Here is a 121,896-nt window from a genome sequence, read left to right as displayed (position 1 = left end):
TGCTTAATGGGCCCCACCCAGGATGTAACAGCTGCCACTCGAGAGGCCTGTCCCAGCAACTAAAAATAACGGGCCCCACCCCGGCACCTGCCCTGCTTCTCAGGCTCTCACCACACCCTCATTGACTCCCAACCTTGGCATCGCTTCTCCTAACGTTCCCCACACCCCTGAGCCCAGCCTCTGCCAAGTCACTCATGGTTATTTTTCCAGCATAGTCTGGCCCTGAGTGGCTGACTGACATTAAGTGCCCACATCCTGGGAGGCCCCACTCCAGGCCCTGGAGTACACGAGGGTCAGGAGGACAGGATGGGATTTCAGCATCCTCGGAGTCTCAAGTCCTCAAGTTCATTTGGGGTTTGTTGTTGTTGTTGTTGTTATTTTTAATTTTAATTTTTTATCAAAGCATAGTTGATTTACACTGTTGTGCCAATCTCTGCTGTATAGCAAGGAGACTCAGTTATACACATATAGGCGTTCTTTTTTATATCTTCTTTTCCATTATGATTTATCACAGGAGACTGAATATAGTCCCCTGCGCTATAACAGAAGGGCCTTGTTGTTTATCCATCCTATTTGTAAGGTTTACATCTGCTAATCCCAGAGTCCCAGTCCTTCCCTCTCCCAACCCTTGGCAACCTCAAGTCTGTTCTCTATGTCTGTGAGTCTATTTCTCCTTAATAGATAGGTTTGTTGGTGCCATAGTTTAGATTCCACATATAAGAGATATCATAGGGTATGTCTTTCTACTTACTTCACTTAGTATGATCATCTGTAGTTGCATCCATGTTGCTGCAATAGCATTATTCATTCTTTTTTTATGGTTGAGAAGTATTTCATTGTATACATGTCTTCTTTACCCACTCATCTGTCAATGGACATTTAGGTTGTCTCCATGTTTTGCCTGTTGTGAATAATCCTGCTAGGAAAACAGCTGCATGCATCTTTTTGAATCTCAAGTTCATTTTGGACATGGAATCTGCAGAAAGGGGCCCTTTTCCCACCTGTGCCCATCAAGTTCCCACCCAGGATTAACACGCTCTCATTTGGGACTCTCAGACCTTGGCCCAGAACATTCAAAGGAACGTTTATTACCTTGCCCAGCGGGGAGCTCCAGCGGAGCTGAACCGGATCTAATCCTCTCTGTGGCCCCAGCCCAGAGCCTACACACAGGAGTTGCTCAGCTAGTTCGGGAGGAATGAAGGAATGAATGACTTCAGTGTACTTACTAAGTCAGTGCCACACAGTCTGGGTAGGCAAGATGAACAGCTTTAAGTTAATCCAACTCCAAGCCCTCTGTCTTCCAACTGCAGCAATCCACTCCCCAGGGCACCTCTCTGCAGATATTCACCAGCCCTTCTGGGGCTGTTTCATCATCTCGGTGGTCAGAAGATCAGGTCAGCCAGCCAAGTGTCACCACCATAACTTTAGGCAATTTGAACCCCTGGAGTGATGACATCCTCTGGCCAGTGGTTTTCCCTGCACCAGAGCCAGGTCAGGAGGGGCTGGCACTAGCCACGCACACTACCCATGCACATTAGCCATGTACACTAGTTGTGCGCCAGAGGCAGCTCCCACCTCCACCCAGTTGCTCCCAGTGAGAGCATGGTTAAATAATGCCCAACATGACCAGTGAGCCCAGCTCAGAAAACAACTTCCAAACAGCGCATGGAGGAGTTCAAAGAAGACAAAGAAGAGAAGTCAGGCCTTGGGGCAAATGAAGTAAACTGACTCTCCCAGGTCAAACCTGAACCCCAACTGCCCAAGGCTCCAGGTGGAATTTTTGGTTGCACTCAACCTTTACATCTAAATCACGGAATCTAAGATCTGAAAAGAGCCCAAGAGTTCATCTGATCCTACATGCCCATTTTAAAGAACGGAAGACTGAGGGCCTTGCAGGGAGACAACTAAGCAAGCTCCAAGTAGGAATTTGGCCAACCAAAGCCTTCCAGGGTATGCCAGGGCCTCAGCCTCCATCCATAACCTGGGGGGAGAAGGTGTTGCAGAGCAGGGAGTACCCCAAGATCCGACAATATTAGTTGAATGAGGGAGAAAGAAAGAGCTATAAAGACAGAGAAGGAAGCGGTGCATCATAGCAGTTTTTGGCCGTAGGCTGACATTTGAAAGACTGACTTCAGACCCTGGTTCTGTTGTAGTGCAACTGTGTGACCCTGAATGGTCACTGACCCTCTGAGTCTCAGCTTTGTCACGTTTAATCAGTGGACAAGAGTGTCTACTGCGTGTTGTTGGGAGAATTAAGGGACTGCAAGAGTTACTGAGCATGGCAACCAGCACATAGTAGGTGCCTAGTAAACAACAACTAAAAAGAATGAGTCAGGCCAAGCAGCGTGATGGGGCCCCCATACCCGCAAATGCCAGAGTTTGCTCTGTCTCTGGATATCTGGGAAATCCATGCCGCCGAACCAGCTCCATCTCTGCCCAAATTAAACAGTAACCACCCAAGGTCAGGGAAAAGGCCTTGGCAGAACAGGTTTCTTCCAAGTGGTGGCTCAGCCTTGACGAGGTGGGTCCACCCCCCACCTGCCTATAAGTGCTGCCCTGGCCACCGCGACTTTCACCTGATTCTGACCATTCACAACATGTTGGGCATCACGGTCTTCACCGCGCTCCTGGCCTACGGTAAGCTGAGGCTCCATGACCAGCTGCAGCCATCAGGCTGTGAGCTCGGACAAGGATGGGGGCAGGGGCCCTCTGCTCTCCAGGGCTTTGGGAAAGGAGCTTTGGGGTTCAGTGTGGGTCCAATTACTACTGATCAGCTGTGTCAAATGAGCTACTTGCCTGCTGGGCAACTCTGCTTCTGAACCTGCGAAACAGGGCTAATGATCTGACCTCCCCAGGGTGAGGATGAGCGATGAGGTGCAGAAAGATGTAGCATCAGCCTGGGGACACAGAAGATGCCTCATCCCCGGGTACCCTGGGGACCCTCGGGGGGCCTGGGCTTCCCAGCTGACTCAGTGGTAAAGAACCCTCCTGCCAATGCAGGAGATGCAAGTCCAATCCCTGGGTTGGGAAGAGCCCCTGGAAAAGGAAATGGCAACCCACTCCAGTATTCCTGCCTGGGAAATCCCATGGACAGAGGAGCCAGGCAGGCTACAGTCCATGGGATTGCAAAAGAGTTGGACACAACTTAGCAATTAAATAATATCGGGGCCTACCTTTCCTGGGATCAGCATATCTCCTTTGGGGATTCTGTGTTGGCACAGAGGATGGCAGCTTTCCATGTTGGCAGCCTTCTCCCAGATTGGGAGTCAAGGAACTTGACTCGAATGTCACTCTCTCTCAGCAGGACCTAAACAAGCTATATCACCTCTCTAAAGCTCACTGGCTCTTTTGGCAAATAAGAGCACTTCATTAAGAGTCCTCCAGTTGATAACAACAGTAGTAATAATAACAGTAGCTGCTCCCGTGTACTGCATGTTTACTCTGTGCCAAGCGCTCTGCTAAGCCCCTGACATTCCAGAGTCAATTTGATTCTCCATCAACCTTGAGACGCAGGGTCTATTAATATAGACCCATTTTACAGATGAGGACCCTGAGGCACAGTGAAGTTCACTAGCTTCTTCAAGATCACATGGCTGGTTAGTGGTGGAGGCAGAATTTGAGTCTGAGTCTGCCCAGCACTTGCTCTTGACCATGCCACAGCTAGGGCAGTCTGGAATTCTGTGGGTTCCATGTTCACACATCCCCACCATGCTGTGGCCTCAAAAGGGACAACAGGGTAAGGATGAAGAACACAGGTGTACCTGGGCACTCACACCAAGCCAGCCTACCTTGGTGTTTCCTTCAGTGGTTTAACTTTCACTCTGTACCAGACCTTTTGCTCAACTCTTCATATACATCATTTAGTTCTTAGGACAAACTTACCAGGCTAGTGCTATTCTACCCATTTCACAGAAAGGGAAGTTGAGGCCCAGTAAACTCAATGGCTTCCCCAAAGTCTTATAGGAAAATCCAAACCCAAGTCTGCCTAGCCCCTAAATATGTGCTCTTTCCACCTGTCCCTTCCCCAGTGAGACACCAGGCACCCTCACCTGTCCTCCCCCTCTCCTGTCTCCCCCAGCCTCCAGCTGCGGGGTCCCCATCTTCCAGCCCAACCTATCAGCCCGCGTGGTGGGAGGAGAGGACGCCATTCCCCACAGCTGGCCCTGGCAGGTAAGCTCACGGCGGGGTGGAGAGCGGCGTGGGGAGTGGGCCCCTGGGGGCTGACACACGCTCCTTTCACATCCTCCCCCAGATCTCCCTCCAGTACCTCAAGGATGACACGTGGAGGCACACCTGTGGCGGCACCTTGATCACCCCCAACCACGTCCTCACAGCCGCGCACTGCATCAGGTGAACCGGAAGTCACCCAGACGCCCCGCCGCTGCTCTTCCGGGGCACACGCTCCAGACAGCGGCACAAACAGGCTACTCTCATCCAGTAACTCAGTTGTCCATTTATTCATTCAACAAGCATGTAGGGAGCGCCTACGATGTGCCAGGGAACGTGGCAGTGAAAACGCAGTTTGTGCTCTCAGGGAACTTATTATACTCTAGTAGAAGACAGAGTGGCAGGCCATCCAACAAGTAAATATGTAACAAAATAAGTGGTGGTGAAGAAAAACTAAGAAGCAGGAAGAGGCTAAAAAGTATGAGGGGTTCTATTTTAAATGACATGGCCCAGGGAAGAGCTCTCTGAAAAGGGGATACTTGAGCCAAGATCTACAGAAAAGAAGGGAAGAAATCTCTGGTCTGGAAGTAAGGTGTCACAGGTGGAGGGAAGAGCCGATGCAAAGGTCCAGAGGAGGGAGTCCACTTGGCATGTTTGAGAAATAAAATGGAAGCCGGTGTGGCAGGAGCAGATTGTGTGAGGGGAGAGGAGGAGGTGGCTAGAGAGGCATACAGCTGAGATAATGCATGCCAGCAGCAGTGTGAACTAGTTCATCTTCACGGCATCCCTGGCAGGTGAGTTTCAAGGTTATCCCCACCTTACAGGTGAGGAATTGAGGCCCGAGCCTGCCCACCCAGCAATCAGAACAGACTTGGCTCCAAGACCAGGGTCCTTACCCTGTGCCCTAGGAAGGGTCAATGGGGTGAACTGTGCCTTCCCCCAAATGAGTCCCACAGTGACCCCAAAGCTGCATCACCAGAGCCCCAACTTCCCTCTCTACCCTGCCGACCCATGGGGGCAGGACCCTGACTTGGCCCCCTTGCTCTGTCCAGCAACACCCTGACATACCGCGTGGGCCTGGGGAAGAACAACCTGGAGGTGGAGGACGAAGCAGGCTCCCTCTACGTGGGTGTGGACACCATCTTTGTCCACGAAAAGTGGAACTCCTTCCTCATTCGGTGAGTGCCCAGCTAGCCATCACACGGCCCCCAGGGACAGCTCAGAAGAAGAGGGGGTCCCTGAGATGGAGACAGAGCCTGTGCCTGGGCCCCATCCTCACCCTGAACAGCCCGCAGATGATGACTTTACGCAAAATAGCAAAATGCTAAGAGAAGACGGACACCCCTCCCATCCCCATCATTGACCAAGGGGCTCCAGAAAGTACACATGGACTAAGGATCCCGAGGCCCCCGTGATATGTTACCTGAAGTCTGTCAGCCAGGGGATGAGCCAGCACTCCCCTTTATTGATGCTTACTACATGCCTGCCCGCATTGCAATAAGCACTTTACGCGCCATCTCTTATTTAATCTTCACCACAGCCCGAGACAAGAACGCGAGGATCAGAGAGGTTAAGGAATGTGTCTCAGGTCACACAGCCCGCTAAGTGGCAGAACCACAAATCAAACCAAGTCTGCCTAGGGTTGTCCACTTTCATTCGGCGACACAGAAACATTAAAAATTGAATCTGCAAGTATTTTTACCGTCATAATTTCCAATTTGCTTTAGCTTAATTTCGGTCAATACAGTGGTTCAGTTACAGTGGCTCAGGCTTCTGCTCTTGTCACTTCTCTGTTAAGCCTGTCATGATGTGAAGACACAAGTAGGGGAAGAAGCTACACCTACAGGGGCAGGTGAGGCAGATCATTTGTTCCCCGGCATCTCTGTCCACCAGTAAAACCTGTCAGTCTGGGGTATGTGCAAAGGACCCCTGGTCACCATTGGCCTGACTCCCGACTCACAGGCCAGGCCTCTCAGCATTTGCTTGCTGCACCAGGCCCTCCTGTCATTCACCACCTCTACTTTGGATTCCAGCAATGACATTGCCCTTATCAAGCTGGCAGAGACTGTGGAACTGAGTGACACGATCCAGGTGGCCTGCCTGCCAGAGGCGGGTGCCTTGCTGACTCAGGACTACCCCTGCTACGTCACTGGCTGGGGCCGTCTCTACAGTGAGTATAGCCCCTGGTAAATCAAGAGCGCCTTCCTGGAGGAAGCAGCTCCCACAATAAGCATGCCACCCACATTTGCCCACCAGTTTCCTTTTTGCCTTAACATCTTCACGTCTTCTTAAACTGTGTAATGATGGCTAATATTTAGTAAGCACGTACCATGTTACAGACACGCCAAGTGCATATAAAGGATGCTATAAGAATTAAATGGACTAAAATTTGCCAAGGACTTAGAACAGGGCTGGGCATCTACTAAGTGCCATGTAAGTGACTATTGAATCAATGAAACTAACCATTTTGGGGTAGGGGATTAGATCATATACCAAGTATATTCCAGTGAATTGAATTCTCAAGTAAATTCCAGCTGAATGTAAAGGTTAAATGCAAATAAATGAACCTACAGAAGACTTAGAAGAAAATAGAGATCAGTACCTGGGAAATTTGAGGCTGAGAAAAATCTTTTAACATGTGACACCAAAGGTAGAGAACTACAAGGAAACCATTGACAATTAAAACCCCAGAACATAGATTAAAGATAAATGATAGTTATTTCTTGAGGGTTTTCTATGGGTTGGTTTTACCTTTCCAACCCTTTGAAGGGTCTCTAACCCAGTTTGGAACCATTGGCTCAGAGTCTTGCCTCTCAATAAAAGGCATATATGTCCCTCAAAGTCTTGCCAGAACTTGCCTGGCCTGGCCCAGCCCCATTTAGCCCTCTGTTCCCTGAAGGCATGGAGCCGGGGCTTCCTGGGCTGCCTGTCCAGTCACCACCCATTCTCTCTCCAGCCAATGGCCCCATTGCCGCCGAGCTGCAGCAGGGCCTGCAGCCCGTGGTGGATTATGCCACGTGCTCCCAGAGAGACTGGTGGGGCAGCACGGTGAAGGAAACCATGGTCTGTGCCGGAGGCGACGGAGTCATCTCAGCCTGCAACGTGAGTGTCCAGACTCTGCACCCCTGCCCTAACGCAAATGGCCAAGTGCTAGGGGCAGGGAGGAGAGCAAAGGAGTGAGAAGTGGGGAGAACCCATGAGGAACCCTCTCCCTGGAGGGAGACTGAGTCCCAGTTGGGCTCAGGAGACTTAGGAAAACCTTGTCACTGTCCCCCTTCCCCTCCCCACCAGCACTGTGGCCAGAGCATGAAGGCTGAATGTCAGTCTCTAGGTCCGAGTCCCAGTCCCACCCCTTCACAGCTGCATAACCTTGGGCAGGCCGTTTGACCTCTCTGAACCTCAGTTTCCCCATTGTAAAATGGAGCAACAGTAAGCACAGGGCTGCTGTGAGGACTAAATGAGTCTGACGCGTGTAGAAGAGACTTCATTCAAGTCCGGGCACACGTTCCATCGTACCGTCAACTCCATCACTCCAGGGAGACAGAGGACTCAGGGAATCTGACACAGAAGCAAGAAGCATCTAGGGAAATCAGAGACTGTCCCATTTTTAAACACAGGACCCTTTCCCCATGTCCATTTCCCTCACTTTCCTGGGTCTCCTACACAACTCCCAGCATCTTCACTTCTCTGGGCCGCTCAGACTCAGGCGTGGGACACTGAGGCACAGAGAGGGTTCTCATCATCCCAAGATCGCACAGCAAACCACGACTTAAGCTGATACTTTAGGGCTCCCCTAGGATACAGGTCCAGAGAAGGCAATGGCACCCCACTCCAGTACTCTTGCCTGGAAAATCCCATGGATGGAGGAGCCTGGTAGGCTGCAGTCCACCGGGTCGCGAAGAGTCGGACACGACTGAGCGACTTCACTTTCACTTTTCACTTTCATGCATTGGAGAAGGAAATGGCAACCCACTTCAGTGTTCTTGCCTGGAGAATCCCAGGGACGGGGGAGCCTGGTGGGCTGCCGTCTATGGGATCGCACAGAGTCAGACACGACTGAAGCGACATAGCAGCAGCAGCAGCAGGATAAAGGTCAAGTCACTCCCAAACCATATCTTCTCTCCCTCCCTCACTATGGACAAGCTGAGGTCAAAACAGGAGGTACCAAGGCAGAGAGGCCAACTCACATGCCCCACTCTGACCCACCCCTGTGGCCCAAGCCTCCCTCTGACGCCCACCCCATCTGGTGCAGGGGGACTCGGGTGGCCCCCTGAACTGCCAAGCTGAGAACGGCAACTGGGATGTGCAAGGCATCGTCAGCTTCGGCTCCGGGCTGGGCTGCAACACCTACAAGAAGCCCACGGTCTTCACCCGTGTGTCTGCCTACATCGACTGGATCAACGAGGTGGGTGCACCTCCCTGGCCTCCTTCCTCACTGCCCGCCCCTCACTTGTTCCTCTACTCATTCCTTCACCCATTCATTCATTCACCTGCTCAAGAAGTATTGATTGTTTACTGCATGCAGCCTTGAGTCAGGTGCAGTAAAGGAAACGGCCATTGACTCCCCAACCTTTTAATCCATTTGCTTCAGCAAACACTTCTGTCCCAGCCCTAGGCTCCCCACCAGGGCTCCCAAAGGTGAAATGTGGCCCCAACACAGGAGAGGAGGTGGCATGGATAGCCATCTATCTCTTGAGGAGGGACAGGGTTCATTTTGGGAGTAGGCAGTGTCCCGAGCCCACTTGTACAGTGGTGGGAAGTGCCGAGGGGGCCAACCCTGGGGGCAGAGGCAAGCCTGGCTCATTAAGGCCTGGTACTACCTGCTGTGCCCGCTTGTTCCTTCCTTCCTGGCTGAGACTCACGCCGCCCTGAGTCCCTCACTCTGTCCTCTGCTTCTCCAGAAACTGCAGCTGTGATTCATCCCCGGGAGCCCAGGCCACAAATCCTGACAACCGCAATAAACCTCTTTCCCCCTCAAGCTGCCTGCTTTCTTTTTATTTATTTATTTATTTGGCTGCACTGGGGCTTAATTACAGCACTCGAACTCTTAGTTGCAGAATGTGGGCTCTAGTTCCCTGACCAGGGATTGAACCTGGGCCCCTTGCATTGGGAGCTTAGACTCTTAGCTCCTGGACCACCAAGGAAGTCCCCTGCCTTCATTCTTGATTCTCATGTCCCCTGCGGGTTCTCTGGGGGCTGCCCCTTCCACACCAAGGATGCAAAGAGAGGCACCCTCATTCAGGCTGGTTTGGCCTTGAGGGGGAGCTGCTGGAGGTGGTGGGGGAGGAGGCGATCCCAGGAGGCCACCTGGTGCTGAGGGGACATGAGTTAAGGACACACCAGAGATTTGCCCACCTCCCGACACACACACACACGTCTCCTAAGCTGTGAACCACCCTGGTCAAACAGCAATGGCTTCCACATGTAGTCACAGCAGGGCAGAGGTGGGCAAGCTTGCACTGCACTAGACAGGCAGGGAAACTGAGGCCCAGAAAAGGAAAAATCTGGGCCAAGTCACAGGAAGAAATGACCAATAATGGACAAACAAGAGGCTCAGTTCAGGCTCCTTCGGTCCTGAAGCCGCCTGGAGGGCACATGGGGCCAGAAAGGTGAGGGACCCAGTGTCCAGTGAGGTGGATCCAAGTGGGGCCCCTGGTCCCTGACCACTGTATCCCTAGTTTAGGGCACTCCTGAGGATCGCCAGGGCTCCTAGTCCAGGGCTGATCTAGGAGGGAGGTGCCCCCACCCCCACCTCTAAAGTCTTCCTAGGAAAACCCTCAACTATGGCTGCCTCTGGTTGGTCCATGAGTAACTTTGGTTCCTGGAGGTGGAGACATGACCTCCCACAATGCCAAGCTCATTCTCAAAAACTATTTACTCAACAAGCAATGGAGGCTACAAGAAGCCCAGCACCAGCTCAGCCGTGGGAATCCAGGGAGAGTCCAAACAAGACCCCTGCTCTGCAGGAGAGAGACCCATAAACAGATCATTGAGGTCACTGTATAAGTGTGAAGGTAGGAATACAGTCCAGGAGAACAGAAAAGGGACACTTAAACCAGTGTCAGTTGGTGAGAGGAGTCCATGACAGCTTCCTAGAGGTGGTGATACCTCAGGCTGAGTCTTCACATTTGAACAAAACATATCCAAGCACAGAAAATGTTGCTGGTTGCTCGACCCAAGGGTCCCCTGGTCCTGCTTGACCTCCTTCTTTTGCAGTTGTCTCTATACTGGAAGGTAGATGTGCTAAACATTAATATTATTTGTCCCGAAGTCCCTTACAATTATAATAATGAAGGAATAACCAACATACTGAATATTTGCTATGTGCCAGGCACTGTTCTACAGGCTTTACATGTATTACCTCACTTAACCCCCAAAACAATCCTAAGACATAGTCTTTTAATATCATCCCCATTTCACAGATGAAAAAACTGAGGCTAGAGATGTTTCATGACTTCCCAAGGTGATTTAACCAGAAGGTGATGGAGCTGGGATCCAGACTTTGTTAATCTGGCTCCAGAGTTCATGCTCTGGATCACCAAGCTCTACTGCCCTGTGATGAATATGAATGTGGATGTGATGCCTGGAGCTAAAGCAGCCATTTTGTGGCCAAGAGAATTACAGAGACATGAGTTCATACATCATCAGGCTGCAGATCTGATGCCAGCAACCATTTTCTGAATATCAAGTTTTGTGGGAAAAAATAAATCTGCATTTGTTTTAAACACTGCAGTCAGGTTTTCCACAACTTGTGGCTCAGCACACATCTAACTGATACTCTTGGGGATATCATAAGGGGTCACTACTTTCCTGGCTAAGGGAAGGGAATAAGCAAGGTCATGGTGACTACTTGGGAGAATCTCAAGGCAGCAATTTCTGCTAGAGCATAAGGCACGGAGCATGGATAGGGTGACCAATGGTCCTGGTACCATCCAAGAGCTTCACATACTCGATCTCATTTATACAATAATCTTGACAACCTTGATTATTATCCCCTTTTACAGATGAGGTAACTGAGTCTCAGAGGGGGTTTAAAAACTTACCGAAGGTCACACAGCTAGTAATGGGGCACCAGGACTTAAACTCAGGTGGTCTGACTCCAGAGCCTGTGTGACTAACAACCATGTTATTCTGCCATTAATCCCCGACTCTCAAGGATCCTCTCACACAGATCCCTCTAATGGCCATGCCAGGGAGGGGTGGAGGCTGCGGGTGTGCTGACAATCCTGAGCAAAACTGGCAATTTTGAACTCAAATAGAAACCTGAGGAGAGAGTTATTGCTCACAGGTGTTCACAAAGGCCTTCACCAGCTGTATCAGCTACTTCCGGCATAATTAATAGTGCTGCATAATAACCAACCACAAACTCTCAGTAGCATCCAAAGACAGGTATTTATTGCTGACACACTTGGGTTCAGCTGGGAGTCAGTTAGGTGACTTATTTTGACTAACTGCCGATTTTGGCTGGAAACATTCATACGTCTAGGGGTCAAGTCTGGGTTTGATTGGGGAAGTTCAGCTCCACAGGGCTCTCATCCTCCTCCCAGGAGGCCATTGCAAAATTGCAAGGCAAATGGCATGGATAAAGTGAGAGGTGAAGAATCAGAGCCATCCTGGAAGTCTCTCATGCCCTCACATTATCTAAGACACAAATTAATAGCATGAAATATGGCAGAGTAGAAAGGAAGGCATTTATTGGCTAACAAGCAGTGACAGCAGCTGAGTTACCTAACCTCTCCGAGACTCAGCTTTCCCATCTGTAAAATGGGCACATCTTCCACCTCCCTTTGGAAGCCAACTGAAGCTTGTGACAGGAGGCGTCATTACTATTACTGACCTCATACCTGGACCCCCAATGGCACATCTCCCCTCTCCCTTTTATTCCTTAGGAGGGGGAGCTTTATTCCCAGCAGGCCCTGATGGCCAGTCCCCTAAAACTCACTCATCAAGTAGAAGCACCTATCTGCAAATGTTCACATGGTGATAGGCCAGGGGGCATGTAATAGCAGAGAATAAACACAGAGCATCTTCCCAAAGCACCAATTTCCTATGAAGATCGTGTGGGAAGGAAAAAAATGCATGTTAAGATAAACCCAGCTGTGTGATGAAATAATAAAAATTCAGATCAAGCTTTCCAAGTAAGAATGAAACTTCCCAGACATTAGATGTTGTGACTGACACATGCTAGACCTCAGATCGTTAATCTACTGAACACCAGAGCCTGAAAAACAAATCTGTTTTGTAAATAAAGTTTTCCTGAAAAACAGCTATGCCTATTGGGCTGCTTTTTGCAGTATAACAGCAGAATTGAATAGTTGTAACTGAGACCATATGGCCCATAAGCTTAAAACATTTGCTGTCTGGTCATTTGTAGAAACAGGTTGCCAACCCCTGATCTCCTCAGATTCTTTGATGGTAAAGTTTGAATAATTCTGTGCTATTCTGATATCTGAGGTCTGCAGGTCTCAGGACTGAAGAGTAACATTTTATTGCACATTGACAATTCTCAGTGTTCTAAGTGAATAAACCATTGCTTAATTCTAGCAACAACCCTAAGAGCTGGATAAGATTTTTATTGTTCTATTTGATAGGTGAAAAAATTGAGTTATAGATGAAACGTGCTCTAGCGCAGGTCTTCTCAAATTTTAACAAACAGGGGAATCACCCAGGTATCTTGTTAAACTGCAGATGCTGAATCAGTAGGTGTGGATACATGAGTCTGCATTTCTAACCAAATCCTAAGCTATGCTGGTCCAAACCACTCTGTGAGTAGTGAGGATCCAAACCACAGTCACTACCCAGAAGCACAGAGCTGCAAACCCAAGTCTGTAACCCCTGAGCATTGGATTTCTCAGAGGAACCTTATAAATGAGTCATAAATCTCATGAAAGTTCATGTCTGCATCTTCATGGCCCCACTGAGACCTCAAGGACACAGCCCAGTTTAGAACTTCACAGATTGCCTGGTTGTCCTTCAACATATAAATGGGGACTGAGCCCCAGTGGGAGGAAGCGGGCTATAAAACTCATCTGTCCTCCCAGCCTCTATTCCCTCTCCAGAAACCTGGATTATTATTTTGGTGCTGTCCCTCCCCCACACCTCCATCTGGAGCCTGGTACCCAGATCTAGGGGTAGGACTTGTCCTCCAGGTCCTAAGCCTGTCCAATCCACACTTGCATCCCCTCTCCCACCACAACCATTGGTTCAGGGATGGTCATGTGACCTGAGGCTGGTCCAATCAGAGAGAGTTACAGGACTTCTGTGGGAACTACCTGGAAGCTCTCACTCATTCCCTGATGGGTTTGAAGATGAGTGATGTGAGGCTACAGCAGCAAAATGGAGGTGATGGTTTTGCTCTCTAGAATACATTCGACAATGAGTAGAGATACTTCCGGTTGTCACAACTTGGAGAAGGTGGGGAAGAGACTACCGGCATCTAGTGGGTGGGAACCAGGACTGCTGCTAAATATCCTTCAAGGCACAGGATTGTAGTTCACAGGATTCTGGGTCTCAAAACAAAGAACCATCATCCAAAATGTCAATAGCACCATAGTTGAGAAACCCTGGACCAGAGATTCTGTAACCCTCTTGTCCCAATAGGACAACCTGTAGCTCCGACAGGCCATGTAATGGAGCCTGAGAGTGGACTCTCACAGTGAAAAGCAGAGACAAAAGACAGAGATAAACTGAGTGCTGGGGACATCACCAGAGCCCTGGATCCAGCCGTGCCTGAAACCAGCCCTGCTCCTGGGCTTTTCCACCTTGTGTCCCAGTGAATGACTTTTTGACTTAAGCCTATTAGGTGAAGATTTTTGTCACTTCCAAACCCTCCCAGAAATGTGATGAAATAGGCTGGACATATGTCTCTCTCTGTGTTTCATTCATAAACAGCCCCAGGCCAGAGGATCTGTGTGACTTGCCCAAGGTCACAGAGCAAGCCCATGGCATGCGCCAAACCTGTATTTGCTCAGTGACCTCCTACAGGAAAATCTTATTTTTATAGTAAAATAAACACAGATACATGGAACAGAATGGCATATTCACATTAATTCAAGATAAAATAGGAAACTTCAGAAATTGTTGTAGTAGTGACTGCTACAGACTACAAACAAGAGCCCAAACTGTTAAGAAGTTAGGGATGGAGTTGGGACTAGAACCCAGGTATTCTGACATCTAGTGCAATGGGATTCTACACCCCAGGCTCCCTCACCCTCCTCATGATTCTTGGCCAATTATAAATTTTTCTCACCCATATGACAATCCTATAATCCAGGCCTGGATTGTTTTTTAGGAAACTCAGGCCCAGTGACTTGTCTGTCCAAGCTATAACACTCAGTTCTGACTCAATGAGGACTTGAACTCAGGTCTTAACAGTTCAAGTCCACTCTCTGCTTTTCTGACTGGGCAAAAGGTAGAAACTGTGGTCACAGGACAGGTCTATCTCACCAGAGCCTGGCCTTCCTGGAACTGTGCTCTGACCATAAGCAAGGAGAATGAAGTTTTAAGGAAGAACAAGAACATCCATCAGGAACTCTTGCTCCTTTTTTCCACCCATGCTCCCTGCTACCCACCAAACACAAGGGGCTTATTGCAGTACTAGGAGGACATTTAAAATGCCACATTCAGCATCCTCAAGAAAAGGAGCTTGGAAATCAGACCAGCCTATGTTGGAATCCCCTTTGTGCCACTTTAGAAGCTGTGTGATCTTGAGCAAGTTCACTTTACCTCTCTGAACCTCAGCTTCTTCATTTGAAATATGGGACCTTTTGCTAGATTTCATAAGACTTAGGTTAGATAAGACATGTGAGTGCATCTGCCATGTATGTTGGGTGAGTGTCAGCCTCCTTTTCTAAGAAGTTCCTGCTTTGACCTCATTTGGAAGTTATTGGAGAAGTACAAACTGTTGTGGTCCTAGAAGAAGATGATAAATACCCTTCAGCCATCCTAATAAAGCCCTCTGCAGCTGCCCATTCTGAGGCTGCCCAACCCCACCTGTTCAGGTCTAGTTTGTGCTTCTCCCATGTAAGCACATTTTTCAAATCCTCACCACATCATTACAAAACAGACTGGGCACGCATTTCTCCTCTTGTTTCATAGACAGGCAGGTCCCAAGCCTTGAGACTTCCATGGCTTACCCTAGGCCACCCAGCAAGCCGAGGTATGGCCTAGAACAGGCTTCCTCAACCTCGGTGCCACTGACAATTGAGGGGGAATTGTTCCTCGTTGTGACAGGCTGTCCTGTGCCTTTGTGGGATATTTAGCAACATCTCTAGACTCTACCCACTAGATCCAACAGTACCCCAGCCCCAGCCGTGACAACCAAAAATGTCTCTGGACGTTGCCAATTGTTCCCTTGGTGGATAATACCAGCACTATTGAGAATCACTGGCCTAGAACTGTTTGTTCAGCATGCAACCTAATGTTTTCTATGAAAACACAACTTCAAGGGCCAATATTTTTCTTCTTCTCATAACATATAACATAATCTGTTGAAAGCGGATAGAACCCATATTTCAACATCCACATTTGGCATCTTTTTCCAAGTATTTCCAGGGTGTCAATTAGGGAAAATGGAAAAAAGAATGTTGGACACAGGCCATTTTTCCACTGGGCTTTGAGAAAATCCCCATCTTGAATTTTCCTAGTATATCTCTGTCTGATAAGCCCACTCATAAAACCAGGCCCTTAGCCAGGGCCGCACATATAGGACTCCTTACAGACACACCATGATCAGGGCCTTACTGCTGTCTGCGTTGGTGGCTGGAGGTAAGCCCTGTCGCCCAGAGGCATGTTTCCAGCCTCCTGGTGGAACTGAGGATGGGACCTCCCTGCACCCACTGGGCTCAGTCCTGTGGTTGTAAGAAAGCTGGAGTGAAATTTCAGAAAAGTGCAACAAAGGGTAGAACTCTACAACCTGTAAAGATCTTTCCAGAACAGGGATTCTGTATTTGGGGGTTGGGAATTCAGGAAGTGTGGGGTAAATTGTTTGGGTCACTGCTTCCTGGGTTTACAACCCTTTCTCTTTCTACAGCTCTCAGCTGTGGGGTCCCCACTTACCCACCGCAACTGTCCAGAGTGGTTGGAGGTGAAGACGCGAGACCCAACAGCTGGCCCTGGCAGGTGAGTCCCCCATGCTCTACTTCTTGCCTCCCTGTCCTTACATCCATACCATCAGCCCTTTACCCTCCACCACAGGGTCTATTGCACTGGAAAAATGAGGATTGGTGGGGACTCAAAGGGCAGGATGGGGGAATTCTACAATAAAAAATACATTTTTGTGCCCTTGGTCAACCTTGGGGGTGGAAGGAGAGGGGCCTTCTCTAATGTGGATAAAGATCTGCCCTAGCCCACAAACCATCCACACAAATTCACAAATACATTCTTTCTGTTAACCAATCAGATGCTTGCTTACAAATATATTGTTATCTGAGAATCCATTCATCACTCTCTATGCAAATATTCCTTTCTTTCAGGAACAAATCAGTGCTATTTTATGCAAATTAATTCTTGACTACAGGCAAGTCGATGTTACCAATAAAGTAAATGCCTCCTTACCTTGAAACAATTCTAACAATAAGGTGACTAAAATGCTGTGTGGGGCACAGGCACAAATTATTAGGACCTGTTAATGGTAGGACTCATGAAAGAAATATGTGAGGCTTCAGTTCAGTTCAGTCGCTCAGTCATGTCTGACTCTTTGCGACCCCATGAATCGCAGCACGCCAGGCCTCCCTGTCCATCACCAACTCCTGGAGTTTACTCAAAACACATGTCCATCGAGTTGGTGATGCCATCCAGCCATTTCATCCTCTGTCGTCCCCTTCTCCTCCTGCCCCTAATCCCTCCCAGCATCAGGGTCTTTTCCAATGAGTCAACTCTTCGCATAAGGTGGCCAAAGTATTGGAGTTTCAGCTTCAGCATCAGTCCTTCCAACGAATGCCCAGGACTGATCTCCTTTAGGATGGACTGGTTGGATCTCCTTGCAGTCCAAGGGATCTCAAGAGTCTTCTCCAACACCACAGTTCAAAAGCATCAACTCTTCGGCACTCAGCTTTCTTCAAAGTCAAACTCTCACATCCATACATGACCAATGGAAAAACCATAGCCTTGACTAGACGGACCTCTGTTGGCAAAGTAATGTCTCTGCTTTTTAACATGCTATCTAGGTTGGTCATAACTTTCCTTCCAAGGAGTAAGCGTCTTTTAATTTCATGGCTGCAATCACCATCTGCAGTGATTTTGGAACCCAAAAAAATAAAGTCTGACACTATTTCCACTGTTTACCCTCTATTTCCCATGAAGTGATGGGACCAGATGCCATGATCTTAGTTTTCTGAATGTTGAGCTTTAAGCCAATTTTTTCATTCTCCTCTTTTACTTTCATCAAGAGGCTCTTTAGTTCCTCTTCACTTTCTGCCATAAGGGTGGTGTCATCTGCATATCTGAGATTATTGATATTTCTCCCGGCAATCTTGATTCCAGCTTGTGCTTCATCTAGCCCAGCGTTCCGCATACACTGACATAAATAAATATAGTAAAGTCTTTCTTATCTGACATGATTGGGATTGAGTAATAGGCTCAGTGGTAAAGAACCCTCCTGCCAATGCAAGAGACCTGGGTTTGATCCCTGGGTCAAGAAGATGCCCCAGAGAAGGAAATGGCAACTCACTCCAGTATTCTTACCTGGAAAATCCCATGGACAGAGGAGCCTGGTGGGGCTACAGTCCATGGGATTTCAAAGAGTCAGACAAGACTTAGCAACTAAACAACAAATTGAAAGTTTGGTTATAGATAAATTATTAGAAATCACACATATATCCTTTAAACACTTATTTTAATTGAAAACTTGTAAATACACATTAGGCACCAATCTATCTTGTATAAATCATCCCCACAATATATCATCTGTAATTCCATTTCTTTATTATTTTTTTTTCATTTAATTCCATTTATTTAAAGTAGAGTAACTGACTACGAGATACTCAAGAAGCAATCTGACAGCCCTTCCGGATTGTGATGACCTTTTTTTCTCAGTTTTTCAGTTTTTTCATTTATGCGTAATTCACAGCAATGTTTTAAAATTCATGGTTATCTGGTCTCTTCCAAGCACTTACCTTAGTTTCCATGTAAATCACAACTATCTTTTAGAACTCATATTTCATTGATTACATATTTAATTAATACACATAATTACAATATGAGTACAACTGGCATATACAGGTTTGGGAGCAGAAAGGTTGAGTGGGGTGAGTTTACAACATAAGTGAGTGCTCAGAGTGCCCCATGCAGCCATCAGTAGGTTTCATGGAGGGAATGCAACATCCATTCATCTTCCCTTCAATTAGGAGAGCTTCAGTCATAGATAGTGATAGACAATTTGCAATTTATGTATTGGATTGGCCACAAAATTCATTCAGATTTTTCTATGTTACCAAAAGAAAACCTAAACAAATTTTTTTAGCCAACCCAATACTTAGCTCTGTGTATTTTTGCCAGTTCTACTTTTCTCACACTCCCACAATATATTTTTTCTGGGAAGTTGGAAGAGGGGGCCTATACCTCCCCCTTAAGTAGAGGTCACCCTTGTGCTGAGAAACAGTCAATGCCGCCTACCAAAGTATCTCCTCACCCTCTGGACCATTTGCTCCACCTCTGTACCACTTGCTGACACAAACGTATCCTTGCCTTGGGAACCAATTGATGCTGATCTTAGAAGAGTCTCACTACACTTCCTGCTTCTGCTTCCCTAGGAGATTTTTTTAATCAGGATGGGTGGGCAGGTCAAGCAGGTTGGGGACCAGGGTGAGGCAAACGAGACGCTCACTTTGGGGGCAAAAGTTAAGGAAGCGCCACAAAACTCAGTAACCAAAATGAATTTTTAAGGCAATATTTTTTTAAAAAATCAAACTTTATCATAATGAACAAAATATCAAAATTTTAAACAAAGCCAATATTTTAAACAAATATAATTTGCTCTGCATTGGCTGAGAGGTCTCTTCTGTTCCACACTCATCTCAAAATAATGATTCTAGGTCACAATCCACTAGACACTGGAAAATAAAGTGCTAGATGATTTAAAATTAAAGTAGCTTGTGTAGGACTTCCCTGGTTGCCCAGTGTTTAAAACCCCTCATCTCCACTGTAGGGGGCCTGGATTCTATCTCTGGTCAGGGAACAAAGATGCCACATGCTGCAGGGCATAGCCAAAAAAAAAAAAAAAGGTAATAATAAAGTAGGATGTGTAAAGTTTCCACATAGATTCTGGAGCCAGACTATTTATGCTATGCCTCATACTGGCTGTACAGGTGAAGCAACTCAATTTACCTTTCTCAGTGAGTAATATTAAAAACATATGGCACCGCTTATGATGTGGACCACGTTGTACAAATTTCTATTCACTGCCTTAGTGTATTCATCCGTAAAGTGGGAATAATGTGCTTCATGAGATTACTGTGATTGTGATGTGAGCTTATTTACACTCTGAGCTCAGAACAGTGTCTGATATATGGTAAGTGTTCAAATTATTAGACATTTAAAGTGTTAGCTATTATGATTATTCATCATCCCAAGAGCCCTAGGCAAGCATTATAATCCCCATTTTCTAGACAAGGTAACTGGGGCTCAGCAAAGTTATATAATTGACCAAAGTGACCCAGTTAGCCTGGAGGAAAGTGCAGAATCAAATTTGGTTTAACCTTTGCTCTTGTGGCCACACTTTGCTGCCCACAAATTATATGTTTACACATTATTTCAAATTTTCACATCAGAAGGATGATTTCCACCTATTTGGAGATTTGGAGGTGGGGCATCCTTTTAGGTATCTTTTTAATTTTGTCTAATTTTAAGCATTGTTTTAAAAAAGTCAGTTAATCTAAGTCCCCTTAATGTGAAGCAAACAAGAAAATGTCATGGGGATAATCAGAAATGATGTTTGGAGAAGAGTAGCATCACCCCTGCTTCTCCTCCCCAGGAACCACGGTCAGAGCAGGCAGTGCTCTCTGCCACCCCCCTCCTTTATTTGGCCGTGGTAGGGACTCCAAGGGGAAGGAGATGGGACAGCTCCGACAGAGACCCAAATGGTGCCAAATGCAACCACCTTAAAGTTCCAATCCACACCTATTAACTATCAAATCTAAGTGGAAACAAGTTTTTCTGTAAAAAAAAAAAAAAGTGGAGGAGTCATCAGGGGTACACTTAAGTATTTTCATATTCCTATGAGTGGATTTAGTCTTCAAGGAAAAACTGAAGAGCCATAGGCGACAAGTTTGGCAAGAGAGACCAGACACTTGCCCTGGTGAGTCCATATTCATTCATCCACTCATTTTCTGGTTACCTCACTTGTTCAATTTATTAAGGACCCACTATGAGACAGGAACTGTTCTAGGCACCTGGAATATAGCAGTGGAAATAAAATTCGCGGAGCTTATGTTAAAGTGGGAGAATGAAACTATGAACAATTGAATGGGCAAATTCATAACATCAGGTGATGTTAGACACTATGATGAAGAACAAAACAGGACAAGAGGAAAGAACTGTGTGTGTCCATATGTGCGCATGGATGTGTAAGGATACACGTGTACACTTGTGTAGACATGAGTGTGCATACCCTTAGATAAGGTGGTCACAGAGAACCTCACAGAGAAGATAACCTTGAGCACAGACCTGCAGGAAGTGAAGGAGAAAGCTATGCTAAGACTTTAGAGAAGATTAGTTCAGAGAGAGGGAATAGCAATTGCAAAGGCTCCAAGGCAGAAATGAGCTTGTTGTGTTTCCAGAACCTCATGGAGGTCAGTGTGGCTGGAGCAGAAAGGGGAATGAGAGCCTGTAAGGTGAGGGTGGTCATGTAGAACCTTGTAGGCATTGTACAGTTTGGAGGTTACATTGTATGAGAGAGGAAGCCATGGGCAGGTCAGAGCAGAGGAGAAACATAATTAAGCTCACATTTTAAAAGGATCATTCTGCCCACTATTTACAGTGGGTTTGCCATTTACCAAGACAAGAAAACGTAAGGAAAGCGCAGATTCGGGGAGTGGATGGGGGGAGCAAAATTTTGCCTTACACATATTAAACTGGAAGACTATGTCCTGAAGGAATAGCTCCCAAGAAAGGAAAAATCCCAACAGTTTTCACACTGAAGAAAGATATTCAAAACAATTACTTCCTGGACTTCCCTGGCAGTCCAGTGGTTGAGACTCCCCGCTTCCAACACAAGGAGCCTGGCTTCCATCCCTGGTCAGGAGCGAAGATGCCACATGCCCTGCAGCACAGCCAAAAAAAAAACTTTTTTAACTAATTACTTCTTAATAGTGTTTTTATTTACATTTTTGACATTTTGTTCATCATAGATTTTTTGTGTTGATTTTCTAAAGATTATTAAAATGTTATGTAGCTGGATTACAGAGTTTCTTCATGCCCCCTTAGATTTTGCACCTGAGGCGAGTGTCTTGCTTGCTCAGCTTCCCCTGCCCCCACTCCCGGGGCGGGGATGCTGCAGAGCAGAGAGCGTGGCCCTTTCAGCTATGGGATCACCTGTGCTTCTTCCCAGGTCTCCCTGCAGTACAGCTCCAGCGGCCAGTGGCGTCACACCTGCGGAGGGTCTCTGATAGAACAAAACTGGGTCCTGACAGCAGCCCACTGTATCAGGTAATTGCTATTCCCCCATCTCCCCGCCCGCTCACCCTACTGGCCAGCACTCATCTCTCAGAGTTAGAGCCCAGATGGCCCAAACCACCCCATATAAAGGAGCATCACACATAACCACTTCCTTGGCCAAGAAATACGCTCTCTTTGATCTGTAGTTCAGTCCGTTGGTCAGTTGCTAGACCCATATATATGACATGGATTGACCGTCCTGTGCAGGGCACTGAGGGGGGACCATGGGGAGGGAGAGACCCATTTTCTGTCCTTTTGGGGCAAACCAGATATGGCCTCTGGATCTGGAACTGGGTCCCCTTGAGCGACTTGAATGACTTCTTCAAGTCTCAATACCATCACCGGCAAAAAAGCAGATAACAATATTTGCAGTAATTGTGGTTTAGTCGCTCAATCCTGTCTGATTCTTTACGACCCCATAGATTGTAGCTTGCCAGGCTCCCCTGTCCAGGGGATTTTCTAGGCACAAATACAGGAGTGGGTTGCCATTTTCTTCTCCAGGGGGGTCTTCCCAACCCAGGAATTGAATCTGTGTCTCTTGCGTTGGCAGGCAGATTCTTTACCACTAAGCCACCAGGGAAGCATCCATGGGTATTTAGTGTGGATTCAATGAGATGATGCATTAAACGGGCCAGCACAGAATAAGTGTTCAATAAAAGTGAAACTAGCACCATTTTAAAGGCCCACAGGGAAAGGAAAGGCTCTGTGACATCCATTGTTCACCTGTCCTCTTCCTTCCCCACAGCCTCTGCTTAGCTTACCCAGGCTGGCGCTCACTGGAGTTTCCACTGGGCCAGTGGAGTCCTGGTTTTAGCTCTGAGTTGTCACTAACGAGCTGGAGAGTAAGACTTTGGACCAGTTAGTCCTTCCTAAGCCTCAGGCTGGCTTCCTAGGCGGTTCAAGGGTAAAGAATCCACCTGCCGAGGTAGGAGACGCAGGAGATGCAGGTTTGATTCTTGAGTCAAGAAGATCCCCTGGAGAAGGAAATGGTAACCTACTGCAGTATTCTTGCCTGGAGAATCCCATGGACAGAGGAGCCTGGCGGGCTACAGTCCATTGAGTCACAAACAGTCAGATACAATTGAGCGACTGAGCACACACACACACACACACACACACACACACACACGCATGCAAGCCTCGGGTTCCCCATTTAAAAATAGGAAATGAGGAGTTAAACTAAAAAAAATGGCCTTGGGAACTTCCCTGGTGGTCCAGTAGTTAAGACTGTGCTTCACTGCAGGGGGCACAGGTTCGATCCCTGGTCAAGGAAATTCTGCATGCCATATAGCTGTGGCCAAAAAAGATAATAAAATTTAAAAATTAAAATAGAAAATGCCCTTTAAGTCAAATAACTACAGTTATCTGTATCCATCTCACTTCCCTTATAGTAATATAGAGCTTATATTATTATAACTTTTATTTTATATTATAGTTTACAGTTAGCATAAGATAGTTGTAATTACTGTTTTGCTATAGTTAGTATGCTATGTTGTAACTAACCGATTGCCCCAAGGAAAGAAAAATTCCCAGTGCCAACTAGTGGCTCTTGGAGCAGGATCTGGTTTGGGTCTGCCAGCACTGTCCAGGGCTGGCCTCTAACCAGTACATTCACTGGGGTGTCCCAGCCCATAGGGCTCAGAGAGAGGAAAGGACAGCCTAAAGCTCACCTTCCCTGCCCGGCCCTCTCTCTCCCAGCTCCTCCAGGACCTACCGCGTGGTGGTGGGCAGGCAGAATCTCTCCACCGATGAGTCTGGCTCACTGACCGTTGCAGTCTCCAAGTCTGTGATACATGAGAAGTGGAACTCCAATCAGCTTGCCCAAGGGTGCGTTCTGTCTGGGTGCACGTGCCGGGTGGGTTGGCAGGGACACAGACTGGGGGTGGGCTATCTCACAGACAAAAGTGGGCGCCGTCCCATCCTTTGCTCCTTCTGTAGGGAGGGGGGAGAGGTTCTCAGCCCCAAAGATGCCTGGACTGGCGTGTGACTGGGGGTGGCGGGGTGGGGGGGGTCCTAGATCTCCTGCCAGTTAAGTCTACAGGGTTCCCATCCACCCCAGGCACTCACTGACCATGGATTTATTCTGTGCCAAACCCTGAAGACACAGAGATGGGTCTACAGGCCCCACGACTGGGAGTGGAGTCCAAGAGCAGAGTGGGACATGGTCCTTCCTGCCTTCCTCCACCCTGTGCCTCCTCCCAACAAGATCTTTTTTTTAATTTTTTTTTTATTTTTTTTAATTTTTTTTCATTTATTTTTATTAGTTGGAGACTAATTACTTTACAATACTGTAGTGGTTTTTGTCATACATTGACATGAATTAGCCATGGATTTACATGTATTCCCCATCCCAATCCCCCCTCCCACCTCCCTCTCTACCCGCTCCCTCTGGGTCTTCCCAGTGCACCAGGCCCGAGCACTTGTCTCATGCATCCAACCTGGGCTGGTGATCTGTTTCACCATAGATAATATACATGCTGTTCTTTCGAAACATCCCACCCTCGCCTTCTCCCACAGAGTCCAAAATCTGTTCTGTACATCTGTGTCTCTTGTTCTGTTTTGCATATAGGGTTATCATTACCATCTTTCTAAACTCCATATATATGTGTTAGTATACTGTATTGGTCTTTATCTTTCTGGCTTACTTCACTCTGTATAATGGGCTCCAGTTTCATCCACCTCATTAGAACTGATTCAAATGAATTCTTTTTAATGGCTGAGTAATATTCCATGGTGTATATGTACCACAACTTCCTTATCCATTCGTCTGCTGATGGGCATCTAGGTTGCTTCCATGTCCTGGCTATTATAAACAGTGCTGCAATGAACACTGGGGTGCACGTGTCTCTTTCAGATCTGGTTTCCTCGGTGTGTATGCCCAGGAGTGGGATTGCTGGGTCATATGGCAGTTCTATTTCCAGTTTTTTAAGAAATCTCCACACTGTTTTCCATAGTGGCTGTACTAGTTTGCATTCCCACCAACAATGTAAGAGGTCCCCTTTTCTCCACACCCTCTCCAGCATTTATTGCTTGTAGACTTTTTTTTTTTTAATTTTTTATTTTTCAGTGGGTTTTGTCATACATTGATATGAATCAGCCATAGAGTTACACATATTCCCCATCCCGGTCCCCCATCCCACCTCCCTCTCCACCCGATTCCTCTGGGTCTTCCCAGCCCACCAGGCCCGCGCACTTGACTCATGCATCCCACCTGGGCTGGTGGTCTGTTTCACCACAGATAATATACATGCTGTTCTTTCGAAACATCCCACCCTCACCTTCTCCCACAGAGTTCAAAAGTCTGTTCTGTACTTCTGCGTCTCTTCTTCTGCCCTGCATATAGGACCATCGTTACCATCTTTCTAAATTCCGTATATATGTGTTAGTATACTGTAATGTTCTTTATCTTTCTGGCTTGTAGACTTTTGGATAGCAGCCATCCTGACTGGCGTGTAATGGTACTTCATTGTGGTTTTGATTTGCATTTCTCTGATAATGAGTGATGCTGAGCATCTTTTCATGTGTTTGTTAGCCATTTGTATGTCTTCTTTGGAGAAATGTCTGTTTAGTTCTTTGGCCCAACAAGATCTTTTAAACACAAAGACTCCCTGATGCCCTGCAAGGGAGCCTCGGTAACAGACAAAGCAAGGTAGTCAAGGGTTCAGAGCTCAAACCCTAGTGATGGTTCCACGAGCAGGGAGACTCTACTTCACCCCCCAACTTCTTAGACAAGCACATGCCACCCCATGCTCACCCTGAGCCTTTGGTGACCATCCGCCCCACTCGTGTTCCACATACCACACTGGATGCTGGACGCATAGAGGTGCACAGGCCACCACAGCAGCTCTCAGGGAGCCCATGGCCAGAAGCGTGACTGTGAGGCAGTGCGAGGGGTGGTGAAGGAGACTGATGGCTTAGATATGAATAACGACCATGTGGCATTGTTGGCATCTCCCCACCAGGGACAGAAAGTTATCTTCCCTTTTCCTGCTTCCCCATCACCATCCTAGAACCCAGAAGTATCCATCATCCTCTCCCATCCCCCAAAAGCGCGTCTGCAGTTCCAGAAGGGCCTTTAGAAAGAAGAACCCCAGCCATCTCTTCAAATTTGCATACTTTAACCACATACAAGGCCTCTTCTGCAGTCCAAGATGCCACTTTTGAATGGCTGCCCAGAAAGCTCACTCACCAAATCTTCTGATGACTCTACATCACAGCCCAGGAGAAAGCAGAGGATGCCCTGTGGCCATAACTCTCCGCGCTCTTCCATCTGGGCAGCCTGCTGTGGTCCAGCACTGATGATGGCTAAGAAAGGATGCAAGGAGTCCATGAGTCATAAGTCAGTCTCTGCCCCCAAAGGGACTAGTCTACTAGATGAAACACACACAGACAAGACACTGGAAAGCCATAAAATGACACAGAATGTGTCCAGAGAAGCTTTAAGAGATGGGAAGGAGATGCCTGGGCAGAGTGGAGAGAGAGATTTTTAGCTACATATGGCCTCTCTGCATGGCCTCTCCATGTGGCCTTGACTTCTTCATGGCCCAGAGGTTAGGATCCCATAAAAGCAATCTTGAAAGACCAGACAGAAGCTTCATCTCTTGTCATGACTTAGTCTCAGAAGTCACATGGTGTCACTTCCTAAATATCACAGGCCCCCCATCCCCAGCCAGGAGGAAGAAACTGAGACCCTCAACTCTCAGTGGACAAAGTGTCAACATCACATTGCAACAAGCACCACTAGGTGGGAGATCTCATTGCAGCCATCGTGGAAAATGTGATCTGCCAATCACTATAAGTTTTCTAGACAAGGACATGAAACTCAAGGATAAATCTGACAGCAGAGCTCAAGGTGGAAGAGAGAGTGCAGAATAAAAGCAAAAAGTTCTTTCCATCTGAACATCTGCTGTTTTCTAAACCAAACACAGGAAGTACAAGGCAAGCATGGACATCACCAAGCAATCATGGATTTATTCCCTTGCTGATACTGGAAAGAACCTCAGAGTCCTTGTCAACACAGTCTGCCAGGCAACTAATCCATCAGAGTGGACTTTGCAAGACAGACCTACTTGCCCTCTCTGTTTTAAACAATCCCCTGAAAGGCCTTTAGGAATTTAGGGCTTCAAGCTCCACCAGGGACAAAATATAGTCCTGGGGGGACTTTTCCAGTGGCCCAGTCGTGAAGACCCTGTATTTCACTGTAGGGAGTGTGGGTTCAATCCCTGATAGGGGAACTAAGATTCCACACGCTGCTGAATGTGGCCAAAATTTTCTTTTAAATGCAATCTTGGGGTTTAACCATAGCTGCTCCCAATCCCTCGTAACTCCAACAGAAGGAAGATTCAGCATCAGTCCGGCCGGGGACAGGGTTCAGTGATCCCAGCTGGGGCTCGAATCAGAAATATAACTGGGACAGAACCAGTCAACCCTCTGGTTATGGTCTGCTTCTTTTCCAACCCAGGAACGACATTGCCCTGCTCAAACTGGCCAGCTCTGTCCCCCTGACTGACAAGATTCAACTGGGCTGCCTGCCACCTGCCGGCACCATCCTGCCCAACAACTACGCCTGCTACGTCACGGGCTGGGGAAGACTGCAGAGTAAGTGGGTGCTGGGAGCCCCATGGCTCCCAATGGAGGGGGGCGATGTCACCCCTGTTCAGTCAGGGGTTTTCTCTCCATTCATCCTCCAAGGAGTCTGAAAGAAGTGCCTGCTGCCTTGGAGAAGGAAGATAGTGTAGACAGATAAGGGCTTCCCAGGTGGTTCAGTGGGTCAAGAATCCACCTGCAATGAAGGAGACGAGATGCAGGAGACAAGTGTTCATCTCCAGGGTCGGGAAGATCCCCTGGAGGAGGGCATGGCAAACACTCCAGTACTCTTGCCTGGAGAGTCCTATGGCAGAGGAGCCTGGTGGGCTACAGGCCATTGGGTCGCATAGAGTTGGACACAACTGAAGTGACTGAGCACGCACTCATGCACGCACATAGATAAGAATTCAGAATGCCTGGGTTCAAATCCCAGTTCCTCCACTCACTTGCTGTGTGGCCATCTGCAGATTGCTTAGCCTTTCCATGTTGAAGTTTCCTCACCTGTAAAACGGGGGTAATAACTGGCTCTGTGTCACAAGGTTGTTGATAATCCTTGGGAAGCATTTAGACCAGTGCCTGGCACATGGTGCGATGTGTTAGCTCTTGTCACTGATACCATGGCTACATGACATCTGGCATGGAAGTCCCTCATGTGACCCAAAGCCAGAGCCTAAAATAGCATTCACCCCCTGACCTCAGGATTCTACAGCTTCACAAAGGTCCCCCCTTCCCATCTCAAACCTCACTCGTCATGTGCCGCCTGACCTTGCCACTCAGACTCTGACCACGTGTGGGTCTCCTTTTGACATAAGCCCTAAGGGTCAGAAATCCAATGACAGTAAGGCACTAAGCAGGAGCAGAGGACTTGCCCTCCTCTTGTTAAATCACCAAAGGTTTGGAAAATTCTAGGAAGGCCCATGCAAATAAGTGGCTGTTTTTTCTCATAACGACAAACCTGAAAGTGACACTTTTTTACAGAGGTACATCAACACACATACACTCAAACTGATATCACCCTCTTGCCTGGCTTATCTGCAAAAACAGGACCCATGGACACTTAGCAGAAGTGAGAAGTGGGGATGTATCTCTTACTTATTGAGATACAAATTCAGTCACTGGTTCATTTATCAGAAAACACCCAGGCAGAATGTATTTCACTGGAGGCAACAAGAGCCAGGTAAGTGTCCAAGTGCTTGATTTTATTCCCAGCTATGTTGGCCACTAGCTGTGTAAACTCGGGCAAGCCAGGTTGGAGCCTCACTTTCCTCCTCTGTAAAATGGAAATACAGTTGGTGAACATTAAAAGAGATGGGAAAATGCCCATATACTTGCAAAACGTAACACAGGTTAGAATAGAGTTAATTAGAGTGCTCTTGGGAAAACTGCTTAACTTCTCTTGGCTTCAGTGTCACACCTGTCAAAATAGGAATAAATATCTATCATGAGGATTAGCATAGTATTTTTAAAGCCTAATAAAATGCAAGTGAAGAATACTATTAAGCCTGGCCATTAGTAGCAGTGGTGATAGTAATGAAAGTGTGATGGCAGTGTCATTGGGAACAATTAGGGAAGCTCTACTTTCAACACATTCAAATATTTTTCCCAACCTGGGGCTCCAAATGCCAGCAGGCTCATTGTCATATTTAAGGTAAGTGGTAGAAATCCATGGAGCCAACTCAGTCAAAAGGGGAGTTTGTTATAATGATTTAAGAGATTCAGTGTTCACCTTCAGCCATGAAATTATAAAAAAAAAAAATGCTTACTCCTTGGAAGAAAAGCTTTGACAAACCTAGATAGTATATTAAAAAGCAGAGACATCACTTTGCTGACAAAGGTTCATACAGTCAAAGCTATGGTTCTTCCAGTAGTCATGAACAGATGTGAGAGTTTAACCACAAAGAAGGTTGAGAGACAAAGAACTGAAGCTTTTGAACTGTGGTCCTGGAGAAGATGTTTGAGAGTCCCTTGGACAGCAAGGAGATCAAACCAGTCAATCCTAAAGGAAATCAACCCTGAATTTTCCTTGGAAGGACTGATGCTGAAGCTGAAGTTCCAATACTTTGAACTCCTGATGCAAAAAGCAGACTCATGGCAAAAGACCCTGATGTGGGGAAAGATTGAGGGCAGAAGGAAAAGGTGGCGACAGAAGATGAGATAGATGGATGGCATCATCAACACAATGGACACAAGTTTGACCAAACTCTGGGAGATAGTGAAGGACAGGGAAGCCTGGCGTGCTGCATTCCATGGGGTTCTCAAAGAGTCAGACGCAACTAAATGACTGAACAGCGAGAGACTCAGTCAAGGGCAGAGAGAGCCAGGCTTAACGAACAGAAGAAAATTGGACACTGAAAGATTGTTAGAAACTCAGGAAACCCTCTCTCAGAATTTCTTTTCCTCATGGGTCTATTTCATCCTTCTCTCCCTAGAAGAAAATGGTGGCCACTACCAACAGTTCCCAGATTTATATCCTCTCTGGCTGGGATTTCTTAGTCCCAACCCCAAATTCCCAGGAAAAGGAGCTCATTGACTTAGCTGGAGACAGGTGTTCACCCCTGCACCAATCAGCAGTGACCAAGCAACTGTGAGGATACAGTGTAGGCAAATTGGCTGCTTCCATGGCAACCCTATGGATGGAGGGAAGTAAGAGGGACCAGAGAAAAAGGGGCTGGGCATAAAATTCAGTAGGCATCCCCTACTTGCTTTTTCCCTTTGTCCCTGTAACACCTTCTCTCTTGTCTCATGCAGCCAACGGAGCTCTTCCTGACATCCTGCAGCAGGCTGAGCTGCTGGTTGTGGACTACGCCACATGCTCCCAATCTAGTTGGTGGGGCAGCACTGTGAAGACCAATATGATCTGTGCTGGGGGTGACGGCGTGACCTCCAGCTGCAATGTGAGTCCAGGAAGTCACCCCCTCCCAACAAAATGGAGCTGAAGGTGGGGAGAGTCTGTCGGGGTCCTAGACTCCATCCTCCCACCTGCCGGCAGAAGTGCTAGGAAGCAGCTTCACATGGTTGAGACCCTGACCTTTGCCCTTGCAGTCTCCAGAAAAGATGTTTTGAGATTCTCCTTGTAATAGTGTCTACCCTCTCACTGCTGGAAAGTCCTACCTTGAATTCCATTGAGGTCTCTCATTACTGTCATCAATCTTATTCTTTCCCTCTTTGTTGGAAGAGAGACAAGGGGACCTATTTGCTGAGTCAGGACCTTTCTGAGATGATTTCAAGTCTATCTGTTGGATTAACCCCATTCATGACTGTTGCTTCAGGGTAGCTACCACACAGCATTTCTAGACACACTATCTTAACCAAACAGACTTGCTATGTGGTGGACTTTGCAGCCGAGTGAGCACAGAGTGGGAAGGAGCCTCCTGTGTCCTTCAGATCACACTGGAGACCTCCACTTTCTGCCCATGCAGACCGGCTCCCAGGAAACTCCCTCAGTGGGAGGAAACTCCCGACGGTGGTGGAGTGCATGAATTTCTAACTCAGGGACACATCTCAGCTCCTTCACTTACTGCCTGCACAACCTCAGACTGAGAGGTTTTGCTTTTCTCTTCAGTGAAACGGTGTGTGTGCTTGCCACTCAGTTGTGTCCAACTCTCTGCGACCCCGTGGACTATAGCCCTCCAGGCTTCTCTGTCCATGGAATCTCCATGCAAGAGTACTGGGGTGGGTTGCCATTCCCTTCTCCAAGAGATCTTCCTGACCCAGGGATCGAACCCAGGTCTCCTCCATTACAGGCAGATTCTTTACCATCTGAGCCACCACGTAGCAATACTTACCTCATAGATTTTTGTGAAGATGAAATGAATTAAGGCCTATTAAGTGCTCAGCACCATTCCAGGCACCCAGAAAGAGCAAGGGCTAGCGCCTATCAGTATTATGGTGCCATCTTGAGCCGTGACTTCGAGGGCTGGCCTCAGGGAACTTGGCGACCCACATGGAACAATATAAATACACTGCCAATGTGTAAAACAAGGGCTCTGAAGAGCAGCCCCCGCCCTTCCCATCCCCCTGCCCAAGCCCCCAGGCCCCTCCGAACATGACTCTGTTCTTCCCCAGGGGGACTCCGGCGGGCCACTGAACTGCCAGGCGGATAACGGCCAGTGGCAGGTGCATGGCATAGTCAGCTTCGGCTCCTCCCTCGGCTGCAACTACTACCGCAAGCCCTCCGTCTTCACACGGGTCTCCAACTACAATGACTGGATCAATTCGGTAAGAACTGGAGAAGCCCCCAGCCCCGCAGGCCCTGCCCTGCTCCGGCCCAATGAGGGCCATGCTCACCTAACTTCTAAGAGTCCCCTCCTTCCTCCTGAGAGCTAGAAAGTGCAGACTTGGGCAACCTCCACAGGACTCCCCGTGTGCCTTCATAGTTTCTGTGTAAGTTGAGTGAAAAGGCACATAGAGGATGGTTTTGTCCAAAGAGGTTGAAAATAAAAATTACTCCTCCAGCATTAAGAGCAGTTTTCCTAGGATTCATGGAGTATTTTACTTTTCTCTATCTACATGTAAGCCCAGACCCCACTGCCCAATGCTACATTTATCTGCAAAGCCTAAAACTCAATCATTTGAGTCCCCCACAGACTTAGTTGTTCGAAACTAGTCCTAAAGAGCAGTGTTAAACCTTAATGACCCTGATTAAGTGATACATAAGAATTAGTTACCTCCACTGTAAATTTACATTTAATTTTATGTAGAACCTATGATGTAAAATATCATTGCAACTTTCTTAGATAATTACAGGAGAGGTAAGGGATTTTCAGAGGCAAAAAGACTTCTTGAATTCAGGAAAAGAGAACCAAACTGTTTTTTTAAAAAAGCTGAATCACATGTTCTGGGGTTACATGTGTGCTGTGCTGTGCTTAGTCACCCTGTAGTGTCTGGCTCTTTGTGACCCCACGGACTGTAGCCCACCAGGCTCCTCTGTCCATGGGGATTCCCCAGGCAAGAATACTGGAGTGGGTTTCCATGCCCTCCTCCAGGGTATCCTCCCAACCCAGGGATCGAACACAGGTCTCCTGCACTGCAGGCAGATTCTTTACCATCTGAGCCGCCTGGGAAGCCTTGGTTATGTATTCAAAAAACCATATCTGTGTTAATGGGGAAAGGTCTATTATAGGTTATTTTATAGCCCAAAGTAACAAGACTAATATATGTTATTTTATTAGCTGGTAGATAAAATTTTTATAAATGTAATCAATGCTTGTTTATAGTGGTAGAATTTTTCATTAAAATCAAACAAGTTTAAAAAATAACAAAAAATAAACCAAAGGGTCCCCCAGATATTCTGTAGGGTGACCAATCATCTCAATTCACCCTGGACTGTGTTTCCTGGGATGCAGGACTTTGTGTTTCAGACCAAGACAGTTCAGGAGCTGAGTTTGTCCCACTACAACTGTGACTGTGTCCCCAAAGAGCTTGATCCTGCGAGCTCAAAATCAGTTCCTCACAAACTTCCAAACCAGCTCAATTCCTATTTTTTTAAAACAATGAATAAACATTCATTTATAATGGAAACCAGAAAGAATTGTATTTAAAAAAAAAAAAAACTAGCCCCAATCTTGGGAGTCGCCATGGATATAATCAACAGTAGGTGGAAACAGCCAGAACATGGCGAGATGTCACAAGAAGGGCAAGCCTGGGGGTTACCTGGGGGAGGGATAAGGTGTCATGCCTGATAATGGATGTTTGAGAGAGGGGGGAAGAGAAGGACACTGTGCTGATTGGGGGCACTTTTTTTCTTCCTTTTTTGTTTGCGCTGGGTCTTCTTTGTTGTGCACAGGCTTCCTCTAGTTGCAGTGAGCCGGGGCTACTCTCCAGTTGTGATGTGAGAGTTTCTCATTGCAGTGGCTTCTCTTGTTGCAGAGCATGGGCTCCAATAGTTGCAGCACGTGGGTGTAGTTGCCTTTCGGCATGTGAAATCTTCCTGGACCAGGGATCGAACCCGTGTCCCCTTGCATTGGCAAGGGGGCACTTTTTTACCCACCTCCCAGCATTGCCACCACCTCAGTTTGCTCTTCTGTAAAATGGGACTTGAACTAGATCAAGACTCACTCACTCTTTTAGGAGACAGAACAAGTGGGAGTTGTAGTGTCAGAGCGCTCAAAGAAGGGAAAGTTGGCATCTGATTTCATTATTTTAAGTTGAATTTACGGAGAGCTGCTTAATTAAACCAAACCAACACTCCATTATAAAATCAAATATGACACCACAGCCGTGAACATGCGGTCCCAGGAGGAAGACAGCACTGTCAAATGGGCACTGTCAAAACAAGCAGGTGGCTGTCTCCGAGTTTTCCCATTAATACTTGCCGGCTCCTTGTTCATTTGTCTGTCTGTTGGCGTTTCCTTTGCCAACAAGTGGTTATAGGCACCAGAGGCTCCAGAAAAGTTTGTTGGAGAAAAATGTAAAATCAAGAAGAGAGTGGCCATTAATTTACAAGATTTTTTTCAGTCAACTGGGGAAAAACTATGATCTCATCTTGGCAGAGGAAAACCCGAGTGCGACTTTGGAGGTGCCACCAGCATTTCAAAGGAGCCTGGCCCAAGACAGATTAGAGGGGAGGATAAGTAGGGTGTTTTCCAGCCAAATCCGGGGATGCTCTCCAGCCCCAGCTGCTGTGAGTCACCAGGCAGCTGGCCCTGGCAGCACCTCGGGGGCCCCAAGCAGGGACGGGGAGCAATTGTCCTGTCTTCTGGTCCCAATATCAGCTGTTCCCAGCCACGGACACACGCACAACAGAGCAGGCCTCTGCTGACAGCCTGGCCAGATGTCAGAGGGGATCAACAGGGAAAACAGGGCTTGCGAGGCAGCTGGGAAAGGCTCCTGCGTTCCCGGGACAGCAGTCAGGGTAGGCACATGTGACAGGTTCCAGGAGCAGCAGAGCCAAGCTGCCAGTTGTTCTCTGGGGGAGGCCAGCCCGGCAACTGCAGAGGGGCCAGTAGACCCTTGCAGTGGTCCCAGCCTGGGGCACACTGTGTACAGCCTGGAGTTCCAAATCCAGACAGGTGACGAATCAAGGCCAGGAGCTGCAAAATTGACAGGAGACAGGTGGCCAGGGGCATTCATCCTTTCAACAGATATTCAATGAGTCATCAGTATTCACCAGCTTTATTTTTTATTTTAGAAGGTAATACATACTCTTGGTAAAAAATATGAAAAGAATATAGGAGTGTATCAAGTCAAAAAGTAGACGCCCCTCATTTGTATGACACTTGCAATCCCACCATCCAGAGATAATCATAACTAACACTTGGTGTGTGGTCTTCTTGATTTATTTAGGTGCCTCTATAAAACATCTATATATGTACATATAAACACGCTGTCTTCTAACCAAAAATAGGATTTTACTACTCATACTGTTCTGCAACTTGGTTTTTTCACTTAACACTGTATCACACTATACATGTGAGCCCATATATATCTATTCATTCTAATTAAGATTCCATAGTATGAATATAATGAATGAAGCTTTCATCTCTTTTCCTATTTTCCCCTCTCATATAGCTGCAATGAACATCCTTGGACATACATCCTTGCACTGGCCAGAGTCTCTATGCTACACAGATCCTTCAGCATCAAAGGATCATGGAGTTGGCACATTAGAATGTTGAGTAGATGCCAAATAGCTTCTGAAAACGGGTTATAGCCCCTTCCATAGCACACAACAGTACCTGGCAAACAGCAGCAATTGTTAACAATTTTGGGCCTCTCAAATCTTTTGAGAAACAAATCACATCTATAAACATGCCCATCCATACATTTGGCATGTAACTTTTAAGAATTCCCAGCCCCACTCCACCTCTGCCCTGAAGCCCAAACTGAACTGCTGGCTAAGACTCCTTTTTTACAGGAAATCCATTTAAAGCTGTGATGACGTCTTTTCTCCCAAGCATCATTAGAGCTCCTGGGGAGAACTGCTTCAACTCCAGCTGCCTGATTCACACAGGCAGTGCAGAGTGGGGAGGGAGAAAGCTGGGAATCTGCACACAAGGCTTGCTCTGCTGAGTTAATCTAATTATTTTCTTGTGTGTCCTGCAGGTGATTGAAAATAACTAACCACCAGAAGTCCCTGGGACTGTTTCAGACTTGGAAAGCTCACAGGAGAAAAATAACAATAAAGTGACAACTACTTGAATCACATCTTGCTGAGAGTCTTATTAGAAAACTGTACTCGTGTTTAGGGCCCTGAGAGCAAGAAACAGGCTCCAGGTCTTTAAGCTGAGCTTACAGGCTCAGCAAGTGGGTGGGGGATGTGGGGTACAAGAGTCCTGAAGCCAGGAAGACACAGGCTGGACTCAAGAAAGCCCAAGTCTGGCCATGTCTCTCCACTGGTTAATTGTGTTCCGTAGACAAGTGACTTAACCTCCCCCAACACACAGCTCCCACCCCAGTCACTTCTTGGGATGGGATAAGGGGTTCAAAAGAGATAAAAGCTGGGGAAATATTTCCCAAAAAGCCATATATAAGCCTTTATATAAAAGAAACAATAAAAAGTTAGAGCAAAATAAGGGAGAAATGGGTGAAAGAGAGTTCATATTCACCTTTTTTTTTTTTTAAGAACACTGCAATATAGAAAAACTTGATAATTTTTAAAATTTCATTTAGGATTTACAAATTCTAGCTCTTCAGATTCTGGTAGCCCTAAACTGATCTAAGAGAGATGCTGGTTTGTTTGTAGCCAAAATTTCCTATAGATCAGTGGTTCCCCAGTAGGGGTCTATGAGGAAGATTTGGCAATGTCTGAAGATATGTTTGGTTGTCAAGACTCAAGAGAGGTGGGTGGAGGCCAGGCTGCTCAACATCCCACAGTGCACAGGATGGCCCCACAACAAAGGATTCTCTGGCCCCAATGTCAGCTGTGCCGAAGCTGAGAAGCCCTGATGTAGAGAAAACACAGGGGTCACAGGCCACAGCCACGAGCCATGAATGGGTCACGGGCAAAAAGCCCCATAGTGTCCACAGCGTTCTGCTCCTCCTCCTCCATCGCTGGTCATTTGGCTCCAATTTGGAAGCTACTAGGACTGTCTGAAGCCCATGGGGAAACAGCAGAGCCTCTACAGGCTAAAGAATCCTCCGATGGATGTCAGCCACAGTTGCAGGAAAGTCCAGGCCTTAGACACAGCCAGAGCTGGAGCAGGAAGGTTTCAGGGTGAACAGTAAGGCAGGGTGAGGGGTCCTGATCTCATTATGTTTTAAAGAAAAGTTTTTTCCGGAGAAAATTAAAACAGCCAGGGATCTGTTTGTAAGTTCCTTTCACTGAAACAGCATTAGCGACCTGTGAAAACATAACCACCGGGAGGCCTGTGAGTTCTCTCCACTGAAAGAAGAACTGTGAAGTCAGAACTTCAAAAACAACTCTAGGGACTTCCCTGGTGGTCCAGGAGTTAAGACTTCAACTTCCACTGCAGGGGATGCAGGTGTGATCCCTGGTCAGGGAGCTAGAATCCCACATAGCTTGTGGCCAAAAAACCAAAACAGAAAACAGAAGCAATGTTGTAGCAAATTCAATAAATACTTTAAATATGGTCCACGTCAAAAAAAAATCTTTAAAAAATAAAATAAAACAAAAAACAGCTCTGGCTGCAGCCTTCTTGAGTGTGTGTATGTGTATGTGTGTGCTGGGCAGGGGGCGGAGATAAGGGAACAAGCATTTCAAGTTTAGAAAAGTTAAAATTCACCATAGAAATAACAAAATAATGCCATTTGCAGCAATATGGATAGACTTAAGAGATTGTCATACTAAGTGAAGTCAAACAAAGACAAATACCATAAGTGAAGTGAAGTTGCTCAGTCATGTCCGACTCTTTGCGACCCCATGGACAGTAGCCTACCAGGCTCCTCAGTCCATGGACATTTTCCAGGCAAGAGTACTGGAGTGGGTTGCCATTTCCTCCTCCAGGGGATCTTCCCGACCCAGGGACTGAACCAGGGTCTCCCACATTGCAGGCAGACGCTTTACCGTCTGAGCCACCAGGGAAGCCCATATACACACTATTAAATATAAAATAGGTAACCAATAAGAACCTACTGTATTGCACAAGGGACTCTACTTAATAGTCTGTGATGGCCTATGTGGGAAAAGAATCAAAAAAAGAGTGGTTAAATGTATGTATAACTGATTCACTTTCCTGTTCACCTAAAATTATTAATAACACAACACTGTAAATTAACTATACTCCAATAAAAGTTTTATAAAAAGAAAATTCAAAAATTCACAAAATTCAAGTCAAATTAAAAGGTCTACAAGAAGAAAAGCTGAGAGAAGAGACCGGGCCCAGGAGCTGAGCTGTTGCTTAGCCCTGATGGGCCCCACCTGCCTGGGAAGACTTTCTCACCCACGGCCATGGCTCATGGCACCCCTGCAGTCCTGCCAGGGACGGCCCCGCACCTGCTTTTCTCGTCTCCTCTGCTCAGCAAAGCTCAGAGCCCGAGCCTCCCCAGGAGGAAAGAGCGGTCCGAGCCCTCACAGCCCCTTCTCGTGGCACAAAAAACATGAGCAGAGCAGGAAGGGACCCCGCATGTTCTGAGCCCCTCAAGGAGCAACCACTCTGAGTGGGACACTGTCCAGCCATGCTTCGCTCTTCTCACTGGGGCCTCCCGAGTCGGGAGGATCCCTGGTTCTTGAGGGTCAAGAGAAAGACTACACAGTGGGGCAGAGGGTATAGGCCTGCGACCTGCCATCAGGGGCTGTGCACGGGTACCGGGCCGTCCCACGCTGGCACTAAGGACTGGCTCCATCAGTGGGGAGCGTGGGAGGCGTCAGCCTGGGACCTCAGAGGCCAGGGAAGGCTGTCTTTGGCATAATGAGCAAATGTCACTGCAGGCAGTGTTCCTGTTTGTTGTTTGAGTCAATTAGTCGTGTCCAACTCGTCTCGACCCCAGGGACTGTAGCCTGCTGGGCTCCTCTGTCCATGGGATTCTCCAGGCAAGAATACTGGAGTGGGTTGCCATGCCCTTCTCCAGGGGATCTTCCTGATGCAGGGATCGAATCCACGTCTCCTGCATTGGCAGGCGGATTCTTTACCACTGAGCCACCAGGGAAGCCCCACTCCAGGCAGTAACTTCGTCCATTTACAGAAGCAAAAGCATCAACCCTCAGGGCAAGCCTTTGGCTTGCAGAAGCAACTTCTAGCTTGGGCTTGGGGCCCTGCTCACCCCCACCCTGGGGAGGACACACTGGCCCTCCAGCAGCCTCACCCTGAGGAGGAGGGTCTGAAGGTCTTCACAGTGAGCCCACTGCTCAAAAACGCTGTCCAGGGTCTCGATGTACCAGGAGCCGCTCTTGGGATCCCTCCAGGAGACAAAGCCTGTGCAAGGAGAAAGGCTGAGCTTCGCTGAGGAGCCACCCTCCCCATGAGGCCCACCCACCCCCAGACCTTGACTGATGTCTATATGGACATCAGAGCCTGCATCTCTGGGCTCTGTGTGATCTTATTTCAATCTCACCATCACCCTGTGACTTTGGTTAGGACTCTTGTTTTCCCAACAAGGCAATCCATGCTTGGAGAAGTCAAGTGAGTCTTCCAGGGGATAAGAAAGAAGGAAATGAACATTTGTCACACCTGTTGTGTGCCAGGCACTGGGCTCAGCAGTGGGTCAGCCACCTTGTTAAAATCACCATGATGATCCCCAAGGTACAATTAATATTCCCATTTTAAAGATGAGAAGACTGAGGCAGGGCCAGGACAAGGGTGAGGAGACTGAGGCACACCGAAACAAGGGTGCGTGCCTCCTTCCATTGTGCATTGTCGGTGCCTCGACTGCCTCACCCTGAGCTGAGGCTCAGAGAGGTGAAGTAACTTACTCGGGGTCACACAGGCAACAAAGCGGCAAAACCAAGACGCACACCAGGTCTTTCCTTCACAGCACTGCTGCTTCCGGGGCAGATGAGGGGACTTGCCGGCTAGAAGGACGAGGTCTCCGGACCCGCTCACCTGGGAAGGTGGAGTAGGACACCAAGATGTCGCTGGGCGTGGGCAAACTAGACACGGCATCCGGCTGGTCGATGGAACGTGGGCCTTCCTGGAATGGGGTAGCATCCGTCTCAGGGTCGCTACTGGGAGTCTTATCTTCAGGGGAAGTGGAGGCCACCTCAAACCCGTGGTCTTTCTGCTCTGCAGGAAGCAGAAACAGACACAAGTTGTCAGTGAGACACCCACACCAGAGCTCCCACTTGGCCTAGTGCCGGGCCAACATGAGCAGGAAGCCTAAACAGGAGCTTTACTTTTACTAAAACAAAATTTTTCCATGTTCCTTAAATAAAGTGGGGGCGGGGGGAGCAAGAATGCAGACATTTTAAAAACAGCAAAAGAAACCAGTTAGAAGGTATACACACAAAAATAAAAAAAGAAGGTATACACGCCAAAGAACTGGAAACAGGTGTTCAAACAAGAACTTATGCAGCAATGTTCATCATATTATTCACAGCAGACAAAAGGAAGAAACCACTCATGTGTCCAGGGACAGATGAATGGAGGTATGAACATTCAACAGAATATTACTCAAGCTTAAAAAGGGATGAAATACCGCAATATAATACAATGTGGATGGGCCTCCAGAGTAGGCTAAGTGAAAGAAGGCAAATATCAAAAGCCATATGATATCCTGTTTATATGAAGTATCCAAAAGAGGCAAATCCAGAGAGAAGAAAGCAGATTAGTTGTTAGGAGGGGGAATGGAGTGACTGCTACCAGGTATGGAGTTTCTTTGGGAGGATGATGAAATGTTCTAGAATTAGATGGTGATGATGGTCCAACAACATCGTGACTGCACTGACAGCCACTGAATGGAACAATTTTTAACAGTTAAAATGGCAAATTTTATTTTATGTAATTAAAGATCAAGTCACAGGTTTCCCTGCTGGCTCAGTGGTAAAAAAATCAGTTTGCCAATGCAGGAGACGCAGGTTCAATCCCCGGTCTGTGAAGATTCCACATGCAACTGAGCCTGTGCACCACAACTATTGAACCTGTGCTCTGGAGCCCGGGATGACTATTGCACAACGACTGAAGTCCAGACACCCTAGAGCCCAGCTCTGCAACAAGAGAGGCCACCTCAATCAGAAGCCCATGCACCACAACTAGAGAGTAGCCCCCCGCTCACTGCAACTGGACAAAGCCTGTGTGCAGTTATGAAGACCCAGCACAGGCAAAAATAAAAACTCAAGTCACATTAGGGAGTTCACTGGAGGTTCGGGGGTTGAGTTACCACACTTCTACTGCAGGGGCAAGAGTTTGATCCCTGATCAGGGAACTAAGATCCCACAAGCTGCACCACCAAAACAAGAGAAAGAAGGCACCTAAAGAGTTTCAGTAAAGACAGACAGAGGGTGGAGGGGCCCAGAGGTTTCTGGAGTGGGCGGCTGTGACCCAATCTCCCTTGTGAGAAGGGAGAACAGTCCTGCGGGGAGAAATGGCACCTATCAGGCAGGTCCCAGGGCAGGAGAGCGGGAGGGTTTGTGTGGCTGGATTCATGGTGGGTAACAGCAAGGAACGAGGAAAGTCACGGTTCACCCAGGGAACCTGGTGTCCCACCTGCAGGAGACAGAGATAGGACAGATGACTCTAGAAACCCCACAATAATGACCCCAATGTCGACTGACCTCTCACCTGAAGCTCAGAAACCTGGTAATCTGTCTGTGATCTCACGGCTAATATGCAGGGGACCAGGACTCCACCCTACATTCTTCTGGCTCTCAGCTACCCTGCTGCTTCCCATGGGGGCCCCCAAGCCTGCACCGGGGGCTTCTTAGATCTGTGAAAACTGGACAGCTATCCCAGGTCACTGCTTCCGGTTGTCTTCTTGACCAAGATTCTGGAATCCATCCTGGGTTCCGGGAATGACTTGAAGTGGGACGGGGAAGGGAGCGTGGGTCTGGGTTAGGAGCATGGGGCTGTGGCTGGGTCCGCCCAGGGTGGCAGGGTGCAGTGGGATAGGAGGCACTTCAGCAAGGGGGATGCTACAGGAAGGGCTGAAGGAGACGGGGCAGGCAGAGGGGCTGCCTCTGAAAATGGAGCAGAGACAATGGGCTCTGAGAGGGGAGGATGGGGGACAGAGGAAGAAGGGGGCCAGACAGGGGATATCGGCTGTGTCTCGATTCACGCGTCATCCTCCTACAAATCTGAGGGGGAAGACCTCACCTACGGGTTATGCAGGTAAGGCACTGCTTTCTTCTTAAGGAGCCTCACTGATTCAAAACTCCTGTGAGGAAGCCTGACTTCCCATAAGAACAGACACAATGGGACGAGGCACCATTCCTTCAGGACATAAAATCCACAGCCACTGTCGTCCATGATTCTTCCTTCCTGGCCTCTCAGCATGACCTCCAAAGTTCTGGATGGGTCACCCCCAAATCTCAGGCCCCTCCGCTCTGGCCAAGTTCATCACACGGCTTACTCACTGACATTTCACACCAGAGTTACTGACTCTGAGGTGCGTTCTTCCACCTTGGTGCCCACGCTCTCTCTTAATGAAAGGGCAGATGACATTTAGAAGATTTTTAAATGGTTTTAAACAACAGTGAATCTTAAAATAGCAACACGAGTCTCCAAAACCCAGGGCAGACCAGTTCAGAGACGTGTAAACAACAGGACACCTCACCAGACGCTGGCAGGGATCCGCAACCTTTGGGTATTTCTGGTCTCAGTTGATGGTGGCGCCCTCACGTGGCAATAGCGTTAAACACACGACCCCACGGCGTTAAAACACAAGGGTGGAAGCAGGGACCTGAATTTCAAAGGTGGCACCTTAATTACTGCTTTCCAGCTCTGGAGTTCTCCTGTTCTCAGTTAATTGTTTGGTTTAGTTTTTATTGGTGGGAGTCTACATTACTTCAGATTTTGCTCACAGATATTTTTATATGATTTTATTTCAAAGTCAATTAGAATGCACAAAAGATGCAAGCATACTACGGGCTTTGTGTCAGGCAGGGGCCCAGCTGTAGGGCAGATGGGACTAGCCCTGCCCTCAGAGGGTTGACCAAGGGATGAAGCCATCTCAATACTAGGAGAAAGTGCTAAGACAAGGGAAGAATAGGGGCTACAGGAGAACAAAGGCCAGCGAACCCTGACTCTGTGCAAGGAAGGGGATATTCAGGGAAGACTTCCTGGAAGCAGTGACAATAAGTCGTAACCAGAAGGATGGATGATTAAGAGTTAGCCAGGAGATAAGGCAGAGGGATGGCACATAGGAAGGCTGAGGAGTAAGCCAGAACCTGACATCCTAGGAAGCTTGAGCAGTGCTGGGGTGGGCACAGCATGCCAGGCGGGGAAGGCAAAGAAGTCAGGGCCAGATCACCTGGAGATGACCTCATGTCCCATAATCCAGGACACACAATGTTCTTCTCTCTTCCTCTTTTATTTTACAAGAAAACCAGGTAACGGTGAAGTAGGGCTCAGGTTTAAAATCATGGCATATAGCAAAGCTACAAACAATCTAAATAATCCTTAAAAATTATTGACTCCCTAATCCCAAAGCCTTTGAGAATTCCAACAGTTAATCCAGCAGTGGCCTCCCTTTCTCTGTAACAGTGAGAGGGAGCTGGGTTGATGGAGGTCAGGAGAATGACAGGAGCTAAAGAAAATGAAAGAAGTTTCCTCTCTCCTCTGCGTTGTTTGTTTTCACCAAGTCTGAGGTTGAAGTGACCTGCTACAGCATCATGAGATGCAAACCTCTAAAAGTTAGACAGAGTTCAGGCTACTCCAGCTAGATGGAGGTGCCACTTTCGGACAGCAGTGACCACGTTTGGGGCCCTCTGGATGCCTGGATCAACCTCTACTTTCCCACTAGCCTCATCGGCAGCAACGCTGAGGATCGGCTTACCTCCACCACAGGCCTGGATGAAGAAGAGCTTGGGCTTCCCTCCCAAACTGGGGCAGCCAGTTCCATTGAAGGTGTTCACAATTTTCTCGACGGACACAGGACATCCATCTGTGCCATAAACAGCCCCTGGGAACTGGAGGTGGCTGGCCTAGAAGACCAAGAACTCTGGTGACAAACCCAAGAAGTTACAGTAGGAATCCAATGGCCTGTTTGTGCAGAGGCTTTGTGGGGACCAAGCATTTAGAAGGTTCCACCAGGGACACAAGGCTGAGTGAAACACAGCAGGTTGGTCCTGGGCAGCCTCAATTCCAAGGGTCTCAAACTCACATGCCTATAAGCACCAGATAGCCTAACTCAAGAACTCTGGCCAGCTTCCTCTAGATTGGTTGTTCTCAAAGTGTGGTCCCTGGTCCAGCAGCATCAGCATCACCTGGAAACTTACAGGACATGCAAATTCCCACCCAGACTTCCCAAATCAGAAACCTGGGTAGTGGGGACCAGAAATCTGGCCCTTCAGGTGCCTCTGTTACAGCCTCGTTGAGAACGACTACTCTAGAGCAATTCCTCTCAAACTTTGTGTTTACAGGGGTCTTGTTCAGGTACAGGCTCTGAATGAGAACCGACATTCTCCCGACCTGCCAGGTGATGCCCATGCTTCCGTCCAGGGGCCACACTGTGAATGAAAGGACCAAAGGGGTGGCCCCAGCCCAGCCACAGGCCAGAATTTTGCTCTTTGAGGATGCGGGCCTGATGGGTCAGACCTTTGTGGTTTTTCAGGACAAGCTGAAAATCGTGACTTCTGTGCTACCGTTGCCAGTTTTGAAAACACTACAATCCATTGGGGTGATTACCTCTGCTCTGTCCAACCCAGCAACTCAAAAGATGAGGGAACTGAGCCCCAGAAAAGGGGAGAGACTTGGCCACAATGACCCAGCACATTACTGGTCAAGGCCAGAGGGGGTCCCAGTGTCCCAACTCACAGCCAGCAGCAAAGGGCCCAGAACAACGTCCAGCAGGACCAAGACAGGAGCTGGGAGCTCTTGTAAGCTGTGCCTGGCTCTGAACAAAATCCAGCTTACCTCTTCCTGCCTCTCGCAGATGGTTTCTCCTGGGGTCACAGCCCTCCCACCCAGGAGGAGCACCCAACTCCTCAGAGGGCCAAATGGCTTCTGAGAAAACAACAGGAGGGAGACAGGGCCCTGTGGCTCTTCCCATAAAGGCCAGGGTGTATTGGACACAGGAAGGGACGAGGCTCCCGCAGGGCCTCTCGGGGCAGCCTTCCTGGGCGCCTGCTAGAGAAGGTGAGGCCGCCTACCTGACAGCCGTGAGACAGGATGATCACCGCGCAGCAGTCCAGAGCATCGTGGTCCTGCCGTGCCAGCTGCGTCAAAGCCTGGACCATTTGCTACAAGAGAGGGCCGTGGGTGAGCCCGACCACTGACCGATCAGGTCCTCATCCTGGGCCAGTCCCCTGCTCCCAGGGCCAGTAGTGAAGCAAAAGGACAGTCACAGTGATCACAAGAGAAGACTGGGGAAGAGATGCTGGGCTAGGCACTCTTTATTTACTTCTACAATGTCCCTGGTGGCTCAGATGGTAAAAAATCTCCCTGCAATACAGGAGACCTGGATTCGATCCCTGGGTTGGGAAGACCCTGGAGGAGAAAATGGCAATGCACTCCAGTATTCTTACCTGGAGAATTCCATGGGCAGAGGAGCCTGGTGGGCTACAGTCCATGGGGTTGCAAAGAGTCAGACCTGACTGAGTGACTAACACTTACCTAATGCAACCCTAGGAGGTGAGCATGGGTCTCGATTTATAGACAGAGAAGCTCAGGCTCGGGAGTCACAGAGGTAGTGGGGGAGTCAGTCCTCAACCCGGGTCTCTGAGTCTGGAGCTCTCAGTGGTAACCACTGAGCGACACTGCCTCTTACGGTCCTACAGACTGAAGGGCTCGTCTTGGGGAGTCGCTGGCTTTCAGGGGCCCTCTTTAGGACACTACCCCACAAGCCCCCATTTCTCTCCATACACAGGGCCCGTACCTTGGCAGTCAGGTCACATTTCACCTCCACTGCAAACTGCAGCAGATGGAAGCGTCGCTGCATCTTTTCACAGTCTATGTTGGAGCCTGTGCGGGTCCTAAGCCCCGACTCACGGCAGAAGTTCACGTTGTTGATGATCAGGCAGTAGCCACAGGGGTCTGCGTTCAGGACGTAGGCCTGCCCAGGCAGAAGGGCCAGTGTAAACCAGGGTCTCGCTGCACTCCTTGGGAGAAAAGGCGACACCCTGGGTCTCACCCATGGGGAGGACAGTCTGGAGAGATGGGATAGAGCCTGCAGTCTGCCTCCTCTGAAGCAGGTGTCTGGCATCCAAACCACACACACGTAGCTATGTGACAGATGATCAGCTAAACCTGGGACAGAAGATTAGCTCCCCTCAGAGTACTCAGGATGGAACCGCTAGCTGAGAAGCCCAGCTCCCCTAGACACTGATCCCCCAAAGGACCAACAAGTCACCCAGACCTGGGGAGTACTGAGAATCACATGATCAGCTCTGCCAGCAGACTCCTGCCCAATTCACCCTCGGAGAGTCTGAGGCCACTTCCTCTCGAGGTTCAATGTTTCTCTAGTAATTCTCTCTCACAGCAGCCTGGGGTTTTTTGCTGTTGTTGTTTATGGCACTCTACAATGTTTACATTTATATACTTCTTTGTATGACTAGTCTCCGCTAGGCTGATGGCTCCACGAGTGGAAACTTGAGTGGTTGGTTCCCAGGTGTCCTAGTGCGAAGTCCAGGCTGACCCAGGGGAGTCACAAAAAAAATACTATGACTGAGACAGGCAGTGACTTGGTCCAGGGTGGGTGCCACAGCCGATTCTCAACTGACCCCTCTGTAGATCTAACTGACTTCACAGATGAGGAAAGAGCAGGGTTAGATAATCTGCTTCAGGAAGAGCTGTACCAGGGTCAGGGCGCTGTAGGGGCCCCAGGACTGGGACTCTCTCCAGCTGGGCTGAGCTCCTGGGGCTCCTGACACAGCTGCAGGAAGGACCTGGGAAGTGGAGAGCAGAAGAGCCAAAAGCCAACACAACCGGCCCCAAATGACATGAAGACTCACCAGATCGGCATTTCCCTTGGCTCTGTCCTGAGTACCTAGAGAGAAAAAGAGGGAAAACGTGAATGTCAGGGTCCAATAGGGAAGGAACAAGGGACCCTGTGAGGACACCTCCCACAGAAACGCAGAAGAGCAGGAACTCAGGAACCCCTGGGGACTGCTGGTGAAGTCAAGTGGCAAAGCCACCTTCGGGAACTATTTAGAAGTTTCCAGGGGTTTCCCTGGTGGTAGAGTGGATAAGTATCCACCTGCCAATGCAGGGGATACAGGTTGGATCCCTGGGATGCACCACAATGACTGAAGACCATGCAACTAGGGCTTGTGCTCCGCAACAAGAGAAGCCACTGCAATGAGAAGCCCGTGCACCACAACGAAGAGTAGACCCTGCTCACCTCAACTAGAGAAAGCCCATGCACAGCAATGAAGACCGAGCATGGCCAAAAATAAATAAATAATTTTTTAAACAGACATTAAAAAAAAAAAAGTTTCCAATAAGGTTGAACACACACCTACTCTCTGACCAGCAACTCCACTCCCAGGTACACAGCCAAGAGAAATGAGCACAGCGGGCACCAAACAACTTGGCCATGAATGATCATCAAAGCCTTGTTCCTACTCCTCGAACTAGAAACAACCCAAACGTCCACCAGCAAGTGGGTGGGTCAGCCAACTGCGACACAGCCGCACAAAGGGCACGACAGAGCTTAAAAAGGAAGGAGGCACATGCGACACCGTGGATAACTGCAAAACACCATTCTGGGTTTTAAAAAAACCAGCAGAGGGCATATGGTGTGATTCCGTTTATGTGAAATTCTAGAACAGAGAGACATAGGGAAGTTTCAGGTCTGTTCCCTCTCTATGGAATCCATGGAGTCCAGCACACAGCAAAGTGAAAGAGAAAACGAAAGTCGCTCAGTCGTGTCCAACTCTTTGCAACCCCATGGTCTACACAGTCCATAGAATTCCAGCACACACCAAATAGCTGAAGAATGAATAAATGAGTAAAGGTGTGATTTTTCTTTTAGTATCAAAAGAGTTTTCATTTCAATTAGCAAGAAGTCAACCGACCACCAACCTACAAGGTTATAGGATTTTTTCTTTTTTAAATAAACAGACATTGACCATCACCCGGTCATGCCACAGACTATACTCATGATCCAACCATGGTGCCATTCATCGCTCAGAGCAGGCCTGGACCTTGTTAGGAGCTATTCTTTTGCCAGTTTAAAAGTCATGCCATACTGCTATCCAAAAGTCTACAAGCAATAAATGCTGGAGAGGGTGTGGAGAAAAGGGAACCCTCTTACACTGTTGGTGGGAATGCAAACTAGTACAGCCACTATGGAAAACAGTGTGGAGATTTCTTAAAAAACTGGAAATAGAACTGCCATATGACCCAGCAATACCACTTCTGGGCATACACACTGAGGAATCCAGACCTGAAAGAGACACGTGCACCCCAATGTTCATCGCAGCACTGTTTATAATAGCCAGGACATGGAAACAACCTAGATGCCCATCAGCAGATGAATGGATAAGGAAGCTGTGGTACATATACACCATGGAATACTACTCAGCCGTTAAAAAGAATTCATTTGAATCAGTTCTAATGAGATGGATGAAACTGGAGCCCATTATACAGAGTGAGGTGAGCCAGAAACATAAAGAACATTACAGTATACTAACACATATATACGGAATTTAGAAAGATGGTAACAATGGCCCTATGTGCAGGGCAGAAGAAGAGACACAGAAGTACAGAACAGACTTTTGAACTCTGTGGGAGAAGGGGAGGGTGGGATGTTTTGAAAGAACAGCATGTATATTATCTGTGGTGAAACAGACCACCAGCCCAGGTGGGAGGCATGAGTCAAGTGCTCGGGCCTGTTGGGCTGGAAAGATCCAGAGGAATCGGGTGGAGAGGGAGGTGGGATGGGAGACCGGGATGGGGAATTCGTGTAACTCTATGGCTGATTCACATCAATGTATGACAAAACCCACTGAAAAATAAAAAAATTTTAAAAAAAAAATTTTTTTCAAAAAAATAAAAAATAAAAAAATAAATAAATAAAAATAGGTAATCATAAAAAAAAAAAAGTCATGCCATAAATGCAGTTACATTCCATCTTTTAAATTAGAAACGGTTTTGCCTAGCCTGAAGACTCCCATTAGACTACAGACTTAATTCTTAAACAACTGCTCATTTCCAAATTCCACTGCACTCCCAAAAATACCATTATCTACTACTGAAAATATCATTTTCAGTATTAGAAAATGCCAATACTACTGAATACTACAAATGTCAATACTACAAATACCAATACTACTGAATATACCATTATCTACTACATATCCAGATGAGAGAATTGGACCATAAAGCAGGCTGAGCACTGAAGAATTGATGCTTTCAAATTGTGGTGCTGGAGAAGACTCTTGAGAGTCCCTTGGACTGCAAGGAGATCAAACCAGTCAATCCTAAAGGAAATTAACTCTGAATATTCATTGGAAGAACTGATGCTGAAGCTGAAGCTCCAATACTCTGGCCACCTGATGCAAAGAACCAACTTATTGGAAAAGACCCTGATACTGGGAAAGATTGAGGGCAAAAGGAGAGGAGGCAGAAGAGGATGAAATTATTAGATACTGACTCAATGGACATGAACCTGAGCAAACTTAAGGAGATAGTGAAGGACCGGGGAGCCTGGTGTGCTGCAGTCCATGGGGTCACAAAGAGTTGGATCGGACATGACTTAGTGACTGAACAACAGCAGCAACTACTGCTGAAGAATGTGTTTATTTCCTGACTGACAGTGACGATCCACAAAGTGAGTAACATCATCAAAATAGCAGAAAAAGGGTTTTCTACCACCTTCATTCTCCCAAAGAACACTGATTTTTGACAATCACCCACAGACAAGAATGCCTTTGTGGAGGTCCAAGAGTCTAGCAGAGAAGCTGCAGTATACTGTTGGTACAAAATTCCAATTACATAGGACACATTGAAGAATAAAGACTAGAGGAGACTGCTCCTTCTTCAAATTCAAAGACAGCAACACAAGACTTTGAGGAATAATAAAAATTAAGGAAACAAGATACCACCAAAAACACACAATGGAAATCTATGATTTGCCCAATAAAGAATTCAAAATTCTTGTTTTAAGGAAGCTAAGTGAGCTATAAGAAAACATAGAAAGACAATATTAAAAAAGAAAAGAAAACAAAGAAAGACAATATATATATACCCAGAAGTGGAACTGCTGGATCATACAGTATTACTATTTTTTTTTCTTCAAGTATCAGGGCTTCCCAGGTGGCTCAGATGGTAAAGAATTCACCTGCAATGAGGAGACCTGGGTTTAGTCCCTGGGTTGGAAAGATCCCTAAAGAAGGGAATGGCTACCCACTCTGGTATTCTGGCCTAGAAAATTCCACGGACTGTATGGTCCACGGGGTCACAAAGAGTTGAACACAACTGAGTGACTTTCACTCTCACTTTCATACCTGAAAGCCGCTGAGCAAGTAAATCTTAAATGTTCTCACCACATATACAAAAAAAAAAGTGTTAATTATGTGAGTTGATGGATGTGTTAACTAGCCTTAGTGTGGTCACTGTTCCATAATACATCCAAGTAGTGAATCATCACCTTAAACTTACACAATGTGTTACACATCAATTATAACTCAAAAAAGATGGAAAAAACTTTTTTAAATTTTTACCTAAGAAAAAAATGTACAAAGCAAAATGGTTGCTCTTGAGAGGTCCATAGGCCACAGCAACATGTAGAGGGAGTAAACTGACAAAGGTACCAAAAGAAAGAGGTAGGGAAGGAGTTCCCTAGTGGTCCAGTGGTTGACATGAGTTCATTCCAGAAAGATCCCACATGCCTTGGGGCAACTAAGCCCATGTGCCAAAACTACTGAACCTCTAACCCTAGGGCCCATGCTTCGCAAGAAGAAAAGTCACTGCAATAAGAAGAGTAGGCCTCGCTCACTCTAGAGAAAGCCCACGTGCAGCAAGACCCAGCAAAGCCAAATAAATAATTTTTTAAAAAGAAAGAAAAGAGGTAAGGAAGGCTCCAGGCAGCAGTCACTGTACTAACAAAGGCAGGGAGGGGTTCTAGACCCACACGGAGGATAAAGTAGTCAGATATAACATGCATGAAACCCATTTCTCCCAAAATGACAGCTTCCAAGGGGACAAGAAGCACATGTGGTCAAGTGTGTGTGCAAAAGAATCAGTCATAGCGTGAGCATCACTGAGCACATGCCCATGGCTCCAGCAGAGAGAGAAGGCGAGAAACACACCCCCTCTGCTGCCTAAGGGAAGGAAGGGTAGATGTCCTAGTGCTGGGCCTAGGCAACTCAAATCACACAAGGAGGACTTCCCTGCTCATCCAGTGGCTGAGACTCCAAGCTGCCAATGCAAGGGGCCCAGGTTTGATCCCTGGTTGGGGAACTTGATCCCACATGACGCAACTAAAGATCTCACACGCCACACTCAGTAAAGTTAACCATTACTACTACGGTTATTATTAGCATCCATACCATGCAATGGCCAACTGGGCAACCATGAAATAGAAAGTGCTAGGTCTCCACAGGCTGCCATGGAAACAAAGCCCTAAGGAAAAACTACATGCTCATCAACAAGAGAATGGTTAAATAAACTGTGGATGATTCAGAATAAAAACTACCTCACAATGAAACAGAATTAACTTCTGATACACACAAGAGCATGAGTGAATTTCACAAATATAATGATGGCAAGAGAAGCCAGATTCAAAGAGTATATAGGATTTCATTTACACTGAAGTTCAAGGACAAGCAAAAGGGATCTATGGCAATAGAGATCAAAATAATGATTCCTTTGGAAGGGGGAAGAGTGGGAATAGACTGGAAAGAAGTACAAGAGAGTCTTAAAGGACAACAGAATGCTCTATGTGGTAATAATCTGAAGTGTGGTTATCTGTGTATTGCTGTTTAGTCGCTAAGTCATGTCCAGCTTTCTGCAGTCTCATGGACTGCAGCCTGCCAGGCTTCTCTGTCCATGGGATCTCCCAGGCAAGAACACTGGAGTGGGTTGCCATTTCCTTCTCTGGGGATCTTCCACACCCAGGGATCAAATCCACGTCTCCTGCAGTAGCAGGCAGATTTTTTACCACTGAGCCACCAGGGAAGCCCAATTGGTAAAAATCATCCAGCTGCGGTCTTTGGATTTACGTATTTTACTGGATGTAGCTTTGTGACCATAGGCAATTATTTCATCTCCCTGAGTCTTGGGCTCCTCATCGACAAGAATGGGTCTAATGATGCCCTGCCTTGCAGGGTTGTTATGAGGAGAGGAGGTAAGGGTATGTACAGTGCCTACTTGGGACAGACTCTAATAGATGCCTCCTTCCTGCCCCCAAGCCTGGGCTAGTCCGCTTGACTCACCTGGACCCAAAGGCAAATCAGAAACAATAGATCGATCTGGAAACACTGATCAAAACCCATGACATCCAAACCAGACTTCAACACATGCTTTTCAGAGGAGGAGCACTCCTGAACCCCTACCGTAATATTCCACCCATCCCCTATGAGTACTCAGAAAGACAACACCAAAATTAAATTTTCTAGTTCACGCTACCCAGCTGTATCACTGGTCACTTGTCAATGACCGCTTGGTACACCCACCCACCACCCCCTCTTGGTACTCACAGACATCAGTGAATCCTCCAGAACCAGTGTCCACTGGCCTGGGTACCTCTGGTCTGAGAACTTCAGGCCTGAGTTTGGTTGGCCAGAGCTCCTCCGGTCCCAGCACCACTGGAGCGAGCTTTCCTTGGCTCAGCTTTGATGGGTCCTGTTTCATCACTCTCAGCTTCTCTGGTTTGAGGCTCTCTGGTCCAAGCACCACCGGCTTGAGATCCAGGGGTCTGATGGCCTCCACATCCTGTTTTGCTGCTTGTCTGTTGGTCTTCAATAATGAAGCCAGAGTGTCCTGGCCTGTGTCCTCCAAGCAGGAGATGAACAAAGGAAGGGCCTGACTCCCTCGAGTCTCTAGATCTATGATCAGCTGTCTGGCCTGATCGCGCCGAGATCCTGAGCCCGCCCTCTGTTTGGAAAGAAAAACATGTCACTATTACCCACACACTTTGCTGTGGCTCTCACCCTAACCCCCCAATTCCCATCTACCTAAGTCTAAACAATCAGGCACATGGGCAAAAATTGAGCCTGAGGTTACTCTGAGCATAGGCCACCTGCCAGTCTTCATTTATCTATTCAATCTCTATGTCAGGAATGTCTACTGTGCACGCAGAAAGGGCCAAGTGCTAAAAATGCAGGAGAGAACAGTCTGTCTTCATGGAGTCACTTCTAGTGGAGCATGCAAACAGGAGTTTCCCTGGTTGTCCAGTGGTTAGGAGTCTGCCTGCCAATGCAGGGGACACAGGTTCGATCCCTGGTCCAGGAACTAAGATCCCACATGCCATGGGGCAACTGAGCCCGTATGCCACAGTCACTGAAGCCCACATGCCCTAAAGCCTGTGCTCCGCCACAAGAGAAGCCACTGCAATGAGAAGCCCGTGCACCGCAACTGGAGAGTAGCCCCCACTCGCCACAACTAGAAAAAGTCCATGCATAGCAACAAGAAGCCCGTGAACTGCAGTGAGAGGTCTCAGCCCGTGAGACCCAGTGCAGCCAAAAACAAAAATTGATAAATAATGGGAGAAAAAAAAAAAAAAGACAATGACACAGCAAAGACAGAAATGCCAGAAGTAAAATCACATGGGGCTGGAAGGGTACAGGTGCACTCAACCCAGACTTGAGACATCAGGGAAGCCTCCAGGAGGGACTAGCTTGCCTGAGCCCCCAGAACACTAAGAAAGGAATAATGAATTCAGAGAAATGGGAGATTAAGTCGGGTGGGAGAGAGATCTCTGCACAGTCATGTCAAGAAAGCTGTGAGAGCTATGTAAGAGCTTTAAGAAAGAAGTGACAGTGTCTGATCTGCCTTTTAAAAAAACTCATCCTGGGGGCAAAGGGGACAATGGCAGGGAGTGGCCACAGCCAAGTTATGTGGTGGCAAAGACTTGCAGCTGGAATGGAGAAAAGTCAGAGGACAGACAAAAGAAATAAGGAGGGGAAATCCACAAGACTTGGGCATTGACTGGGTGGACTGTGGAGTTGCAGGAGTGGTCAAGGTTGACAATGTTGGGATGGTGAGACCAGAGAAGGAGACAGGGAGCAGGAGGAAGATGCCAGTTGTCTGCTGGTTCTCCTTTGAGGCCCAACTTTGGGCAATTTCCACAGGGATAAGACACCACCCTGTTCGCAAGCATCCTACAGCAGTGTGATCCAAGAGAATTTTTCATGACAATAGAAATCTTTATCTGAGCTGTCCAAAATGGCAGCCATTAGCCACATGCAGCTACTGAGCACTTGGGTCATATGTCTAAGGAACTGCCTTTTCTGGGTTCAATTTTAATTACTTCATATTTACATCTAAATAGCCACATGTGACTAATGGACACTACACTGAACACACGTGCTTCAGTCAAGTCCAGCTCTCTGCAACCCTATGGACTGCAGCCTGCCATGAGATTTTTCAGGCAAGAATACTGGAGTGGGTTGCCATTTCCTTCTCCAGGGGGTCTTCTTGACCCAGGGATTGAACCTATGTCTCTTATGTCTCTCTTAGGTCATTTCTTTACAACTAGCACCACCTGGGAAGCTCCTTGAATAGCACATATTTGTACTATCATTGAGATGATTAATTTTCATTAGCAAAAGTTAGCTACATGCCTACTTCTCTACAAGTAAGTCATGGGGTTTTGATTTCTCTCAATGTTTACAAACACTCACAGACACGTGTTAAATGCATCATTTCACTTAGTTCTCCTCAACAACCTTGTAAAGCGGTTAAATTACAATTACCCCCACCTTAAGGAGGAAGGAAACTGAGTCTAAGAAAGTTGCTGCAACTTGCTAATATGTAATATGTCATAAAGCCAGGATGACAGCCCAGATCCATGTGATTCTGCCATACTAGGAGTGGTAAAACAGTGGCCCATTGTTCATAACACATTCTTTAAAAACTCTGAATTTGTTGCTAACATTTATTTTTAATTTTATATTGGAGTATATTTGATAATAATGTCTTAGTTTTAGGTATACAACAAAGTGATTCAGTTATACAAGTATCTATTCTTTTTCATATACCAGACCACCTTACCTGCCTCCTGAGAAACCTGTATGCAACAGTTAGAACCAGACATAGAACAACGGAACTGGTTCAAAATTGGGAAAGGAGTACATCAAGGCTTATATGGTCACCCTGCTTACTTAACTTCTATGCAGAGTACATCATGTGAAACGCCAGGCTGGATGAAGCACAAGCTGGAATCAAGAGTGCCAGGAGAAATTTCAACAACCTCAAATATGTAGATGATACCACTCTAATGGCAGAAAGCGAAGAGGACTAAAGAGCCTCTTGATGAAGGTGAAAGAGGAGAGTGAAAAAGCCTGCTTAAAACTCAACATTCAAAAAACTAAGATCATTGCATCCAGTCCCATCACTTCATGGCAAATAGATGGGGGAAAAATAGAAACAGTGGCAGATTTTATTTTCTTGGACTCCAAAATCACTATGGACAGTGACTGCAGCCATGAAATTAAAAGAAGCTTGCTCCTTGGAAAAAAAAAAAAACTATGACAAACCTAGACAGCATATTAAAAAGCAGAGGTCTGTATAGTCAAAGCTATGGTTTTTCCAGTAGTCATGTACGGATGTGAGAGTTGGACCACAAAGAAGGCTGAGTGTGGAAGAATTGATGCTTTCAAACTGTGTTGCTGGAGAAGACTCTTGAGGGTCCCATGGACTGCAAGGAAATCAAACCAGTCAATCCTAAAGGAAATCAACCCTGAATATTCATTGGAAGGACTGATGCTGAAGCTGAAATTCCAATACTGTGACCACCTGATGCAAAGAGCCAGCTCATTGGAGAAGATCCTGATGCTGGGAAAGATTGAAGGCAGGAGGAGAAGGGAGTGACAGAGCATGAGAGGGTTGGATGGCATCACTGACTCAATGGACATGAGTTTGAGCAAACTCCGGGAGATAGCGAAGGACAGGGAAGCCTGGGGTGCTGTAGTCCATGGGGTCACAAAGAGTCAGACACAACTTAGCAACTGAACAACAACAACAATTCTTTTTCAAACTGGTTTTCCCTTTGGGTTATAACAGATTATTGAGCAGAGTTCCCTGTGCTATTTTTGCTAACATGTAAAACCAGGAAACAGGAATTCCCTGGTGGTCCAGTGGTTAAGATTCCTCACTTTCACTGAAAGGGCCTGGGTTCAACCCCTGGTGAGGGAACTAAGATCCTGCAAGCTTCAGGGTGTGGCCAAAAAAACCAAAATAATTTCCCACTTGAAATGGCAACCCACTCCAGTATTCTTGCCTGGAGAATCCCATGGACAGAGGAGCCTGGGCTACAGTACATGGGGTTGCAAAGGGACAGACATAACTGAGCAACTAACACTTTCACTTTTCTCGATATAAAAGATCTGGCAACACTAGGCCAGCATTCTTGTACGATCATATTCAGCTGGAGTCAGAGGGCAGGGCAGAGGCTGCCCATTCTGGTGCCCACCTATTATGCCTCCAAGGACATTCAAGTTTATCACTCCTGTGAATGTTCCTGATAGCAAGCATATGATCTCAAATTATTTCCACTCCTTAGTACACAGCAGATGCTCATAAGACTTCTCTTAATATTATACACTGGTGACTTTTCATATGATATTTGTCCTATTAAAGACTTCCTCAATGGTCAGGCCAAGTTCCTGGATGATGCAGAAACTGGCCTGCAAGCAACCTACAGGGCACTATGCAAGGGCCTCTAGGAAGCCACACATTCCCACTGTATCTCCTGGTAAGAAATACATCCTGTTCCCTCCAGACCTCACAGGCCTGTGATGAGGGTCAAATAAGACAAAGATATGACTGTGCTTTTAAAGAGAACCTCAAGGACTTTCCTGGTGGTCCAGTGGTTGGGGATCCACTTGTCAGTGCTGGGGACATGCGTTTGATTCCTGGTCCGGGAGGATCCCACATGCCACGAGGCAACTGGACCCACGCTCTGTAACTACGGAGTCAGCGGTCTAGAGCTCTTGAGCTGCAACAAGAGAAGCCACTGAAATGAGAAGCCCACCCACTGTAACTAGAGAGTAGGCTCACTTGCCACAACTAGAGAGAGCCTTGCATAGGAACAAAGACCCAGCGCAGCCAAAAATAAATGCTTTTAAAGAGAACCTCAAATGTTTGAATTTATTACTCTCTTCACTATCTGCAGTAGGCCCCTCATCTCCAAATGCCTTAAAAGACACATAACACATGAGAGGCTGGCCAAGGAGGACAGGGCAAAGACAGATTCCATCTGATGTGTGCCTGAAGCTTTTCTGTTTCACAACCCTTATCTCTTTTAGCCCTCAGGGCAGTATGACGTTTTTCCATTTCACAGCATGGGAAACTGAGGCTCAAAGAGGATACAGTGCCCGGCAGTCAGACCTCCCTAGTGGGTGCTCTGAACCTCCACCCTTGTGCATGCTCAGAAGCTCAGTCATGTCTAACTCTTTGAGAACCCCATGGACTGTAGCCCACCTGGCTCCTCTGTCCACGTGATTTCCCAGGCAAGAATACTGGGGTGGGTTGCCACTTCCTTCTCTAGGGGCTCTGCCCCACCCAGGGATCAAATCCATGTCTCCTGCATTGCAGGTGGATTCTTTACCACTGATCGACCTGAGAAGCCGCAACCTCCACCCTAGAGGAGGAAAAAACAGGTATGCCTCCAGACAGGCATCCAGGACCGCAGCAGCTCCCGGGTGTACTCTGCTCGTGCGAGGCACTACACGCCTTTAGCAAACCCTCAGATCGCTTTAGCGAACCCTCAAAAAGGTGTCTGGGGGTTGTTCGATTCCTCTGGGAAATTTAGCAGGCTAGACGCCCTGGGGGAAAACGGGGTTCCCTCACGATAGTTCCCCGAAGGGAAGGGGTACTGTGTGGCACAGACGGGTAGGACGCGAGGCGGGGAGGCGAGGGTAGGACGCGAGGCGGGGAGGCGAGGGCGGGACCCGGGCCATTAAGTCACGGTGTGGCTTCAGCAACCCTCTCCGCGCGGCCTCGCAGCCCCCAACTGTGACCTGAAGTCTGTGCTGCGCGAGAAGCTGGGGACGGTACCTGAATGTCCTCGATCATGTCGGGAGTGAAGAGTTCGCGGTTCAGCAGAGCGTCCCAAAGCGAGGCAACCTGCAGCTCACGGACCAGCTGTACCCGGCACCGCCGCAGGAGCCGGCGGTCAGCCTCGTCCATGGCGGACAGACAGCAGGACCCCTGTCGCCTCTGTCCGCTTCCGGGCTTCGGCCGCCGCGCCCCGCCCTCTCCCCAGGACCTGCCCCCGGACCTGCCCCCGCGTTGCGCCCCGCCCCCAGTCGCCCACGCCCCCGGCGTCCAACGGCCCCCAAGACCCACCTTCGCGTCACTGTACGGCTCCCAGGCCCCGCCACCCCGCTATTCACCCAGGCCATTCAGCTTCGTCCCCGGCGCCCCACCACACCTCTAGAGCCCGAATCTCCCCAGGACACACCCCTGCGCAGTTGTCAGGGGCTCCTAGCCAGAATTCTCTAGCATTTCGCTTTCTGGTGGCGCAGTGGTAAAGAAACCGCCTGCCAATGCAGAAGACCCAGGTTCCATTCCTAGATTGGGAAGAGCCCCTGAAGAAGAAAACGGCAACACACTCCAGCATTCTTGCCTGAGAAATTCCATGGATAGAGGAGTCTGGTGGGCTACAGCCCATGGGGTCGCAAAGAGATAAAAAGGCACGCGCATTCATAAACTCTCGGGGCGGCGGTCATATTTCTACTAAGAGAGAATGTCGTGCCTGGAGCCATGGTCTGTCCCGCCCAGTTCAACCCGCTCCAGGGCATCGTACTCCTCTAGCTCTGTACCCTGACCCCAGTGAAACTGAGCATCCTTTAGCATGCCATTGTCTCCTTGTTTATTGTGTTTACTGTTCCAAACTTGTCCGATCCAATCAAGCCCACCGTACAGTCTTCCATTCTCCTCTTCCCTCCCATTCTAGCACCTCCCACAAGGAAAAAAGCGAGCAGAAATCTTGCCCTCTGAATTACCAGTCTGTATGGCTCATTTCCTCATTTTAAAAATTGCTCATACGTCAACTATATTTCAATATTAAAAAAAAAACCAAAAAACCTTCTCACAGACAACGTAAAAATATGAAAAAAATCGCTCCTGTTTGTTGAGCAATTGCTAATTCCCAGCATTGTGCAAACCATTTTACATTGTATTATCTAATTTCTCCCTGACTACAATCCTACAGGGAGATGAGATTCTTTTCCCCTATTTTTCAGACATGGACGCTGGGGCTCTAGGAAGTGAAGTCACCATTCAAGATCACAGAGGTAGAGTGGTAGAGGCGGGTAGGATTTAAACCCCAACCCAGCTCAAAGTCCACTTGCGACTGGGAATCTACTTTAGCATATATTCTCTTGAGCAGTTAAACTTCAGCCCCATTCACTCATTTATTTCCCGAATATTTACTGAGATCTTATCTGTGCCAAGATCTGTAGAGGCACCAAGAATACAGAAGTGAACAAAAGAGACTTTAGAAGTCCTGCTTTTAGGTGCCTATATTCCAGTAGGAGGAGACAGGTGGTAAACAGCATAAATAAATGAAAGATATAGTATGTTAGATAGTGATAAATGCAAAGGAAATAAAGCGTAAATAAGCAAGGCAGGAGAATATAAAATCTTCCTTTATATCCCCAAGGAATCTATGTCATTGGCTCACGGAAAGCTTATCACATTTACTTGTGCCTCTCCCCCATCGCCCTCCCCACCCAGCATCACCACACACATATCCTTTTCCCGTGGTTAGGACAGGATCTAGCACATTATCTAGAGTGGAAATCGCCTTTTTGGAAAATAAGATTAAGTGACCTGGACTCTAAGCCTTGGGCAAGTCTCTATCCCTCTCTAGGCCTCAGTCTCCTCCATCAGGATAAGGAGGAGTTGAACTAGAAACGATCCCTAAGGTCCCTTCCAACTCTGACGCTCTCAGAATCTAAGAATAGGGTTAAAGAGACTAGGGAACAGCGATAGCTTCCCCACCCTAGCAACTGCTGCTAGACAAGGGCCATCTCCTGGTAGAGGTGGAAACTCCTCCCTGAATCGGGGAGGTCTTTTGGCATCCCATCATGCATCGCGACTTTGCCTCTCTAGGAGGCACGTTTTGTCCTCCTTGGTCACCACCTTCCCTTTGGATCCCGCCGGAGAGCGCTCTTCGTTCCTATGGCAACCGTGCCAGGTCCACGCGCAGACGGCGGGTGGCAAGGGTCAAAACAGATTCACAGAGTAGAAGACCTCGACTTGGTCTGTCCTCGCCTTTGGTGCGCCGGGCCTTTAAGTATCACGTGACTAGCCTCCGACTCGTCCCTTCTCTTTCCCCTCCCCAGGCCCCGGCGAGCGCTGGTGTGGACCGGAGGCTCCCGGCCCGGCTGACTAACTGGAGCACGGACGCCGCAGCCGGTTAGGCCGGTGCCCTTTCCCGGTAACTCCTTCCCGGCGTGACGCGCGGAGCCGCGGACGCGGCGGGGCCGGGCAGGCTCAGGGATCTCCAGTCAGTTCTTCCTCGTTCCGGGTCCCCACTGGGCCCCGGGAGAACCCGGAGCCGATAGGGCCCGACCCAGGGCTCTCGGGGGCGGCGAGGGATGCGGCTGTCTCCTGGAGGGTTGCGACTTTCGGCGGGAGCTCGAGGCGGGGCTCAGACCTAAGCATGTCTCTGGGAGCGTCTGCCTGGTCCAGGGGATACTGCCCGAGGGCGATACCTACCTGTTGGGCAGGTTGTTTCCTGTCCTGAGGCTGGCACGGTCGGGCTGTCAGCAAAAGAACACAGCGCCCCGGCACTTGGGCTCTCTAAGTGGAGGCGACTGACACAGTTGAATAAGGCACTGGTTGCACTGCATGGTAGAAAAAATAATGGTAATAAATACCGCTTATTGGCTGCTGACCCCGTGCTCAGTAAATCCTTTACCCTTTAACTCCCATGTCGAGCCTTTCAAGGTGGTATTATTTTCACCCATTTTATGAAGGACACTAGGCTCAGCAAGTTTTAAGTAATTTGTCCAAGGTCATAAAGCGATGGAGGACAGATCCCAATGTTAGTCTGATTCCAGAGTTCATGTGCTTAACTAATAGCTACATCGCCTTCTCAGTTTTTAGTTTTTTTAATGTGTATTTTGTACGACAGAATAGGTTATAGGTTGCCTTAACAAAGAAGAAACTTCTTTTTGTTTTAGGTTTTATTCGGTATGCTTTCAGTTGTAAACAGTGGCCATCAGATTAGTCTTTGGTGAAGACTCAGAGGTAGCATTTAGACTCCTACTTGTCAGAATCCACACTGTTACAGCTTTGCCTCCCTTAAGTAAGATGTCACATTAGATGCTTGATCCTTAAGATGTTAGTGATTTGTGAGAAACCAAGATGAATATGGGGCTTCCCTGATGGCCCAGATGTTGAAGAATCTGCCTGCAATGTGGGAGACCTGGGTTCCATCCCTTGGTTGGGAAGATCCCCTGGAGAATTCCATGGACTGTATAGTCCATGGAGTTGCAGAATTGGACAGGACTGAGCAACTTTCACACACAAGATAAATATGACCTTTGAAAAATCATTGTGTGATATCACAAAGATCATGATCCTAGAGTGTAAATATGTCCATGCAAAGCTGCACTACCTTGTTAACTTGCCAGGATTACTTCCAAAATCCACAGTGAATTCAGTCACTACCCTCAGTGGAGATGGAGCTTTAACATTTGAAGACCATACCTGGTCTACAATCTTTGCCATTAATGCCTCTCTGATGGCAAACTAAAACTCTTCCCACCACTTTTTCTCATTTGAGGTCTCCACTTATAGTTACAGTCTTGCTAGTGATTAAAGACAGTTTCCTATTTTCTTGTTTGAATGGGCATGGTGACAAAGAATAGAATTGGAACATGTGAAGTTGTAACTCCAGTTTTATTTTAGAGTATTTCACTTTCATCCTTGTACTTATTTAACTCCCAAGAACATCACAACTATCTCGTTTTGTAGTTTTGCGTATAGTAAATTTTACGATTTCATGAATTTATTTGGCAAGTGCTCAGTAAGGGATTCTCTAACCACATATTTTAGGTTTAAACTAGTATTGTTCAGACAACATCCCTGTTGGTCCAGTGGTTAAGGCTCTATGCTTCCTTTGCATGGAGTGCAGGTTCCATCCCTGGTTAGGGAGCTAAGATCCTACATACTGTGTGATGTGGCCAAAGAAATTTTTTAAATAAATAAAGATTAAACTGTTACTGTCATAATACATGAAATAGTGTGTTAGAGATGTAGTTGCCTAGATTTCCCTATGTATGTTTTCTCGCATTTGCTTGTTATTTCTTCATCTCATTTGTTTTCAGTCATTTCTAAAGCTTTTCTAATCCAAGGATTTTGAAGAGTTGCTATCTTATTGCTCATCTCTTCATCTGTAATAGTTCTTATTTGTGATATTCAAAAACAGTAGCAAGGGTGTTCATTTAAGAAGATGGGGTCAAACAGCTTGGTACTTTTCCTGCAAAATATCTTTTGTTTTGTTTTTCATCTATACATCTTATACCTTTACATATAAAGTCAGACTGTCCAGATTTCTACCACTGAAACTTATTGCCTCTTCAATCATTTCAGCTCTGGAAAGGAAGAGAAATGGAAGTGAAAAAGTTGAGCATTTCCTGGCAATTCTTGATAGTTCTGGTTCTGATCCTGCAAATTCTGTCTGCGTTGGATTTTGACCCATACAGAGTCCTAGGGGTCAGCCGAACAGCCAGTCAGGCTGATATTAAAAAGGCTTATAAGAAGCTCGCCCGGGAATGGTAGGTGAAACAAAGAAATAGAAGTTTAAAATAAGCTAAACAGTTTTAGCAGGAGAATGAAGCCTAAATTATGGTTAGCTTTTATTTGTCTCTGTTTCTGTGTTCGTTAAATATATAATATATGTTTGTCTAACATAATTTATATGGGAGAACGTATATTCATGTTATTCTATAATTTTTTAGAATCCAAAGCCTAGTTACTATGAAAACCCTTTTAGAAATTCTTTGACTTAAAGAATTGCCTTGATACTATTTGCTTATTTAATGTTAAAGTAAGTAGGAGGCAACTTTAATTAATAAATACATTTTTAATATATATTATATAAATTATATGTATATATATAATATATATAATCTGCCCTTCCCATGATATGTTATTCATAAAGTAACTCTTTATGAGTATCATTGCTAAAGGGAACACTACCCAGTCCTATTCTCTAGATTATTGATTTCTAAGCTTTAAAAAAAATTTTTATAGGAAAAGCTTTTTGCTCTCAATTCAAAGAGAATATTCAGGAACTGAGTGCATTACTTAAAAAAATTATTGTATAGAAAAGTCTTAATTTTTACCTGTAGATGTATATGCTAGAGAATATGCCGTTGTTTGTGATTTAGCAGGAGAGCCATGAATTTAAAGCTTATTTTGGACAAACATTATCAGTGTCTTCCTTCTTCCATCAGTGCCTTGGACATGACAGAGTAGAAATTATGATTTATATAGCTAGAGGGGAGCCACAGGGGAAGGAAGGGACAGTGAGGACACAGGTGACAAAATTTGGTGAACCAAGCAAGTAAGGAAAGTTAGAGATGGGAGCCATCATCACGCACCAACTGCATGCTAGGCTCCAGGTTCTATACTGTTTTATTTCATTTAAGCCTTATAATTACCCCCATGAGGGCAAATATTGCTGTCCCTGTTTTTTGGGTGAGCAACTAGGCTCAGAGTTGGGAAGTCTGTATTACCTCTGGGTTCCACAGGTTGACCTTCTGCACCAGCAGGTTTCTTGCTGTTTTGTTTTTTAATCACTTGCCCGTCTGGGCAGAAGTGAGAGTGAGTGGGTCAGTCTGGGTGGGTAGGAAGTTAATGCTGCAGCAAAGCTGCCGCGTGCAGATGACAATGCAGGCTGTGCCTGACTTTGCCTGATACCATTATTCTTCAATGAGAAGTGCATCTTAGTATCCAGTTGGTGGTGATAAAGGTGAAACGTGGTTTAAAATATACTTTTGAATGTTTTGAATACCTAATCATTTTAGACCATATTCATATCATGAGATACCCAGAATTGGATACTAAAAATGAAATCTCTGATTGTGCATGGCCTCTTTTCAGGGGCTCTACAGCAAAGTCACTTTCTTTACTACATCATTTCAGTCTCCTGCCTCTTTGTATTGAAAGCAAAATATATAAATCTGTGACTAATTCATAAGGTAGCAACATTCTTTTGGACAGGGTATAGCCTTTGACAACATTTTAAAAGCAAAAATGATGGTTTTATGGATTCTATGAAAATGTATAGCTTTGATTTTTCTGTCTTCCAGAGCTGAAAAAGTTGTTACAGTGTTAATTAAATGAATCATATGCTTCACTTCCTTAATTATATTCTCTTTAGGAGTATTATGTCACCATACATATAAATAAACTATCATCTAGTGAAAGTCTAAAATTTTACTTTACCCTTGTATTTTCACTGTACTATTATTTTCTACTTTTTAGGCTCTGGTAATATTTTATCATTGAAACTGTTTGTTTCATTTCATAGTGGTTTCATATCCAATTGGCCTTCAAACAACATAGGTTTGAACTGTACAGTTCAACTGAGCCCCCGTGTTGTTCAGGGGTCACTTGTACACTGAAAAATAGCAGTTTCCTTGTTTGACTTTTCAGAATGAGCTACTCCATGGGGAATGGTTAATTACTGAATTCGATTTGTAGCTTTCCTCTGCTGTTTTATCACTTAATAGTATTTCTTACCCTGCTCAAGGCTACCCTGGTGGCTCAGTGGTAAAGAATCTGCCTGCAGTACAGGAGATGCAGGTTCTATCCCTGGGTCAGGAAGATCCCCTGGAGAAGGGAACAGCTACCTTCTCCAGTTTTCTTGCCTGGATAATCCCTTGGACAGAAGAGCCTGGTGGACTATAATCTGTGGGGCTGCAAAGAGTCAAACACAACTGAGGGATTAACGCTTACCCTGTTCAAGAGCTTTCTCTTTGCTTGGTGAAGCCATTTTAAATTCCTTTTTAATCTCAGAAAAATGAAAGTACTTTTCTTGTGTCACCTACATTGGCAAAATAACTCCTCCAACCCCAAGAAAAAGGCATCATAAAATTTGATTTGAAGCAAATGGGTACAGCATGGTCAGTCCCCTAAACAGTAAATCAATTTGTCTGATACTTTATTTTTTTCTATCTTTGTTTTTATTCCCTTAAAGGTAGCACCTTTGTTTTTATTCCCTATTGGCAGATGCCCAATGAATACCAAATACAGAGTTTTCTTTACTTTGAAATTTAAAAGTTGCATATTATATTGTGGGCTTTCCTGGTGGCTCAGACAGTAAAGAATCTGCCTCCAATGCAAGAGACTGAGGTTCAATCCCGGGTCAGGAAGATCCCCTGGAGAAGGGAATGGCAACCCACTCCACTATTCTCGCCTGGAGAATTCTATGGACAGAGGAACCTAGTGGGCTATAGTCCATGGGGTTACAAAGAGTCGGACATGACTGAGTGACTAACACTTTCACTTTCATTATATTATAGTCTGAAATGTTGCTTATACACTGAACATAGCATTGGATGGTGCTTTCCTAGAGGTGAATTTATCCTTTTCTAAATGTTTTCAACTTTGTGGTATCTTCCCTTAATCAGGAAAATATTCCTTTTAAGCTGAAACTATCTTGTGGTTTCCTGCCTGTCTTTGGGCCTTTTTGTTTCAGGATCTGTGATTTTAATCCAGCCCCCAATACTCTCTCTTCGGTTCAGTCTCCTTAAAAGTCCCTTCTTCCCTTCTCTTCCCCCCTTACAGAGTTCTGTATGTTAAATCTACATTTGTGCAGTTGCATGATTTTTATCCTCTTAGCCTTTGGCCTAAGTTTGAATATTGAAAACACTTTTCTTTTTTCCTTTGGTCATCCAGAAACATATTTTGGAACCACCATCTTGTTTCCTTAAATCATTATTTTCATTACATTTAGCTGAGTTTTTTTCCCACTAATATTCATAACAAGATTAAATACTTAAGGGAGGAACAATGTTTAAATTCACCAGCCAATGATTTTAAGTTCCTTTATTTTTAGAGAAATCAGAATATTGGTATAATTCAAATATGTTCCTGCTAGAATAAGTTGGTCAAGTTGTAAATTTTTTTATTCAGATGTACTTGGTACTGTTTTTAGTAGTCATTTGCTTCCCAGTGGATTGTTTCTCTTTACAGAACCTTTGCTAGAAGAAATTTACTAGAAGTTAGCAGTAGTAATTATTAAAAAAAAATAAGCTCTGTAATAGAATCTCTTAATAAAATGAACTTTGAAAAATCAGTTGGTATAAAACACTGATTTAGATGTTAGAGAGTTCTAACGAAGTAAAACCCGGCCCCTACTTTCCAAGTCTTTAACATCGCCAAAGCTGAAATTGGTAAATGTAAGAATATTACAGAATAATATATGGCAGCAAGATAGATACAGTTAATTGCCAGTTGTGTATAATAGCAAATGTTAGTTCCAATATTAGTTGAAATCACTTTGCATAAACTGTAGAGCTTCCTCACATTTTTAAAACTTATGACCTTGAAATCATTATCCATTTGTAAATAAAAGGCAATGAGGCAGAATGGAATAACCAGGATAATATTGAAAATTAAAACGTTCTAATTTGAACATCAGCAACAAGATACCGTTTGGAACATGGTTATTACTAAACAAATTCATGGAGTATCCTAAAAACTGTTTTGTCCACCTGAGTTGTCAGAAGAAACACCTTCGTTGATATCATTCTAACATTGGGATGAAATGCTGCCATCCTGGGAAAAGAAATTGGTTCTTACTAATAAGTGACCTTAGCCTTGGGCCCCAGCAGTGTTTAGGAGCAGTGTAAAGACAGATGTACCCACACTTCCTCAGTGAAAGCCTGGAGCACTATCGGTGCTTTGAAGATGTGCCTGGCTAAAGCACTGTGGGAAGAAATTGCCTGTTTCACAGTTTCATTTACTGTAGTCATGTGAAGCAACTAATTGCTTCTCCCACTTATTTCTAAGGAACTATTCTAGCAAAATGCTCTTCCATTTGCCTCTGATATAGTGAACTCTGTGTACAAGGATGCTAATGAACCATGTGTAAAACATTAAATCCACTGTCACCTCCTGCCTGTTTGTGTTTCAGGCATCCTGACAAAAACAAAGATCCTGGAGCAGAGGACAAGTTCATTCAAATTAGCAAGGCTTACGAGGTATCGTGTCAGACTTTGTGATGCATCTGTTGGCTTTCGTAAAACTTATCTTAGATGATCAGTTTTGTAAAGTTCTCTTGGAAAGGGTGTGTCCCCCATGCCCTTGACCCAGTCTAAGTAGTGGTAGAGACAGCATTTTTGACCACATCCAATTTGTTGAAACCAGTGCCTACACACTCTGCTCTTAGAGAAACTGCCCTATTTTAAAGGCTTTAGTTGGAATTTTAGAGTAACCCTAAATGTCTACTTCCTTATGTTACATGCTCAATTTGGCAGCACAGGAGATTTGGGTTTGATCCCTGGGTCGAGAAGATTCCCCTGGAAGAGGAAACAGCAGCCCACTCCAGTATTCTTGCCTGGAGAATCCCATGGACACAACAAGCCTGGTGGGCTACAATCCATGGGGTCGCAAGGAGTCAAACATGACTTAATGACTGAGCACACATGCAGACTAGAAACTTACATTAAAGAAACATAGACCAGTTTGCCTGTATTTGTTAAAGTGACTCAAGGTTACAAATACATTTAAACACGAGGTTTTTAACAGTTTTCCAACATATCAGTTTAAGTAAGTTGGTCTGAATTATGTAAGAAAGATAAGTACATGGCTTCCTGATTTGTGTAAGGTAATGTTCTTCAACGGAAAGTGCTTAGCTCATGGAATGATCTTCATCCTAAAACAGGTTTTTGAATTAGACTTTAAAGTTATTTCTCAGTAAGAGTCAGCTAACAGACAATCATACAATTCAACCCTATGGCTACTTTTTGGTGTTCACAACTTTCATACATTCATTTGAATGAATTATTCCAACTTAGATGATACGACTAAGTCAACATTCTCATGGCTGAGGCCTGGTGGTCAAAGTTATATCAAATTTAAGACTTCCCTGTCTATCCAGTGGTTAGGATTTCACACTCTCACTACCAAGTGCCTGGTTTCAGTCTCTAGTTGGAGAACTGAGATCCAACAAACCCCACGGCACAGCAAAAAAAAAAAAAGAAGTTTTCTGATTTATCGATGTCTTTAGTATTATGAAAGTTCAGAATCTTTAAAGCCAAGATGAGTGTGAGTAGCTAGCTACACAGTTGAAATATTTTGGTCTTGAAATACTTAATTTTTCTATTAAGAGTTTCACAGTATGTTGCGTAACTGCATTTAAAATATCAAATTGTGTTGTATCTTTACATTTATTTTCTTCCTTTATCTTCAGAAGTGTTTACAGGAAAGTCCTTTGCATGGCCCTTTTTTGCTGTTTTGTTTTCTGGATTTCTTATTTTCTTCCCCTTTCTTTGTAGATTCTTTCCAATGAGGAAAAGAGATCACATTATGACCACTATGGAGATGCTGGGGAGAGCCAGGGCTTCCAGAAGCAACAGCAGCAGCGAGAGTATCGCTTCCGCCACTTCCACGAGAATTTTTATTTTGACGAATCTTTTTTTCACTTTCCTTTTAATTCCGAACGACGGGACTCAATTGATGAGAAGTATTTATTGCACTTTTCACACTATGTGAATGAAGTGGTTCCAGACAGCTTCAAGAAACCCTACCTCATTAAGATCACCTCAGACTGGTGCTTCAGCTGTATCCACATTGAGCCTGTCTGGAAAGAAGTAGTTCAGGAACTTGAAGGTTTGGGTAAGAGCATTTTATTCCTTGGAAGACATTTGTATAAGAGAAGGTGACTTTTATGTCTCTTGAATTTCTTGGGATATTGGAGAGAAGGAACAGTTAATGTGATTTCTCTTCAGAAATTCATGGTGACTGGGGTTTTCCAGGAACACATTTTCAGAGGGGAAATGGGTAAGCCACTTTCATTCTGCATTACTAACTTAAAGTCTGTACAGTCTCCTGACATCTAGTTGAGGGCCTAATATAGAGGAGAAACTTAAAAATTATTGGTTGAACAGAGCAGCCCTCAGGTACCGGTCTTCATGCCGGTAGGTTATCCTTATGGTATTTGTGAGTTCACTGTGTGTATTAATTTGCTAGGGTGGCCATAACAAAATACCATAGACAGAGTGACTGAAACAGCAGAAATTTATTTTCCCATAGTTCTCAAGGTTAAAAGTTCAAGATCGAGGTGTCAGCAGGTTCGATATCTTGTGAAGCCTGTCTCATTGGCTTGGAGGTAGCCAGCTTCTCCCTGTGTGTTCACAGGGCCGTTTGGGTCTGGTATCTCATACTCTCTTTCTGTGACCCTGTGGTTAGTCACTCAGTCGTGTCCAACTCTTTGCAACCTCATGGACTGTAGCCCATCAGGCTCCTCTGTCCATGGGATTCTCCAGGCAAGAATACTGGAGTGGGTTACTAAGCCCTCCTCCAGGGGATCTTCCCAACCCAGGGATGGAGCTCAGGTCTCCCTCAAGCCCCATTTTAACTCAGTTACCCCTTTAAAGGCCCTGTCTCCAAATATAATCACACTCAGAAGTACTGGGGATTAGAGGGTCAACCTGTGCATTTTGGGGGCAAATAGCTCCACCTGTAACAAATAATATTCTAATTGTCATAGGTTACCACTCTCCGTCATAGATTAGCCTTTCTTTTGTTCAGAGATATCACTTAGCTCCAGGAAAATTTTAGTTATTCAGGGAGGGTATTTATTTTAATAACTTATAAAAATTGGAATTACTGAATCTATTTTATAGGCATTAGCAGGCCTACTTTTATTTATTTTTTTTATTTTTGGCTGCACAGTATGGCTTATGGGATCTTAGTTTCCCAACCAGGGATCGAACCCACAACCCCTGTATTGGAAACCCAGAGTCTTAACTACTGAAGCACCAGGGAAAGCCCAGATCTTTTTTTTTTCTAACATTTGTTTATTTGGCTGTGTTGGATCCTAATTGCAGTCTCGGGCTTTTCATTGCAGCACAGAGGCTCCAGAGCGTGTAAGCTCAGTAGCTGCCCTGCACAGTCTTAGTTGCTCCACGCCGTTTGAGATCTTAGTTCCCTGACCTGTGTCCCCTGCATTGGAAGGCAGATTCTTAACCACCAGGGAAGTCACTGGCACAGTGGTTCCCAGCCTATTTGGCACCAGGGACTGGTTTCGTAGCAGACAGTTTTTCCCATAGACTGAGAGGGGAGAAGAGAGGATGGTTTCAGGATGATTCAAGGGCATTACATTTATTGTGCACTTTATTTCTATTATTATTACATTGTGATATATAATGAAATAATCATATAACTCACCATAATGCAGAATCAGTGGGAACCCTGACCTTGTTTTCCTGCAACTGGATGATCCCATCTGGGGGGAGCGATTATAAATACAGATGAAGCTTTGCTTGCTTGCTCACCTCCTGCTGTGCGGCCTGGTTCCTGACACGCCACAAATCGGTACCAGTTCATGCCAGTCCATGGCCTGGGGATTGGGAACCCCTGCCCTAGCAGACCTATTCTTGAGTAACTAGAAAGGGGCTAACAACCAGAGGAGCTGAGAGGCCTGGGTTGCTCTGGAGAACATGCACCACTGAAACTCACCAGTTCATTTATTCTAAAACAGAACATTTCAACCTGCTGTTCAGAGGCACTCAGGTGCTCAGATATGCCATAATGCTTTCCTACAATGGGATTAAGAAGTTCTTAGAAGTTGAGGAACATGTGGGTTAGCACATGGTCTCACATGTGGTGGGCGGTCAGCAGATGTTTGCTGTGGTGCCTCATGAATAAATGAGGGACCCAGGTCAGCTGTCAGATTGGACAGCTTCTTCATCACACAACACAGTCACACTTTGTGCCACGTGGGATGATGCGCTGGAAACCATTTAACCTCCAGTCCAGGAGCTGACCTTAAGATCCCATAGCAGAACGTAGACACTGGACCATTGCATAATTTAGAATGGTAACGCATGTACACCAAGGTCAGATCAGAGCCAACAGGTGAACTTACACGACATGAGACTGCATAGCACAGTGGTCACGGTCATGACCACATGCCTCGGAGTCAGATGCACCAGTTTTCAGATCACAGATGTGTCATTTATAACACTTTGTGTCCTTGGACAGACTACTTAGCCTCAGTTTCTTCAGCCCTAAAATGGAGTTATAATGTCAAACCAACAGGATTGTTATGAATATTAAATGAGAAAAGCATATATTAAGTACCTGAAATATACTGAGTACCTAATAAATGAACTTTAGAGAATTTTTGATTAACGGAGTTTTCTGGTTTACCAGAGTTAAGTTTTTGAAAGCACCTATTTTGTAAATTCCTTTTAAAAAATCTTTTCTAAATGTTAGTTTTCTACAGCTCACAGACTATAAAGCACTGAGTTTTTCCTTATTTTTAGCTAAGTCTTGGAAAGATGATTAAAAGTTGTGTACTCAGTCACTTAATCATGTCCATCTCTTCATGACCCCATGAACTGCAGCCCACCAGGCTCCTCTGCCCATGGGATTTTCCAGGCAAGCATACTGGAGTGGGGTGCCATTTCCTCCTCTAGGGGATCTTCCCAACCCAGGGATTGAACCTGTGTCTCTTGCGTCTTCTGCAAGAGCAGGCTCAGATTCTTTACGACCAGTGCCACCTGACTGGACAGGAAGTGGAGGAGTAACATTCAGGCGTGAGGGAACCATGCAGGCAGGGAAACAGAGCCAGCAGGCTCGGGTGACTGAGTGCAGATGAGAGGGGAGAAAGCAGGAGGAGCAACCTGGGGTCAGGTGGTAAGAAGCCTTCAAGTCCAGGCCAAGGAAGCTGGCCTCTACTTTATAGTATGTAATAGGGCCAAGGATGGTCCTATCAGATCTGTGCTTTAGAAAGCTAACTGTTCAAGCTGCCTGAAGGACAAACTAAAGAAGGTGAGAATAAAGGCGGCAAGGTTACCAGTCCTGGCAAAGCAACAGCCATTGGCTTGAGCTCAGTCATCGGAACAGGTATCGGATATTTCAAGGGAAGGATCATAGAAGGACCTGGCACCTGGGGACCATTTGAATGTAATAACTGAGGAAAAGAGAGGAGGTCAAAATGGACTCTGCATTCTCACTTGAGTTACTGGGTGGGCAGAGGATACAGGAAAGAGTTGAATTGGGAGAAGTTGTTCTGAGTAATGATTGCGGTTTGGACTACCAAGTGTGATGACATGACACTAATAATATAAGCATAATAATCATAGCTTGTATTTATGGAAAGTTTACTGTATGCCAAGCACTAATGTAAGTGTCAACTCATAAACAACTCTGAGGAGGGTGCTGTTGTCATCTTTCTTTTGTAGAGACTTGGCTGATTTTGGTACCTTTTCCAAGGTCCCACAGTTGGTATATGGCAGAGCTGGGATTCAAACCCAGGGAGATTGGCTCTGTAATTCACGCAGTGAACATGATGCTCTACTGCTTTTCAGGATCCTTAAATCTGTGATGATTGAATGTCTTGCCATCTTTTGGGATTGTTGTGCTCTATAATCCTAATTAAAAATTAGAAAATTTTAAATCATGAAATTAAAAAACGCTTGCTTCTTGGAAGGAAGGCCACAACAAACAATAGATAGCATATTGAAAAGCAAAGACATCACTTTGCCGACAAAGGTCCGTATAGTCAAAAGCTATAATTTTTCCAGTAGTCATGTACAGATGTAAGAGTTGAAACATAAAGAAGGCCGAGCACCAGAGAATTGATGCTTTTGAATTGTGATACTGGAGAAGACTCCTGAGAGTTCTTTGGACAGCTTAGAGATCAAACAAGTCAATCCTAAAAGAAATCAACCCTGAATATTCATTGAAGGCTTAATGGTAAAACTAAAGCTCCAGTACTTTGGCCACCTGATGTGAAGAGCCAACTCATTTGAAAAGACCCTAATGTGGGGAAGGATTGAAGGCAAAAGAAAAAGGGGGTGGCAGAGGATAAGATGGTTTGACAGCATCACTGACTCAATGGACATGAATTGGGGCAAACTTCAGGAGATAGTGGAGGATAGCGTGCTATAGTCCACGGGTCGCAGAGATAGTGGAGGATAGCGTGCTATAGTCCACGGGTCGCAGAGTCAGACATGACTTAGCAACTGTATGACAAATAATCCTAATAAGTCAGGACTCAAAATGACAAGGATGGAAGAAGATGAATTTAGATTCATAGAAGTAATGTTTAAGAGTATTTAATGTGTTCCCACGCTTCACCTCCCAAGTCCCCTAGAAAGCAAGTTTTGACTAAATGTATTAGATCAGTTTAGTTTTCCTCTTTGGAACATTCAAAGTCGTTACAGATTCCTAACACTCAAGTTCCACTTGGTTATAGTTGGGTTATAATGAGATGAGATCCTAACAATATCCATGGCCACTCCCTGTCCAAGCAAGGCAGTGTTATCCTTTAAGACGGCTACCGCAGAAAATGTTTCTATTCTGAGGTGACAGAAAAAGCAGACAGTCTTAAAGATTAACTGTGGTCTAGGGAAGCCTGGACATTATCTCAAAATAACATAAAATGCCTGAATTGCAGTAAATGAAGGAAATGAAACAGTTCCACCCAGAGAAGAACTGTTGTAGCTATTTAGGTGGAATCTACAGTCATGTTGTTTGGTAATAACTAGTGTGCAAAAGCAGACCACGTTTATAGACAGCCATGTTGTGGAGGAGGGCCCAGAAATAGTCAGCTCTGCCCTTGACCTTGAGGAGCTTACTGTTACTGGGAAGAGAAAATAGTTACCCAGGAAATTCTCACCAGCCTCACACATGCAAGTACAGAATAGTACATTACTATAGGAATAAGTAGAAAATGATAAGGAATTAATTCTATGTTCTCATTTAAGACATTTGTCTTGGGAATTCCCTGGTGGTTTAGTGGTTAGGACTTGGCGCCTTCACTGCCAAGGCCCAGGTTCAATCCCTGGCCAGGGAACTAAGATCCTGCAAGCCACATGGCACAGCCAAAACAAAACCTGTTTTCTTAATGGACCAAGTACTATATTACACCAATAAGTCTTTTTGTTTGCTTGTTTTGTTTTTTAGCATTTTACTTATTTTGCATTGTGCTAAATACTTTGGATTGTCTCTATTCCCAGAGTAACCCAATGAAAGAGAGACTATGATTATGCCTATTTTACAGATGAGGAAAGTGAGGCTCAGGAAGGTTAAGGAACAAGTGAGGGTCACACTGTTCATAACCCACAGTGTTAAGGTATGGACCCAAAAGTCTAACCCCAGAGTTCAGTCTTAACCACTGTGCTACACTGCTCAGAAATAAGTAAAACCTAGTCCTCACACCCAGGAAGCGCACGTAAGAGACAGACCTGAATCACCGCAGCATACACAGTACCCCCTGGGAGGTGCCGACAGTTACCAGGGCGTCAAGGAAGTTGGGGTCTTGAAATCAGATGTCATTTTAGGGAAACCGAATTTGGATGATCATGCAGTATTTATCCACCATGAGACTTTTTATTTTAAAAGAAAGAATAATTTCTCCCTTTCAAGGAGTTATTCCTAAAAGTAGCTAAGTGTATGACAACTTCTTTTGTGTAGAAAAAGGGTCTGCTTAGATACTGGTTAAAGTTTATTTTTATTTTCTCCTACTGAAACTCCATGTTCTTGATTTTGTGTTATTTCACATCATTTTGCATCTTAGTAGTTTATTGACAGATTTGTATTTAGCCAGATTTGACAGTGTCGTGTTCTTCCAGTTGGCTCTGTACCATCCCTTTAGGCATATGGAAAAGTTGAAAGATGAATATCTGTATGCAAGAGAGAGGGAGGTGAGAGAATTTCCCTAAAAGATGGGATACATATTTAAGATGGCATAATAAAAGCAAATATAATTTGATGACTCAGAGTAGAGATCTTTAGTACTTTATGGAAAAAACACTCTCTTACAAACTCAGAAGGAGGAGAAAGTATTTATATTTTAATTCCCCAGGATCTGCAAATTAGCCAGAAACATCAATCCATAGAAAAACCAAATGGTTCTGGAAAAAAGTCACATATGCTTTGCCTTTCTTTTAAATTTGCAACTCAAATATGTCTCGAGATTGGGGTGTCCTTGTCATCCAGCCAGGTTATGCTGACTCAAGATAAGAATAGATGAGCTGTACTTCTGTTGGCCCAGCTGAGCTTGCTTTATGAACCCAGAACTTTGGAGTGTAGAGAGTTTGAAGGCAAGAGGAGGTGTCATAAAAATTGTGGTGTGCACTGTGATTCAGAGACCCTAAGTCACCACTGGTCATCACAGTCATTTCCCAGCCTGAATCTCAGGGAGAAAACAGTGCTGCTGACTTTTCTGACTCTTCCTTCCCAGCTTGGATGGGGAGTGAGGGAAGGATTAGGGTTTGGACTTCAGAGAATTTTGGAATTCCTGTTATATTCTTAAATATCTTTCCAGGAAGAAATATGCCACAACTTTAAATATCAAATGTGTATCATTCTTTATTCTATTCTAATTTATGTGATAATTAATCTATAGGAAAGAAGTAGCATTCTTCCAGAATTTAGAAATGTTAGAAATGATAATGTTAAGAATCGAAGTGCTTTTAGGAATGATCCAAAGAAATAGCCTTTATAGGCTGAGAAAGGCTACAATAAAGGTGATGTAGGTAATCCCAAGAACTCAGTGGTAATTTTAAGTAAGAGAAATGAAGCCGATCACTTGTATTCTGTTTTAACCAGAAAAAAGCTATATTGATGGGAGTATGGGAACATTGTGGGGAAGATGATATAAAGAGTGAGAGTGTGACATGGTTTATCCCACTCTACGTAAAGGAGAGAGTTTTGTGGAGGTTATAATTCCACTCACATGAGAGACAGTCTCTAGATCAGACTTCACATGGTCTAGATGAAATAATACTTGATAATAATAGTTATAATTAATTAGACACCTGCAATATTCCAGGCTCTGGGCTAGGTTCTTTTTTATATTGCTTTAGCCAAAAAGTTTATTTGGGTTTCCCATAACATCTTGTAGAAAAACCAAAGTGAACTGTTTGGCCAACCCAGTGTGTCATTTAATCCTCACAACAATTTGTCTTCATTATCCAAATATGGAAACTGAGACTCAGAGACATTAAATGACTTGCCTAAGATTGCACGCTTAATGGGTAGCAGAGCTGGGATTTGAATCTGGTTCTGACCTTGAATACTTTATTCATTTACTTGTTTTTAAAAAACTGAATGACTACTAAGTGGCAGGAACTATTCCAGATACTAAGGATTATAAAGCAGTAAACAAAATGCCCCAAGCCCCTAAGTTCATAGAGCTTATATTCTAGTGAAGAGACACAAAGAAACAAAATATACAATCTGTCAGCTGGTTGGTAGAGTATAATTAAAGAAAAAAAAAAAAAAAGGCTGGGCTCTAGGGAATGCCAGAGTGAGAGTCTTCAGTTTTAAATCAGGAAGCAATAAGACTTCCCTGGTGGTCCAGTGGTTAAGACTCTTTGCTTCCACTGCAGGGAACATGGATTTGATTCCTAGTTGGGAAACTAAGATCCCACATGCTTCACGATGCAGCCAAAAAAAAATTCAGCAGAAGAGGAAGATCTCACTGAGCAGGCATCCTGTAGGGGCTGAAAGAATGAGCTTCAGAAAAATCGGAGGGTAGAGTGGGGTGAACAGCAATCTCAAAAGATCTCTTCAGTTTCCTTTGCTCTCCCAGGACTGCTTGCATCTCCTGTCCTGATTCTGGGCCCACCAGCCACCGTTCTGATTACTGATTCTCGTCCCAAAGTCTGGTCGGGAGCCCCTCTGAATGGTTACTGGAAAGGCATATTCTCCAGAATCAGTTTAATATGGCGGTTTCTGGCCTATATAGCAGTCCCTGGTAAGGTTATTGGTGGTGAGTCCATCTCTAAGAATTTGATCCCTCCAGCATTCAGAACCGAGTGGTAGAACCTACTGGGGACAGGAAGCAACCAGGCTTTGCGGTCAGCTGCAGGTCAGCTTTGAACCACGGTTCAAATCTTGGTCCTACTGTACACTAACTGTGATTCCAGGAAGGTTTCCTCAGCCTCTCCAAGTGCCAGCTTGCTCATCCATGAAGATGACAATACTTACCACTCAGGGTTTGCTGGTGTGAACAGTGATAACATCTTTAAAGGTGTAGGCATGCTGCCTAACTTGGAAAGGGTTCAAGACATGCCAAGTAGGCTGAAGGGGATCCTGCATGTGGGGAGAGCAGTTTTCAACATGGGAGCCGCTCGGCCTCATTGAGAAGGACTTGCAGTTGGTGAAGGAGTCAGCTACTCAGATGTCCAGAGATGCGCCCTCCAGGCAGAAGGACCAGCCAGCGCTGAAGCCAAAGGCAAGAACCTGCCAGTGTGTTTCAAGAAGAGCAGAGATACTAGGTAGCTGGAGTAAGTGAGCATGAGGAGTGGGAGAGGAAGGAGGCCAACGGCCAAATCACAGAGGGTCTTGTCAGCCTTGGTGAAGACTTTTATTCTGAGTGAAATGGGGAGTCGGTGCCGGATTTGGGCAGAGGAGTGACATGATCTGTTGTTTATGTTTTAGAAGGGCCCATCTGGTCACCATACTGAGGACAGACAGTGTCGGGGGACAAGGAGAAACAAGACCCTGTTGAGGAGGTTATTAGAGCAGCTTGGGAGAGAGAGAAAAAGATGACTGAGAGACAGGGTACAGTGCAAGTAGAGAAAAACAGTTGAATTCCTACTGTATTTTGAAGACAGAACCAACTGGACTTGCTGACAGACTGGATGTGGGGTGTGAGAGATGAGAGGAGTCAAAGATGACTCTTAAGACAAAAGTCCTGAGTAATAGGAAGGAACCACCATCGATGGAAATGGTGTAAGCCTGGGTGGAACAGGTTTGAGAAAGAAGATGAGGGAAAAAAAAAGAAGATGAGGGGTTTGTTTTTGAAACTTAGAAGTCTGTTAGACATCCCAGGGAAAAAAGAATATTTACTGGCTATTAACATTCAATGTATCTCCAATGTTTAGCAAAGGATCTAGCCCTCCAAATATATTATTTGAATGAAAGACAAGAAAAGTTGCTCAAACATTAAATGAAATAGGTATCAGATGATCTCATTTTATTTTATGTGTATACAAACATGCATACACACATATTTATATAAGAAAAGATATAAACAGATACCAAAATATTAACAGTAGTTACATGGGATATGGCGAGTGATTTTTACCTCATCTCTCTCTTTGAGAATCTGTATGACATCTCTATAAAATAAAAGGGAGACATGCTCTGAAGAGTGAGAAGGCTGATTCTAGCTTATCAACAAATTATAGGGTTTTTTCAACCATTGCCAAGTCGATGAACCCTTGAATTGTTTACAGATGGTGTCCTTTATGAATAGGACCATTGTGAACAGGTTGTTCTTTTCTTTTGAAGTATTTCTTCTTGATCTACTCCCAAAATTAGAAACAACAGACTAAAAGATAAAAAGATTTGTAGCTCTTCTTAAACATTGCCAGATGGCTTTGCAGAAAAACTGAACCAATTTAGAATTCCAACAGTGAAGGGATGCTAGACAGTCTGTCGGGAAAGATAACCCCTCCTACTAAGTCAGGATTTCAGTTTCACACCACAAAATTACTTAGCAACGCTTTTTCACCTGCCACGGGGGCATAAAAGGCCTTCATGAAGATCTTTCATATTTTTCAGGTGTAGGAATTGGCGTGGTCCACGCTGGGTACGAGCGACGCCTAGCCCATCACCTGGGAGCGCACAGCACACCCTCGATCCTAGGAATCATAAATGGGAAGATCTCCTTCTTCCACAATGCAGTTGTCCGTGAGAACCTGCGGCAGTTTGTAGAGAGTCTGCTTCCAGGGAACTTGGTGGAGAAAGTAAGTATGTGACTTAGAGGTATTTTAAGAGCACCTAGGGTTGCTGACTGCTCTGAACTCAACCCGTGGTCATCCTCAGACCTGAGTTCATTTTGAGCGGGACAAGACACATATTAATTATTTGCTCAGACTAAATCATTTAAATGAAGTCTGCTAGAGACTGAGAATTGAAATAGGTGAAGTAGAGAGACTGAAAGGATTATCCCTGTTACAACCACTGGGAAGACTGATGCTGTCATAGGAAGTGAAGTCACTCAGTCGTGTCTGACTCTTTGCGAACCCATGGACTATAGTCTGCCTGGCTCCTCCATCCATGGGATTTCCCAGGCAAGAATACTGGAGTGGATTGGCATTTCCTTCTCCTTGGGATCTTTCTGTCCCAAGGATAGAACCCAGGTCTTCTGCATTGCAGGCAGACTTTTTACCATCTGAGCCACCAGGGAAGCTTCCCTTCCCTTCCTGTCACAGGAATCTGAGCCTAAAATGAGAGTGCATCTTATTTCCTCAACAAAAAGTTAGATCACAGCATAGAATGAAGAGTTTCTTTCCAGCTTCATTCATTTATTCATTTGAAGATACTTTTCTTAAGAGAGTATTCAAATTAAGTTCTATTTGGTTATATATTTAAGGATCCTAGCTATTGAAAGCACTAGATTCCATGAAATCAGATATTATTTTTGGAACTTTCAAAGCCCATATAATGCAACAGTATGAATAAATTTCACAAACAAAAGACTGAGCTAGAGAAGCTAGGCACAAGGAGTTCATACAAGTGAAACTATGATTTTTATATTTAAGAAGCATTTTTCCCTCAGTTTCTTAGGTTAGAACAGGATTCTTATTTTGCTTTACTTGAAAATGATTCATATGTATACCTGTGACTGATTCATGTCGATGTTTGGCAAAAGCAACAAAATTTTGTATAGCAATTATCCTTCAATTAAAAAATAAATAAAATTTTTAAAAAGAAAATGATTTTTTATTTAATAATGCCAAGAAGAGTTAAACACCCAGTTGTTTCCATCCTATTTTTACACAGTCTATCCAACCAGGATCATTAACCACAAAAGAAACATTTGTTGGAGTTAGCTTGAAATTGTCAGAGCACACTGTTGCCTCCTAAAACCATGACAGACTGTCTTGGTAGGTCCTCAGCCCTTTCCAAATACCTGTTGTATGTCGGGCACTAAGCTAAGTACTGAGGATACTTCTCAAGAAGCTCCCAATCTAATGGGTGACTATTCCATCTTGTGTGCAGCGTGTCCATTGTAGAGACTTGAGAAAGGCTTCCTGGCAGAAGTGACCCCTGTAGTGAGTTTGCTGGGTGAGGAAAGTGAAGTAAGGAACGCGTTCCAGGCAGACAGAGGTCTGGAACATGAGATAGCCTACTTTGTATGAAGTAGTCATTAGTGAGTGGAAGAGGACGGGCTAAAGCGGTTAATGGGGAAGGAGCAGGGGAATCTCGCCATGAGAGTCTCCATTAAAGAGACTTGGCCTGCAGGTGATAGAGCCATTGAAAGAGGCTGAGCAGTAGAGTGAAATGATCAGATTGAAGTTCTATATAGATCATTCTGGGAGCACAGTTGAAAGATAAACTTTGACCTATGATAAAAATTTTCTAGAAAGTAATTTACTCATGTTTTTGTTTTCTCAGGATTATTTTAAGGTATAAACAGGGAAGCACATAAGTATCAATTCAGACTAACACAACATTGGAAAGCAGTTATACTGTAATTAAAAAGCTTTTTTTAAAGTAGCAATTCAGATGGCAATGAATGAAATTATGTGATATATAGGTGGAGTGGGCCCACTTATTTTTATTTACGTCATTTTGAAAGAGCAATTATTTCATTGTCTTCTAATAAACTAAAAACTCACCTATAATTAAGCAAGCCAGCTTCAGAAGCTCAATTTTTAATGATATGGTCAGTAATAATTTCAGAAAGATTATGATTTCAGTCTGTAAGAGTTGGATCACATGAAAATATGAAACAATATCTCTGTTCTTTTAATTAATTTTCGTTAAATGAAGGCAAAAAGATTAGTTGCCTGCATTTTTTATTTTTTTACAAAACGGTCTTTTACACTTACTTGATTCTGTTTAATTATCTCCTGACTGGATTATAATGTAACTGTTAAGAATTAAATGTTGGAACTGACATCCTCTTTTCAATTCAAGGTTACAAACAAAAATTATGTCCGGTTCCTCTCTGGCTGGCAGCAGGAGAATAAGCCGCGTGTCCTCCTGTTTGACCAGATGCCCACCGTACCACTGCTCTACAAGGTACTCTAGGGGCCGGGTAGTGTTTCCTCTTACTTTGGTGATTCTCCTTTCTATAAGTAATAGCTCACTCCATGAGAAATGTTCGAAGACCAGAAATTTGCCTTAAAGCACCATACATTGAGGACCTGCTGATGCTATTACTGTGTTAGCACTTTCCACACACACAATAGCAGTTAATATTCAGAAGAACCCAGTGGTACATATGATCCCTATTTTATAGACCAGAATACTGAAGCTTATAGTGGTTGTATAACCTGCCCCAGGTCTCCCTGCAGTGGGTTGAATATCGACTCCCTTACAGCCTGATTCCAAACCTGCCCTCTGAATGATACTCTGCACTGTACTTGCACACCTCTGGTTATCACTGTGACAGGAGATGGGTGAGAAAAGTGCTTAACCATTGGCATGGTCACAGCCGTCTTACGTCCTTGGGGTACAAGTAGAGACGGGGATGGACCTAGAGTCTGTCATACAGAGTGAAGTAAGTCGGAAAGAGAAAAACAAAAATATAGCAATGCATATATGTGGATTCTAGAAAAATGATACAGATGAACCTAGTTCCAGGGCAGGAGTAGAGACGCAGACAGAGAGAATGGATGGGTGGACATAGCAGGGGAAGAGGAGAGTGAGATGAACTGGGAGATTAAGTCTGAGATAAATACACTACCATGTGTGAAACAGGTGGCTTGTGGGAGCCTGCTGTGCAGCACAGGGAACTCAGCTCAGTACTCTGTGATGACCTGGAGGGGTGGAATTGGGGGGCGGGGGGGGGCGGAGGGACGGCAGAGAGGGAGGAGATCATGTATACATATAGCTGATTCAGCCTGTTGTACAGCTGACAACATTATAAAGCAGTTATACTCCAGTTTAAAAAAATAAATAGTAGTTGGGGTACAGGTAATTCCTCAAACCTCTCACCCCCAGTACAGATCTCAGTAAGATGAATATCTTGCTCTATCTGAAAAACAGAGTTAATTGTTATTCAGCTTTGTTGATATGGTTTTTGCACCTAAAGGACCATAGAATTCCTACAAGAGTACAAGGGTGTTGCAGCCTGAGTGGGCCCATATAAGCTAGCATTCATCTCCACCCAATGATTAGAACAAGTCACACTTTATTTAGATGCTGTACTACCAATTTCATTTCTTCTTCTCTGTTACTCCCTAACAGTTGACTGCTTTTGCATACAAAGATTACTTGTCATTTGGATATGTGTATGTCGGTTTGAGAGGGGCAGAAGAGATGACAAGGCAATACAACGTCAATGTCTATACCCCCACCATCCTGATCTTTAAAGAACACATCCACAAGCCTGCAGATGTTATCCAGGTACGTGGGTGTCACCTTGTTTCAAGGTGGCCCTCCCGTTTTCTCTCAAGATGTCACACACAAATAAATAGCAAAATGGAGCAGAGTAGGAGAGGAGAAGAAACTAGTTTTAATCTCTTCCTTCAGGGACTTCCCTGGCAGTCCAGTGGTTAAGACTCTGAGCTTCCACTGCAAGGGGCACAGGTCTGACCCCTAGTCAGGGAACTAAGATCCCACATGCCTTGTGGTGCAGCCTAAATAAATAAAGTAAAGCTTTCAAAAATCTCAGACCTGTCTGTTGTATGTCAGACAATATGCTAACTACTGAGGATGCTTCTCAAGCAGCTCTCAATCTAATGGGTGACTGTTTCCTTCATAGAAGGAAATTCTTAAAGTCATAGAGTTTAAAAATGAGTTTTTTAAAAAATATGATTTGGTACTATTTTGCTTACAAAGATAAACTTTTTTTTTTTTTTTTTTGCGGGGCCGCCCTGCGGCGCGCCCCCGGACTCTCGTCCGCGCCACGCCTCTCCCCACGCCCCCCGTCCCAGCCCGCGGGGCGAGGGCCCGCGGCGGGGAAAGCGCAGGAGAGCGCAGCACCCCGAGGCCGGGAGGCGCCGTCAGGGGCGCCCCCCTCTTCTCCCTCCCTCTCTCTCCTCGGCCCGCTCCCCCCACCGGCTCCGTGGAGGATGGCGGCCCCTCGACCGCCCCGGGGAGAGGCAGAGCCCGCGGAGGGAAAAGAGTGAGCGAGGGTGGCACGGACCACCACAACGCCCCGGGCCGCCAGCGGGCGGCCGGCCGGCCGGAGCGACAAACCCTTGTGTCGAGGGCTGACTTTCAATAGATCACAGCGAGGGAGCTGCTCTGCTACATACGAAACCCCGACCCAGAAGCAGGTCGTCTACGAATGGTTTAGCACCATGATGGAAAGTAGAATGGCGGTGGCCAGAAGTTGGAGGAAGAAGAAATAGGGAGTTAGTGTGTAAGGGGCACAGTTTCAGTTTGGGAAGGTGATAAAGTTCTGGAGATGGATGGCGGATGATGGTTGCAGAGCAGTGTGAATGGTTAATGCCGAAGAATCATACACTTAAAAATGGTTAAAATGGTAATTTTATGTACTCCGTAACCACAAAGAACAATAAATAATAGTCATCTTTGACCTCTAAAAAGCTCCTATTTTAAAAAATCAATAATCTTATTCTAAAACAAGTTATAAAAATAATTTTAAGGCTTCAGTATAAAACAGTAATTGAAAAAAAAAAAAAAGAACAGTAATTGAAAGGAATAAGAAAAAAATACTCTTTCATTTCATCCCATTAATCCCTTGGAAGTTTTTAGTTTTATAATTTGATATTCAAAAGTGGGTAGGTATTGAATCACGAGGAGAGCTTTTAAAAAGACTTTCATTGTACTGAGATCTTGTAGGTGAGTAAAAGTTATTTGATCTTGCTCAAAAAATATATACATTAAAATCACTGAGAAAAAAAATGTATACAGTAACTCAAAGAACATACAGTGAATATTTATCTGATCTTAAGATAGGAAAGGGCTAAAAGTGCTGGGAAAAATTGTAATGGAAAAATCTTAATAACTTGATTATAAGCTGTACATTTTAAAGAAAGAAAATTTTTTTATTAAACAATAAGGGAAGTATTTACAACCAATATAAAAGGGATTTTATCTTTCATTTCTGATGAGCTTCTTCTAATCAAAGAAATCAACCCCAAACTTCTTGAGAATAACCACTTAATGAGTACAGAGTTTTCTTTTGGGATGATGGAAATGTTTGTAACTAGATAGAGGTGACGGTTACACAACACTGTGAATGTACTAAAATGCCACTGAGTTATACACTAAAATATTAATTTCATGTTATGTTACTCTTATCCCAATTTAAATTTTCCCTCCAAAATGGGTGAAGCTGATGAACAAAATCCTGAGAAAGGATTTAAGTTACTAATAAACACTTTGGTTTTTTTTAAAGTATTTATTTATTTATTTGGCTGTGCTGGGTCTTCATTGCAGCATGCAGGATCTTTAGTTGCAACTTTAGTGTGGGATCTATATTCCCTGAGCAGGGATCAAACCCAGGTCCCCTGCATTCGGAACGTGGAATCTCAGCCACTGGATCACCAAGGAGATCTCAATAAACACTTTAAAAAAGTAAATCTCACTAATAATCAGAGAAAAGCAATTTACATTTCCTTCCCTCATCAAATTGTTAATGATTTTTAAAGTAAAAATATTCAGTAGAGTTGAAGGTACAGAGAAATTGGCACTTCTGTTCCTTGCCTTGCTGGAAGAAGCTTCAGAAATTCTCAGGGGAAAAAAAAGTTTTCAGAAAAGTGATTGGGTGATAAAATATCAACTTCCTAGCAAAACAGCACTCCTGAGTACCTGCTGTGTGCCAAACACTGCTGGTGTGTTTGAGGGTGTGCTGAGGGTGTGTGTGTGCTGAGGGTGCAGCCCTGAACAAAATCAGCAGAATTCCCTGTCCCGGGTTCTAGTGGGGCCAACAATCATTATGACACACTCTGTCATGGTGTGTTATATAGTGATGTGTGCTAAGGAAAAAATAAAACAGGGGAGAGGAGTGCAGGGTATTAGGGGAAAGGGCTCACATTTTTAAGGTGGACCAGCCAAGAAGGACCTCACTCATTAAGGTGGCACTTGAGTAAAGAACTGAGGGAGATGAGATTACCTTTTAGGACTCTATCCTAAAGGAATAGGAACTCAGGCAAAGAATTACATACAGAGATGTTAAATATCATTCATAATACCAAAACTGAGGGGGAAATATAAACATCCAACCATAGGGTAATTATTGATACCTCCCAGATGTGCATGCTCAGTCATTCAGTTGTGTGTGACTCTGCAACCCCATGGACTGTAGTCCACCAGCCTCCTCTGCCCATAGAACTTTCCAGGCAAAAATACTATAGTGGGTTGCCATTTCCTTCTCCAGGGTATGTTCCTGACCCAGGTATTGAACCCCAGTCTCTTGCTGCTCCTGCATTGGCAAGCAGATTCTTTACCACTAAGCCAGCTGGGAAGCCCCACATCCCAAATAGGGACTATTATGTAGCCATTTAAAACAATAGTTTGCTTGGACTTCTTTGGTGGTCCAGTGGTTAAGAATTCATCTCTCAATGCAAAGGTCACAGGTTCAATCCCTAGTCAGGGAACTTAGGATTCCACGTGCCACAGAGCAAGTAAACCTAGGTACTCAGGAGCCCTTGAGACACAACTAGAGTCCATGTGCCCCAACAAAAGATCCTGTGGGAGGCAACCAAGATCTAATGAGCCGAAATAAATGAATAAATAAAAATTTTTTTAATAAAAGTTAAATAAAAAATAAAATGGCAATTTGAGAATAATTAATGATGGGGATAATTTTCATAACATAATGTTAGTGAGCAAGCAGCATGCAAAATTGTATATGCCATTTATAATACTCTGCTCTCAATTTTGTAAAGTGAGTATTATTTCAGTATTTGGGTTTCCAGAAATCCCTATAATGAACACATATTTTTTAATGTTACTTTTTAAAAATCAACAAGAGCCCTTTGATACTTTCTTTTATAAAAGGCTAGAGTGAAAAGAAAGAGATATTCTATAAAAATCCTTTATTTCATTCATTCAGTACATTCATTGCCTGCTTGCTGAGCACTAATACAAAACAACTCTGACATCCGGAGTTAGTCTTTGTCCTGAGTCTTTATCGGACTCAGAGTCGGGAGGAGAAAGACCTAGAGGCAGTTTTCATCCACTGTAGTAGGTGTCTCCCTTAGATGCTGGTGAACTCTGGGTGCCATGTGAAGGAGGAAAGTTACTTGAGACTATGAGACTAAGGTAAGGAACCAGATAGGGAAAATGGATAGTAAGGAAAGAAGAGCAGGTTTAAAAAGAAGACAATGAGTTCAATTGTGGACATAAGAATTAGAACTACTGTTTCGCACTTGATAATATACATGTTTCAATGCTATTCTCTCAGATCATCCCACCCTCCCCTTCTCCCACAGAGTCCAAAAGATTCCATCCAGAGGGATGGGATGGGGAGGGAGGTGGGAGGGGGGAATCAGGATGGGGAACACATGTAAATCCATGGCTGATTCATGTCAGTGTATGGCAAAAACCACTACAATATTGTAAAGTAATTAGCCTCCAAAAATAAATGAAAAAAAATTTTTTTAATTAAAAAAAATAAAAAGAATTAAAACTACCTGTGAGCTCTTTGGCAGTCCAGTGGCTAAGACTTTGCACTCCCAATGCAGGGCACCTAGCTTCGATCCCTGATGTGGGAACTAGTTCCCGAATGCTATAAGTAAAGATCCCGCATGCCGCAGCAAAGATAGAAGAGCCCATGTGCCACAACTAAGACCCAGTGCAGCCAAATAAATAGATAAATAGTTTTAAAAAGGAAAGAGAGAAAGAACTGCCTTTAGGAAATCTAAGGGGAGGTGTGCCTCCTTAGATTTCCTAAGGAGGCGGGGATCTAGATCTGAGGAAAGGCAGAAGGTGATCTCCCAGGCATCCTATGTTCTGTAAGGAGAGGAGGAAGCCAAGGACGAAACTCTGGACAACAACCAGCAAATAAAAAAGGGGGTGCTTGACAGCCGCTAAGCAGGAACCAAGAGAGAGAGTCAGGAAGCAAGCAAACACCAGTTGTAGAAGAGAGGAAAGAAGGTCATCTCAATCCAAGATTAATCTATAAGATTTCCTAAATTGCTTTTTAGTAATAGCCATGTACCCTTGAGAATTGTTATTTACTTATTCCCTGGGGAAAATTATAAATCAAATACATTAATAAAATTACCAGAACAATGGATGCCTTACCAATTTGCTCTTTTATTTTGAATAATCTTATTTATTTTCATTTATGCATTTTTGGCTGCTGCTCTGCGTCTTCACTATGGTGGCTTCTCTTGTTGCAGAGCACAGGTTCTAGAGCACACAGGCTTCAGTACTTACGGTGTGGGGACTCACGGCATGTAGAATCTTCCCAAATCAGGAATTGAACCCATGTCCCCGCATTGGTAGGTGGATTCCTAACCACTGGACCACTGGAAAGTCCCCAGTTTGCTCTTTATGAATATAAAAATGCATCCTTAACATAAACCAAGTCCTTGCAATGACGAGAAGCTTAGTGTAACACTGGTAGCACCAGTGGTTTCTCTTGGCTCTGGGTAATTTGTTTTTATTTGCTGTATCATGTATGGCCACATGAGAATAGGTTTTATTCATGCTTCTGTTGATGGACATGTGAATATTTGCATCATGAAATGAGATGGGATGTGTCCTCCCTTCTTCCCTTCTCAGAAAGACTTTACAGAAGATTGGATTGTCTTCCTTCAGAGTTTGGTCAAAACCACCTACAAAGCCATCTCAGTCTGATTTGTGTTTAAGGAAATATTTTTGACTACTGACTCATCTTCTTTAATGGTTATAGAACTGTTTTCTGTTTTTTTCAAGTATTGTTTTATTTTTCCTAGAGATTTTTCTGTTTCACCTAAATTTTCAAATTTAAATATATATATAATATACATATATATGTGTACACTTTTTTTTTAGTTTTGGCAACATGGGTAGTGATTCCTCTGCATCATCCTTGGTAATGGTTACCTGTGCTTTCTCTCTTTATTTTCATGACTGGTTTTACCAGAGGTTTGTCAATTTTATTAGCTCCTCCAAAGAATGAATGTTGGTTTGTCCTTATATTTTTATTTTGTTTTATTGATTTCTATTTTCATCTTTATTTCCTTCTTTCTACTTTTGCATTTTTGCTGTAACTTCGTGATAGGGATATCTAGTTCATTAATTTCTTTTCTGTTATATTCATTTTTTAATATTTATTTGTTTTATTGTTTGGTCTTCATTGCGGCAGGTGGAATTTTTCACTGTGGCTCCCAGACTCCAGAGCACATTGGCTCTGTAGTTTGCAGCACATGGGCTCAGTTGATGGGCCCCAAGGGCTTAGTTGCCCCACAGCATGTGCGATCTTAGTGCCCCGACCAGGGATCGAACCCACGTCCCCTGCATTGGGAGGCAGGTTCTTAACTACTGGACCACCAGGGAGGTTCCCAGTTGTCCCCTGGAGTAGGAAATGGCAACAGTGGAACATTCTACTGTTTTTGCCTGGAAAATACCACTGGACAGAGGAGCCAGACAGGCTACTACAGTCCATGGAGCTGCAAAGAGTTGGACAAGAGTGAGCAACTGAGCACACACACTCTCCAAATACTCCTTTATCTGCATCCCAAAGCTTTGATAAATAATATTTTCACTGATCACTCCAAATTCAAACTATTTTCTTACATCTGATATGCTCTCTTCTCAGATCAAGAAGTTACTCAGAGTTTCTTAATTTCTAAGCATAAAGTGATTTTCTGGTTCATATCTTGTGTTGATGTCTTGATTAATTGTGGTCAGAGAACCTGCTACATATAATTTCAGTTCTTTGAAATATGTGAAAATTAGTAATAACAAAATGGTCATCATACAGTTCTGTAGTCCATCTTTTATACGCAATAACATTGCTACTTTGAAGTTTATTTTTAATTGCTCAGTTTACTATAAATCTCAAATGGAAGTAAATTTGCCTAAAATTTCAAAATTATTGACTTTTTCAATCTGCCAGCATAAAACAGTCTACAAAAGTTCCCCAAGCACTTGATTTTTCCTTTGACCTGAAATAGTTGCATCATTGCTTTTAGCCCCACATTGTTGGAAAAATACCACATGTTTATTTGTTCAAACAGGTCTAACTTTCTTGGTTTTATTGCTTTAGCCGGGCTCAGCCATATTTTTATTAAACTATAAGTGAAGCCCATTCTCAGTGAGAAAACTGAGTAAGAATCAACTGTCTCTTGGTTTTTCTCCAGGCCCGAGGTATGAAGAGACAGGTCATTGATGACTTTATCACCCAAAACAAGTATCTATTGGCAGCCAGGCTCACCAGCCAGAAGTTGTTCCATGAACTCTGCCCCGTGAAACGGTCTCACCGACAGCGGAAGTAAGGACTGAAGGCCTTGCCCCTGCTCATCATGTCATATGTTACTGAAAGGCAGTTAAACATTGACCCTGGGACAGTCAGAATCTATGCTTCATGCTGCAAATAGATGAACATAGATGAACAGCTATGATAGTAGAGGGGTATGTCAGTCCAGGGCACCTTAGGACCAAATGATTGGCTGTGCCAGAGAAGATCCCCCTGAGAGCTGAGCCCTAAAGAGTGAGTAGGTTCTGCCAGGTGTCAGGGACAGCCTGTGAAGCTTGGTGAAGCAGTGTGAAGTGGGAGAAAGCTGCTGTTTCTCCCAGAGTGTCCCACACAGGGCAAACGTCTGCAGGTCTAGGAGAGGAGCCAGGTAAATGACCGAACAGTAGGGCAGCGAGGGTGCTGAGGAAATGGTAAAATAATTAGCTGGGCATGGCATGGCATGGCTGAGGCATCCTCATTCATACAGAGCATCTGAAAAGTCTGGAAAGACAGGGAAAACACTTCTTATGGCTCTTTCAGATTAAGGAGCCGGTGCCTTTAAATTTAGGGCTCTTTCATCTGGATATGAAAGGAATAATTTTGATCACATTATTTGAAAATACAACTAAAATACTGTTTAAAATAGGAAACATTCCCTATATTTCCAGACTTTTCAGATTCCTATATAGACTAAGAGAAGAAACACTTTACTTAAATATAAGGAAGATGTTCCTGGACTTTGAGGATTATTATTTATACAGTCTTCAAAAAGTATCCCAGTCCACACACTCCCCCCCTTTGTTTCCACCAGCACCCTAGCCAGGCCAGTGTCGCCTCTCACCGAGGCCACCGTGTTAGCTTCCTACCTGCCTCTGCCTCCACTCCACTCCCACCCCCTCAGTCAGTTCTCCCCGTCAGCCAGTGATCATCCTCCTCACACTGAATTGGATCGAGTCCCCCTCCGTCTCTGGGTCTTTGCACTTGCAATGCTCTTGACCTCGAGCACTCTGACCTCACTTCCTCTTGTGGCACCTCATTCGGATCTCTGCTCCAGCGTCACCTTCCCAGATGACATTTCCCTGACCAGACTGTCTGATGGAGCATGACTCCCAGCCCACCCTGCACTCTTTCCCCTTCACTTTTTTTTTCCTGTAACACTCAGCACTACTTGTCATGATCTACCTGCCTATCTATCTATCTGTTTTTTTGTTTGCCCTCCCCACTGGAATGTAAGTTCCACAAGGGCAAGAATGGGGCTTCCCAGGTGGCTCAGAAGTGAAGAATTCGCCTGCTAAAGCAGGAGACACGGTTTGATCCCTCGATTGGAAAAATCCCCTGGAGGAAGAAATGGCAACCCACTCTGGTAATCTTGCCTGGGAAATACCGTGGACAGAGGAGCCTGGTGGGCTACAGTCCATGGAATCACAAAGAGTCAGACTCAACTGAGTGACTGAACATAAGGGCAAGAATGTTGTTTGTCTTACCTGGCATCTAGTGAGTGCTCAGTAGTATCAAATGCCTGATTTGAATGATTAGATGAATTTGCCATTGGAACCACGGCAAAGTAAGCTCTTCAGAATGAGGCCCAGTGGCCCTGGCCTGAGACAGGGTTAACCAGCCCTGCCTGAAGTAGAAGAACTAGAACAGGTGCCTTCTGCAAGGCCCTTCTGCATCATTGGTTCAGTGACTGTTGCCTTCAAGGGCATTTCCAAATGTTGTGAAGTTTCATGTGGGGAGAGCATCAGCAGTTTGGACAGAAGCAGGTCCTTAATGCCTTGAAAATCTTATCTCATTGGTGACCCTCATGCAGCTTTGGTTTCTAAAACATGCTGGTTCTCCCTGTGAATGACTTCTCCTCTCCTTCACTTTCCCTTGCCATTCAGGGCCTCGGGGATTAGTTACATAGTCTTTTCTTTTGTTGACGTGCAGGTACTGTGTGGTTTTACTGACCGCTGAGGCTACCAAGTTGAGCAAACCCTTTGAGGCGTTCCTGTCCTTTGCCCTGGCAAACACACAGGACACCGTGAGGTTCGTGCATGTCTACAGCAATCGGCAGCAGGAATTTGCCAGCACCTTACTGCCAGACAGTGACACGTTTCAAGGAAAATCAGCGGTGAGTCGTGGGTTCTCTCCTGGTCCCAAGCTCTTCACAAGCATGTGGCACTTAATTCCATGTTCTCCTTCCTCAAGGGTTTTGCATATAGATTCTGGGGAATCCAGAAATCTCTGAAGCATGTTTTGTTTTATTTCTTTCTGAGTGCTTGGAAACCATTTGACCTGTTTTTGCCCTGTCCTGTGGCATGTGGGATCTTAGTTCCCCAGCCAGGGATCAGACCTGTGCCCACTGCATTGGAAGCACAGAGTCTTAGCCACGGGGCTACCAGGGAAGTCCCTGAAAGCACTCTTAAACTAGTCTTTTACCCTGCTGATTTCACCTCCTGACTTTTCAACCTTGGACCTTCACAAAAGGCATCTTTCCTCTGGGTAAAGATTAAAGAGCATCCCCAGTCCTTTTCACCTGTATTTCCCCTGTGCAGGTCAAGTCTTACAGTATCTAGTTTGTAGAATCTCCCTTAGGCAACCATTAATATGTTTTTCAGTGTCTCCCTCCTGTACTTCTGCCTCTTTTATTTCATCCTAATTGACCTTACCCTTCCTTTCCTCCTTTGTCATCACTCTCCACAGAAGCATGAAATTCTTTGTCATTTTCATCATCTTGGTAATCATGGGAAGTGAAAGTCGCTCAGTCATGTCCAACTCTTTGTGAGAGTCCATGGGACTATACAGTCCATGGGATTCTCTAGGCCAGAATACTGGAGTGGGTACCCTTTCCCTTCTGCAGGCGATCTTCCCAACCCAGGGATTGAACCCAGGCCTCCCGCATTGCAGGCAGATTCTTTATCAACTGAGCCACAAAGGACGCCCAAGAATAGTAGAGTGGGTAGCCTATCCCTTCTCCAGTGGATCTTCCCGACCCAGGAACTGAACCGGGGTCTCCTGCCTTGCAGGCAGAATCTTTAGCAACTAAACTGATTTTCATGGGAAAATCTCTGAAAAAAACCAAAGGCTTGCTTTATTATAACATTAAGTCAGGGACCTCACTGGTGGTCCAGTGACTAAGACTCTGTGCTCCCAGTGCAGTGAGCCCAAGTTTGATCCCTGGTCAGGGAACTGGATCCCACAAGCCACAACTAAGGGTTCACATGCCGCAACTAAGACCCAGCAGAGCCAAATAAATAAATGTTTTTTAAAAAAAAAGGAGAAGTTACAGAACAAAACCTATTGAGAAGAAAGAGCTTTAACTTTTAACAAAGCTTTGAAAAGTCACCATAAAACTAATTTCTTTTGTCAGAAAAATGGAAATCTCTTGCAGATATAGTATACTCATTCATATCTGTACTTGAGCTTCACTAGACCCTTTTTTTCCATTGTCTCTGGAAAAAAAAACAACAGTAGTTTCCTATTCTCTTGAGAATTCTAATGGGTTTTCGCCTCTTTTTCTCCCAGGTGTCTATCTTAGAAAGGCGCAACACGGCAGGGCGGGTGGTGTATAAAACCCTGGAGGATCCCTGGACTGGGAGTGAGAGTGATAAATTCATCCTTTTGGGTTATCTAGACCAACTGCGGAAAGACCCCGCTCTTCTGTCATCGGAAGCTGTGCTCCCCGACTTGACCGATGAACTCGCCCCTGTAAGCACACGGCCCAGGCGAGTGGGTGCCAGGCAGGGCTCCCGAGCTCCCGGAGCTGCAGTGCCCTGTCGGGGATGGGGGGCTTCTCTCTCTGGGGCTTGGGGTCCAGTCCTGACCCCTTTTCTCCCTCCACAGATTTTTCTTCTTCGGTGGCTCTACTCTGCTTCTGACTACATCTCAGACTGCTGGGATAGTGTATTTCACAACAACTGGTAGGAATATTGCCAGATTGAATTTCTCTTGCTGTTACTTAAGCAGAACTGCTGTTTTTCATTTGAAAAAAGGTTCACTCTTCTTTGATTTCAGTGTAGACTCCGTCTGGGCAGGTGGAAGAATGTTTCCATATTTTCAACGACTATTCCCCTTTCTCTCTCTTTTGGTAACTTCCCTTCTGTAATATTTGCTGGTTTGACCCTTTCCCATAGGTTGGGAAAGAAAGGATCACACCAGCTGCCCTTGCAGATAGCAGAGCCTGGGATGCGCTCCTCACCAGAGCCCTTTGGTGCCCAGCACAGGGCTGACGCACATGTAGTCCAAGGAATCGAGACACGAACGAACCAGTGAATTAATCAGAGAGGGCAAGGGCACTCCCATCACCCCCTCCCCAATGAGACCACGAGCTCCTGAGGACAGACCACGTCCCACTCATGTCTGTGCTTCCTGGCCACCAGCCCAGCTCCCAAAAAACAGCAGGCCTTTGATGGGTGTCTACGGCTGAATAAAATTTCAGAACACCTAGAGGAGATCTTAGAGAAGTCAACTTTCTTCTCCCTACTTTACCCCTCTGGGCCACATCTGAATTAGTCTGACCAAAAAAAAAAAAAGATCAAAATGAAAGAAGTAATTCCACAGACTTTGTAGTCAACTCGCATTACCCTTGATGTCAGAATGTTCCTACATGTTCACAGCTTAAATCCTTTGTTACCCCTCTTGTCATTTCCTTCTGCAGAATCCATTCAGCAGAGCCTGAGGCACAGCGTCAAACTTTGTAAATAGGTGATCTGTGAATTAGACACTGAGGGAAAAAAATCTCTACTTTGACCACTACTGCAAAAAAAATCCTCTATTTGTATGAAATTAGAAAGTGTTTCTTGATGTGAAAGCTTTTTGGTTTGGGGTCATGTAGCGGTTTTTTGAGCCAGGGAGAAGAAACCTGAAACTATTAACTGACACGTCACAGCGGCCCGCGTAGCACTGACCAGAGCTTGTGAACTTCATTTCAGGCGGGAAATGATGCCCCTTCTGTCCCTGGTTTTCTCTGCCCTCTTCATCCTCTTTGGCACTGTCATCGTTCAAGCTTTCAGGTAAGACCCCCCGTGCTCCTCAGTGCTGCGTCTGTAGGGTGAGGCCTACACTTCCTCGGCTGTTTTTCTGTAAAATCTCTTTTTCTTCAGTGACTCAAATGAGGAGCGAGAGTCCAGCCCTCCAGATAAAGAGGAAGCCCGTGAGAAGACAGGGAAGGCTGAGCCAAGCTTCACCAAGGAGCCCAGCAGGTTGTTCTCACCAGATGCCAGCCCCTCCTCCTCAGCAGCAGCCCTACAGGCCGCAGAGGCTGATAAAGCAGGATCCGAGTGTCTAGCACAGCTAAGAACTCTGGCTCTGTTCCTTGTGTGAGATGTGGATTTAGGGAAGAATTACCACTAATGACGGCTTCCTAGGTGGCTCATTGGTAAAGAGTCCACCTGCCAGTGCAGGAGACTTGCACTTAATCCCTGGGTCAGGAAGATCCTCTGGAGGAGGAAGTGGCAACCCACTCCAGTATTCTTGCCTGGGAAGTCTCGTGGACAGAGGAGCCTGGCAGGCTTTAGTCCTTAGGGTCACAAAGAGTTGGACACGACTGATCACACACAGTGCTAATGAGCGTTGACTAAGACCGTGGAGGTGTTTAGACACACGTCTAGTTATCGTCTCCTCAGGACCCTCAGGTTCTCAATCTCAGGTTTAATAATGAAGGCGGGAAGCAAAGAAGCATGTCAGGCAGATGCTAGATGAGCCAGGAGCAGAGATAAATAGCTGTGTTGACAGCCTTCATCCTGTACTAAAGCCACTTCTTCACCAACTGCATGGTAACACCTGCAAGGTAATTTGTAGGCTGGGATAGCCAGGTCAGTCCTGCCCTTCCCCTGTATATATAGGCTCAAGGATAGTTAATACTGTACCTAGTCTGACTAGAACATAGCAATTTCTTCCACTTGTTCCTTTTAAAAGTAACGGCATTCCCCTGTCCTCTAAGATCTTAATTCCTCAATATTTTCTCCACAGCAAGATTCCTAAAAAAGGCTTTGTGGAGGTAACAGAACTCACAGATATAACATACACCAGTAACTTGGTACGCCTGAGGCCAGGCCACATGAACGTGGTTCTCATCCTGTCCAATTCCACCAAGACCAGCCTGCTGCAGAAATTCGCTCTGGAGGTCTACTCATTCACTGGGTGAGTTCCTCTGTGCACTGGAGAGGGGGCATGACGGAATGCGTGGAAGGAGGAGGGGCAAGCGGGCATACTTGGGTGAACCGGGGGTGGGAGGGTGGAGGGGGTGGCTAGAGAGGCTTTATCCAGGCAGCATGGTGTTGGTTGTTACCTGTCCAGCCCCAAGATCCATCCAGGCCATCATGCAGGGACCTTTCTTCCCCTTGACTGTCAGTTCTGGACAGAAGAGCTTGAACTCAGTCTCCCCTGAGCCCTTTCAGGAAACTTCTCTGGCTCTGAGTGTTTTCCTGAAGCCTGACACTGAGAGTGAGACCCAGCAGGGACTGACACCCAGCTGGAAATGAGTGAGGGGCTGTTGCCACCTTGTAGAAACCCTCCAGGCCCCGCAGAACGCCTTCATCTCTTCAGATCCTACCCAACACAAAGCCTTTTCCTATTTGAAATCTGACTGAGATTCTTAAGTTCCCCGTGATTAAATGTGCCCAGAAGTACCCTAAATCCTCCTTCTGTCCTTCCTCCAGGAGCAGCTGCCTACACTTTTCCTTCCTGAGTCTAGATAAACACAGAGAATGGCTCGAATACTTACTAGAATTTGCTCAAGACGCGGCCCCAATCCCAAACCAGTACGACAAGCATTTCATGGAGCGTGACTACACGGGTTATGTGCTGGCTCTGAACGGCCACAAGAAATACTTCTGCCTCTTCAAGCCCCAAAAAGCAGTGGAAGAAGAGGAAGCCATGGGGCCGTGCAGTGACTTTGACTCCTCACTCCATCTGGGTGAATGTCGAGGGAAGTCTTCCTCTGGCCTCGGACCCAGGCCCATCAAAGGAAAATTGAGCAAGCTGTCCTTATGGATGGAACGGCTGCTGGAAGGCTCCTTACAGAGGTTTTATATCCCGTCATGGCCTGACCTAGACTGACAGGGTTTCAAAAAAGAGACTCGAACTCTTCAGACTTTTTAACAGGCCCCTGTGAACAGGTATTTTTCAGGACTCAAACTATCACAATGGACAGAGTATAGATTTTAGATTATTCTTCCAGAACAATGGCTAGAAGAATCTTTCCTTTGTCCTGTCCTAACCTAGGAGTGAAAAACACCACACGTTGACTTCCCCGGATCAGAATATTTTCCTTTGGGTCTTTTTTTCCTCATTTGAATGCCACACTATTTAAAACAGACTGTTCCTTCCCTCTTCCTTTGTCATCTCTGCCACGTGCTCGCCCCACCTTCCCTGTCCCACCTCTGTACCTCTGTGCTGGGCCCTGCAGTGGAGGTGTTGGGGGCGCCTCTCAAGCCGGGTGTGCGGGCGGTCACCTGCCTCCCCCATCTGGCCTGGGCTGTGCTTCTGCCCCAGCGCTCGCTCTTCCTTTGGCACAACCCACCTCAGGTTCTGGGCCCTGCATCTGCATCTCGAAAGAGGCCTAGTTCCAAGCAATCTTACATTAATGATTTCTCTGGTAGTGAATAGCTAAAACTATATTTGGGGGGCATCCCCCTACAATGGCTGGTCAGCCACAGTTTTAAAGGTTAGGGACGAATCGGGGCTCTGCCTTTCAGTTCAGTTTTCTTCCCAAGACAAGAGAGGGGCAGCCTGGGCAGGGCCTGAGGCAGCACCTCTCTGAGCACCCCATTGGCTGCCTCCCAAGCACTAGGGTGTCCTCAGAGGGATCCGCACGGCAAGAAGTACTGTAATGACCTTGAGCCATTTACCTGTATGTTTTCAGATGCCTTGCTGCCTCTGTCAGTTCTGGGGTATGGGTATTAGGAGCCATAACTTGTAATCATGTTCTCAGAATGTAGAGATAAGCTGCCATAAGCCAGTAGATGTTCAACTGAAGAAACATTACTCCCGCTGTGAGTCAGGCTCAAGGAACCTCCTCCCTCCGGTGGTGTCTCCTTAGTAAAATACTAGACACGTCTTTGTATCAAGGAACTTAAAATTTCTCAGCAGTTGTTATTTTGAACCCTATTACCCCAATAGTGCTGTATCTCCAAGTCCTCTTTCATGACAAGTGAGCCGAGACACGTTCTAGACTCCCGTTTTGCTCACTTTGAGCTTCTGGCCTATATTTCAACGTCTCGTCTTAATTGTTTTCACTCTCAACAACTGCTTCACCAGTAACAGGATGAGACCTGTCGTCAGCACCCCAGTTTGCTGGGCTCCGGTGAACCAAGGACACCAGGCAGGATTCTACCAGCCAGTTAGAGAGCTTTCCTTTTTTTTTTAGAGCAAACTGCCTGGAGTTTGGACAACCTCAAAGAGTTCAAATGTCAAAGCAAATTGTCCTTCTGTAAAGTGAAGGCTCAAAATCAGTGATGGGACAAAATAGGTTAATAACTGCTATTTTCTTTAATCATCATTGCTTTAAACTAAGCCATTTGGATTGAATGAGAGTGGCAAGTAATAAATTGAGTCCAGAAATTCTTGTAGTTTTCATGGAATCTATAGCTTTATTTAAAAAAATAATGAAATCACTGCCAGGCTTTATTTTTTCCAAGTGATCCTCTCAAAATGGGTGTTTATTTTGATTGCTCTATCACATGGCACCTGGCCCAGGTGGGACTGATCAAGGAATTCAGTTTTGGCTCTGTGATGCAAAATTATTTTCTGCATCTCCTCTGGCCAAGTTGCTTATATGAGGAGTGGTTTGGTTCAATGGTAAGTTTTTCATTTTTTAGTTTCTGAAACTAATGGGATTCCTGACCTTAACTTCTGAAAACCAAAACACCCCAGATCTGTTCATTTTCAAAAATTTTACTAAAAAGCACATTCAGACCACTGCACCTTTCATTTGCACAAAGAAAGGAAAGCGATAATGATGAAAACATTCCTAGGAAATATTTCAGTCCAAAAAATCATCTAGAGATCTGTTTGGGGACTGGTAGATAATATCCCCCAAGAGGACACTGAGAAGCTTTTATTTTAAACTGACCTTGACTCTTGACCACCTAAGCCTTTCCTCCTGAATGTTGTTTCCATGAATTTGTTTACTTCCGTGTCAAATGTATGAGCCACCATCTTGCTCAGCCAATGCTACTGTTTCTCTTTTTCACATATGTAAATCAAACAGACCCAATTTTGGCTTTAAGTTAACTTCTTGGTCTTCGGGTATCTTGGAACTGACAACACTGATGTTATTAGAGGTAGGTTTTTCTTGTTGATACAGTTTATGCCTCATGGTTAACAGATGGGACAGTCACTGGCCTAAAACAAGCCTTTGTAGACACATGCTCCCATTTAAAAAACATTTTTTCATTAGGCCCAGGTGTCAGTGGCACAGTCTGTCTAACATAGAGTTCATCAGCTCCAACCAAGCAACATGTCAGTGAGCAAGTCTGCCCTAACTCCCATGAGGCACCACAGTCTTGTTGCCATCACTGACTAACCATGAAAGTTTGGCTGTGGTTTTGAAATAATGGGTTGATTTCCTCCTCATTCAGTACATACATTTTTCCTGATATAAAAAGAAATGGGATCTGACTGTGTTTTAAGTGGTTTGTGTTATTTGGGGCAAAGGATTAGGAGCAAACACTCGGACATTTTTTCCTAAGTGAAATTACTGAAAAACTGATGCAGAACAACTTGACAAATGAAACGCTGCTCACATCCAAATACCTGACCTCGTCCTCAGAAAAGAAACACAGCCTGGCAGCTGCTGAATCTCTCTGTTCTGTGTGTCAAGGAAGATGATTATACTTTCAAGACAGACCTGAAAAGAAGGTGAATATTTTGCACTTTTGATACTCTTAGGAACAAATAACTTATTCGGCAAATGGTGTCTTTTTTATGTTGTTTTTGTTTTGTATCGTGAAACAGGCACTGAAGCTGATGTTATTTTGTTTTAAGAATCTTACAGACTGGAAACAGAAATAAACTATTTTAATGTGTGATGATTACGGGTAGCTCTTATGTCACGAGGTGATGATTTGACCATGGACACATGATCAACAGAATCGAATCTGCATGTTACTCAATACATGCTTAAGATCATCATGCCTTCACTGCAGATTTCAGGTACTGCAGTCTTAGAGGGTGGGTCAGCTTGAAGAGAAGATAATGTAACACAGGCTTAGAGGGAGTAAGTTCAGAAAGTATATAAACAGCCCTTCAGAGGCCAGCTCATGTTACCTGGTTTAGAAGACATTCCTGCATCTTCCTGGGGTTTTGAGTAGGAAGTCTCTTTATTAGGATCTGCACATTCTTTTCCTTTCACACTTTGTTTAATGTTCACAGAAGCCCTAAAACCAAGATGCAGTCCTAGGCTTCTCAGAGCAGGGGCTATATTTTAAAGGAAGATACTATAGAAATCTGGAATGTTTCTACAGTATGATTTCATAGGATTTTTTTCATTTCATTCCTCCAAATTATAAATACACTGCATTCTCCATCCCTCTCCCCTTCATCCTCCATCACCATTCTTCAAAGGAAAAAACAGCACAAGTGCATCTTTTTTTTTTAAGTTAATTCAAACTCCTGAGGAATACTGGCTGTTTGGATTCGAGTTTTACTGAATGCCCTGATGGTTACAGCTACCAATGACATTTTTAGCAGAATGTTTTATTGGCATCAGCTCTTCAGTTCTCAGATTTTGCTTGCACACAAGTACGTCCGGAGAATTATCATCTGTGCAAGCTGCTGTTACATCTTGAAGAATCACAGGACAAGGTTCAGACGACTGTCACTTTGGGGAGAACACACAGCATCTCAAACAGCAGGTTGGCTGCCACCAGGGCTGTGTTTCCTACAAAGAGGTGAAACCCAAGCATGAGCAGTGTGCAGTCCACTGCCTTAGGTCAGCGTCCTGCCTGTGCTACCTGACCACCCCGTAGACATGCTTTCCCCGGCATTCTCTCCATCCAGCACCATTCAGAAATAGTATTTTAAAATTCAGAAGGCTCTGTTTACTCAGACCAGATTTCCCCAAAGGAAAACCTGTCATCATGCTGTGTACTGTATTTATTATCTATCCTCTGAACCTAATAGGCCCAAGTCTGTAAACTGCTAACATTAAAATTATTGGGAGGGCATCTGCTTTGAATCTCTCTCCTAAACCAGCTGACTCTCCCAGTTTATTAATATTTATAAATATCATTTGTGCCTTAAGAATTCACTCTTCAATGAAATATCAAAGGCGAATGGCACTGTGCCGCCCCATCATTGAACTGCAGGCTGGTTTCTCTTCTGCTGATGGGTGGGGCCAGCTAATAATCCTTAGCTGCCTCCCAGGGGTTCTGTTAGGGTTCATTAGCTCACATCTATACAGTGTGCATTAATAGGTTTATTTTCTTCACTGTAGGACATACTCAGCAGGTTCCCGGGTTGTCTAAAAGGACCCATCCATCTACTTATTAGAGGAAGACGGTTTAAACTAGCAGCTGCCTACAGATCACACTTATCTCCCTTACTCACCAGAAGGATCGTAGGGTGGTGAAACTTCCACAAGGTCACAACCCACCACATTCAGGCCTTGACAACCCCGGATGATCTCCAGAGCCTGTCCAAGATCAAGTTTGAGTTGTCCACAATGGTAACCACTGACAACAGAAAGCCACCAGTAGAGGCCTCCGTGGATTTCTCCCAACCCAGACCCCCCCTTCAACTTGAAACTGTCGCTCTCCCTCAATAAACATTCACTCACCAACAGGCCCCGAGGGATCATCAGAAACCAGCTAACCAATCACTTCAGTGCCATGCATCCAGGCAGCAGTCCCCATTTTTGGCACCAGGGACAGTTTCATGGAAGACAACCTCAGAGGTGGGGAAAGGCCCCTCTAAGGTGGAAACTCTTAGCTCAAAGGACTGACTGAGCAGAGGAGCAGGGGGAGGGTGGCCCGGGCAGAAGGAAAGACACGTGCGGAAGCGCCATGATGGAAGAAGTACTGTAGTTAGAAGACAGGATAAGTGAGAGGGGTGGTTGGAAGAGCACCACTTTGCCTCCATTTTGCAGGTGAAAAGCTGAAAGGATGCAAAGCAGAGGAATGGAGTGTGTTCTAGAAAACTGGCGGGAACCAGGAAAGGCTTCAAGAGAGGCAGGTATGACCATCCTCCTTTCTGAGAGGATAGAAGATAATCAGTTAGGTTCAAGCAGTCTTCATTCATTTACTCCAGTATCTTTGAGTACCTCCTACTTATATGTCAGACACTATCCTCAGTTCCAAGAAGAATGAACAGAACGAAGGTCCACACCCTGGAGCTTTCCTTCCAGTTATAATCACACCCCGATTCTGCCTTCCTGTGTGTATGCTGAGCACACCTATGAGAGCTTTATTTGAGGGTTTCCAAAATTCTTGAACTACCTTGGGAGGTGGTTCATCCCACTGTGAATATATTTTAAATTGAACCCCCTAAAAAATAAAATGTGGTGCTTAACAGGGTGTATTACAATACTATCCCCATGGACAGGTGGACCAGAGGCAGAAAGACCAAATAACAGACTGTTATTATATCCCAGAAAAGAAAGGAGGTCCCTTGCCAACATCAGTTGCTCATCAGTAAGGGAAAATCCAAACCTGTGATCAGCCCTGAAAACAATAAAGGCCCAAGTGCTCTGATTTTAAAATCCCATCTGATTCCTGAAGACTCAGTTCAAGTCCCAGGAAAGTGGGAGACTCAGTGTCCTCACCCCAAAGACGTGTCACTGGTGGAGTTCCTTACCTGACTAGGAGTAAGACCAGCAATTTCAGGTGTCCCTGTGCCCGGGGCGTAAGCAGGGTCCAAGCCATCAATGTCAAAGCTGATATAAATGGGTCTGCTTCCCATCTGCTGCCTCACTTCCCCCATCAGAGGAACCAGTGACTTCAGCCAGCAGTCTTCAGCCAGGACCACCCGGAAGCCCTGGAAAGGTAGAAATTGGAGCAGAAGTTTGACACTTGGGCCTGGAATATTTACAAGGCATTGTCTATGGGCCCACTGTATTCTCAGCTTACATGCACCTCACATTTGACCCTCAGTCTCCATGAGGAGGGAACTGTCATCCCCATATCGACCCATTGATTTGGGTCTGGACCTCCTTGGCTCTTTTCCAAGCCAGCAACATCTAAGGGCTTGGTTTGTTTCTGATTGTCTCCCCTACCCAGTGATAAGGCATCATCTGCCTCATCAGCTAGCACCCTTGCTCCTCTCTGCTCCACATGATGCAAACGCAGCTTCCGTCCCCACTCTGTGAACTTGATCAGCAGAACCTCATTGAATCCATAGCTACCATTGAGTGGCCGATGGAGAGGAAGGCAATGTGAGGGGCTGGGGACACCAGGAGGGGCTTTTGGTCTGTCACCTGGCTCCGGCTGTATCTGTAGGTATCCAAGGTCGTGGAAGAGCCCCGGATGCCGATCTGCACCACACGCTTGCAGTCCAGGAGTCCCTCGTCCACACACCGGCGGAAGGGGGTCCCGTGATAGAGCTTCTCCCCTAGGGCCTTGTCGACTGTGTCCATGTGAGCGTCCACATGCACCAGCCCCACAGGACCATGCCTGTTGACAACAGGGCAGCTCAGGGGCCAGGCCTCCCAGTGGGGCCCGAACACAGCCACCCTCCAGGCCACCAAATCCTAGTGACAACTCACAGTCATGGCGGGGGATATCTGGCATCAATTACTAGCCTTGCAACTGGCTTCTGACTTCAAATCCCTGAGCATCTCAGAAGAAAAATAAGCTCAGAGGAATCAGGCAGACAATAGTCATGTGCTTTAGCTGACCCTCTCTACCTCTCACCCACAATTTTCTTTACTTAAAGACAGAGTGCTGGGTGGGATGAGAAGATAGGGTGGTGGCTCAGGTGAGCTCATGTGAAGGCTCAGCAAATCAACACCACCCTTTCTTCAACTTCAGTACCAAGAAGCAGCTTCCCCCAACTCTCTATAATTTTCATCAACCCTGCCAGCCACCCAAAATAAACAGACAATCCAAATCCATGCCAGGCTAACATAGCTTCAAGAAAAGACTTGGGCCCACCCACCCCCAGCCAGAAGGCTACCCACATATCTCTCCTGTATATGAATTCTGGAGCAGCATCACCTCCGCCCATCTGTCTGTTTCTCAAAGTAACCAAAATTAGTCAACGCCTGGTAGACTTTCACTACTGGAAAAATCCATCTCCTCAACTTCTGGGAAAGGGGGCCTTTCAGGAAAAAACAGGGCCTCCCCTCAGCAAGCAACACCACAGTGCTTGTCAGTATTTGTATTTGGCCTTTGAAGCAAAACAAAAACAAGTTAACTGGGGTTGTGTATTTCAGTAAAGGCTCATCTTCCAAAAACAGAGGCAAACGCTGAGCCTGCATAACAGCAGATCTAGGGCAAGCGAGGGTGGCCAAGGCATTAATAATAAATTGTCTTGGCTCCCAGCTGGTGACTGACAGACACACCTGGAGCGCGAGGTTAATTTTGATCCATAGAAGCAACTCAGTGGGGAATTTCCTATCACTCCCAGTAACCTGAGCCGGCAGAAGTCACCTGACGCCCTCTAGCAGCAAACAACTCATTCTCCAGCTCCTGAATTTTGAAATCTTGCTTGGGCTCCTCCTTTTGGGACTTACTTTTCTGCTATCGCTTGCAATATAGGATAGGTGATTGTATGATCTCCACCTTCAAAGAGAAAAAAAAAAGAAGAAAACTTGTAATGTGGATTTGGAATAAGATTTGAGGACCATGTATCACCTAGAACCATCTTCAGTTTGCCCAATTCTGCCATCTTTTCAATTAGACTGGAAGAACTATAACCATAGCTAAAATAAGATCTTGTTCAGTGATGAAAAAATGGCCACTAAATGCCTGACATTACATTGTCATTTAAAAGAGAAAATTAAGGGATTTCCCTGGGGTCCAGCAGTTAAGACTCCATGCTTCCAATGCCAGGGGTCTTGGATTCAATCCCTGGTTGGGAACTAAGATCCCACATACTACATGGTGTGGACAAAGAGTTAAAAAAAAATTTTTTTTAATAAGAGAAAATTAAGTTAAGGCTTATAATTTAAGCTTTAATATAGTCAAAGCTCTGGTTTTTCCAGTAGTCATATGTGGTTATGAGAGTTGGACCATAAAGAAGGCTGAGTGCCAAAAAATATATGCTTTTAAACTGTGGTGCTGGAGAAGATTCTTGAGAGTCCCTTGGACACCAAGGAGATCAAACCAGTCAATCCTAAAGGAAATCAACTCTGAATGATGCTGAAGCTGAAGCTTCAATACTTCAGCCATTTGATGCGAGGAGCCGACTCATTGGAAAAGACCCTGATGCTGGAAAGACAGAAGGCAAAAGGAGAAGGGGATGACAGAGGACAAGATGGTTGGATGGCATCACTGACTCAATGGACATGAATTTGAGCAAGCAGCAGTCCATGGGGTTGCAAGATTTGGATACAATTGAGTGACTGAACAACAACAAAATTAAGACTTATGGGGAAAATGGTCAGACCAGCTCTGCCCAGGTAAGCTTTCTGCAGTGACACACATGCTCCGTATCCGCACTGACCAACATGGAGGGCCCTAGCCATTGGCTATGGAGATGTGGCTCATGCCACTGAGGAACTGAATGTTTTATTTTATTTTATTGCAATTCAAAGAGCCACCTATGGCTAGGGGCTACCACACTAGACAGCACAGGCCTAAAAAAGTATTCCCATTGATAATTATTAATAATAACAAAAGCTATTATAATTGAAGCTTAAAATATGCCAGTCGCAAATCTGCATGCTTTATATGCACCTTAGTTATATGCCTCTGACACAATATAAGAAGGCAGGTGGTGGTGGTACTACTCCCATTTTACAGATAAGGGAATGAAGCATGAACAGTGAGTGAAAGGTAGAGCTGAGATTTCACACCATGACAGCCAGAAACTCCACTCCTTACCACTGTGCTTTGCAGGCTAGGCCCTCTAATTTGACAAAAATAAATTTGGAGGGACTTCCCTGGTGGTCCAGTGGTTAAACCTCTGAGCTGCTACTGCAGGGGACCAGGTTTGATCCCTGGTTGGGGAACTAAGATCCACATGCCAAATGGTGCACCCAGTAAAATAAATAGGGCTTCCCTGGTGGCTCAGTAGTAAAGAATCTGCCTGCCAATGCAGGAGACACGGGTTCAATCCCTGGTCTGGGAAGATCCCATATGCCACGGAGCAACTAAGCCCTTGCATCACAGCTATTGAGTCTATGCTCCAGAGCCCAGGATTCACAACTACTGAGCCCACGTGCTGCCACTACTGAAGCCCGTGCTCCCTAGAGCCCTGCTCCGAAACAACAGAAGCCACCGCAGTGAGAAGCCTATGCACCACAACTAAGAGTAGCCCCTGCTCGCTGCTATTACAGAAGAGCCCATATAGCAACGAAGACTCAGCACAGCCAATAAAGAAATAAAATTATTTTTTAATTCCAACTGGATATTTAGAAAAAGGTACAATTTTGACTATTTGTGAACCGAAAAAGAAACGCTACAGGGAGAGCGGAGCAGGATGGAGGGGGAGGGTCAGAAGAAAGTTGCCCTACAGATTAACATAGACGCTGATGAGAGAAAAAAAGGCCCCCTTGCAGTTCTCCCAAATTAAGTCATTAAAACAACATCCTTGAAATAGTTAAAAAGTCACAACTAAGCCCCTGCTAGCAGCTTTCCTCAGGCACAAGATCAAGGGTTGGGACAAGGTGAGGTGGGTAGAGGCACTTGCCAAAATTGAAGGAATAAATTGAAGGATGCAAAAAAAAAAAAAAATTTTTTTGAAGGATGCAAAAATTGAAGGAACACTAAATAAAAAAAACACCAGTAATTGGGGAATTCCCTGGTGGTTCAGTGGTTAGGACTCCACACTTGCAGGGGACCAGATTCAATCCCAGGTTGGGGAACTAAGATCCTGCAAACTGCAAGGCCATTAAAAAAAAGAGAGAGAGAACTACACAGTCATCAAGATAAATACTATTTTAATGTAATATTTTTAAAATTCAAAATCAGTGCAAGAAAAAGAATCCATGATAAAATTTCAAAAAAGATAGGATCAGTAATTGTGCTATTCTGAGCCATACTGGAGCATGAGGCAAAAAGGGAAAATCACTTATGTATATTGTTGGCTTTTTAGGAACCCCTTAAATTTTGCACTAAGGTAAATGCCTCACTTGCTTCCCCCAGCCCATCCCTGTCATCATACTAGTCCAAAAAATGTAAATATCCTCTCCCCAGGGGCCAAAATAAATGAACTAAAAATGTTCTCTTTCCTCTGTCTCCATATTCACAGTGGTTTGCCCTGGAGAAGTAACTGTACTCCAGCTAACAATAAATAAACCCTAAGCTCAGAGAACTACACTCGCCTTGCAGCTGCCATTACCCAAGGTCAGAGGAACACAGCCGGCTGCTACGATTTTCTGATAGGCCGCTCGAATCAGGCGGCAGCTGTCCTGAAGGTTGTAAAGATTGACATTCACATCGCCTAGGTCTGCAACCCTGAGGAACTGGAAGGGAACAGCTCCTGTGCTAGGATTGGCGGTCCTAAGCAGCACCGATTCTTCTCGGATCCGGCGGGGTCCAAATCTGGAAGAGGAAGAATCACTCTGTGAGCCATCCCTAAAGGTTTAGAGGCTCTCCCTGGGCCAGAGCTTCCCAGGCTCTGTGCTGGGTCTGAATGAATCTTTGCTGCAGGGTTGGGGTTCGTCCTATATATTGTAGAATGTTAAGCAGCAACCCTGGTCCTTGCCCACTCGATGCCAGTAGCACCCCTTCCCACATGTTGCCACAACCAAAAACACATCCAGACTCTGCCAAATGTGGCCTCTGGGGGGAGAGACACACCCGGATGCTCCCGAGGAGAACCACTCAAAAGTTCAAAGCTCAGTTGTGTCTGACTCTTTGTGACCCCATGGACTGTAGCTCGCCAGGCTCCTCTGTCCAGGGGATCTTCCCAGCAATAATACTGGAGTGGGTTGCCATTTCCTTCTCCAGGGCATCTTCCTGACCCAGGGATCAAACCAGGGTCTCCCGCATTGCAGGAAGACTGTTTACCATCTGAGCCACCAGGGAAGCCCTTGGGAACCACTGATCTGACCTATATAGTGAAGAGATTAAAGGCACAGATTTAGAAGGCCACCCATCACCAATTTACTAAATGGCACTAGATAATTTCTTAATCTCTCTGAGCTTCAGTTTCCTAATCTGTAAAGTAATAATGACATTTACCTTACTCTGCTGGTGTAAGTAAATCAGGTCACCTATGTAAAGCACCTTGCACTCAGTAGGCATTTAATAAAAGGTGGCATTAATAGATCAGTAGTCAGCTGGAATATTGCTGAGCTGAGTCAGAAATAGCTGATGTTCAACAATTAGGAGAATCGGTTTTACTTCTTCTAACTTAATCTTACGGCTTTTGGTAAGATTGGCTTCAAATGGTAAAGAAGCCACCTGCCAAAGCAGGAGACTCCGGTTAGATAGCTGGATGGGGAAGATCCCCTTGAGAAGGGAATGGCAATCCACTCCAGTATTCTCGGCTGGAGAATCCCACAGACAGCGGAGCCTGACGGGCTACAGTCTATGGGGTAGCAAAAGAGTCCGACAGGACTTCAGCTTCTAAACAAATACAACGTGATCTTAAGAAAACTGCCTTATTTGGCGGGCTTCACTGGCAGGCCAGTGGTTAAGGCTCTGCGCTTCCACTGCAGGGGAGCCCGTTCCATCCCTGGGCTGGGAAATAAGATCCATCCGTCATGCCACCTTGGCGTGGCCAAAAAAACCTGCCTTATTTTGAGCAAACTTTTGAGTTAGGTGATATCTAGAGGTTTTGGGAAAAGGCAGCCAGCTTCTGTTCTCAAATTTAATGTCCCCTGCTTTTGTAAACCGGAAGTACCCACAGCCACCATCCCAGCTAGGCCAGGGAATGGAGAAGTCTCGGTCCCTAAACCCCAATGGGTGACACACGTGCTGAGCCCTTGGGATTACTTGAGGCAAACTGACCTGCCTCCCTGCCCCCAAAGGGCACTTTGGGACTAGACCCTGACTTCCAACTCCACTCTGGGTGAGCGAAAGCGCCTCTCCATGAGTTTTGTATGCACGGTGGCCGCCAGGCTGCCCGACACGTGTCCCCGAATCCTGCTGACCTTACCTCGCCCCAGGCCGGTTGGAAGTCCCAATGTCCAGCGGCACCCCGACGAAGGCGGCGTCCAGCCCCTCGGGAGAGGCCTGCACCGGCAGCCGCATCATGGAGCAGATGCCCACCGACCGGGCCACGAACTCGGAACTGGGGGGTTGGTTCCGGGGGGCGTCGGAGGCCTGGCGGCTCAAGCGGCGGCTGAGGTCGCAGAGTCCCGCGACCGGGCGCGCTCGGCCCCTGGGAACCAGCCTCCGCGAGCCCCAGCCACCCCCCAGGCCCCTGGCGCAGGTGGACGCCAGCAGCCGCAGCATCCCGCCCGCCTGCCCGCCCCGCTGGTCCCCGCAACAGCCAGAGCCCCAGCCGCCTCGGGCTCAAAGTGCAGGGGCGCCCGGGGATCATGGGCAGGGGAGGGGCTCCAGGGACCCGGCCGCTCGCTTCCCTTAACCCTTTTCTGAACTTTGGCCTCTAGCTCTTTCGGTAAATAGAGCTAGTCCCGCGGTTCCCGGCTGACGTCCACTGCACTGCCCCCGGTGGGTATGCGCCCCCCAGAATCCGGCCCTTGGCAGTTTCCTCCCCCAGAGTAATACTTTTAAAACCGGAAAAGATATGAAGGGGAAAGACCTTTCTCTAAGCGAGAGAACTTGGAGCTTTTTTTTTTTAAGTACCAAGAAATGTCTGAATGGGAGTCTCAGGAAGCAGAAAGTCTTAAATAACCTTTTCTAAAAAGGACTTAGAGGCCAGTGCGTGCCCAATCATGTCCGCCAGGCTCCTCTGTCCATGGAATTTTCCAAGCGAGAATACTGGAGTGGGTTGCCATTTCTTACTCCAGGGGATCTTCCCCACGAAGGGATTGAACTTGAGTCTCCTTTGTCTTCTGCATTGGCAAGCAGATTCTTTACCATTGCATCACCTGGGAAGCCCCTGAGAGGTGAGCCCACTGGTTAAAAAAAAAAAAAAGTTTGATTTGTAATGAAGTTATGGAGCCATTGGGTGGTATTATATATTTTTAATCTCTAGAAGTTGAGATTGAATGGGAAAGGCTGGAGTTTGCATTAAATTGGTCCCTTTAAATAAAATCACACTTTAGGGAAATCCCTGGCAGTCCAGTGGTTAAGACTCTGCAGAATCCATGCTGAGGACCCAGCCTTTTCCTTTTCCAGGGGATCTTCCTGATCCAGGGATCGAACCTTTGTCTCCTGCATTGGCAGGTGGGTTCTTTACCACTGTGCCCTAAGGGAAGCCCCTATATATACATATACCCACTCTTTTAGATTCTCTTCCATTATAGGTCATTACAGTGTATTAAATAGAGTTCCCCATGCTATATAGTGTGTGCGTGCTCAGTTGCTTTAGTCGTGTCCAACTCTTTTCAACCCCATGGGATTCTCCAGGCAAGAATACTGGAATGGGTTGCATTTCCTCCAGGGGATATTCCCAACCTAGGGATCGAACTCACATCCCCAGCGTCTCCTGCAGGCCGAGTCTTTACCGCTGAGCCCCTGGGGAAGCCTGTGCTATACAGTATAGGTCCTTCTTAGTTTAACACATTTTTACCCAGATTCTACCATTTCTTTCACATGGCTTGTCCTGAACATATCATTTTCTTACCTTTTTTTTTTTTCTTTCATTCTCCTCACAAATATTTGCGTGCCTGTTTTATGCTAAGCACTGTGCGATAAAGACTCCAACCTCTCCATCATTAGCTACTACTGAGTATGCCTGTCCTTTAAACTTTCCACAGGTGTCTCTCTGATAGGTGTGCCCCTGCTCGCTCTCCTGCTCTCTGATGGCTCCTTCTCTGATGGCAATCTCTTCCAACATTAAGATAACCATTTTCACCTGGATTTCCCTGGTGGCTAACACGGCAAAGCGTCTGCCTACATACAATTCGGCAGTCCTGGGTCTGATCCCTGGGTGGGGAAGATCTCCTGGAGAAGGAAATGGCAACTCACTCCAGTACCCTTGCCTGGAGAATCCCACGGATGGAGGAGCCTGGTGGGCTACAGTCCATGGGGTTGCACAGTTGGACACAACTAAGCAACTTCATTTTTACTTTCTTTCACTTTCACCTAGGGCTTCCCACGTGGTGCAGTGGTAAAGAATCTGCCTGCAAGTGCAGAAGAAGCAAGAGACATAGGTTTGATCCCTGGGTGGGGAAGATCCACTGGAGGAAGAAATGGCAACCCACTCCAATATTCTTGGCTGGAAAATTCCATGGACAGAGGCCTGGCGGGCTACAGTCCTTCAGGTTGCAAAGAACCTAGGGGCAGATAATTCACAACCCAGATCCCAGCCCTGGGCTCCAGGCACCCATTTGCTAACTCCTTGGATGTTTTGGGGGGTGGATTTTTTGTTTGTTTGTTTTATTTGACTGTACCTGGTCTTAGTTGTGGCATGCAGGGACTTTAGTTGCAGCATTTGAACTCTTAGTTAAAAAAAACTTGGGTCCACTAGTAGTGTATCCTCAATCACTGTTGAAAGTGAAAGTCTCTCACTAGTCTCTGACTCTATGTGACCACATGGACTATACAGTCCATGGAATTTTCCAGGCCAGAATACTGGAGTGGGTAGCCTTTCTCTTCTGCAGGGGATCTTCCCAAACCAGGGACTGAACCCAGATCTCCCCCAATACAGGCAGATTCTTTTTTTTTTTTTTTTTTGCAGGCAGATTCTTTACCAGTTGAGCCACAAGGGAAACCCAAGAATACTGGAGTGGGTAGCCTATCCCTTCTCCAGAGGATCTTCCTGACCCAGGAATCAAACTGGGGCCTCCTGCATTGCAGGTAGAAGACAAAACTCATCCCCATCCCCTGTAGGTGTGGGGGCCTAGCTCAAAGTAGCCCTCCGTGAAGCACAATATTTCTTTGGTGTTTCATGTTTGATCTTGCAAATTTGTGCAAGGTTTTCATTCCATTTGATAATACATGTTTATTTTAGCATAAGAATATTTTATTTCCTTTTCTTGTCCATGAAGCTTGTGGGATCTAAGTTCCCCAACCAGGGATTGAACTCACACCCTCAGTAGTGAAAGCGCAGAGTCCTAAACACTGGACCACCAGGGAATTCCTGAATACTTTATATTATTTACCAGTTAAAATTTCCCCAGGGAGTTCTCTGGTAGCCTCCTGGTTAGGATTCTGGGCTTTCACCCCAGGGTCTGGGTTCAATCCCTGATTCAGGAACTGAGATCCTGCAAGTCTCTAGGGGCAGCCAAAAAACTAGAAAACAAAAAAATTTCCCCCAAAACTTGAAAGTACAGCTGTTACTCTAGTAACTCATCATTTAATCCAGCCCACCAATGTGTACATCCTTGAGGCACCCCAGTCAGGGAAGGGTGGAATTAACTTGTCAACCTGAGCAACTTACTCTTCTAAATCTATTTTCTACTCTGTAAAATGGAAAGATAATTTTTAGTGGATGTTCTTATGAGAGATAAGCGAGGTCCACTGTGAAAGCATTGTAAACCATGTGTTGATAAATAATAGGTAGTGTTATCATTTACTGTTCTATTTCCTTTGCTGCAGTTTCCCAACCATGGTCATTGCACACTGGTGTATTGCAATTGGGTTACAGGTGAAATACAACATAAAGATCCCATGGCTCTTGGGCCTGCCAGCTAGAACAACAACGTCTGGATACACGCAACCCATGGAGAGAGCTCCCCTTGGGATAATCCAAGCAAAGCAGAGTGTGACGTCCTGCCTGGCAATCACCACGAGTAGGCAGAAGGTCAGTGGTATTTGCTGCTTGCCATGTGTTACCACTTGGACATGAACTTCAGAGGCCAGAGCAGCAGAGTACACTGCTGCACGTTACAGACAAGGGTCCAGGGCCCTGCTAGAGGAAGTGAATTCCAGGGGCCAAGTAGGAGGAGCTGCAACCCAAGGTGGTCAGGGATGGAGGGGCAAGAAGACTGGTTGGAGGGCTCTGGCCAGAGCAGCTTGAGAGGGCTGACCCAAATCTGTCTTCACATGGAATCAGATATATCTGTCCATTTGGGGCTGGTGTCCAAGCAGTGTCCAAGTTAACTTCAGGGTGGCTGCTTTAACAATGCTTATAGGCAAGGGCTGGTGGCTTAGACGGTGAAGAATCTGCCTGCAGCGCGGGAGACCTGAGTTAGATCCCTGGGTCAGGAAGATGCCCTGGAGAAGGGAATGGCAACCCACTCCAGTATTCTTGGCTGGAAAATCCCATGGACAGAGGAGTCTGACGGGCTATAGTCCATGGGGTCGCAAAGAGTTGGACACAATTGAGTGACTAAGCACGCATAGGCAAGGGTAACGTGAAAAATACTTAATATCTGAGATGGCACAGACATTACCGATCAGAACAGATGTCAGCTAACCATAAACAGTGAATACTAGTACATACTAGGTGGGTATCACCCCTGAAGGAACGTGCTTTAAAACAGAGCTGTGTCATTATTTTTAATATTTATTTATTTGGTTGAGCCAGGCTGTAGATGAGACAGGCTGGATCTTTAGTTCCTGGACATGGGATCTAATTCTCTGACCAAGGATCAAACTGGGCCCTCTGTAACCAGCCCCCACTGAACCACCAGGGAAATCCCATGTGTCATTACTTTTATTTTATTTTGTGTGTGTGTGTGTGTCATTACTTTTAAATGTTTGACATGAAACAGTCTGATTGGATTCAAGATCCACTAATGGAATCACAAGAACTTTCAATTGACAATTTTAATGAAAGAAAATAAGACATTTCTTTAAATATTTTAACTTTTATACATTTTTTAATATTGAAATTTCATTTAAAATTTTATTATCTATTTGAGTATTTAATTATTCATGGCTGTCAAGAACTTAAAGATATTCTTCTGGAAAAGTTCTGGTCATTATTGCAAGTAGCTATTTTATGCTTAAAGCCTGATACTGAAAAGTTACATTCATGGATGGGGGGTGGGAAGGAGGCTCAAGAGGGAGGGGATATATGTATACATATAGCTGACTCACATTACTGTACAGCAGAAGCCAACACAATATTGTAAAGCAATTATCTTTCAATTAAAAATAAATTTTAAAAATAATAAAAAAGTTACATCCAAAAGAGAATTTTTAAATAAAATAAGAGAAAAATAGTTACATTCACAGAAGAAAGTGAAAATTTGGAATGTATTTTATTTGGAAACTTTATATCAGCTCAATATTTAATGCTGTCCCTAATAATTTTATTTTTCAAATCATAATTATACAGTATGTATTGTTGTTGTTCAGTCCATAAGTTGTGTCTGACTCTGTGAGCCCATGAACTGCAGCACACCAGGCTTCCCTGTCCTTCACTGTCTCCTGGAATTTGCTCAAACTCATGTCCATTGAATCGGTGATGCCATCCAACCATCTCATCCTCTGTCACCCCCTTCTCCTCCTGCCCTCAATCTTTCCCAGCATCAGGGTCTTTTTCAATGAGTTGGCTATTTGCATCAGGTGGCCAAAGTATTGGAACTTCAGCTTCAGTCCTTCCAATGAATATTCAGAATTGTTTTCTTCTAGGAATGACTGGTTTGATCTCCAAAAAATATAATTTTTTAAAATCAAATCCCATATAGATACCCCTGAATCCCTCCTCCACTTACCTCCCCTTTACCTCAGTGGAACATACAAATTGGGTAATTTTCTTTTTTTAAAATTTTTATTTGGAGTCTATTTGATGAACAATGTTGTGTTAGTTTCAAGTGTACACCAAAGTGATACAGTTATACATATACATGTATCTATTCTTTTTCAAATGCTTTTCCCATTTTGGTTGTTAAAATTGTATAATTTTCTATGTATGCCATGACAGGAAAAAGATTCCGAAGCACAGTTCTAGTAAATTATAAGTTCTGATGTCTCCTTCTTCCTTTTGGCTGGCCTCCAAGGGTAGTGCTTTGTAAAAACCCAGTAATATAATGTATGTTTGGTTTGCTGAGTGACTGACTAAATGATTGAACATATCTTCTGGAAGCCATAGAGAGCACCTCTGGGGTGATTAATATTTCAGTCAAAGAACAATCACGGCAGCCAAAGCGTGTAAGGAAGACACCATGTACGTTTGAGCGGCCTGCGTGGATTTCCTTTGGCCTAGAGAGTGACACAAGGGTTACACAGAAGTCAACAGTGAACTTGTCTGTGCTTGTGGAGGCTCAGCAATGACCCTGCAGCAACTCCAGCTTCCCACAGACACCTGGCTGGAGCTTTCTAGGACACTCCACTCACCTTGTTACATCATCAGCGTTCATCTTGACCCTGCTTGTCCTCTGCCTCTAAAGAAAAACACACATAATTTTGAAAATGTTCAGAATGCTTTTATTAAAATTTGTTCAAATCTCCACTCCTCCCTTTATTTTACCTATATTGTTACACAAAACAATGCTTCATGGAATACTTTACAAACTCACAATGGAGTTATCTCCATTGTTGGAATACAAAAAAGAGTTATCTACTATTTGAACACGAGATTGATTGTTCTATCACTCTATTCAGCTTCTTGAACAGAAGCTTGATTAATCGGACCACTTTTATCCAGATGTCAAGTAAAGTGGCCCCTCTCTGTCTTTCTAGTCCAAAATGAAGCTAAGGCAAGAGAAAGGGGAGGAAAAGCAATAGATATCTGTTGTGCAGTTTCAAAGTCAAGCCAGCAGAGGGCACAGAAAACTTCTGCTTAATCATTTCACAAAGAGGAGGAGAATTCAGAAAAGGGACAGAGCTCTCATTCAATCACTCGATCAGGTAACACATGGTTTAAGTTATTTTAGTCAAGCAGGTTTCATCCAGACACCTCAACAGTTTGATAATACAACAGGCTATCCTAATATAATCTTCAGACGGTCTGATTTACTATTGGAGTATAACTGTTTTACAATGTTCTGTTAGTTTCTGCTGTAAAACAAAATGAATCAGCCATATATCTCCTCTCCCTCTTGAGCCTCCCCCCCACCCCCAGCCCCCATCCCACCCCTCTAGGTCATCAGAGAGCCCTGAGCTGAGCTCCCTGGGCAATATAGTCAGCTTCCTCTGCTTGCATGCTCAGTTATTCAGTCATGTCTGACTCTTTGCATCCACATGGACTGTAGCCCACCAGTTTCCTCTGTGGGATTTTCCAGGCAAGAATACCGGAGTGGGTTGCCATTTCCTCCTTCTAGGGGTTCTTCCCAACCCAGGGATTGAACCATGTCTCCTGAATTGGCAGGCATATTTTTTACCACTGAGCCACTTGGGAAGTTCATTCAGCCACTTCTCACTAGCTATCTATTTTACACATGGCAGTGTATATATGTCAAAGCTACTCTCTCAATGCACCATTTGATTTCTGTCTTAACGAAAATGTTTAGATTCAGTCTCCAATGCATTTTTAGATGGCATTCTTCTTTGCCTAAGGGAGTCAGCTGATTCTAAATAGCTCCTCTTCATCTGCAGAGTGGGGACTGTAAAAGTTAACTAAACTTTTCAGACTTCCTGATTGATGTAGATCTGAAAGTATATCATCAACTTGGTCCTTAGAGAGAAAGGCATTAAACAGATGCAAGGGCTGATTATTAATTATAAACTATATACTCTGGGTATATAGATCTGACTCAAGTTATTAGTGAGGCTAAACACTCAATAATTGATGGCTAAAGGGAACTCCAGAAAAACATCTACTTCTGCTTCATTGACTACTCTAAAGCCTTTGACTGTATGGAGCACAACAAACTGTGGAAAATACTTAAAGAGATGGGGAATACCAGACCACTTAACTTGCCTCCTGAGAAACCTGTATGCATGTCAAGAAGCAACACTTAGAACCAGTCATGGAACAACTGAGTGGTTCAGAATTAGGAAAGGAGTAGAACAAGACTGTATATTGTCACCTGCTTATTTAACTTCTATGCAGAATACATCATGCTAAATGTCTTGGCTGGATGACTCACAAGGTGGAATCAAGATTGCCTGGAGAAATACCAAAAACTTCAGATATGCAGCTGACACCACCCTTATGGCAGAAAGCAAAGAGGAACTAAAGAGCCTCTTGATGAGGGTGAGAGAGGAGAGTAAAAAAGCTGGCTTAAAACTCAACATTCGTGCTCGCTTCGGCAGCACATATACTAAAATTGGAACGATACAGAGAAGATTAGCATGGCCCCTGCGCAAGGATGACACGCAAATTTGTGAAGCGTTCCATATTTTTAAACCTGTGAATAGAGGAAGGGAGAAGATCCTTCCTCCCTGCCCTTCTTCCCCATGCCCCATGTCTGCTTTGTGATCTGGCATAAAGAGCTTCTCTGTTTACTTTGGGAAAAAAAAAAAAAAAACAACTCAACATTCAAAAAACAAAGACTATGGCATCCAGTCCCATCACTTCATGGCAAGTGAGTGAAGTGAGTGAAAGTTGCTCAGTCGTGTCCCTCTCTGTGACCCCATGGACTGTAGCCTGCCAGGCTTCCCTGTTCATGGGATTCTCCAGGCAAGAATACTGGAATGGGTGACTGTTCCCGTCTCCAGGGGATCTTCCCAACCCAGGGATCAAACCCAGGTCTCCTGCATTGCAGGTAGATTCTTTACTAGCTGAGCCACCAGGGAAGCTCAAGAATACTGGAGTGGCTAGCCTATCCCTTCTCCAGGGGAACTTCCAGTCCCAGGAATCAAACTGAGGTATCATGCATTGCATGCAGATTCTTTACCAGCTGAGCTACTCAGGAAGCTCATGGCAAACAGAAGGGGAAAAAGTGGAAACAGTGACAGATTTTATTTTCTTGGGCTCCAAAATCACTGTGGATGGTGACTGTAGCTATGAAATTAAAAGATGCTTGCTCCTTGGAAGGAAAGCTGAGATAAACTTAGACAGTGTATTAAAAAGCAGAGACAAAAATAATAATAATAAATAAATAAAAAGCAGAGACATCACTTTGCCAACAAAAAGCTATGGTTTTTCCAGTAGTCATGTATGGATATGAGAGTTGGACCATAAAGAAGGCTAAGAGCCAAAGAATTGATGCTTTTCTTTTTAATTGATGCTTTTGAACTGTGGTGCTGGAGAAGACTCTTGAGAGTCTCTTGGGCTGCAATGAGATCAAACCAGTCAAGCCTAAAGGACATGAACCCTGAATATTCATTGGAAGGACTGATGCTAAAGCTGAACCTCCAATCCTTTGGCCACCTGATGCGAAGAGTCACCTTATTGGAAAAGACCCTGATGCTGGGAAAGACTGAGGGCAGGAGGAGAAGTGGGCAACAGAGGTCGAGATGGTTGGATGGATCACTGACTCAACGGATAAGAGTTTCAGCAAGCTCTGGGAAATAGTGCAGGACAGGGGAAACCTGGCGTGCTGTATTCCATGGTGTCACAAAGAGTTGGACATGACTTCAGGACTGAACAACAACCAAAATGACTAGAGCTTAAAATTACGGTTCTAAAGTGATACAGAGCTCTAGGACACATGGGAAAATGCTGTTTAGACAAATGTATGAACCAACTCATGCCAGGTAACTCAAACCAGGAGAACATCTTCATATATGTATTTGGAGGATAAAGATCAATGCTTGAAGTACAGATGAGATCTCATGCAAATAAAGCATGTATGATACAAAATCAGTGTTATGATAAAGTACTGTTTCATGATGACTTGCTTTTACGCCCTAATTTTCTTCTGAATTCAACATGTGCTATATTTTATCTCATTTGTCCTTCCAATTATCCTATAAAATAAATAAGATATATTACTTATATTTGATAAGGAAAATGAGGTGGTAAGTCTGTGATATCACTGTATATTACAAAGCAACTTTCTCCCTAGGATCCTAAATTAGAGATGATCTTACATGTCAAAGGTTTCAGTCAGAGTGGTTGGGAGGGAGGGTGTTTCATCATTTATTGGATAGCTCAGAGGATAAAAGGATTCCCCTGTATTGACATTATTCCCATAACTTGGAATGGGACTTGTTTCAGAGCTCCACTTTTGACACTTAAGATCCAGACTCCAAATATTCACTTCATTACTTAAACCTGGTTTCTGGAACAGTGTGTTAGTCGCTCAGTCATGTCCGACTCTTTGTGACCCAATGGACTGTAGCCTGCCAGACTCCTCTGTCCATGGGATTTTCCAGGCAAGGATACTGGAATGGGTTGCAACTAACACACACGCTCACACATACATACAGCTGTTTCACTCTCTGTACAGTAGAAACTAACACAACACTTGTAAAGCAACTATACTCCAATAAAAATTTAAAAAAATAAAAATAGTGTCTCTATCCTCCTTTCAAACAACAGAAAAAAATGTAATGCCAATTACTCCTCTCTTTTGGAACAATACCCATACCCATACCCGTATATCGCTCAGTCGTGTCCGACTCTGTGCGACCCCGTGGACTATAGCCCACCAGGCTCCTCCATCCATGGGATTCTCCAGGCAAGAATACTGGAGTGAGTTGCCATTTCTTCCTCCAGGGGATCTTCCCGATCCAGGAATCGAACTCAGGTCTCCCGCATTTCAGGTAGACGCTTTAACCTCTGAGTCAGAACAATAGCCGTAGCTAAATAATCTGTCCTAGGGAATTCCCTGGTGGTTCAGTAGTTAAGACTTGGTGCTTTCACTGCTGAGCTGGGTTTGACCCCTGGTTGGGGAACTAAGATCCCACAGGCCTTGCGTGTAGCATCTCTCCCCTCCCCCGCAAAAAAACTGTCCTAGCCTGGAGTTCAAAAAATAGAACAAGAATTAGAATCAGGCTTTCTGGTTTCTAATCTTACAGCCTGTCCACTGCCTGCGGATGAGTCAAAGAGATGTTTTTTCTTTTGCCCTTGATTTTCTAATGAAAAAAATTCAATCTTCCTTTTAAAATCTTTTTTTCTTAATACAAAAGTAATACATGTGTATGGTACAAAGTTAAAGTCCATGATAGTCTATCCCTACCCAATCAAGGTTACCTTTCAGTGCATATTAGGTTTTTGAAACTATCAACACAATTTAGCCTATATAAAGTAGTTGGCAACTTCCTCTTTTAGCTTTAAAATGCCTTGGAAGTCTTCAAGATAAGTTAAAAAAATATTTAGGTGTAATTTATATGCCAAAAAATTCCTATATCTCTAAGTGTATAAATCAATGATTTATTCTATAAATTTGTGCAAGCCATACAGAAAACCACAACCTAGTTCTAGAACACTTTTGTCACCCCCAAAACTTCTCTCATGCCTGTTAATAAGCTTTTTAAAGGGCACATTTTTGCAGATAATTACAATCATAAATAACAAGTCCCAGAAATTTCCATTTTGCCTAGCTTTCATTTGCTACCGGCAGGCAAGAAGAAAATTGCAAAAGCCCATCAACAAATGTTGGAAGAATACACCATAAGCTGATCGACAGCTGTTTGCTCAAAATAGTTTATTCATCCACTCCAGTTTTTACTGAGTGTCAGCCAAGTGCCAGGCTATTGGTTAAGTCTGTAGGAATATAAAAACAAGATAATAGTTGTCCTCTCCTGGAATCAACTGGATGTGAGTTCAACATTATGCAGGTTAAGAATTTCAATATTTAATGGGTTTGAGTGATAAAAGTGATAAAATTAGAGTGATATTTGGACATACGTTTCCAGAAATCAGGATGGAGAAACAGGGACCAGACTCAAGAGTTCCAGCTACAACAACCAAAAGAGAAATAAACTATGAAGCAATGATTTTTTAATACACTGGACATTAATACACTGGACCACAAAGGACAGTACTCCCCAAAAAAGGAACAAATGAGGTGAGCCCTGGTACTGCCCCAGCACTGCCTGAGTTTCCAGGCTACAGCACAGCAAAGGAAAACTGAGGCAGAGCTTAGAGAAATCCTGAGTCAGGAATACAGACCTGAGTGTAGGCATTGCCTGGGACAGAGTAACAGAGAAGGGGGAGCAGTTCAGAGAGAGAGAACCCCAGAGATTTCTTCCAGTGTTCACCCAGATACTGCTTAGCACCTGTGTGTTAAGAAAATTACCCAAGGCTGGGAAAAGAACCACTTGAAAGGATTGGAGGGGAAGGTGCCTGACTCTTACACCCAGTTGGGAATAGTGCCCATTCTCACTAATCAGATTAGAAAAAATCATAATTGTGGAAATTCCCTGGTGGCCCAGTGGTTAGGACTTGGGGCCTTCTCCGCTGGATACTGGGTTTGATCCCTGGTTGGGAAGCTAAGATCCTACAAATTGCATGGCACTGCCAGAAAACAAGAAGAAAAAAATCATAATTTATAGATTACTGGAGGTCTTGCCTCAGGGGAATAATCAGGCCCAGAGTTAACACTGCTCTGTTCCTGTCTAACAGATCTTAAAAGCAAAACCCAAAAGAATCAAACTGTGTCTAAAATAACTACACCCCAGAACAAAGTTCAAGTGTATAGGAATACAAAAACACCCAGCCAGAAGTCCCTGGCTGGCAGTCCAGTGGTTAGGACACTGCATTTGCACTGCCAGGGGTATGGGTTGGATCCTTGGCTGGGGAACTAAGATCTGCTCAGGTTTCTTTCCATAAGATCTTACAAAATGAACTTTCTAGCCAACTCAATATATCCAGTACTGAACTAGGTAAAACTTACAATATCTAGCATCCCATAAAGAAGTATCAGGTATGCAGGGACAGGAGAATGTGATCTATAATGAGGAGACAATCAATAAAAACTGACCCAGAGATGACGCAGATGTTAGAATTAGCAGCAAAGACATTAAAATAGTTATTAAAGCTGTATTCCATATGTTCAAAATGGTAAGTATGAGTAGAGTCATGGGAGATATAAAAGGATTATAATTGAGCTTTTAGAGATGAAAAAATTTTTAAAAAGAGATAAAAATTTATAGGGGAGGAATAATTATCTCCTTTATTTTGGATGATTTATATATGCAACATAAAATGCAAAAACTTTTCTCTCTCCCTTTTCTAACAAATATGTCATGGTAGTAATCTATATTGAGTATGCTATCAAACAAAAAATCACTTCCTTCATTTTTCATCCATGAACTCAGACCTCCCTTATTTGCTGCATCTAACTGCTTGAAACTTAACGATGGAGTCTATATTTCATCTTGTTCATTTCAATCCATCATTCTAACCTGTCTGGATCTCTGTGAAACTTGTTCCTGTCAGCTGACTCAGTGCAATCTCCTCATTCTCTGTCAGCTAAACATTTAATAAACTTGCTCTCCTTGACTTCATCTAAGTTGCCAGTAAAAATCCTGAATGAGGCAGAGTACTTTAGCACAATCTGGAGAGATCTCCTCTGGGTAAACAAGGTACTTTAGTCATCATGCTTCGGGAAAACTACGATTCTGAGATTAAGATCACACTGAATAGGATTAATGGTGATTAAATATTGCCCCCTCCCCCAAAAAGATTAGTAAACTTGAAGACATAGCAATAGAAGTTTGATGAAATAAAGAAAAAAATTTTTTAAAAGGACAGAACATCATTAAGCTATGGGACAAATTGCAGTAGCCTAATACATGTGTACTTGGGAGATCTCAAAGGAGAGACATGGTCAGAGAAGTATATGAAGAAAGACTGGTCAAAAATTTTCCAAATTAAATGAAAACTGTAGATCTAAGCAGCTCAATAAACCTCGAGCACAGAAAACATTACAGAAACCACAGCACCAAAACCTGTGTCAAAGAGCCTACTTGGGACATTCAAATCTTTCATCAATGACAATATAATGATTTTCATTAATTTGCACACATATGAAGCCCC

At 45.1% G+C, this 121,896-nt stretch overlaps 5 protein-coding genes and 2 non-coding genes across 8 annotated transcripts; 5 read left to right on the top strand and 2 right to left on the bottom strand.

Moving 5' to 3' along the window:
* Positions 1-2,597: 2,597 nt before the first annotated feature.
* Positions 2,598-9,083, top strand: CTRC (chymotrypsin C). The gene is made up of 8 exons (XM_065937151.1): positions 2,598-2,637; positions 4,079-4,170; positions 4,253-4,350; positions 5,220-5,345; positions 6,201-6,337; positions 7,124-7,269; positions 8,420-8,572; positions 9,069-9,083. Exons 1-8 carry the CDS (start codon positions 2,598-2,600, stop codon positions 9,081-9,083), a joined length of 807 nt encoding a protein of 268 aa, XP_065793223.1.
* A 6,810-nt stretch (positions 9,084-15,893) lies between these two features.
* Positions 15,894-35,466, top strand: LOC136168503 (chymotrypsin-like elastase family member 2A). Its single transcript, XM_065936043.1, has 8 exons — positions 15,894-15,933; positions 16,199-16,287; positions 21,713-21,810; positions 23,518-23,646; positions 27,281-27,417; positions 30,154-30,299; positions 31,471-31,623; positions 35,449-35,466. Exons 1-8 carry the CDS (start codon positions 15,894-15,896, stop codon positions 35,464-35,466), a joined length of 810 nt encoding a protein of 269 aa, XP_065792115.1.
* Positions 34,730-57,744, bottom strand: CASP9 (caspase 9). Of its 2 annotated transcripts, none has more exons than XM_065936041.1 (9): positions 57,558-57,744; positions 52,037-52,433; positions 46,346-46,380; positions 45,271-45,447; positions 44,546-44,635; positions 43,231-43,378; positions 39,345-39,524; positions 38,566-38,717; positions 34,730-36,685 (listed from the first exon to the last, which is right to left on the bottom strand). In XM_065936041.1, the coding sequence occupies exons 1-9, from the start codon at positions 57,687-57,689 to the stop codon at positions 36,596-36,598; spliced, it is 1,401 nt and encodes a 466-aa protein (XP_065792113.1). In that variant the 5' UTR covers positions 57,690-57,744; the 3' UTR covers positions 34,730-36,595. The 2 variants fall into 2 exon arrangements, with proteins under 2 accessions (XP_065792113.1, XP_065792114.1); XM_065936042.1 differs by having other exon boundaries at positions 38,608-38,717.
* Positions 57,745-59,826: 2,082 nt separating this feature from the next.
* Positions 59,827-97,607, top strand: DNAJC16 (DnaJ heat shock protein family (Hsp40) member C16). Its single transcript, XM_065936039.1, has 15 exons — positions 59,827-59,946; positions 62,109-62,293; positions 66,664-66,730; positions 68,027-68,366; positions 78,279-78,463; positions 80,643-80,747; positions 81,918-82,076; positions 88,937-89,067; positions 90,961-91,144; positions 92,539-92,721; positions 92,857-92,933; positions 93,945-94,025; positions 94,116-94,214; positions 94,984-95,154; positions 95,673-97,607. Exons 2-15 carry the CDS (start codon positions 62,127-62,129, stop codon positions 96,070-96,072), a joined length of 2,349 nt encoding a protein of 782 aa, XP_065792111.1. The 5' UTR covers positions 59,827-59,946; positions 62,109-62,126; the 3' UTR covers positions 96,073-97,607.
* TRNAE-UUC (transfer RNA glutamic acid (anticodon UUC)) lies at positions 73,486-73,557 on the top strand. Its single transcript has one exon. It is a non-coding gene; the product is annotated as a tRNA-Glu (tRNA).
* A 1,283-nt stretch (positions 97,608-98,890) lies between the features above and the next one.
* AGMAT (agmatinase (putative)) lies at positions 98,891-108,597 on the bottom strand. Its single transcript, XM_065936040.1, has 7 exons — positions 108,220-108,597; positions 106,456-106,658; positions 103,685-103,733; positions 102,428-102,623; positions 101,809-101,988; positions 100,564-100,648; positions 98,891-99,895 (listed from the first exon to the last, which is right to left on the bottom strand). Exons 1-7 carry the CDS (start codon positions 108,516-108,518, stop codon positions 99,822-99,824), a joined length of 1,086 nt encoding a protein of 361 aa, XP_065792112.1. The 5' UTR covers positions 108,519-108,597; the 3' UTR covers positions 98,891-99,821.
* Positions 108,598-116,263: 7,666 nt separating this feature from the next.
* LOC136170021 (U6 spliceosomal RNA) lies at positions 116,264-116,370 on the top strand. The gene has a single exon (XR_010663481.1). It is a non-coding gene; the product is annotated as a U6 spliceosomal RNA (small nuclear RNA).
* The last annotated feature ends 5,526 nt before the right edge of the window (positions 116,371-121,896 follow it).

Source organism: Muntiacus reevesi, chromosome 5 (genome assembly GCF_963930625.1).
Source record: "Muntiacus reevesi chromosome 5, mMunRee1.1, whole genome shotgun sequence".
Taxonomy (NCBI): Eukaryota; Metazoa; Chordata; class Mammalia; order Artiodactyla; family Cervidae; genus Muntiacus; species Muntiacus reevesi.
This window is presented reverse-complemented; position numbering and strand designations above follow the sequence as displayed.

Bases quoted from the DNA above. Each gene is read 5' to 3' on its own strand.
- CTRC (XM_065937151.1), top strand. From the start codon at position 2,598: ATGTTGGGCATCACGGTCTTCACCGCGCTCCTGGCCTACG. The intron at 2,638-4,078 runs GTAAGCTGAGGC...TGTCTCCCCCAG, and splicing joins CACCGCGCTCCTGGCCTACG to CCTCCAGCTGCGGGGTCCCC. The intron at 4,171-4,252 runs GTAAGCTCACGG...ATCCTCCCCCAG, and splicing joins CCCACAGCTGGCCCTGGCAG to ATCTCCCTCCAGTACCTCAA.
- AGMAT (XM_065936040.1), bottom strand. From the start codon at position 108,518: ATGCTGCGGCTGCTGGCGTCCACCTGCGCCAGGGGCCTGGGGGGTGGC. The intron at 106,659-108,219 runs GTAAGGTCAGCA...TTCCTCTTCCAG, and splicing joins TCCAACCGGCCTGGGGCGAG to ATTTGGACCCCGCCGGATCC. The intron at 99,896-100,563 runs GTGAGTAAGGGA...ACCTCTTTGTAG, and splicing joins ACCACCCTACGATCCTTCTG to GAAACACAGCCCTGGTGGCA.
- LOC136168503 (XM_065936043.1), top strand. From the start codon at position 15,894: ATGATCAGGGCCTTACTGCTGTCTGCGTTGGTGGCTGGAG. The intron at 16,288-21,712 runs GTGAGTCCCCCA...GCTTCTTCCCAG, and splicing joins CCAACAGCTGGCCCTGGCAG to GTCTCCCTGCAGTACAGCTC. The intron at 27,418-30,153 runs GTAAGTGGGTGC...TGTCTCATGCAG, and splicing joins GGGCTGGGGAAGACTGCAGA to CCAACGGAGCTCTTCCTGAC.
- DNAJC16 (XM_065936039.1), top strand. From the start codon at position 62,127: ATGGAAGTGAAAAAGTTGAGCATTTCCTGGCAATTCTTGATAGTTCTG. The intron at 66,731-68,026 runs GTATCGTGTCAG...CTTTCTTTGTAG, and splicing joins AAATTAGCAAGGCTTACGAG to ATTCTTTCCAATGAGGAAAA. The intron at 91,145-92,538 runs GTGAGTCGTGGG...TTTTTCTCCCAG, and splicing joins CGTTTCAAGGAAAATCAGCG to GTGTCTATCTTAGAAAGGCG.
- CASP9 (XM_065936041.1), bottom strand. From the start codon at position 57,689: ATGGACGAGGCTGACCGCCGGCTCCTGCGGCGGTGCCGGGTACAGCTG. The intron at 39,525-43,230 runs GTAAGCCGATCC...TGCTTCCTGCAG, and splicing joins CATCCAGGCCTGTGGTGGAG to AGCAGAAAGACCACGGGTTT. The intron at 38,718-39,344 runs GTGAGCGGGTCC...CTCCTTGCACAG, and splicing joins GTCCTACTCCACCTTCCCAG to GCTTTGTCTCCTGGAGGGAT.